Source organism: Melanerpes formicivorus, unplaced genomic scaffold, assembly GCF_026170545.1.
Source record: "Melanerpes formicivorus ecotype bairdi unplaced genomic scaffold, bMelFor1.0.p_v2 SCAF_4, whole genome shotgun sequence".
Classification (NCBI taxonomy): Eukaryota; Metazoa; Chordata; class Aves; order Piciformes; family Picidae; genus Melanerpes; species Melanerpes formicivorus.
In genome coordinates, this window is record NW_027142356.1 from 11,261,416 (window position 1) to 11,383,311 (window position 121,896).

Genomic DNA, 121,896 nt, shown 5'->3' on the forward strand with positions numbered 1-121,896 from the left:
ACTGTTTCAGTAGTAGAGCATAGCAAGATGTCTGAAGGGCTGTACTGTCTATTTTAGATCCAATTTCAGTTGCCATTTATAATAATAATATAAAACATAGCCAGAAGCTTTTCTTGATCGTGAAGCCAATTACATCATTTCTATCTTCTAGGTATGAATTCATTCATTTTCACTTCTGAGTGAACCACGAGAGTGCTAGGTAGAGGGCTTGGGTATGTGACTAAGAAACTACACATGCATTCAGAGTGTGAAAATTAAATTAATCTGGGGAAATTAGTTCAAATGTTGCCAAGACATTTGGGATCTGTAAGGTTGAGGGTAGCAAGTGCACAGGTTAAGATCCCAGCTTTCAATGAGATACGTACAGAGATCGCAATATTCATAAATCCCTTGCAGCATTGGATCTGACCTTCTGCTTCAGCTGTCATAGCTGTGAGTCAGTAGCTTGCCTGGGACAGGCTAGGAGCTCTGCGTTACAACATTAAAGCATTAAGCAGACTTCCATTGCCATCACTTCATAAATAAACAAAATATGTAATACAGATGGGAAAAAAAACCAGTTGATTTAGCAATGTTAAGAACAATTCCTTTAAGTTAACTGAGCACCAGACTGGGGAAAAAAAATTGCCCTTACAAATTTACAGACATAATATACAGAGAAATACAATACTACAACCCAGTCCCTAGCAATTTTACTGATTTAGAGTCACCTAATTAGTTATAGATGTGGACACAAATTGTTACAGTGATGTCCACTGAACCTGTAACACCTTAAATTGTAGCATGTTCCCTGTTATAACAGTTTTGGGCAAGAAAAGTTTAGTTTCTACTGAAATAGTGTTTATTGTTCAATGCTCAGCATACCAGAAATTATCCAATATATCTAGGAAATAAAATAAGGGCAAAATTGCAGCAAACTTTGGTAGATATATGCTTATAAATTAAAGGCAAACTAAAAGCATTTTAAAAAAATATACAACTTTTAGTGATGACCTTTTAACTTCTATCAAATAACTAAGGCATTCCCATTTAATTTCCATAAGTCTTTGCTACTTCTACTGTAACCAAGCTACCCAGCAAAGGAGGGAAGGGTAGCAGAGAGCCTCTGGGTGACCTACAGCAGCTGAGAACATTTTCCAATTTCTGATCAGAGCTGACACCTTACGAGGAATCCCAGCTTTGTGGCATGACCATGTGGCCCGGTAAACGTCATTTTTTTGTCACTACCATGAGAAAGCACCAACCTTACACTGACCTGTACCACAGTCAGTGACTGCTGCCTGATCTCTTTTGTCTTAAGCAATGGAAAAATGTATGTCGTAAAGGCCAAAACGCCTAAGGGAACCAATGTGCTATAAACAACAGCCCCCTGAAGTAGCAGGCAGGGGGTGGCTGGGGGCCATCTTTCAAACTTTCAGCTAGGAAGCAATGAGAAAATGTATAAAAATAACCACAGGCAGGCCACACAGCCAGAAGGAAGAATGTTCACTCTCTGTGACCTTCATACTCATAGAGAAGGCTCTGGATGCCTGACTTCACTTTGCTGAAAGAAAATCTAGGAACAATTCAGATGGTTGGTCTCTCTCCAAAGAGGTCAAAGGAGATGAGGGTAAGATATTCAGAGCATCTGGACTGCAGGATGTAGCACTGTGCAGATCAAAAGATAGATCTAGAAAAAGTCAGACTGATTGAAAGACAAAATTCACTTCACGTAAAGCAGGTAAGCCCCAATTAGACGATGTGCTTGGAAAGAAGGTCCCTGCTTATTCAATGGAAATAGGTAGGCAGGTAAGTCTGACTGTGTACTGTGCAACAGCATGAACACCTTGCTCAAGGTTACATAGAAAGGATGAACTAAATCCACTTCTTTCAAGTCCTATATAGCCATGTATCATTTAATAAACTTACCATTCCTGACGCCACTATTCACTGATGCTGTAACTCCTGCTCAGAGCTGCTGGCTAACACCTTGTGAAAATTTCCCACTTTGTTTCCTTCCTTTAGTTGACTGCTGCTGACAGTCATCAAAACTCAGCTCTGGGCAGCTCTTAAACTTGTCTCTGAATAGAACAGAGAAACTTGCATTAATACCGTATTTAATTCTAAGACTGCTGAAAACTCTCTGCAGATTCGCCTTATTTGTGAAGAAAATACCAATTAACATATTGTGCATGAGTTAGTTTTCTCAACACCTCTGCATACACACATACTGCAGATTTCGCAGACTGGACCTATGTGATTTAATGGGGGCTGTTCTCTCCTCATGTAGCATCACCATTTAGGTTTTCAGGGCAAAAACCCCACAGGACAGAATTTAGATTACACACACACCTTCTTGCTCCCCACACACTCCCCACTCAGGGAAGAGAAGTTAAGAAAGTATTTTTAACAAATAATGTAAGATACTAAGGGAAAAGGGATGTACAGAGAGATTGAGGGAAGGAATATATATAGATATACACAAAACCCAAGGTTGGATGGCGATGGATTCCCCCATAACAAGTGGATGTAGGCTTGAACACATGGAAGCAAGACCGACTGTGTGGCAGCAGCCACTCCCAGCCAGCAAACAGTGTTCCCCCCAGCCCTGGGCAGGAAGGCAAAAAGGAAGAGAGCTCACCATACCTTCCATCAGTTAACCCTTAAACCACAACATGAAGCCAAAATAAAATAACTTTGCTTCAGGGTTGCACTGAAAGTCCCTGAGGTAAGCCATACCTCAGTTCTGGATTTGTCTAAGGGCAAACAAGTAGCTGCCAAAAACTGGATAAATTCTACTTGGCCTGAGGCTACACCACTAAGACTAGCAAGGCTGAAACTTTTGTCATAGTATCATAGTATCATTCAGGGTTGGAAGGGACCACAAGGATCATCTAGTTCCAAACCCCCTGCCATGGGCAGGGACACCCCCACACCAGATCAGGCTGGCCACAGCCTCTTCCTTCAAATTGTGTGACTGCTAGAGAAACTCTTTTCTAGCAGCTTGGCAATAGCGCTGCGATGAGGCAATATGTTTAGAATGCTATACAAATCTTGCCTTTTTAAAAAATAGATGTTTGTTTAGAGGAGATACTAAGGGTTTTATAAAACTGTAGTAGGACAAGTGCATTATTAAAGATCAGGTTTTTAAAGAATTAGGAAGTGCTTCAGTGAAATAACTGTATGCACCATCCTATATCTTTGCAGCCTACACCCTAAAACCTTTTTGCTTTTATTCCCTATTCCTGCCTCATTTTGTTAATCTGAAAGATGTATGCATAGGCAGGAATCATGTTCATTTCAAAAAGTGACACAGAAGAAAGGACTTAAAGGAGCATGGTATAAAGAAAACTTCCAAAGTCTGCATTGCTCTAGCTTTGTTATCTCTGTTCCTTGTCAATCACTGTACAATACATGAGGACATGAGGATAACCTTGTAATGGATGGTGCCCTCAGTGTTGTCTACCTATATCATACTGCTTACTTTTCTAAAAGTGGAGTCTTCAGTACTAACCCCGTGAGTGATGGTCTTTGGCATAAGAAAAGGATTTCTGAGTAGCAGTTCAAACATCAAGATACTTTTAAGAACCAGGTGGCTTCACCTCATCACGCGAAGTCCATACAGGTAATGGATCCTGCCCCAGAGGATAACTAATCATTAACTTTTACAAGCCAGAATGGGCTATAAGTCTTCTAAACAATTTGGGCTAAGATTCCTTATGATAAAAACACCATTTCCTTAGCTGTCTGGTAGTGACAGTGGCAATTTCTTAAATGACAGAGGATTTTTAAGGAAACATGGCTGAGCAATGTAAGCTTCCACAGTGTTCCGCAAAGCTCAGAAAATTCTCTCTCCTTTTCAAGAGTGGATATAAAAGCAGCTCTCACTGAATTCACCGGGTCACTGGCATGTCCGTGGTTCCAAAGTCTGCACCTAGTAAGGTCAATATTTTCCCACTCAACAGAGTTGCTAGGAATTGCACATTGAGAAAAGGTGACACGCAGCTGAAGTCAGGGGCTAGAGCTGAGTAAACCCCTCAAAGTCTGATTATCACTACTGGTCTGTAAAAGTGGGGCGTACAGTCAGAATGTCTCTATACCATAAAATGTTTGTCTCTTATTTTTCTGGCCACTATTGCCACAGTCACAAGGAGGACATAACAACCACAAACTAAAAACAGAAGAAGAAGCTGAGGGGTTTCTATGGTACCTCAGAGCCAATGCAGGAAACAAAAATCCAACAAAAAATGTAAAGAATTGAGAATATTAATGCTGAAATAAAATTAGCATGAAAAGTCCTTTCAGCTGGGTACACATTAGGGCAAAATGATTCTGGATGTGTCCCGGGCCAGGGGCCATTCCATGTGTATATGTAGTGATGCACATTCCTTTCCAAATAAAAATTAGATGTACCTACATAGATACTTGTTGCAGCTACCTAAATAACAAGTTTCACATATTGTCTCTACCACACGTGTAACTCCACTCAACATCAAGTATTAAAATAGAGAGCAAAGAGAATAAAATGAGAACATTGTGTCAAAAGGGGACTGCTGTTAAAGTAAGTAATTTCCTTTGGAATTCACACCTACTTGAATGTGTAATTTTACACAGATGGAAATTTGCTCAAGTCTAATGAAGAGCAGAACAGTGATCTCATGAGGAACAAAAGAAAGCCACTGTGGTTTACATGTGCAGAAATTAAATCACTAGAATATTGAGCAACAAAAATTTGCATAAGTGCTTATTTTAACATTCTGGAGGATTTTGCATGCTATTTCAAGTCTTATGATCTTCCTTATATAGACAGTCTTACATGAACAGGATGTGTGAGCTTGTAGCATGAAGTATTCATGTCACAAATGGAAATGGTTGTCCAGGACAGCAGAAGATTCATACTTAAGTTCTCTCGTCTTTGTTCCTGGTTCATGAAGTGCTGGCTGTATTCTTCAGTTCATCTCTACACTAGGAAGCCTATAAGAATGCATTTAGCTTTAAACATATGCTTGAACAATACTAAATTTGTACAATTTCATTTGAATGGTCCCAGGTCTTTAAAATAACAAATAGCTCATAGAGATCTGTCTATGTCAAAGTCCAGAAAGCTCAAGGGCACAGTATTGCACGAATACAAGTTCATATTCTGTAGGAAGCAATTTATTTTGTCTTGCTATGTTATTGTCAGTATCTAAAACTGACTTAAGTTATTCAAAGCTTTGTAAAGCCAACATCCCAGGGACTATCCTCCTCTGACATGGCTCTCTCCAACCATCCTGATACTGTGGCTTTACTGTTAGGAAACCAAAAGCCATCGACTCAACTGCTCAAAATATAGTTTGACTGGTTTTTTTTTCCCAATTATTTTTCCATACTCTTTCTTCAGAAAGCAATCAGGAAATTTTACCTTTGCATACTGCACTTTCTTCCTAGAAGGAAGAGGAGCAGGTGATGAATGAGGAAAATAATTGCATTAAAAATTTATAATTGCAATTATTATATCAACTTAGGGAGCATTTCGGGGGGGAGAATTCTGTTTTTCCTGAAAGAGTTCCTGGAAGCCTAAACTTCAGTTCTTTTTAATGTATGAAAGATTTATTTCCTTCAGACCTGACTCTCTCTGCTTGCTTATTTGTTTTAGATTCTTCAAAGTCATAAATGTTCACTTGTGTTGCTATGTTACCAGTGTAATATGGTTACTAAGGCAACAGGTAATAGCACTGAGTGTATGTGCAACATTTTAATAACATCAACACAGCACTGGAACATAAACTATTCATTTACCTGGGAAAATTCCACAGGTCATACAGTTAAGAGGTAACTGAGAAGTAGGACTATGTTCTGAGCATGGAAGGACTCTGCAAGAGATTTAAAACCCATCTATTAAACAAATTTTTCCAGGTATAAAAACATGTCATGTACAGTGACAATTACCTCTTGTACAATTTTGGTTAACATTTCTGGAAATCAATAGCTCATAACAACAGCAAAGTCCTGGGCTTTGTACAAGTAGAAATACAGGAGTGACATAATGCTGAGAACATGTAAATCTCTACATGCATTCATATCTCCCGTGGAATAACGATTGCCTTTGCCCTGTTTTAGAAAGAAAGGCAAATTTTCAACTTTGTATAACAGCAAAATGACTGCTAGACTTCCTGGGGAAATTCTGCAGATGCAAAACAATCAGGACTGAAAGAATGGGATGAAAACTCCTTCCATTTCAAGGCAAACCCAGAAGGACAAGGCTTGTTGAAGCCCATCCATTCAGCTCATTAGAGGAAGCTTTAAGGTAATGAGTGGGGAAACTACTGGCAGATATTCCAGAACTTCACAGTGAAATGGGAGGAGAGAAAGAAAATGATGATAGTATTTGAAATGATAGCTATAAATGTTTTAAGCCAGATATTTAGAATAGAATAGAATAGAATAAACCAGGTTGGAAGAGACCTTCAAGATCATCACATCCAACCTATCATCCAACACCACCTAATCTACTAACCCATGAAACCAAGCACCCTGTCAAGTCTCCTCCTGAACACCTCCAGTGACGGCGACTCCACCACCTCCCCAGGCAGTCCATTCCAATGGGCAATCACTCTCTCTGTGTAAAACTTCCTCCTGACCTCCAGCCTGAACTTCCCCTGGTGCAGCCTGAGACTGTGTCCTCTTGTTCTGGTGCTGGCTGCCTGGGAGAAGAGACCAACCTCTGCCTGTTTACAACCCCCTTTTAGGTAGTTGTAGAGAGCAATAAGGTCACCCCTGAGTCTCCCCCTCTCCAGGCTAAGCAGCCCCAGCTCACTCAGCCTCTCCTCATAGGGCTTGTGTTCCAAGCCCCTCACCAACTTCGTTGCCCTTCTCTGGACTTGTTCCAGCAAGTCAACATCCTTCCTAAACCGAGGGGCCCAGAACTGGACACAGTACTCGAGGTGTGGCCTAACCAGTGCAGTGTACAGAGGCAGAATGACCTCCCTGCTCCTGCTGGCCACACTGTTCTTAATGCAGGCCAGGATGCCATTGGCCCTCCTGGCCACCTGGGCACACTGCAGGCTCATGTTCATCCTACCATCAACCAGCACCCCCAGGTCCCTCTCTGCCTGGCTGCTCTCCATTCATTTGATTTCCTTCAATGAACGTCTAGTTATTACATCAGGTCTCTGGTCATTTATTTTTTTTTTCAAGGAGGAGAAGCATCTGACTTGTCTACAATCATCTCCAAGAAATTACTCTAATTAATCACTGCAGATTTGGGTTGTTCTCACATTTCATTACATACTGATAATAAAGGGCACACTTCCTTTCCCTGACCTGATAGCCTAAGCTCCTGTAAAAGAGGCACAACTAAGCAAAACACCTGATTTTATTTAAATTTTGTGTCACTCTCTGGCGTCTGGCTCTGCCTCAGGTTGCTCTGAGCCCACTTGGAGAAGCCCAGAGCTGCCTGTCATGCTAGTGTAGTAGTTCACATGCATTGCAGGGTTTCCTGTCACTGACAGGCAACACCTGGATGAGTGGCACCAACAGCAAAAGTCCAACCCATTTCAAAGCTGTCCCTTTCCCACCAGCATTCACTCTCCTGCTCTGCAAGAATTTGTAGCTTGCTCTGATCAAGGCATTGCATGGTTTTGCATACCTTTGGGAGCACTGAACCCTCTTGCCTTGCACCCCTCTGACTGCATCTCTGCTTTTCACCCCATACTTGGGCAGTTGCCCAAAGTTGTAAGAAATAATATATTCCCTTGAGGGAGTGTAGTAGCAGCTGCCCTGGAGCACAGAGGTGGTGAGTGAGACTTCTTGGGGATAAAAGAGGGGCAAAAATCCACATACTGGATTGCCTTCCAATCACTAAACCTGACTGTTGCCTGAGCATCCCTTTTAATTTTGGTCTCATTGTGGTCTGGCATAGAAACAGCATCAGCAGTAAGTGGTACCTGAGGTTGCCAGTAGTGCAAACCAAGAAGGGAGCAGCACACATCCATATTTTCACCTCTTGCATGATCTGTTGAGGTAGAGACAAAAACTCTCTTAAAAATACTCAAGTGCATCACCATATTTGCAAGGTCAGTCATGAAGTTTCAGAAAACTGTTTCATGAAAACCAAGCAAAAAAGAAAGATATAGAAGTTGTCACAATTCACTCTCTGCCAACAAGGACAAAACTGGTATTGAAATCTATCACTAGAAGGTTAATAAGCTCTACCAAATGTTAAGTGCTTTTGTGGTAAGTGTGCTATAAATAGTGTCCTCGGTCTCTGTGAGGTGAACAAGCACAAATGTCATAACACAAGCATTTTGATCACATACACAACAAATCATGCAGGTATACATTGTGATGCACAATGTGTTGGTTTGGTTAAGTTTTCCTTAGAGGTTTTATGTATCCTTCCTGTAATGTTCAGCAGAACAGGACTCTTTCCATAGAGATTTTTTTTGTTGTTCCTCAGAATGTAAGAACAGAGATTAAACAAGTATTCAGAGATGTTACAGAACTTTTCCCACTTCCAGAGCCAGACTTATATAATTTTCTTTTCAAGATACTCCAATCAGATTTTTGAGTTCCTTTCATATGAAACAAGAGCGGTAAACCAAGTACTATGACTACCTGCTTTGCTGTAAGAGGTTTTAAGGCTGCATTAGCAATTGTAAGAGGCAAAAGGGGGGGGGGGGGAGGGAAGAAAGAAAATAGACTGTGTTTTAAAACAAACCAAGAATGGTTATGGAGCAATAAATGGCACAAAACCAAAATATGTTAAAAGGGGTAACCAGACCAGAAATGGCAACAGAAGGACACTTACACTAAATGCCCCTTTAGCACAGTGAGAAAAATAAAAAGCTGAATTTGACAAGGCTGAAAATAATTTTGACAGCCTTAGACAAGAAATGTAAGATAAGTCTAAGAAATGTAAGATAACTTCATCTACACTGATTTGAGGAAGCAGTTGTAAGACAGATGGCCAAAAGAAGAAATCTAGGTACTTCCAAGTATAAAATATTTCTGTGACAGTAGAAACAGTATTGCTGGTTATAAATGAGGTCTGGAGTCAAACTAGATGTTGCAATGTAAAAAATGCCAAACATTACTTTCAGAAAACAATCTAAAATGTGTTATCCTAACCTAAACACAGAAATATCTCTTCCAACCTTGTTGATTCTGTGAATATATGTCACTGAGTTGAAGATACTCGATTTTAATAACTGAAATTCAGAGACAACAAAAAGTAGTAGAACCATTGTAATTAAAATCTTTGGCCACCCTTGGTACAATAGTGAAGAGAATATATTTGAATAACAGCAGATCTCTTTCTGCAAATTAATTAATGCAGAGAAAAATCATACAGTAGCATTGGAAGTCATTATATACTCATTTGTAATAAAAACATTGATTCTGACTAAAGCAGAGCAATTGCTAGCAATTTACAGTGGAAGGGAGGGATGTGAATCTCAGAGCTCTATTCTAGATGTCCTCATCTGTGAGGTACATGAACAGTTTTTCTAACCTCCCTATAAAATCTTCTTATGTCCAGCCTTACAATGACTTCACTAGGCAGTTTTCTTAAGCAGCAGTATAAGCCATGTTTTCTTTTGAAACCACTGGCATACTGAAGTGTTCCTCCTGTGCATGCCTCCCTGCTACACCAGTAACAAACTCATCACCAAGTCTGTTTGGATTTTAGAGACCTTCAGTGACAGAGGCTTTCATGTTCCTTAGCTCATCAGATGATAGATAGATCAGTGTCAAGATAAATGGGGATACAAAGGCTACTACCACATTGCCTGGAGGTGCATAGACTTCAAATAAATTTGAAATCATGACTTCTGTTTTTTCTCTTGTCTATCAAGAACTGCAAAGGTCTTTTTGTTGAGGAGAAATATTTAACTTACAGCTTTTATTTATTAATTAAAATCTGAAAAGAAAAAAAATAACACACAACTAAAATAAGGGATCATTTTTAACATTTGGTTTGCCAAGCTTTCCTCCATAGCAGCGAGCCCTCACATTTAATCATTAAATTTTCACTGCTCATTCAGAGTCTGTGGATGATGTCTCATTGTAGTTAAGTTTTTTTCCTCAAGAGTGACTTGCATCACTAAAAATGCGTAAAATGAATAAAAAAACCAAAAACAAAACCAACTCTCCAACATTAAATTAATATTTCATCTTGTATATGGTGCTTGCTCTTTTGGGAAAAAAAATAAAGAAAAGAAAAGAAGGACTGCAGAAGTTGCATACTATGCAAGTATTTCAAAGTTACTAAAAGCTCAACTGGATATCTCAAATACATCTGCTCTTCCTTTGATAAAAACACAGGAGAATTTGGTTTCAGTCCCTGTTAAAAACAAAACAAGCAATAAAAACCCACCTTGAAGTACTTTTCAGCAGTAGGCAGTGACTGACTTTTCAGCTCAAGCTCACTTAGGTTTACTTGTAAGGCAGATTTGTATCTTTTGCAAGTATTAAACATATCATTTGTACAAGCTCTTGGCCTCCATATCAGAATTCCCTTGTTTTATTTCTTCAGTTAAAAATGAAAATACCTTCACTATGTTTTCTATCCAAAAAGTTATTTGTGGTGGTCTAAATCTACTTTCAAGTGTATTTTACATCATAATTCTAAAATTTTGCATTACTCATAGTTCAAATGATGATGGCCGAATTTAGCTTTGTGATTGCAAGTGTTGCAATTTTAAGTTCTGTGAAAAATTCACACTGGCATATCACTAAAAAAGCCCCTATAAAATAATGTTTTCAGGTGTCAAAATGCTGAAGAGTCCTGGATAACCTTCTCCACTTCCCTACCAGACGGTATGCTTCAGTTTCCATTAAAAAAGAACTGCATCAACACATTAAAGCACCTGGAATACTTGAACATAGTAATGGTAAAATGGTGAATGGTCCAGCCTTCTCCCATAGCTGATCAGGCTAGGGGAAAAGAACTGCAGAGGTAGTGATAGGACTAGGGGGAATGGAATGAAGCTGGAGGTGGGGAGATTCAGGCTGGAGGTGAGGAGGAGGTTCTTCACCATGAGAGTGGTGAAACCCTGGAATGGGTTGTCCAGGGAGGTGGTCGAGGCCCCATTCCTGGGGGTGTTTAAGACCAGGCTGGATGAGGCTCTGGCCAGCCTGATCTAGTGTGGGGTGTCCCTGCCCATGGCAGGGGGTTTGGAACTAGGTGATCCTTGTGGTCCCTTCCAACCCTAAATGATACTATGATACTATGATACATGCATGCCTGCATCAGCAAATGGTGCAGGTAAGGGCTAGTGCTAGTTCAAACATGAGCAAAACAGAGAAGTGCTGATAAACATCCATCACAGAGGCTAATAAATAAAAAATAAACAAGATAACGGAGAAAAATCCAACAGCTTGCTGCGGGTTTGACATCTAACCGTGGTGGTAAGGTGTATGGTGATGTGATATGACATAACCATTCTGACTAAAATGGCCCAAACCAATGTCTCTGCCTCGTTTTTCTTTCCAAGAGGACAATAAGAAGAGGAGAATTGAGCCTGTGAGGGGAAGGGAGGGAGACAGCTACAATTACAACTCCGTGCCTGGAGCATCAAAGCTTTAAAGACATTCCATATTGCTGTGAAAACAACATTTTCATTTCGAAAGGAAAAATACCAGTGATAGAAGTTGAAACCAGAATGCCACTCACCTGTAAGTCATACTGCATTTTGCTGCTGTTAACTAGGAATATATGCCTTGTTCAGAACTAAAAATAAAATCATAGTTTGCCATTCTGGCAAACTCTGAAGCTTCTTAGAGCAAAAGCTGTAGGTTTTGGCAGAGATGTGACTCTTAACAGAATATAAATAGCCATGTTTCTTAAGTCCAAGAGCTCTCTCCAAAATTCTGTTTGCAATACATGTTACATATTGATAAACAAATATTCATTACAAATTAAATAGTCTTGTAATTATTTCAGTGATTTCATGTTTGTTTATACCTTCCAAGGCCAGAATTTCCATGTAAATATATTTATGCTTTGAATTCACAGATTAGAGTCTCACTACTGCTCATATTCAAGCTTTGTTGCTGTTAATGTATTTGAAATTGCTTCTACTCCAGAGAGGGTCTTTCCTACGGGTCAAAAGCCTCAAGAAATTTACAAGTCATTTTGGCTGTAACAATCTCCTACCCAGCTGTCATTCTCACTCTTTTGCATTTCTGTTATCAAATCAAGACCAAAATACATTGTGGCCGGTTGACGTTGACGTTGTGGTGGGTTGGAAGGGGTAAGGCCGAGAAGCCTCCTCCCTTCCCCCTTTGTAAAGTAAAAGGGAAAAAAAATTGAAGGGAAAAGAAAAAAAACTCGCAAGCTGAATTAGCAAAGCAGTGGAGCTATATTTACAAAGTGATGTAGGGTTTGCAGGGAGATATTTACAAATTTACAATATCTACAATATATACAAAGATATACAACAGAGTAACACAGAAATGAGAGTGAACCCCTCTCGGCAGAGAGGGGGGTTCCCCACCTCCTCTTTCCCCCCTTTCCCCAGATTAGGTTAGAAGAGAGAGAGAGCGAAAGAAAGAAGTTAAAAGCAGTTTTGTGTTAATTGGAAAGGAGTTAATACCGGCCTTATCAGTTTTTCTCTCAAGGCCGGAGCCTTGGCAGAAAGCCCAGCACAGGGACAGAGAGCAGCCGCACCGTAGAAAGGCGGAAGCAAGACTGAAGATAAGGTGCTGGAGAAACTCAGTATAGTCCCAGCTCATAAAGTGCTTCCTCCCACTCGTCCAATGAAATTAGTTTAGACTATTCCTTCCGTTTACCAACTTCCGTCCACCATATTCCCTTTCTTAAGGGGGCAACGTCAACCGGCCACAGTCCACCCCTTCTAAACAATTTCATTGGCTGCTCATAGTCCATTCCGGCTATGCTCAGATGTAGATGATTCAAAAGTCCAAGAAAATCAGAAAACGAGAAAAATGGAAAACAGTTCATTTCTTCACCGATGAAGCGAAGAAAAGGGAAACAGGGAAATCTCAGGGTCTCTTAGTTGACTCAGGGCTCCCAGGGATCTCAGGGTTCGTGCACCGTGGACTCCTCGTTGATTCTTCCTTTGGACGCGATGTAGCTATACAACAGTTTGAAATTAACCTCTTTCAGCTAAAGTTAAATTTCTTTGTGGAATACACTGAATTTCACCATTCTCTTGCATTACCCAATAAGTGTGACCCGGACCTTCAGCTGAAACCACCCCTCGGACAGGTTTAGCCTCTCCTGAGGGTGAAAATACCCAAACAGTTTTACCTAACAGATTCTTTTCTCTAACAACAGGAACTCTATCACCCTCTACTTTCCGTAACAAATCTGAATGTGCAGGTCCAGCTCGGTTCACTGAACCTCTACTATTTACCAGCCAGGTTGCTTGTGCTAAATGTTTTTCCCAGTTTTTCAAAGATCCACTCTCCATGGCTTTAAGAGTGGTCTTCAACAAACCATTGTAGCGTTCAATCTTCCCTGAAGCTGGTGCATAGTAGGGAATGTGGAATATCCACTCAATACCGTGCTCTTTTGCCCAGTTCTTTACAAGGTTGTTCTTGAAATGAGTTCCATTGTCTGACTCAATCCTCTCTGGAGTTCCGTGTCTCCACAAGATCTGTCTCTCCAGACCAAGAATGGTGTTGCGTGCAGTTGCATGTGGAACTGGATAAGTTTCCAACCATCCAGTGTTTGCCTCTACCATAGTAAGCACATATTGCTTACCAGAACGAGAACGTGGTAGAGTGATATAGTCAATCTGCCAAGCTTCACCATACTTGTACTTGGACCATCTGTCACCATACCACAAGGGCTTAAGTCGTTTTGCCTGCTTAATAGCAGCACAAATGTCACAGTCATGGATGACTTGTGTGATAGCATCCATGGAAATGTCTATGGATCTGTCACGAGCCCATTGGTATGTTGCATCTCTGCCTTGATGTCCTGATGAATCATGAGCCCACCGAGCTAAGAACATCTCACCTCGGTGTTTCCAGTCAAGATCAAGATTAGAGTCCATGTCTACTTGAGAAACTCTTGCAGCTAGATCTGCCTGATGGTTGTGTTGCTGTTCCTCAGTAGCTTTGCTCTTAGGAATGTGAGCATCGATGTGTCTCACTTTCACTGGAATTCTCTCGATTCGATCAGCAATGTCCTGCCACAGGTTGGCTGCCCAAATGGGCTTTCCCTTTCTCTGCCAACCACTCTTCTTCCAGTTCTTTAGCCAACCCCATAGAGCATTGGCTACCATCCATGAGTCGGTGTAGAGATAAAGCTTTGGCCATCTCTCACGTTCAGCCACGTCGAGAGCTAGCTGGACAGCTTTTACCTCTGCGAACTGACTGGATTCTCCTTCTCCATCTTTCGCCTCTGCAACTCGGCGTGTTGGACTCCACACTGCAGACTTCCACCTTCGCTTGTTTCCAACAAGACGACAGGAACCGTCTGTGAACAAAGCATATTTCTTTTCATCATCAGAAAGGTCATTGTAAGGAGGAGCTTCCTCAGCACGAGTTACTTTCTCCTCTGGAGGTTTAGCACAGTTGATACCTTCAGGCCAACTTGAGATCACCTCCACTAGACCAGGTCTTTCAAGATTTCCCATTCGAGCTCTCTGTGTTATCAGAGCCATCCACTTAGACCAGGTTGAGTCTGTGGCATGATGTGGTGTGGACCCTTTGCCTTTGAACATCCAATTCAAAACTGGTAATCTGGGAGCTAAGAGAAGTTGTGATTCAGTTCCAATCACTTCAGAAGATGCTTTTACTCCTTCATAGGCAGCTAAGATTTCTTTCTCTGTTGGAGTATAGTTAGCCTCTGAACCTCTGTAACCTCGACTCCAGAAACCAAGAGGTCGTCCACGTGTCTCACCTGGAGCTTTTTGCCACAAGCACCAGGTTGGACCATTGTCACTTGCAGCCGTGTACAAAATGTTCTTAATGTCTGGACCATCTCGGACAGGTCCCAGACCCATTGCCTGAATCACCTCTTGTTTTATCTGGTCAAAGGCTGCTTGTTGTTCAGGTCCCCAGTGGAAATGGTTTCTCTTTCGAGTCACATCATACAGAGGTTTCACAATCTGACTGTATCCAGGAATGTGCAGTCTCCAAAATCCCACTATCCCCAAGAAACGTAGGGTCTCTTGCTTGTTTGTGGGACTTGCCATGGTGGAGACTCTATTTACCACATCCACTGGAATGTGTCGGCGTCCATCCTGCCATCGCACTCCCAGAAACTGAATCTCTGTGGTAGGTCCTTTCACCTTGTCTCGCTTGATGGCAAAACCTGCATTCAGAAGAATGTCAATGATTTTGTTACCTTTCTTGAAGACTTCCTCAGCAGTTTTACCCCAGACGATGATATCATCGATGAACTGGATGTGTTCTGGAGCACCTCCTTTCTCCAGAGCATCGTGGATCACTGCATGACAGATGCTTGAGCTGTGGATCCAGCCCATTGGCAGCCTGTTGAAAGTGTACTGGATTCCTCTCCAGGTGAAAGCAAACTGAGGCCTGCATTCCTCTGCTATGGGAATAGAGAAAAATGCATTAGCAATGTCTATGGTAGCATACCATTTGGCCTCTTTGGATTCCAGCTCATACTGTAGTTCCATCATGTCTGGTACTGCTGCACTCATAGGTGGTGTCACTTCATTTAGGGCTCGGTAGTCTACTGTCAGACGCCAGTCTCCATTCTGCTTCCGCACAGGCCACACTGGACTGTTGAAAGGTGAATGAGTTTTGCTGACGACTTTCTGACTTTCCAACTGACGAATCAGATTCTGAATGGGCAACAAAGAGTCACGGTTGGTTCTGTATTGTCTGTGATGCACAGTCTGAGAAGCAACCGGCAATTTAATGTCCTGTATCTTATGTTGTCCCACAACTGCAGATTCATCAGAAAGCTCAGGTCTGGCAGATAGCTTCAATTTTTGTCCATCAATTTCTATTGAAGCTACTCCAAAAGCCCATTTGTAACCTCTAGGGTCTTTGAAACGCCCTTCTCTCAGAAAATCAATTCCCAAAATACAAGGTGCGTCAGGTCCGGTCACAACTGTATGCTTCCTCCATTGTTTACCAGTTAAACTTATATTAACCTCTACCTTACTTAACTCTTGAGATCCACCAGTGACTCCCAGAATAGTTATATACTCTGATCCCTGATAATTTGATGGTATTATGGTGCACTGAGCTCCTGTGTCAACCAAGGCCCTGTACTTCCGAAATTGTGAAGTGCCAGGCCACTGGATGTACACATCCCAATAGATTCTATTATCTCTGTTATCCCTCTCCTCCCCCTGGCGGGAGGCAGGGCACCCCTAGTTATGGGGAACATGCGCACATGTGCATTGCACATATTGTGCAGGGTTATAACTTTGCATGTTATAACTGGAGCCAGTGTTGAAGCCATAAGAGTCGTTCTGGGGAACTGTGGAAGTAACAGCTACCCTTCTGGTATTGCTACCTCGGGTTCTGCCACTTTGCAATTCCCTCAGTCTCCTGAAAAGATTAGAAGTTGGTTGGCCATCCCAGCGGTTCATGTTCTCACCAAACTGATCACGCAGAGTTATCCAAATAGTTCTACGTGATTGCCTTGGTGGTCTGTTTTGGAATGACCTGTTTTGGAATGTCCTGTTTTGGAATGACCTCCTTGGAGGACGTGTATTCCTCACAGATGAAACTTGTACCCACCTGGAGGAAGAATTGAAATTATCCCTTTGTGCCAATTGGGATATGGAATTTCTAAATTCATTTTTCAGATCCTTCATGCAATTCTCAATTTTTCCAGACAAAGTTTCAATGGCTGAAACCAAAGAACCACGTGTCATGCTATCCTCCAATTGTCTCATTTGATCACTGAATTGGCCAACCGTAGGAGAAGCTCCACCATAACTTCTTGACACAATTCTGCTTGCCAGAATGTTTGCATAATTAGAAGGAGCAAGTTTGATGATCTTTTTAGCTAGACCAATACCCACAGGAATATCATCAGGATTCAGAGTTTCATGTTCACCATAGAGTAGTTCTCTAACAGCAAATTCTCTCAAGCGCTTAATTCCCTCATCTATGGTAGTCCAGGGTTTAGGATTCCAGGGAAGATCATCTCGGGAAGGGTATCTCAGGGCAACCACTATTAAAAGGCGTATCCACAGATTAACCTTACCGAGAGCTTCGCCTAGATGCCTATCTATTCCATTATCCCTTGAGAGAGTTCCTAACTGAGCTGCTGACTTGTCTCCAACTGTTAGAGCTGAAGCACCTGTATCATAACACCTACTAAGCCAAGCTAGAACTGGCTCCTTATCTGCCCTGGTGAAATCTTTACGGACATTTCTCAATTCCTCCCGTGGTGACGAACAGTCCGTAATATCATCTTCCTCCTCATCTCCCTGAATTCTTTGCCCGTAAAATCCTGCTGTCATTCTCCTAAGGATCTCTTTAAGCTGAGAACCACCTTTGCCAGCTGCTTTCCTAGCTTCATCTCTATCCTGCTTTGATCTCACTAGGTTAGCTAGATCTTTAAAACAAACCTTCTCTTCCTCCTGAGCAGGATCTTTTAGAGTAGAGGGCCCCTCACCAGGATCAGTCTCCACCTCTTCTTCTCCATCTTGGGCCTTTCCACTTCTAGTCTTTAAAGGAGCCATCTTAACTGAAGCTGTGTTTGCATTTACAGCCACCTTAATGGAAGCTGACAGGTCCTGAGATAAATCAGCTGCTGGGGCAGTGACTTCCGGTCCCACTGAGGAAGTGGGTGGAAGTGACGTTGCTCCATTAATGGCCGACGGGGAAGAAGAAGAAGGAGAAGTGGGAGAAGGAGTAGGCGCCATGTTGATACCAGCAGATACCCTTGGCTGCTTGCTAGAATCAGCAGAAAAGTCATTTAGAGCTGCTTTACCAATTAACTTTTTAGCCTTCTTTTTAGCTGACACAGATTCTGCACACTCTTCGTCACTAGATGTCTCTGGGACTGACCGAGAGCCACGGCGTTTTCTTTTTGATCTAGTTTTAATAACAAAACAAGCTCTGGATAACTTTCTCTCTCGCTGCAGAGAGAACAGTAAATATGCAATTACCATCACCAGCAACAGATTTATACACATCACATAAATCACCTTTGGATCCCAGGCATCACCTAAAGTTACTGTCTCCTCAGGTGGAATCTTAAAACCCTTTATCTCAATTGGTAGAGTGGTGGAGGTAACATTCCTGTATCTCACTGGCCATAGGAAATTAATACATTTTCCATACCATAGTTTAACTCTATACATAACCCACATATAAATTGTCCGCACCAAATATTTACCCAGGTAATCCAAAATCAAACCCAAACAATACCTGTAAACCAGAGCCCCAAAAATTGAAAAGAATAATCGCTCCACAAACCACAATACCTTCATGTTTGCTAATTCAGCTAGAAAACACTAAATCAATCAAGTAATAAATTAAACTAATTATCTGCCGCACGTTGGGTACGCCAATAAAAAATATGTGGTGGGTTGGAAGGGGTAAGGCCGAGAAGCCTCCTCCCTTCCCCCTTTGTAAAGTAAAAGGGAAAAAAAATTGAAGGGAAAAGAAAAAAAACTCGCAAGCTGAATTAGCAAAGCAGTGGAGCTATATTTACAAAGCGATGTAGGGTTTGCAGGGAGATATTTACAAATTTACAATATCTACAATATATACAAAGATATACAACAGAGTAACACAGAAATGAGAGTGAACCCCTCTCGGCAGAGAGGGGGGTTCCCCACCTCCTCTTTCCCCCCTTTCCCCAGATTAGGTTAGAAGAGAGAGAGAGCGAAAGAAAGAAGTTAAAAGCAGTTTTGTGTTAATTGGAAAGGAGTTAATACCGGCCTTATCAGTTTTTCTCTCAAGGCCGGAGCCTTGGCAGAAAGCCCAGCACAGGGACAGAGAGCAGCCGCACCGTAGAAAGGCGGAAGCAAGACTGAAGATAAGGTGCTGGAGAAACTCAGTATAGTCCCAGCTCATAAAGTGCTTCCTCCCACTCGTCCAATGAAATTAGTTTAGACTATTCCTTCCGTTTACCAACTTCCGTCCACCATATTCCCTTTCTTAAGGGGGCAACGTCAACCGGCCACATACATGGAATATTAACAATTTCACAAAATATACAACTGTTTCACACTGGCACCTGAACATAGAATTTGAATGTTGACATGATAGTACAGTGAAACACCCAACTTACTTGAGACCCACATTTCTGATGGCTGAGTTAATTTCTATACACCAAGGTGTGAGCAGCTAGAGTCTGTTAAATACTTTCGTTGAAATGGAATCATTTTCTCCCTCTATCCCCAAAACCAGATTTTCCAAAGCATAAAACTCAATTTGGCTATATTTTGTTTAAAAGTCTGCTGTCAGACTGGGTTAATATCTGCTGCCTTTGTCTGGCAAGAAATTTTTGGGGTTTGGGGCTTTGGGTTTTATTTAAAAAAGATGACAAGTTAAAACCAATTATTGTCATCTTATACAAACCATCACTCTGACCCAGCCAAGTCACTTTGAACAGGAACACCTGTTCACTACTGGGCTTCTGTTTCCTTCATCTAAAAATCCAGATCCTGCTCTTTGCTGGAGGCAGTGTATCAAATAGAGACATCCCATGTAAAACACCTCTCTTCTGAACAAATGTGACTGAGGAGGTAGCCAAAATTCACATTTGATCATTTTCAGTATTTTTTTGCTGGAACAAAAAGGAGATCAGGGCTATCTGGTTGATCTTCTTTATGGAATCCATACCTTTCTAACAATTCAGATCTAAATTAGAAGACTAAAGCTGCATATTAATTCTCACCCTGTTACACAAATTAAACAAGGGAAAAACCATGTTTAACTGCCATTGTTAATTCTGTTCTTTGTGATATTGTCTGTAAGAATTAGTGCCCCTGATCTCCTTATTCCCACTGATCCACTTGTTCCCAAATCAATCCTCTTTTGATCTGCTTCAGAGAAGAAACTGAACACTCCTTGTAGTTAATTATATATAAATCTGCCAGATAAAATAAGAAATAAATAATTATGCAAATATACATTAAAATTACTGGACACACACATCATCAGTAGGGTAAAACTAACCTGTCTCACGACGGGTTGCCCAGGGAGGTGGTGGAGTCACCATCCCTGGAGGCGTTCAAGAGGAGATTGGACGTGGCACTTGGTGCCATGGTCTAGTCATGGGGTCAGTGTTGATAGGTTGGACTCAATGATCCTCGAGGTCCTTTCCAACCTAAGTTATACTGTGATACTGTGATACTAGACAGATGTATTTATTCACATATACCTATATATAGGCATGCCTCAAAACATACGTTGCATGCAGATACATGGAAACATAGGAAGCTTTCCAAAAGAATAACAATATGCTTATTCTTGACTGTCAATTAATAATTTATTAATTTTTTTTTTAATCACAGTAAATAGGTACATTATGCATATTTTAAAACTATCTCCATAAGGAATATTCTCAATTTGGAGTTACAAGTGCAGTGCTACCCACAGTGCACAACATCTCCTGGCCAGCATTAGAAAGGTAAAAATTGATAAAAATGTATAAATAAAAGGAAAACTCGAATTCAAATGACAAAGTTGACTGCATAAAAACATTTTTCAGATAGATACACGATGGCTCACTTCATCTTCCAGCACCGGGAAACATGTGACCATGAAGACCTGTGTTAACCACATGCAAAGAAGTGGACTACTTCCCACACAAACAACTGTTACACATATGAACTCTACTTAATATTCAGTTGAGGAAACTCAGCTATTGAGAAGATCCATTTTGTAATGAATATTTTCAATGTAAAATGGAGGGTTTATCTTAAGAATTTGATTGATTCCAGTGGCACTATCATAGGTTTTATAGTCTTCTATTTGTCAGTTTTATTTACTTTGCAAGCCTCTGAACAGATCTGAATATGATATTTACTTTAAACATCTAAGTGACTCTTTGGTGAGTCATTCTGCAAGTGACTTTTCCTTTACCCTCTAGGATAGCCCAGCCCAGTTCCAGAGGAAAATACATGAGAATAATCAGCTGCATTTCCTGTCATTATGATGTTGACTTTCATTGCGCTTCCAGAGGTCTCAGTCACTGACTACAGCCTACAGTAAAATGTTTTACTGAACATTTACAGAGTGCAATACATTTAAATGGAAGCCCTCTCATTTTTTCTCATAGAAATTAGACCTTTTTTAATCACAAAGTTCAATACCTTAGTGCAAAAACATAGGGAAAACAAATAACACAGGGTTTCTAAGGACTGGAGTGTCTCCATCTACTTTGGAAATGCAGATGTACTCTGTTGTCATTCTTACCTTTGAAGACATAACCTCACTCATTCACTAGGATTAAAGGTTATTCATCTCTTTCTTTTTGCATTATCTGTATCTTACTTCATAAAAGCATTTCTCTAAACATAGAATACAATTTCCTCTTTGTGGTCAAAGCCTTGTTATTATATATATATCTAATGTCTAAATTCTTACAGTCATGCTCATTTGTAATCCCCTAGAAAACAGAATCAATTTTTGTGGCATTAATATCTGTCGTCAACCTTAAAAACAAATTATATTTCCCATTAATTACATTCACTCAAGTAATGTCTGAACATTGTAGCAATATTTATCTTACAAAACAAAAACCCCAAAATGTGAAATCAAAATAAGCAAACAGAAAAAAACCTACAAAAACAAAACAAATAAACAAAAAGTAGCTGCCAAAGACAACCTCCACTCCCCAAACCAACCAGTTTTAAAGAAATAGTATTTTCCCTTGGAACTCTTTACAAAGCATTTTTCTATTTCCCAAATAATCATCTTTCCCATCTTTCTCTCTTCTCTTCACTCTTACTATATTTGTGTCTTCCTCTTCACAGTCCTTTCTTTTTTCCTTTGTCTTCTACTCTTTTGGGATAACTGTCACTGACCAGATTCCGCCCCAATTTAATTAGGATACAGAGCATGAGCATCGCATTCCACAAAACCTGCAGGGAACAGCCTTCACTGCAAAGTGACTTGCACTGAATAAAATCCACCTGCTGGGAAAGGAGGGGGGGTGTGTGTGGTGTGTTAATAATCATCCCTCTTCTTCCTGCAGCAAAGATTACTTTCTTGGATTCTACACTGCAGATCAACGTCAAATATCCCTTTATGTTCTTTAGTCTGGATGCAGCAAACATTTAGATACCTGTTTAACCTTAAGCACAGAGTTATTCAAGAGTGCTTACTTAAATGGACTCCTCACTGTCATACACTTACATAAATATTCTTAATTACTTGAGGTGAATTACAAGTGTATGTACTAACTGAGGTTCCATATACTTACCTTTTGGAGACTGCCATTTCCTACCACAACTGATTTAGTTAAAAATTACAAAATGAAATAACTTGCCATTTTATATTGCAGACTATGAATTATTAAACTTTAATTACAGCTGCTTTAGGTTTTAAATCATTCCAGTCAGCACTTATAGTCTTAAGTGTTACACACATTTTGAGTATTTCATCTATCAACAATCTGTATTAGATCTAAGATAAAGTCTTCCCTGGCACTTTATGAATTTTAGAGCATTCATACCAGAAATTAGTTAGAGGGTTAAATGTGTTATTGTTAATCCTTCATGCATTGTGCCTATAACTGAGAAAACAGCACAATGCTTCATCATGGAGAGGTTTCAGGCAGTTCACATGTAGAGAAAAGAGGTGGTACCATAAACTTTTCCACTATTTGTCTCTCTGTTTCAGGGACAGAAAAAGTCCTGCCTAGACAATTATGTATTCTTCCAGGCTTTGTCAACATTTGATTATATACTGAACATGTTTTGAACTTCACAGAAAAATGTGACCTTTGTTTTCCTCTCTAATACCCAGCAAATAGCACTCTGACCATCCAGGGATCAAACCAAGATGTTTCTTTTTCCAGGAAAGTCAAATGAAGCTGATTTTACATGATGCAAGGCTTGAAAACAGTGAGATAAAACAAGAATTCAAAACCTCATGCTTAAGGTTGCTCTTGATCTTGGCTTTGTGTCAGATTTATATGCCAGATCCTGCCCATCTTCATTCCAAATCCTTCCATTTCCTTTGATCCTCACCTCTGCCTACCCAGCTGGAAGCCAAAGCTCCGCTTGACCTGGTATTAGAGAGAGTGAACCACAGCAAAGGGATCTCTGTTTCCCTAGGTAAACTCTGAGTTAAAGTCCCAGCTCTCATAGAAGGTAGGATTTCAGCTTGAGCATAACTCTCTTCTCTGTAACATAAGAAATCTTGTAAATGCAAAGGTTCAATATCTCCAAGTCAATGACACAGTATTAGGAAGTACAGCTAAAGTGCTTCCTAATACTACAACCTGTGTACAAATGCACCTCCTTCACTATCTTTTGAGTAATATAATTTCCAGTGACCGGAGGCACTCAATATGCTATTATGCAATATTTAACATACAGTTCATTAACACCATGTAGTAACACAAAGCTATTCTCAAAGATTCAAACTCTCCTCTCTTTTGCAAAGCAGACAGAGAAGCAGAAATGAATAAAATAGAGCAGAAAGCTCCTAAATGCAGAGCCTTGGAGAGGAGTTGGAGAGTATTTGATGCAAGAAGATGTTCGGAGATCTTTGTGTTGTCAGCTGTGATGCTCACAAAGGTCTAAAGCTACACTTGCTTTGAAACAGCTGTGTGGACAGTCCTAAAAGCAATGAGATTGAAAAGCATGAAGTTATTCCAGATGGATTTGTATTTACTAGGATGAGTCACTGAGAGACTTAAAATTTGCTTTACCTAAAATCTCCAGGCCACAGCTCCTCAAGACTGCTTAGATAAAATAGATGTTACCTTTTCCTCACGTGTGCTTTGCTGTGAGAAAAATGAAAGATGTAATATGACACAATCTGGAGCTCCATCTAAAATCCAGTAAAGGAGTCAGCATAAATTTCTACATTCACCTTTCATCTCCAAAAAAGCTCTACTGTAAAAGCAGTATTTAAAGCTCTTTCTTGCTGATTCTCAAAAATGGAGCATTTCACTGTCAGAACTATCACAGTGGCTCAGTTGCTTGACAAAATGCATCAGGCCCAATACTACCAGTCCAAGTGGCAGTCAATTCACATCACTGGAAGAGCAGCTGAGATGGGCTGAGTCCAATTGAATAAAATGGTAGCTCCTCTGGTCTTACTGCTTCAGCTGTGCCTGTGAGGTATGAAATAAATCTAAAGCTGTTTCATCAGACTGTGAACAGAAACAGGGTTTCCAGGTTTAACAGGACGTTGGATTCTTTTCCCACAGAGTAACAGAAAATTCTTATTACAAAATGAAATGATTTCTTTCTGTTCAAATATTAACTAAAGGCTTTACAAATGACAAAATTGCATGATTTCCAGGGAACTGAAATTGGTCATAAAATAGATTTGAAGAAGATGACACAGTTTAAAGAGAATACATCTATAACCATTACATGCTTGTGAAAAATAACACCATATTTCTTACACTCCAGGAAAACACTGAGAAATCACATCATTGAATCTGTAAGAACAAGATTTCCTGGGCTTCATCAAACAAAATTATAAATGTTATAGATTTTGGAGTTCAGATGTCTGTAAGTTCTAAGGATTCACTTCAAATATTAGTAAAACTGAACTAAAAAGCAAGCAGGAACATCATAAACCAGGAACATCGCACAGAAAAAATTCTTCCCCTAAACTTCTCCCCTGCTCATATTCAGTATCTTGCTAAGCTTCATTCACTACAACAGGACACTTCCACAAAGGCCCGTCAGGTTTGATGATGTGACACAATTACATGAGTGCAGTGTTATTATCTATTCAAATATGGAAATAAGAACACTTAAAGCATAGCAGATCCAGCCACACAAAAAGAGTCTGAATCAAGTTTTCTAAGTCCTCCCCACAATGTCTTTATCATCATGTAGTGTATGCTTGAGGTGACAGAGACAGCCCTAACTCTGACAACATTTAATGATATGGGAGCCCTTCCAAGAAGGTCAGATCTTTCCTCCTCCCTGTTCTGCAAAAGGTCAGTAGCTTCTCTCAGTGACTTTTCATTATGGATGCAACTGGCTTTTTTCCATATCTGGTTAAAAATGGACAGCATGAAAATGAAACATATTTGATTTACCAGAGAAACTTGCTAAATTTGCTCTTAAGTTTGACCTGAATAATCTTTTAAGCTTGGTTCAGCTGCCAAGGGATAAAACCAATTATTCATACAGCTTTTCTGAAAGCAGCTCTGTTGTCACCTTAATGCACAATTAACTTTCAAAACATAAAAAAAGTGTATTTTTTCCCCTCATTTCCAAAGACCTGACATAACCTCTACATGAGAAACATGCATGTCTTTGATTCCTGAATGATTCCCAGGATAATAAGCTACATCTGTTTTACACAATGACTAAGTGCTATAAATAACAGTTTCAGCCCAGTGAAACAATTGAAGTAACAGTCACCAGAAAAAAAAATCTTCAGACAATAGTCAGCCCACCTATGACCTCTCAGGTCTCAGTTTCTTACTTACACAACCCCACACCCATCCAGATACCCTGCCCCTTGCCCCCCTCCCTATGTCTCTCTTCTTGTTTTCATCTAGGCACTATCCCTTGATGCTGCTCACAACACAGCCTCCATCATGGAAACAGGACTACACATCCAGAGCAGAGCCATTGAATTGGACCCCAGACATTTACCAGAACTTTTTAAAGGCAAGTCTAGAATCAAAAATTTGTAACTAAATAGCATGAAGCAGAAGGAAAAATACCTTTCAGGCCCATCACATTTTATTTCACTTGTATTAACTCATCATTTTCTCAATCCTAAATGCCTCCTCTTACCTTTAATAGTATACACATTTAACACTGTTTGATTATAATCAGGACATTTGGTCCTACCTATCATCATATTTGGTCTCTCTGCGTCAGATTTGACAAAGGGCTTAAGTATCTGAAAGTCTGCCCAGATTTTTAGGTACATCTGTTTGTCCAACAATATCCATCAGATCATCTTACAAATCTCACCTCTTTTTATGTTATCTCATCATGGTATACAACACATAAAGAATAGACAGAGGCAGGAACCAAAATCTTTCTTCTGCCTCCCATAAACCCAGGGAGGAAAACTACTCATCTTGTCTCTTTCACACTCCTTGCATCATAGTGACCAGCTGCAGCAAGCTAGAGAGAGTATTTCTCCCATTACATCATTAGGATGTTCCTCACAGAAATAGGACACATAATTTTGAACACCTTCTAACTAGGAAGATATGAATCTCATTTCCCATCTTTCAGATGGGTCTTCTGGTCACAAAATTGGTACCACACTACAAGAAGCAGCAAGCCCAGTTTGTGACCAGGGAATTTTTAAAGGGGGCTTGTCTCCGCAGTTCTTTGATGTAAGTTACCTTCACATGTAAGTCTTGTTGCATGTGCCTTCGCTTGTAAAACCTAAGCCTTGCTGAAGGGCTCTCAGCTTTAGTCAGGACAGAGGGGATTGTAAACCACTCTATTTTTGTTCATCAACGTGTCTTGTACGTGTAAAATCTCACAGCCCGAGCTTGTCAATGCAGTATTTCTTTCCCTGTAAAGCATTTCACTGGGTGCTCAGATTTTAAATAGTCATCGATTGTCTTCAAAACTCATCAGCCTCTTTCGGAAACACTCCAGTGATCTTTTTTATTGTGCTAAATAGTAGGAAAGTTTTGTTTCTCAGTGAAAAATTGCAAAAGAGTGCATCTTTCCTATACTTGTTACAGTCTCAAGAAGCTACTTACTGATCAGGGCAATCAAGGTAGATCGATTAAGGGGTTTAGATTGCTAGTACTTAACTGCAACACTTAGTTCCAGACACAGAAATTAAATTCAACTGAATTTGAGACTGCAGAATCATGGTCTGATTTGTCAGGATTGATAATATAAATTATAATCTTAATTATAGCCAAAAATCTATTAATAAGTACACAGGATGCATCCTACCACAGCTGTGATCTACTATTGCCAGTTCCACCACAGCTGTGATCTGCTATTGCCATTTCTCACAGCTTGCGTCACAGATGTCTCAATGTTTGATGTTCTTTTGAAGGCTGGAATCCTGGTGTGAGAACTGCTTCCACAAAAACAATGTACAAGTACTGCCTAGCATTTAGAGTTACCAGGCAAATATACAGGCATGAACATTAAAAAGACTGCAGACTAACCACATTCAAAATTAAGAAAACAATTATATTTGATTTTAAAATCAGCCTCAGCATTTTGATGTTATTTTTTCTTTCTGCTAAGAACTGAAAGAATCATTTGCCCTATTTTCAGCCTATCCTCATCTGCCATTCTGTGGAATTACGAAATACTGCATCACTTGAAGTGATAGCCTTGAAATCATGATTATCCAAGCTTACATTTTCTACCCTGGGTAGTCAAGGACTCCCTACATTCCAAAGAGTGTCTTCAGGAATTTTGGTGCTTGTAAATTAAAACAGACTCCAGAAACATGAAAGGCATCAGGGAAGGTTGAAAAAGAGGCATTTTTTTCATGTTTCTTTCATCCCTGACATTGACAATTAAGATTTAATTAAGAAAGGGACAAACAACACTGATACTTTGAAAATGTCAGCTTCTTTCACCAGCAAAGAACCCAGGGAACAATAAACAGTAAAAAGGGGAAGAAAGTCTGTGTTTTCCTATATATATGCAACAGAGTCCAACGGCATGAGATTTAACAAATCCAAGCGCCGGGTTCTGCACATTGGCCAGAAGAACCCCATGCAGAGCTACAGGCTGGGGTCAGAGTGGCTGGAGAGCAGCCAGGTAGAGAGGGACCTGGGGGTACTGGTCGATTGTAGGCTGAGCATGAGCCTGCAGTGTGCCCAGGCAGCCAAGAGGGCCAATGGCATCCTGGCCTGCATCAGGAACAGTGTGGCCAGCAAGAGCAGGGAGGTCATTCTGCCCCTGTACACTGCCCTGGTTAGGCCACACCTCGAGTACTGTGTCCAGTTCTGGGCCCCTCAGATTAAGAAGGATGTTGACTTGCTGGAACAAGTCCAGAGAAGGGCAACGAAGTTGGTGAGGGATTTGGAATACAAGCCCTATGAGGAAAGACTGAGGGAGCTGGGATTGCTTAGCCTGGAGAAGAGGAGACTCAGGGGTGACCTTATTGCTCTCTACAACTACCTAAAGGGAGGTTGTAGACAGGCAGACGACGGTCTCTTCTTCCAGGCAGCCAGCACCAGAACAAGAGGACACAGTCTCAGGCTGCGCCAGGGGAGGTTCAGGTTGGATGTTAGGAAGAAGTTCTATACAGAGTGATTGCCCATTGGAATGGGCTGCCCAAGGAGGTGGTGGAGTCACCGTCATTGGAGGTGTTCAGGAGGAGACTTGATGGGGTGCTTGGTGCCATGGGTTAGCTGTTTAGGTGGGTTGGATTGGTTGATGGGTTGGACGCGATGATCTTGAAGGTCTCTTCCAACCTGGTTTGGTTTATTCTAAATAAAGTTTATTCTAAATAACTGGATGAATAAACCTACTCCTTTATAAGTAAACATGCTTAATTGTAATTGAGATATGATCCCACATTTGGCAAATAAAGTGGGATTTCATTAGTGGAAGGACAGCGTTTTTGTGTCAGATATATAAAACACCTTGGGGACATGTGGAGACCATGAGCTAACCCACTTCATATAAAATTTATTCTATACGTAGTCAAGTGTTTGCTCTAACACAAATCCTTAAAGCTTGCTTTGGAGTACTATTAATCTGTCTGGGTGAAACAGAGATAGTTCTCTGTAGTCAGATACCTGGGCATAGATACAACTTTTGTAATTTCCAAAGGCAAATTAGGTTAACAGGAACAGAAGGCATAAGAAAACATCTGAGGACATATGCTATATCACCCAGGAATAGATTTAATCTATGCCTCTCTGAATTCGTCAAAATGTTTCTTGCACTTAAACATACTGCAACAGCAACAAATGCTCATTCAGCTAAATGAACAGCCAACATCATCAGCCAACACAGAAAAGGTTACACAAAAGACAGAAGCTCTGCTGAACAAGTAATGATGCACAGCTCCTAGATACCTATAGAGGCAGTGGGGAAGGTTCCACTTTGTAAGCATGAGCATATGGTGCAATTTAGCACCATGAATAAGCATCCAAGATCTGAATAAGCACCAAAACAAAACAGAGTAAGAACTGTATTGCAACAGGACTATGTCAAATCCAGGCCAATTAGCCTTGCTATTTAGCAGAGCTAATTTCTTCTGGAAGAGCACTGAATTTCTCTTGGACTCCAGGCAGGGCCTTTCCAGCATGCTGGATAGCCTATGACACCACCAGATATGTCAGCTCAGGCAGACCTAACCTAGGGATCACTTACAGGCACATAGTCCACAGCCCTCTCCTGTGATACAGCAGACCTTTTACAAACCACTCTGTTAATACCACTTTACATCCTTGAAGATATAATGTAGTGAGGATGATATCCTGCAGAGGGAAGCTCTGGTCTTGCTAAAGCAAAAGATGAACTAGTTGCCAACTTGAATAGGGCCAGAATTTCACTTTCCCTGTAGTGAGTCCCAATCTGTTCAACTCTGCACCAGCTACTTTTGTAGTCATAAAACTTTACATCTGAGTTGACTCTGGCTGGAATTTTTTGCTTAATGTGTATAGATCATCTCAGCTATGTCTGAAATACTTTGACCCTCGGAGTCGAGAGGCCATGACATCCATTTCATTCTTGCAACATTTCAAGGCTGTTTTTCAGACAGGAAAGAAAAAGGAACATTCTTCAAAAGAAATGACAAGTAGAAGGCAGATGGGGAGAATGTAAATGTTGCCCTGGCTGAAATATAGCTGGGACAGTTCAAGTTGCCATCTGTATGTTTAGAAAAAGTGCCAGAGTAATCACAAACAGTAGTGTCTTCCTTAATGTGCTTCCTTGAACTTTGAACATCCATCAGCAAAGTCTAATTTGTAGCACTACTCTTTCATTTTCTCTCTGTATTATATATTTATATATATTACATTTTAGTGCTGATGGACAGAACTAGGGCTTTGTATCTCCTCTCTCTTTAAAGTATTGCTTTTTCTCATGCTTATGGAATCGTTAAAAGTCCAAAAGTCAGCAGAACTTCATTTTCTCCTCTTGCTGCCCTGTTGTATGTTTGCATTCTCTAACTGCCAAAGTGTGTTTAGCTCTCCCAGTCTATTCCTATCCTTTTTTCTCATCAGCAACTTTTTTGTGCAAGTTCTTTTATCAGTCTTCCCTTAAGCCATAAATTTTAATCTTTTGTATGGCTTAACATTGCACTGGAAGAGCCAGTACGTGTACAGCTTAGCACCAGCATATCCTCCAGTTTCTTCTAACTTCTTCACTGATGTCCAAGAGGCCTGAAAAACTCCAATTTTGTCTTTAACAAGTAATTATTACAGCAGATACTTGTTTAATCCTCTCACACAAAGATTTTTGCTACACTATTCAGTTTTTCTGGAAACTCATACAGTAGTGGGGAAGAAACTTAGCCTTTCTGATTTAAAAAATATTTCTAATAACTCAAAAAAATGGCCTGTGAGGTGAAAGCACTGGTCCCAGGAGACAAAGTAATGATAAATAAAAGCATTGAAGATTAAAAGGGTATTTAATGGGGTTAACACAGTCTCAGGCTGCACCAGGGGAAGTTCAGGCTGGAGGTCAGGAGGAAGTTTTACACAGAGAGAGTGATTGCCCATTGGAATGGACTGCCCAAGGAGGTGGTGGAGTCGCCGTCACTGGAGGTGTTCAGGAGGAGACTTGACAGGGTGCTTGGTTACATGGGTTAGTTGATTAGGTGGTGTTGGGTGATAGGTTGGACGCGATGATCTTGAAGGTCTCTTCCAACCTGGTTTATTCTATTCTATTCTATTATTGCAAATGCATGCAACACAGAGAGAAAGAGAAGTTTATCAGAGACTATGATGCCTTAAGAGTCCTACTTACCATATAAAAACTATGTAGTCAAAGCTGAGGCCTGATGGACACACTGAGTACCTGACTTTTGACATGCTTCACAAGATGTGGAGTGTTCAGCTGCCTTGTGTGAGAGATGTTCTTAGGTATGATGTGAAAATAGTTGGCAAGTGAGAAGCCTACCTCCATCAGAGGGTAGATGCTTCCTGCTATGGCATTCAGAAACTTTTTGACATTCATAACAGCCACGCTGTGATTAAAAATTCAGGTCTTATTACCCCTTAGAGAGCTCATATGTGTGCTAGATTTACTCACCTGAGACTTGGTGGTACTGCCAGAAAAGTAAACATTTGATTAATAATGGAAATTTGCCAAGGTGGATTGAAATAAAAGATTTGAGTGGCATTTTCAAAATGTCAGGTATTTCCTACTTCATTGGAAAGTACACAGTCTAGTGCTCCATCTTTTTTTGTATTTTGTTTTTTCTGGAAAAGAAAGATCAAATTCATCCAAATGCTTCAGCCAAAAAAACCATACAGTGAACAATAGCTTTAACAAATTGTAAAAATTCACATTTATAAATCAAAATATCCCCATTTCTTTTTCCGTAGAGTCTTTGTCCAAGTATATTTGCATTTAATCATAAGAAATTAATTATTGGCAACAAATTAAAAAGGAAAAAAGTTTTGTTTAAAATTGTGATTTTTTTTTCAATTATCTGATTTGTCCTATGGCCTGAAACATAATAAAAAAAGGTTAAAATAAAATGAAGCTCAAATATTAAGAAAACTAACTTCATATCAAGTGAATACTTTCTAAGTGTACTCAGTGAAAACATAATGTTCACTAGAAATCTTTGCAATCTAAAGCTAAAGAACATCCAAAATCCCCTTTGGTTTATATTTGTTTACTTTCTGCCTTACCATCATGACTTCAGAACACAACAGCAAAAGCTCTTTGAGCACCATATCTAGAAAAGTTAACAGGTAGGCTAACTTGACCAACATCCTTCTGGGTACTTAGTCTTAGCTTATGGTATTTCTCACGTGTTTATATATATAAATTAAAAAGACAGTCTCTCAAAGCAGAATTTCCATAGCTGTTATAAAGCTGTTTGGGGTGTACATCCATTCTACAAATTGCCATAACCCCTTTTGTTGTCTCTACCATGCTTAGAAAAGCCTTTGATTCATGGGAGCCTTTCATACACTAAAGATTAATGACATGGGAAATGTAATGATTCCAAGCAGTCAAAAACCTCCGCTGGCTGTACATTACAATGAAGATGGATAAGCAACACCAAACAAAACAGCAGACTGATTATTTACAAAACTAATCATAGCATCTGTCACACAAGTCCAGTATCCATCTCAGCATTATACTTCAGTAAAGTGCCAGCAGCTGAATTGAACATTGCTAGTTTAGTGTCCACTCTTATCCTATTTCCTAAAACAAAAAAAAAAAACCCAAACAAAACAAAAAAACCCACCAAGACTCATTAGTTTCTTAAAAACAAACAAAACCAAAAAAAAGAAAATAGCACCACAACACATGCACATGGAAAACTTGCACATTTATCATCTACATTCATCATTTCCCTCCCAGGCTCCTCTTGGTAGTGCCCAATAACAGGACAAGGGGCAATGAGTGGAAGTTGAGGCATAGGAAGTTCCATGGAAACATGAGGGGAAAATATTTCACTGTGAGGGTGACAGAACACTGGAACAGGCTGTCCGGGGGTTTGTGGAGTCTCCCTCTCTGGAGATATTCAAAACCCTTTTGGATATGTTCCTGTGTGATCCGGTATAGAGGATCCTGCTGTGTCAGGGGGGTAAAACTAGATGATCTTTTGAGGTCCTTTCCAGCCCTTAACATTCAGTGATTCTGTGTGATTCTGTGACACAGAAATAAGTCATTTAACTATGTAATCACCTCTTTTATGATTGTCTAGAAAACTTGGGGGTTTTGTTCCTGCAAGCTATCTCATGGAAATATAATTGTACCTCTACTTGAAGTACTATTTTTACCTCAGCAAAAGTCTTCCACTGCCCATCTATTTTGCAATACAATAACTGGAACAAAACAAAAATAAACTTGGTAAGGGTAACTGAAGTGAGCTCTGCTCATGGATTACCATGGAGTCCAGATACAGATTTCTTGAGATATAGTCAAATGTCCTCCATATGTGGTCAATCCTGTTTAACCTACTCATAATGTCTAGTTATCCTGTAACTATTACTGAGGAATTTTACTCTTAGTTGCATATCAATTCCTTTCCATTAAGGAATGGATTTTTTTTAATGAATCAAATGTAATATTAGAAGTTTTATAAAGTAACATTTTGCATTGGATCAAAGCATATAGAAAAAAAAAAAAAACAGGCTGCTTTGATGCCACATACAACTGCAGGTAATAAGGTTCCAAAAACAATTAATTGAAAAAGCAGTGTCTCACTAGCCATGCATGAGTCATTTCACTATGGGTGTCCCTCATGCTCAGAAAAAGCCTTTAGGAAACATGAGCTCTCTCTCTTTAATCTCGTCTGCCCTTAAGTATTGTGGATGGTCATCACACCATTTTAAGTGCATCCATGAAACACTGCTGTTGGAAGTCTCTCCATCAATTAAATCACAGAAACAGCAGATGAAAACATTGCTTTAATGATAACACAGTGCTATTATTATTATTATTTACTTTGGAGACTTCACTATCCAGTCTGGAGCAAAGAAATTTACAAAGGGATCATAAGTGGTAGTCCTGAAGAATAGAAGACTACGCAACATACTCCAACTAACCAGATCTTTCAAATTCCAGCTTTAATTGAAAGATTACTCCCAGGCTAATTTTATCAATAGAATAGAATAGAATAGAATAGAATAGAATAGAATAGAATAGAATAGAATAGAATAGAATAGAATAGAATAGAATAGAATAGAATAGAATAGAATAGAATAGAATAGAATAGGTTGGAAGAGACCTTTGAGATCATCATGTCCAACCTATCATCCAACACTATCTAATCAACTAAACCATGGCACCAAGCACCCCATCCAGTCTCCTCCCAAACACTTCCAGCAATGGCAACTCCACCACCTCCCTGGGCAGCCCATTCCAATGGGCAATCACTCTCTCCATGAAGAATTTCTTCCTAACATCCAGCCTAAACCTTCCCTGATGCAGCTTGAGACTGTGACCTTTTCTTCTGGTGCTGGTTGCATGGGAGAAGAGACCAACCCCCACCTGTCTACAACCTCCCTTCAGGTAGTTGTAGAGAGCAATAAGGTCTCCCCTGAGCCTCCTCTTCTCCAGGCTGTAGGTCTGGATAGTGTTGATACAGAGAGCTCCCTTATGGCATGGAAAAGTAATGGCATGCCCTGATGTATCGTTTCTGGTCTGTTTACCAAGGCTGCTCTCAGGTTTGGAGTATTTCAGCAGTGCACATTGATTGTGCATCTTTGATGAGCCAATGTCAGCAACTTAATTTTTAAAAAAAATCTGTGCCATAGGTAAAAATTAATGCAAGAAGTTCAGGTCAGGTTCTGCTGAATTTAAGTTCTAGTGGAACATTCAGCCTGCATCTTCAGTTCAGATTTACCCTTCATCTGAAGGTTTACGTAGCATTGCCATTGCTGTAAGTGTGAGAGCTGTGAGTCAGAACTCTGAAAATAATGAAAAAGGCTTTAATATCAGGAGAATTTTTGTTCAGAGAAACTGCTTACAAATACTAATGGTAGCTTGTAAGCCTCTAGGATGGCCATGGGTCATGTTTTTCAGTCTTCTTCCTTGCAACAACAAGACACAGAAATGTATTTTCTATGTATCAAGGTGACCTTCCTACCAAGTCCTATTATTCTAGCAGCTGCAGCTTTAAAATGAGTATAAAATGCAGAATATTCTGTGGAAAATTAAAAAATAATCAATAGCAACCAAGTACAAAATCTTCATATGTCAATAGCAACTGTATTTATGAGGACAGGATGAGTTATTTCTTTTACCAATGTTTTTCATTAGGTAGTGCCTGGAGGCTAACTGAGATGTATTTCCATTGTATTATGCAGAGTAATATATGAGTTCAGAAGCAACAGAAAGAGCTGCAAAAGGAGTAGAATTGTTGTTTTCCATTTATATGAGATCAGAAGAAACAGAAAGAGCTGCAAAAGGAGTGGTTTTGTTGTTTTTCAATCAATGGATAACAATACTCCAAAGTGAAGTTCTGCTACCACCATCAGATGGTTTTCTACTTTTGCCTTGCATGTCTCCAGAACCCATTTATTTTATATCACTGAACAAAAAATGAAATGCGCCACACACACTCATTCAAAATGTACTGTCAGTCCAGCTAATGTTTTAACAACTTTATAATCCATGTTGCCCAATTAACTCAGAAAAGTTTCATTAATAATACAGGAAATTTTGCTATAGAAAACAAAAAAAAAAAAAAAAAGCCCTTCCTACTGTGTACCCCTTTCCACTGATGTGTATTTGCCTTTCCCGTGTCTGCTTGGGTCCTAAGATCAATGGTTTCAGACTTCCTTGAGAGACTGTCAGGAGAATGGAGGGTGTAGAGGGGATGTTTGGTGTCCAACAACCATCAGCATTCTCAGTCCTTCACAGAGAGGAGTGTGATGTATATGGTGGGGATTCCAAAGATCTGCTTAAAGTTAACTTTTTATGCTTTTTATCAGTCTGCTGCTTTCTCAGTCTGCTTCCCAGCTGACATTTGAATGATTTCCCTCCAGCCCTGTTATCCCAGGGGCCTGTTTGTTGCACACTAGTTCCCTGGGGCTCTTCGGCCTTTACCACATATGGTTTCCCATCACTCAAGCTAAAACAGGTCAGGCAGCAGTCATTGATCACTGCACAACTGTTAAACCAAGGTACAAACAGCTTAGGCCAAGACACAGACAGGTGCTGAGTCCCTGCATTGCCAGGTCACTGCAAAGCCTTCTGCTTCCTGGTTTGGGGCAAAAATCACATTTACTGAGCTGGCACAACTAACTCATGTCTTTATATCAGTCATCTTTAGGTCTATTTTATCTTCTCATTTTTCTTGATTCCTTTCACTTTATTATGATTTTAAATGGACTTGACCTTTCTAAGCAAACATAACTGCAGAGAAGGAAAATAAGTCTCTAATAAAGAATTCTGGGTTTGGGGGTGGAAATGAAAGGACTGAATCAGCTTAAAAATGGCTAAGAAAGGCAAACATATTTTTCTGATTATATTTCAAGTTCAAAACACGATAGGTATTATAGAAGGAAAAAAAAATCATTAATCCATTATATTTATTGTTGTTGTACACAGGCAGCAGCTGGAAATAAGATTGTCTAGTCCACCTTCCCACAAGCTATGGCCATTTGAACCCCAGTGCAGCCTATCCCTAAATACTTCCAGTGATGGAATTTCCACAATATCCTTGGCTGTCTGCTATCCACTGCTTTGTTCTCTCTACCTAGACAATTTTCCCTCAGCATTCTTCTTCCTGTAACTTAAGGCCACTGGCTCTTCTTTAGTGCACAAAATAAAAAACTGCTAAATCTTTGGTTTGTTTACTTCATTATTTCACTGATACACATAAAGGACCTGTTTGTCCTCCTGCCTGATGGGTGTAAGCTTTACTAAGATCAATTGTCACTTTAAGATGATAGACTTGTATTAGAACAGCAAAACATTATTTACCCTTTTGCTTCTCAGGAACCTGTTGTACCTGGGAGATCATTCTACATGATCTCCTTTGATTGTGTCTGTAGCAAATGGTGGAGACTAGCAATTCAGATTTTCCTCTCTGCCCACTCCTGAGCAATTTATCCATTTCAGACAGTGTCGTGACAGATTTTTTCCAGACAAGAAAATTCTTAAAAATGAGTTGTATTTTTGGTGGCAAGAACCAGTCACATATTATTAAAATGCAGACTAAATTTGCTCTAAGATTATAATTGCAGTAGTGTGTGTGGGCCAGGCTTAAACACAGCCTCCCAAGCTGATATTTCCTCCAGTTCCCTGATTCAGGGCCAGACTCTAAGCTCAAGCTGGCCTCAAGCCAAGCCCCCACTGTGAGCTGATATGCTTGGGGCCTTGGCAGTGACTTTCAATGTTTTTGATGCATATTTATGAAAATGTGAAATACCATAGGGTTCCATAGGCAGGGAGCTGTAGGCAAAATTCACTTGCTTGACTTGATTTTGTCAGCCTTCATGTGCTGCTATCTCTTGATGTCCCTGTGCTGTGCAGAAAAGTGGAGTTAAACATATTCACTGCCTTTGAACTCTCTCAGTTCTACAAATGAAAATTCTAATTTAATTGTTTACTGTTATTCACTAACAATAGGAATTAAAATATAATTTTGGGATTCACCACTCCTACTTACCCAAGCTACGCCAAGTGCCTTTCCTCAATACAGCTATCAAAGAGACAACTTGGAGCAAAAGCGCCACCTAGTGACAAAACCACTGGAAGTTATTTCACACCACAGGAAAACACCAAGAGCTGTAGAAAGCTTCCTGTAAATAAGCAGAATAAATACCTTTACTGGAAAGAAATACCGAACCTCTTTATTCCATTTGCTTCTCGTGGTTTAAGTTATTTCAGCCCTCCCACCACCCCATTCTGCTATTCTTAAAGTTCTAGACTCTTTGAAGTCCAAAGTTTTGGGTTATATGGTGTGGTGTTATATGGACTCATCCATATAACATTTTTATTAACTGTTTGCTGTGTTCTTCTAACCATAGAGTTCAGAAAAATGGCAGCATTCAGTGATCATCCAAAATTTATGGCTTTGAGTCATTTGACAAAACAGACAAATCCTAGGAAGCCCAGAAGAGAAAAGCAGCTCCAAAGTTGACATATTCTTGTCTTTTCCCTTCTACACAATTCTTCCGTTCCCCCTGGCATACCACTGTTCCTCCCTTCTCCCCTAGTCACATTTCTTCTTTTGTTGAGTATGTCTTGTCTCATTCAAAGCTGAATAATGATACCACCAGAGACTCTTGCCATTAATCAAAATAACTTAAGCACTGACATTTATGTTCTGTATCAGCACAGAAGTAGGTTTGAAGTATAAAGCCACGCTTTTCTTCAATGAGAGGAAGGTGGAGGTTGCAGTTGTTGGATTTTAAAAATTACTTTTCCCCATGGAGGTAGAGGAGAAGGGAGAATAAATAAAGGTCATAAAGTGCCACTCATTTAGTGCTAGCTACCTACTGCTACCAGAAAGCCCAAGCAACATAACACTTAATAACACCAATGTGTTTCTATCTAAAAGTCTCTGTGAATGACATATTATGCTGGTGTATAAATCCACAGAAAGGTCAGACATTCTCTCATGTAGTTCTTCTTAAATGAAATCATAAGGACTCTGTAAAGCTCCCAGGAACTCCTTCATTCTCCACATATGTCTATTCCTGCTACTCACTTTTAGCTATCAGCAATTTGTTGGAGATTAACCGACAGCTAATAAAGAAGCTTCACTAAAGGTAGTGATAGGACTAGGGGGGATGGAATGAAGCTGGAGGTAGGGAGATTCAGGTTGGATGTGAGGAGGAAGCTCTTCACCATGAGAGTGGTGAAGCCCTGGAATGGGTTGTCCAGGAATGTGGTTGAGGCTCCATCCCTGGAGGTGCTTAAGACCAGGCTGGATGAGGCTCTGGCCAGCCTGATGTAGTGTGGGGTGTCCCTGCCCATGGCAGGGAGGTTGGAACTAGATGATCATTGTGGTCCCTTCCAACCCTGATTGATACTATGATACTATGATATCAGCTTTAGGTGAAAATATATTGGCATAAAATATTTTATCTGCTCATCAGCTTCTTTTGAAGGATGTATGTAGTCACTGATTCCTTCTCCTTTCCACAGAAACAGCTGATTTTCCTTTGGCATATTGCTGTCACCACATATACTTCTGAGAAAATAAACATGGAGCTCCAGAGGTCTACAGGGCATTGCTGAGCTGCACCATTCTCCTTCATTACTCCCATAGCAATCAACCCAAATGTCTCATAGCAGAAAAAAAAGCAACCCAACAAACCAAAACACATACACAAAAATAAAACATACACATTTTGCATGCATTTGAAAAAGAAGCTGGTCATTGCATTATGAAGAGAAAGCATTGAAGGTTATTAGTTTGACGTTGCATATGCTCTTCAGCAAATACACAGCTTGAGTATGTTGGCAGATGGGTATTTTGGGACAGTCTCCTGACGATACTTCTTTAGAGAGTTTCAGTCTCTGTTTTCATACTGAAGTAATTCCTTTGTTCCTTCAGCAGCTCTTTTCCAGCTGTCTTCATTCCTTTCCCATGAGGACAGAACCACTTTTCCTTTTTTTTTCCCTGTGTTTTTCATTTTTTCCTTTCTCAGTGCCTTATTTAAGTCTCTAGATTTTTGACAGCATGTCTGAGGTTTTCTTATATTTTAAACCAGTTGTGGATTAAGCAGAGCATGAAAAGGACACCAGCCCCTTTATCTCTCATTCTGCCTCTGCAGTGTTGGCAAAAAGTTCCAGCACAATAATATGCCTTCCTTCTCCCCCTTGTCCAATCCCCACACCACATGCCAGACTTTGTCTGATGGATCTCTAAACATTTAGAATCAGCACAGGACTTCCCAAAGAGGGAAACCAGCACTCTGCACCAGCTGTGATGCAATCTCCTGTCTCCAGGAGCCCATTACAGGACTGAGGGTAGGCAGTGCCCTTACTTCCCAAGATTGTGCCCACAGCAGTACCATTCCCTCTCTCCTCCTGTTACATTTGGACTTTTTTCATCCCTGCTTTGAATTGTCACTCTTTGGAAATGGGCAAGACCAAACCCCCAGCCTTTGAATACAGCTTTGGAATTTCAGGTGCGTTGAGTATGAACACAATTTAGCACTGCACACTTTGAGAAGCACTCTGATCACAAGGGCTCTTCAGAAGAACAGGTACAACTGTTTGTAGCTTGTAGGTGTGGAATTACATTTTCTTCCTCAGTGTTATTTGTAAATAAAGCACCAAAAGTAATTTTCAGCAGCTTGACCTGTTTAATTTCTAATCTTCACAACCTCATTTACTTTAAAAACCTCCCCTGCTGTTTATCTCCACAACATACTCAGTGTGGGTTTATGGCAATTACGAGTAGCACTCTAAGACATATTTTCAGCAATTAAAGTATCTTAGGGCATTAGAAAACAAGCTCATGAAGTTTGGCAAAGACATATGTTAAGTCCTGTGCCTTCCTTTCCAATTCAGTGTAAAATATCTGCCTCTTACTATAGGAAAACAACAAACTTTTCACTGCTGTTTCTAATAGTAATGTTAGGGTTTGGCCATAAAGAATAAAAAGGAGGGAAAAAAAAAATAGAAATGAGAGAGTTGTTTCTTTAATCAAAAAGAGCTAGAGATCTGGCAAACAAAAACATAATGTGCAATGACCAATGATATACGATGCCTCTAAAGGAGTTTATTCTTTTATGGACTTCCTGGATATTCTGCCTCAAGGAATATAGACCCACATTATAGTTCTTATCACAAAACTTTCCAAAGAAATCAAAACAACATATATGAAAGACAGGGCCGTTACTATACTTGCAAAATTGATACTAAAGAGCTTGACAAAGCCTCTGGGTTGTATTTTCTGTTAGGATGGCCAGGTTTGTGGCTAATTCCCTAAGAAAACAGGGTTTCACCAACTGTATAGACTTCTCCCTGTCTCAGCTTTGCTTCTACATGCCCTTTGGTAAATTTGGAACTGGTAGGTTCATTTCAACCAAATGTGATGAAAGGAGGAAAATCTACATTGCTGTGTTCAAATCTCAGAATGCAGAAGCAGCTCCCAGGCCCATACATGCCATACAACCTCATTCACTCCAATTTTATGCTAGCAGGGACAGAAGAAATCAGTGGGTTTTTTTCTGCCAAATCAGTGACCACAGAGTTTTAATTTTATTACTGCATTTTTTATTTAATAATAGCAATGTTCATCCATTCCTGCTCTTCCGTATTTTTTTATATCAAGTCTTTTGCTTTCCAGGCTAAGAGGAAACACCATTTAAAAAAACCTTAAGACACTTCACCACATTACTCCTAGAGTTATTATCCCACAACAACATTTTGAGCCAGAATGTAACTCCTGTGCTATGTAGTTTTTTCTAGGATCCAGTCCGAATACTCAGCAACTTTTGTGTAGACACCTGGCTGCCTAGGACGAGCACAACCATTGCCCCAGCTGGTGATGCCCACCAGGTACCACAGCTCCTCATGCTTGCATGACAGTGGCCCTCCTGAATCTCCCTGTATCACAGGAGAAAGGCAGAGCATGAAGGAACAGCTCCTGTCAGTATTTCACTCAGAAAGCCTCAATTAAAATCAGCATCATTCAGCATTAACACCAGCATAACTGCCTGGATTTCAATTACTTTCACTTAAGGCTAATTAACAAGGTACTGAAGCAGGTTTTCTGTTTCTCCAGTAAATTGACTTTTAAATACTTTCCAGCCATTGAAAATATTTTCCATTTCCTGTTAATTTTTAAAACTACTGTGATTTAAAGCTGCACATGATTTTAAAACCATTGAAGGCTACAAGGTGTGCAAGTGAGAAAAAACAGTAGATTTGGCAACAAGTTCTCCTCATAGCTTGTCTTGTTTGAGTGATGCTGTCCTCCCCTGGATAAAACACACCTCTGTTTTTGTTTCCTATGCTTAACTGATCATTCCAAGCATAAGGTTCTGTAGTGTGGCCATTGTAAGTTGTTGAGACAATAGCAAGTGTGTTATTTTCATAAAACAGAATGTTCTAGTACACTGTATCAGATAAAGAATGCTTAATTGGAATAAAGCAAAAATTACTTCCCAACTCCAAGTATTTTTATTTCTAATTGCTCAATACCAACCACAGTTAATGTTAACTGATAAATGCTTGAAGTTAAAATACTGTATTTGATACAGAATTTAATCTTACTAATCAGACTGTTGTCTTTTGGAATAAATTAACTGAGAATATTTAAACTGATGTAAGTGCATGAGTTTACACTCAAACAGAAAATTTGTGACTCTGAACTCATGCTGTTGAGACATTTTCGATTCTAATAACGAACAGAACAGCCTGCTCAAGTTGTCTTTAGCCTTCCACCCACTGTGCATTTCAATAGCATGGCTAGCACCCTCTGTTCTGGTTTGTATACAGTGGATGCTTTAAAGTGTGCTTTCATGTAGAGTATTTCATCTCAAGAAACAGAGACATCATATATGAAATAGGTTTTTATTGCAGAAATGCTTTGAGATACTATACTTGCCCTCTGTGGATTTCTGATAGTCTGAAAGGAATACTGGTTATTCCCTAAATGGATGAGATATATGTATACATATACCCAGAGTTTCTTATTCATGGTATCTCTCTCTAATTATTTCAATGTCACATACAAAAATGTTTTGCATATACCTTGGTTTTCAGTTCTTTTGACATGCAAAAGTGACACATTAGTCAAAAGCTCCATGTAGAGCCATATTTTTCCAATGGCAATTAAAAAATAAGTACAATATTCAATTATATATTTGAATAAATAGCTGGAATATATCACTATATATCACTATATACTACTTCTTTTCATTACCTTACAAGCATCCCTTCCACCTTGGTCATAGCCAGCACAGACCACTTTGTCACCTATTCTGCGCTTCCGGTATCTTGCCTGGCATTCCTCTTTCGACATGAGAGGAACAGCAACCTTCTGAAGAATATCTTCTACATGACCTAGGTAACAGAGAAATGTTTACTTCTAGCAAAATAAAAGTTAAAATTAAATGCTAGAAATCCCAGTACAATGGCATTACAAAGTTGGAGGCCACTGCTTTTGGAGTGTTGTTAGACTTCTGTGACACGGATTTTCCTTTATTTGTGTGATAGTAAACGATGTGAACTGTCTGATGATCAAAACACAAAAGTCATTGGGTTTTTTTATAAGCAGTCTTCAGAATCACAAAAGTCATATGAACACAATAATTAAAACAAAACCACACTTGAGTTATGTGCAGACTGTAATTCAAACCGTCACATTTCAGTGGTAAATCAGTTGGCTTTTTTCAGTTGGGAACATGAAAATGAATGTGCACTCCCCATGTATACTGGGGTTTACCAGCAGATTATTCTAGGATCTAGGGAAAAATACTTGAGGGCTGCAAAGGACATATTAAAAGTTTTATTCTTACATATATCAAGCTATTGTATCAAACAATTTATAAAATCTAGGTTATGTGTCAGGGCATGGATTTATTTAATGACAATTTCATACACATCTCATATAAGTCTTATGATGTCTTAATAAAATTATATTCTAATTAAAAATTACATTACAATTCTGGCCAGATAGCAATAATGGTAGCCAAGAATACAGCAGAATTTTCTTTTTAAAAATAAGGAGATTCTTTAAATTTTTTATTTTTTTTTTTTAATAAGGGGGGGAGGTTACCACATGAATTTTGCAAATTCAATAGCTCACTGTTTAAATGTTTATCTGTACCTTTTTCTTTTCTGTAACCCCATCCAGTTACCCAACAATCAGTATAAAGTATGTTAGCATCTTCTTTTGATGGCAGGCAAATAGGTAGTTGAAAGTCTGAAATATGATTTAAAAATTTATGTTGACCAGCAGAGACAACTAACTGAAACATTAAAGTTTTATGGATACCTACACTACCCCGAGAATAGAATAGAATAGAATAGAATAGAATAGAATAGAATAGAATAGACCAGACCAGGTTGGAAAAGACCTTTGAGATCATCGAGTCCAACCTATCACCCAACACTATCTAATCAACTAAACCATGGCACCAAGCACCTCATTCAATCTCTTCCTAAAATCTCCAGTGATGGTGACTCCACCACCTCCCTGGGCAGCACATTCCAATGACCAATCACTCTTTCTATGAAGAATTTCTTCCTAACATCCAGCCTAAACCTCCCCTGGTGCAGCTTGAGACTGTGTCTTCTTGTTCTGGCGCTGGTTGCCTGGGAGAAGAGACCAACCCCCACCTGGCTACAACCTCCCTTCAGGTAGTTGTAGAGAGCAAGAAGGTCTCCTCTGAGCCTCCTCTTCTCCAGGCTAAGCAACCCCAGCTCCCTCAGCCTCTCCTCACAGGGCTGTGCTCCATACCCCTCACCAGCTCTGTTGCCCTTCTCTGGACACGTTCCAGCAAGTCAACATCTTTCCTAAACTGAGGGGCCCAGAACTAGACACAGGGCTCAAGGTATGGCCTAACCAGTGATGAGTACAGGGGCAGAATGACCTCCCTGCTCCTGCTGGTCACACTGTTCCTGATACAGGCCAGGATAGCCTCCATGTTATGCTTTGTTCCTTACACTATATATCATTCCAGTCACATAGACAAAAGCCACCAATTTTCTTTACAAAGTCAACAGAATGAGATCCTCTTCAAACCCCAGTAACTGCATATTAAAGGAAGCCAACCCAAGTGTCACGCACTGCATACCAATGCCAGCCCTGTGATATCCAACACATTTTCAGAAGACCTCTGGAATACACTACATACCAGTAAAATTCATAGGCTTATCAAGTTTCATTAAAGCAATGTCATATCCATTCTGTGCATATTTATACTGAGGGTGAATAATAATCTCTTCCACTTTGAAGAAGGCTGTATCCTCATTTATTTCTGATTGCTTTAAAATACCAGCATAAACACGCCAAATGTTGGGATTCTCAGGACTGAGGGAAAAAGAGAGTCAGTCAGTCTGTGGCAAAAGATATGCACAGTTTTGAGATTGTGTGTAGGTGCCAACATCTTTCATTACTCCTGAGTGTACAGGGAACAGCACTGTGGTATTTCTTCCCATTTTTCATTTTCAGACTCTCAAAACTAAATAACATGAACTTTTTTTCCATTCCCTCCACTACCTTCTATTCCTCCCTATTTGCCTATTCATCCCTACATCAGTTTCCTCTTTCCTTTATGTTCAGATTGTCATTGCCATGATCCTTCTCCATCCTCGTTCCCCTTCTGCCTTCTTCTATTTTCTCTTTTTCTCTTCTGTTATTTATTCATAAATTTATGTATTTATTTATTTATTTATTTTCAAGTGCCAAATTCAAGCCCTGAAGCAGTAAATGAGATTCTTTCTACTTATTCCTACACAAGAGCTTTTCTTTTAATGAAAGTATGGTTGGGAATATAAAGTCAAGAAGGGTCTACTCTCACACTTGCTGAGGAAATGGCACTAGTCATGTAAATATAGATTAGAAAGTGTAGTAACATAGACTTATGAAAAGTTGCAGTTAACCTTTATGATTTCAAACAAACTTTGAAAATAATTTGAAGATTTCATATAAGAACTCATAAATATAAGTTAGGCTTAATAAGTTCCAACTAATAAAGTCTATTTTCTCAAATATATATTTTGTAGGAATATCTTTTTCCTTTGTCTTTTATGATATCAGTAGCTTCTACATTGCATAACAGCTGGAGAGTGATAGCTTTTATCTAGGGTATTTTAAGGAGTTTAATTACTGGAGGCAGCATATTGGCAACTGTGCTCTACAAGAAAACAATAAAGGGTGATGTACTACACCACATGAGCAAAAAAGCCTTGTCTTGGACTATGCTTCTGGGTCAACATCCTATTTTTTGAAGCATTTCTTTTTCTACTTGTCCCTTTTCTCCCATCACACTGCACTACAGCATTATACTTTTCATACTTTAAATGACAGGATAACCTGCTTTATAGGTGATTGACAAGTAGCAATGTCTTAGGTTTTGGCTGCTTTAAATTTTGTTCTTACAGTTGAAATCTACCTTAAAAATAGGGTACTAACTGGCTCATTGATAGAATTCAGGAAAAAAACCCAACCTCAACTGTTAAAGCAAAACCAGGATTGTTGGAATCTGAATGTTTCATGTAACATAAAAATAGGTAGCTCAGATACCAGAAGCAGACTAATTGAACTCCCCACCCTGATTTACTTAAGTGTCCCGCTCAAATAAGTTAACTTGCTGAGCACTCCACTACTGAAGCTCTAGGATTAATACCACTTAATTGCCACACAGAAATCTCCAAGTATGTAGTTAGAAGCTTATGAAAAGGAATGCACTAGCAACAGATTTTCCTTGATAGGTAATATGGCATTACAGTAAGAAAAAGTGTATATCACATGAGAATGTCTATGTTTCTGTAGGTATCTACTGTCTGCTCTAGAAATTTACCTTCTAGATGTGTTAAAATCATTTAGCATCAGTTGTACAGTACTATGTTACAAAGGGAAAAAGTATGGAGCCCCACTTACATTAAGGATATGACTAGTTTACCTTAGGAATTCACCTTTTGATTATACAAGAACAATTTATTTTAATCTAGTCCTCATTTATATTTTTACAAGAGATAGACCTCAGCTTATCTCAGGCTGGATGAAATTTTTTGTTTTATTTGCACATTTACATTTAGGCCTCACCTCATGACACAGTGAGCAGCTGTAAGAATCCACTGGTTGCTGATGATGGAGCCCCCGCAGGTGTGTCTCTTACGAGACAACTTCACATGCAAGCTGACTTGCCATGGCCATTCACCAGGGGAAGAGTCCGTCCCTCCAACAATCCTAATACTTCTTGCAGAATGCTGCATACACACTAGAGAAATTGTTTAAAACTGTGCTTAAAGGTAATTTTCAGTCACCAATAAAAAATTAAGATGAAACTACTGTTGATCCCTGAAGAGGGACCAATCTGTCACAAAACAGATACTTGACAGATTCTGACCTCTTTGTAATTTACGATGAAGTCTATTAAAAACAAGTTCACAGTGGTACTGTTGCTGTTTAGAGTTAGCAGAACAGGCCAAGTCCAGAACATTTTTAACTTCCCAAGGCATCCCATTGGCATAATGTCACCAATTCAATGTAACCAATTAAAAATAAATAAGTAAGTTTTAAAAACAAACAAACAAAAACAAAACCACCAACCAACCAACCAAAACAAAACACCAACAGAAAAACAGGAGGTTTGGGCTTCTGTACTGAAATCAATTAAGCACTGACTCACTTACCAGTACTGGCTTTTTTTTTACATAATCTTAGTGAGTATCCAGAGATCCTCCCTGGCCCACGTACTATTTTCACAGGAGATCCATTTGAGGACATTCTTAGGTGGCACTCACACTTACTGCCAATGAATTAATGCAAAGAATCAGTTTGTGACTTTATATGCAGAACACATACATTACCGCCTTCGCCAAGTCTGTGGAATAATTAAGAGCCCTTTGAAGATTAAAAAAAAAAATATACCTCACCTTTCCTCGTTGCACGAATCTTGGAGGGGAAAGTAGGTAAAGAATTGGCAGCGGATCATGTCTGTGCAAACCTGCTGACAGGCTCTGTGTCCTTTAGTATAAGTGACATTGAGTTCATCTCCCAAAAAATTCATATGCGTGTAAGTGCGAGAGTGGCAGGCTGCAAGAATGAGTGCATTCCAAGCATCAGAAAGTCTATTAATTTCAAAATTAGTATTTTTATTGTAATCTCTTGTTTACCAGGAAAGGATCTTCTGCAATTAAGGAGACCAAAGCCTGATACAGCATTTTCTCGTGATGTAAGTGCCTCCGGTATCCCACTTGTTGACGTCTTCAGAAGGCAAAGATTCCTGAAATTAATTTTTTTTTTAACAATAAGTTAAATCTGTTCTCACATCCTAAAATTTATTATTTCCATACTGGCTCTTTCTCAAATGTGTTTTTTTCTCTTAAGTCTACATCTGTACAAGTATTTCATATATAAAAGTATTTCTTATGTAGCTTTGCCTCTTTCCTCTGGAAATTTATTCTTCTGTTTTTCATGGAATATGCTTTTTAACAATTCTCACTATCAGGTAAGAACGAAGGAAGCTCAATAGAAACATTTTTAATCTTGTTAACTTCATCAAAAGCCTTCTCAAGTAAATAATTTAGTACTGCTAGGAAACTAAAAGACTTTTTTTGGTAATTTCATAAAATTCAGCTTTAAATTATTAAAGTAGTTTGGAGGTTTATTGGTTTGAGGTTTTGTTTTGCTCTGGTTTTGTCTGGTTGGTTTTGTTTGTTGGGTTTTTTTTATATTTGTAACTCTTTTTTCAAACAAACAAACCCATGATTGCACTGGGTAACAGATGAAAGACCTACAGGAAACTATCAACTGTGCTTTCCTGAAAAGAACTTTTTTAAATGTTTCATAAGGCAATAGTGCTTAATAATAAAACAAGAAAAATCTACTTGGAAAATTAAAGTTAATTTTCATATTCACCTTTGGGATTCTATTTGCCATTTCCTGGTAAAGAATGTAAAGAATAAACACTTTGGAAAATATGTACAAATAGTTTGGCAGACAGAAATATCGGGAGTGAAAAAATTTGTAATATTCATTCCTGAAAATTCCTGATCTTCAAAAAGGTCCATTTGGCAATCTGTATTTAAGAAAAGGGGGAAAAATAGGGGGGGGGGGGGGGGGGGGGGATGACATCAGAATTGTAAATACTTTTATTGCATCATCAGAATAGCAAAGTTTACAGAGTATTCATTTCTATTCTTATTTACATTTCTGTCCTTTCTGACTGATAAACTGGAAACTGACCAAAATTTATTTCTCAATGACACTTTTGAGTGTGTAAACTCATGGAGAGGACTACTAAGATGGAAGAGGGCTCATACAGAGAAGTAAAGAAACGACACATGAGAATACAGAATAATCTAATAGGGAAGGCTTTAAATTAGTGCCAGGAATAAGTCATGGTACTCTAGGCAAAGTCTAGAATAATTAAGGTAATAGCTATTTCTAAGAAGATTGTGGGAAGACTAGAAGGAAAATAACAGGATGATCTTTTTAACATTAAACACTATTTGAAAAGTAGCAGAATAGACAAGAATAATGTGCAGTTTGCCCCCTGTCATGACCAAAATAAGATAACAGGGATTTAGCAGGATAATTCACACAATCAGACTATGGATGCAGAAGCTACAGGAAGTGGTAGCGTGCTCATAAAAATAATGAGTTACATTCTCCAAAGACACATTTGAAGTCCTAGTTAAAATCCCAGGACAACAACAAAACCAAACCAAACCAAACCAAACCAAAAGAAGAAAGGAAGCACCAGCTGCAAAGACAGTAAAAACAGTGAAATGATCCAAAACACATGACTTGGTGACAGCAGAGAACTTCATCTGTTGAGAAAGTACAGCAAGTGGCCAAGTCACAGAATCACAGGATGGTCTGGGATGGAAGAGACATTTAAAGGTCATCTAGTCCAATTCTCTGCAGTAAGCAGAGACACCTTCAACTAAATCAGAGTATTTGAGGATATTATGGGTTGGAAGGGACCTCTGGAGATCATTGAGTTCAACCCCCTTGACAGAGCAGGACCATAGAATCTAGTGGACAGGAACTTTTCCAGATGCATCTTGAAAGTCTCCAGAGAAGGAGACTCCACAACATCTCTGGGGAGCCTGTTCCAGTGCTCTGTGACCCTTACAGTAAAGAAGTTTGTCCTCATGTTGAGGTGGAACTTCCTGTGCTGTAGTTTACATTCATTGCCCCTTGTCCTATCACATGGCTCAAGTGAGAATAGGCTATCTCTTCCTTCTTGACAATCAGCCTTCAAATATTTATACACATTTATTAAATCCCCTCTCAGTCTTCTCCAGACTAAAAAGCCCCACGTCTCTCAGACATTCCTCATAAAGCAATGCTTCAGTCCCATAATCATCCTTGTAGCCCTCTGTTGGACTCTCTCAAGTAGATCCCTGTCCCTCCTAAACCGGGGAGTCCAGAACTGGATTCATGTTACTCAAAGCCCCGTCCAATGTGACCTTGAATGTTTCCAGGGAATGAAGCATCCCCAACTTCTCTAGGTAACCTGCTCCAGGTCTAGTATTAGAGCTGTAGGCTTCAGGGTGTTCCAGAACATGGGGGAAATAAATAAATAATTGTTCCCTCCATTCTCTCTCAAACACATAGTGAGGGAACAGCCAAACTGTTCTCTCCTCTTTACAAAATCTTTTCTTTGTTTATTCTTCACACTCCATTTTTCTGTAAGAGTCTTGATTATTAAGACCTGAACAAAACTACTTTTTCAATAGTTTCCAAAGATTATTCTTACAGTAGGCATAGCAGAGTCTGAAGAAAACATACTGATAGAGAAAAATGATGCTGAATCTCTACAAAATGTGATTTCTGTGGGAAAACTAGATTATCTATGAGCTAAAATAAGGCTGTATGGAAGTAGAAGAATATCATCACCATTAAGAAGAGAAAATACCACACAGTAAGAGAAAGTGAAGTTAGATGAAGATAAAAATAAAAAAATGAGGGGGGAGGGGGAAGTGAAAGATGCTTTAGTTTAGAATAAGAAGGTATAAGACACATTGTTTGATCTTTCACTCTTGAGACTTTTGCCTTATTAACTGCAGGAAGAATCAACTGCTGCTTTCATCACAAATCACCCACAAAACACCAAATACATCCTCATATATTAGCCAGTTGTATTAGAAAGCTGCAGGTCTTCATTTAAAATTTGTAAGTGCATACACAATATACAAACCTAATTTAGAAAGCTTTATATTTCTCCTGATCTTTGAGTTTGATGGGACTTTATCTTTTTCTTTTTTAATCCCCATCCCTGGTACAAGGAAAATATGCAATTTCATCAATCTAATCTTATGAAAGAACTCTCTAAATCCTCCAAACAGACAACGGTTTTTACAAGATAAATGATAAAATGCACAAATTTAAAGATCAGAACCTCCTTTGAGCCTGAAAGTACTACCTATATTTGCAAGGATAAGTTTATATTAACATTATTTTACATAACAAAACATTTATACCTGTCAGAGAACTGTATCACTGTATCATCCATAACTCTTAAAACTAAACTGATTCAGAGATTTTAAATAGTTACCCATTTCAGAAAGCTGGCATGGCTTTAAAGAGAATCCAGATACAACCTCATCAAGCACCTTTATGCTGGTTGGAGTTCCTAAACTGGTATGTTTCAGGAAGCATTTTTTACTGAGTGACAAAGAATAAAGAAAGTGGTAAGAGAACAGGCCATCTTATTGGTCTATACCATCCTCCTGGCCTTGAAAGGCCAGACCAGTCTCCAGTTTCCAGAAAAATCTTCAAATGAGGAACAGAGCTAAATGAACAGTGTCTAACTTGTAAAATTGAGCAGAACTAAAGCTCAAATATAGGCCTCATAAAATGAAATAATTTCTCTGGCTGCTCTGAAGATGCTTTCAGAGAAACAGGCAGAGCAAGATTTAACTGAGCAATAACGGTGCACACCTACCAACATAATTTGCATTTCAATATCTTCAAAGGATTTTCATTTTCTCCACTGGTGTGATAATCAAGTTTGTCTTTCTCACCAATGGACAAACAAAAGCTAATTTACTACAGACATTTTCTTATTTCTAAGTTAGAATTAACATTGCAAGGATGACAAGTCAAGGAGAAATTATTTCCTTGAGTAAATTCTCACACCTCAGACTGCTTTGAGATTTGCTCTACTAAAGCACAGTGCTGCCCAAGGAAAGGGATCAAACCTGCATGTACCGAAAGCTTGCCTTCTCAAATGTCTCTGAGGTATATGTGAAAAAATGGCAATGTTTGTCATTGGTACATCTTTTCTGACACTGTTGATAGCTGTCAGACGTAGTAATGTCATAAATCTCCCCTTCCATATCCAATCCTTTATGGACATCTAGGCTGCAAGCTGTGAAAAAAAGAGGGACCAAGTACTGAAAACACACTTCTAGTATTTTCCCCACCCTAAACTGCCCAAAAGATAATAGTACATGCCACACAGCCCCCAGTCGATATCCCATGTCCCATGCTCACTTTAGATACCTCATACTTTACATGTACTTCTAGTAACAAAATTGGAAATGCAGATAAAGCATTGTACCACAGGACAGAGGCCGACTTTGACAGTGCCTGTGAGACAAGAGAAGAGCTCTCACCACTATGACTGAGACCACAATGACATCAATCAAAGCAAGAACTCAGGATTAGTACTAAAACATATGTTCCCACTTCCAAATTCACAGAGCAGTTTAAAAGGCAAATTCTGTCCTTATAAGCAAGACATCTCCCATTTGAGTTAGAAGATTGAATTTACACTCCACAGAGGAAGAATTTGGACTGGTGTTTGAAACAGCTTTCTCCCATGCAGGATGGAGGTTTTGCCTCATAGTCAGTCAGGGCTTTCCACAGAACGTGTCAGTCAAGCTTTGGTGGGGTTTTTAAACATATATGGATAGATTTTCATTTTAGTGTGAATACTCTGACTCTACAGTAACTCGCATGATATCAAATAGTCTATAGAGCATAAAGAATAACAACCCACTTAAATCTATTTTGCTGGACCAAAGCTACTCAGAAATACCACTGCAGCAGGATGTTGGCAGGGAAGGGCTTTCAAATGTTCCAAATGCTCTGAAAAGCATGTGGCAAGCAAAAGCAATTTGCACGACTGGTTCATCAACAGGTGCAATGGAGAACTTGCACTAAGTAAGACCCATTTTGCCCTGATGCATTGAGGTGCTGTACCAATAAAGAATTAGCCTAGCATCCATAAGACACTTGGCTTCAAAGTCAGGAAGTGAATAAATATATTCTTCTTTATTCTATTTTTGTGCACTACCATGTTATGCTTAAAGCTGGTCTCTTAATGACATCAATATGATGGTACAAGTTTAAGACATATTTAAAAGAAGACATTTAATTAGCTTTAAATATGCCTGTTGATAACCTGCTGGTGTGGCATGCTGAGACTAATTCTGTGCATAGCACACGTGCTAAAAAGATGGGGCAGCTAACAAATTATTACACAGAATCAAAAAATTAGCAACATCATTTTGTGACTTGCGCTTCTGCTTTGCTGGGCATCTACTCTACAAAAGCAGAGTCACACATGCCATATGAGCAGCTTGATGGAGTTGAATTGTAGCAATTAATTTATCTTTAGAACTAGAGCTACCATTTAAAATGTGCTCCCATCTGCCTCTAGTAATTGAAACAGTGCCTGCAGGAGCATGATCTCCCTATTACCTCATCTGGGGAGCCTCAGTGGTGGATAGCTGGGGCCAAAGTGTGAAACCAGCTGTAGATTCTGTAATCTGTGTTTGAGAAAGATCTGGCAAAGAACATACAAATCACTGCTTGGCTGATTCTATCCCTGTCTGCAAAATGCTAATTTTCTAACATCTGTTACATGATACAGAGCATAAAAAGCATACATGTGAACAATTGTCTTACCACTAATTTGGATATTGCACTGTTTCAAGGAATGTCCAGAGACAGCTCCTTCCACATGTACTTTTGGCAGTGTTTCTGTATCACTGTCTTTTAAGTAGCAGGAAAACCTGTGGTTTAAAATACAGCAATTCACAGCTTTTACAGTACAAAACATACTTTCATAAGTGTTTTCCAGGTGAAATTCAGGCTGTCCAATATCCATCAACATTAAAATGTAGACAAGTGCAATTTGGAGAAAGATAGGGCACAGCTGCATCTGCTTTGTTGGCACTGCTGGCACTTGAGATTACCTGGAGGATGTGGGAGCTCCATTAAAGCGAGAAGCAGAGTCTAGGATTTGGAGGACAGAAACACACGAAAAGGAAGAAACACATAGAAAGGAAGAGCATCCTTATCCTCTCAGGCTACTGAAAGTTCTTAATTGTGAGAAAAGTATGCTAAAGAGAGAGGCTGGGTGACCCATTATCCCTAACAGTAAATATATAGCACAGAGGAGGGAGTGAACAATTATGTTTTCTGGAAAGGGCTGGTATGGAAGTGTGAAAGATTGGTCATTGCCAAATTTCACCTGTTTAGTTTAAGCAAATACTCTCAGATCACTAGTCTTAAAGCCACAGCAACCCTGTAGCTTTCCCTGTGTGCCTGTGTTCTGTTAAAATGTTACTGAGTTCCTAAAATTACCACAGGAGACCACCAAAAGCCACATAAACATGGACACTTTACCTGTTTGCAGGATCTTTAGTCCATGTTGATGGCAAATAGGTGAAGAGCAGACAGGTAGGATGGTAAGTACACACTACTTGGCAGTAATTGGCACTTGGTGTAAAAACCATAGTGATGTCTCCTCCTTCGAAGTTTGTATTTTCATAGATCTGAGTCACACATTCTGATTCAGAATAACAAAATGCAGAAATTATTAAAATGGAGCAGACACAGTCCACCATGAGAGGGTGAAGCCACTGTTCTTCTTCATCATTGACCTTGCTTCTAAGACAGTCCTTTGTCAGGAAAAGAGGGTGAAGGGGGTGAGAAGCAGTTTCTCTGAGAGTCTCATCTTTGCTCTCCAGCAGAAATAAAACTCACTGAGGTGTCTCCCCCCATTCCATGCCTCAGATCCGATGATGGAGCAGGACAGCTTGAGCTGAAGCAAAAGAACAAGCATCAGGATAGGCCACAAGACAGACCATTATAGCAGAAAAGAAAGGCATCTTCTTATGGCAGATCTCAGGAGTGGCAGAATCATATTTGGAGAGAGACCAGTACAGAGAACCATTAAAAGGAAAACCAGTAGAAAGATGTGCAGAGACCAAAAAGAAAGTTGTGTGTGAAGACAGTCCTATTTTTCATTTAGAGATGCTCTGAGGCCAGAGTCAGGGACAGTGTTACTGCGCACAGCTTCAGTGTCTCCAAGCATCTCATAAACCTTCTACTCACTCACACTCCAGCCTGAATCACTTCCAACTTGCTTTGCAATGAAGAAAATACTTCTACAGGAGTAATGTTTCAGGAACTGTCCAGAATGAAAATGACCACAAATACTACCTCACATCTCCAGGAATTCATCATCAATTCCATACTGAACTTTGTAACGAAACACGTATGCACTGAAGAGCTGTGAAATGAAGACACTTAAGCAGCAACCTGTTCCCTTCCCTCTTTCAAGATGAAGGCATTTGTAATACCTCCATGTTAAAACACTCAAGAGGACTTGCTTTGCAGAGGAGTCCACTCTCTTCTTGTATTTTGCCCTCCAAAGGAATAGCATGATAACCAATATGTCATTTTTTTTTCCTGTTTCCTGTGTCTGCAAAAGCTTTTCTTAGCTAAAAGACAAAGAGAAAACGCTGTATTTTACAGAATGGGAGAAAAGTAAAAACATTTTATCTACCTGCCTGATACTTATAGAGCTGTCACATTGTATCAAATATATATATTTTAAGTGAAAACAAATGGAACTATCATTGAATTTTACAGTTTTAAAACATTACAAGTTGATTTTATTTTGTTTATGTAATCACAAACTACACTTAGGCAATTCTATACTTCCTGAACTATTTTATTCTATTCTAACATATGCAAAACATATAATTTATCCCCTAAAAAAAAAAGGAATTAAAAAGGAATTATTTGACATATGTGCAAGATATGCTAATATATTGAAACTTTCATTTCTTATTACTACACAATTTATACTTCCTAAGCACCCATATATTCTGATCTATATACTCTCAAGACCTTTCTCTAAAAATCATTTATTATTCTCAGCACATCCTCTTCACACAATTTTGTCATCAACAAACCATTTTCTATTACTTTAAACACTCTAAGAGAAGTCAAAAGAAAAGAATATTGCAATTATTTGCTGTATCAGTCATTTTGGATCTTAGTTAACTTCTTCTAGTGTAAATTGCCATGTAAAAAATGTACTTATGCTGTAAAACTATGTACTGTGTATAACTGCACCAGATCTAACACTTCAATAAAAATATTTCCCAGGTTTCAAAAATGTTCCAAGATTTTAGTTTCATTTTATCAAACATTTTCCTACAAAGCTGAGTTACCTAATTGTCCTCAAAGCAAGCAGTTAATACATTAATGAATAGAAATCTGCACTAGGTCTTAGTCACAATTTATCAGCAGAGGGAATTTCAGGGAACTGCAGTGCAATTTTGAAGTTTGACTTTTGCTAACAGAACAAGGTAAATCATTAACACAGACTGACACTGAAAAACATGCACAATCTCTGATTTTCCAGCATATCAAGAGAACTCTGAATTATAGCTCACAGTAAAGCAATTAGTTCTGGAGTTACTGCAAGTCTTTCAAGCGTGATGACAAGCAGGTATTACACAGATACTTTTAAAATTAGCAATTTCACACAAAGTGGCAGCATGTGACTAAGAGTGGAAGTTGCAGGTGGGGGGGGGTTGTTTATTAAAACAAAACAAACAAGCAAAAAAAAACCAAACAAAAAAAACCTACCCCAAAAAAACCTCACAAAGGCTGCTGACTCTAGAGCTCACTGTCTCCCAGGGAGGCTGCTGGGCTGCCTTCACTCCTCACTCCTACCCCAGGGGCAGTGTCTGAGGAAGGCATTGTGGCTCCGCTGCAAAGGGAGAGCCAGCTTATGCCAGTGCTGCCAAACCTAGCCTCCCACAGTCAGGCACATACTACTGCTCCCGTTTTACCTTGGGGAACTGGGCTCACGGATTCACAGTCAGCTGAGATCCACGGCCTGCCACTCTACCTCCTCCATCCCCACCAGCTGCTAACCTTGCTCTTCAGTGTGGGATACTGATTTTGTAGTCATGAGCCTCAGATTGATAAAGAAAACTGCCCATAGTATGGTCCTGTATATGATGGGCAAAGTGAAGCATGGGAAGGGGAAAGTCTCAGGACAATGCCAGTAAAGCCCCATTAGTAAGTTCCATGTCAGGGAGTAGGGTTATGTAAGTTAACAAAAGTTAACTGAGCATAACCCAGCAGAACCAAGACAGATCTCTCAGGACCAGACTGCAGTTATTAGTCATCTCCCCCTCCAGAAGAGTTGCATTACTCTGTGTGCCTGTCCTAGAAATTATATATTCACTTACCACTGTAAACGGAAGCAAGTAAGAAAATGAAAAAATAAGTCTGATAACTCCAAATCATCCTAAAAAACCACAAAAACCAATCCTTAGAGTATGTGTAACAAAGGCTGTAACATTCATTTTATAAAGTGCCACAATGCCTATCACTAATTTACACTTTTATTGTTACATCATTAATGCAAAATTACATTGAGAATTACAAATTATAGCAGAGATATACAGTCATGGCTATTATGTAAAGTAGCATAAAAGAGCAACAAAGGTTTGTTGCAAGAAACACTAACAACACTTAGGTAATTTCTGTTTCACTTTGCAGTAGAATATCTATTCTTGCTTACACTGGGACCAATATTCCATCAAAGTGTCATTATTAATTCTGACTCTGCTCTGGTAGTTATGTGGATATTACTACCAATGCAGCAAATAAATTACAATCACTGCTTCTGGTATAAGTCATATAAAACATTTTACACCTTTTTGTTTGTTTGCTTTCCACATACTGAACCTCAAGCTGTGAAAGAATCAAATTAATCACACAACATAGTCTACAAATAGATCAACATACATCACCTTGTTGCTATGAAAGCCTTTTCAGTGCATATCAGTCACAATAATGATCACATACCCGAACACACAGTAGGTCTGGATGAATGGGAAAAGGTTTATGCTCTACAAAAAAAATAAAACCCGTCAATTATTTGTGTTAAATATTACTGTGCCTGCAATGCTAACTTGTCTTTAATATTTACTTTGAATGGGTACTCTTTGTGTCAATATTGTTACTGATTTTGGGCCAAATTTTCAGACTGCACTGAAAGTCATGTCCAGGTTTTTCATCAGCTGAGCATCTGTGTCTCCACGATATTTTAAAATCGAAGGCAAACTTCTGCTTGAGAGCAGACTCTCTTCTGCTAGCACAAGAACTTACATAAACAATAAAAAGTTTCAGCTCAAGAGTAAATCCTGAGCTGGGGCCAGAGAGACATCCATACAAAATCAGTAAAACCAGGGACTCAACCCAAGTAAGTGACACCATTATGAAACTACTGTAACTGAATCATCATCTGTGTTTTCCCATTATTACACCATTTTCTTGAAGGCATTCCCTTAGCAAGTAGAGACAGCTGTATTCTTCAATTATATATTCTGCACTTTGTTTTCTTTAACAGGTCAAGTTCTTATTCCTCTTTTTCAGCATTCTGCACAAGTAGTTTTACTATGGCACTTTCTGCATTCCTATTTCGGTTTTAGATACAACCAGAATCGGAATCACAGAATTTCAGGGGCTGGAAGGGACCTCAAAAGATCATCTAGTCCAACCCCACTGCCAGAGCAGGAAAGGTATACCTCCAGAGAAGAATGAAATCTGCTTCTGTGTGCCTTCAGCAGTGACAAGAACAGCTCCTTGGTCTTTCTTGATTGACTAAAATTTGGGTTATTCTAATATTACACTTTTGTCCTTTGTGTGCTTTTAGCAGGTTATCCACAAGAACCTTCACTACAGCAAGGGTGAGGAGACTCTGGAATAGGCCACCCAGGGAGGTTGTGGCTGCCTGCTCCCTGGGGGTGAAGAACCAAGAGGGTCTTGCTTGCTGGAAGACAGAAAAAAAACCTGCAACTGTTTGCAGAGATATAAAACATAAATGCTGAAGAAAATAAAACAAGAAAATAAATCAAGGGGAAAATACTTCCTTGAAGCAGTTCTCAAATTTAGGTATCAGGCTCCTTTCAGAAGCATACATCATTGTAACAACATACATATGGGCATCAGTTGGGTTTCATGGTGAAGCTGAGAAACAAGGCTGTAATGCTATTCAAGGAGAAAAATGAGCACAGTACCTTTGAAAAATAAATGCATTTTCTCTCAGAGAGCTGGCTATGCACAAGACAAACACCTTGTTTACACCACTGCTGTGTTTCTCAGATCAACAGAGTTGAATCTGGGGTCAGAGAAAAGAATGTGTTACAAAGTTTATGTGAACTTGTATTTGTTTATTGTATTTGTTGTAGCACAAATTGTAAAATGTGCTGAGACAAATTTCCATCTGGTATCATTATACCAAGCTTCACTGAAACACAAAGAGATTACATGATTTAAACTAGGAGAAGAGCCGCAAATTCAAAGAGTACAGAACATCAAGACCATCTAACTTTTTTTTAGAAAGTGAGTTAATTTAGTTTATAATCCATGTAAACTATGCAGATCACACAGGATCACAGGATGTTAGGGGTTGGAAAGGATGTCTGGAGATCTTCAAGTCCAACCCCCCTGCTCTTTTAAATATGGCCTATGAACTGAGAGAGTACAATACTGGGAGGTTTGCCAGGGCGTGGCACTAATACTGCTTTCAGAAAGAAAATGCAGTAAGATTCTCCAAGGGCTCATTTTAGTTGCTGCAAGATGTGTATCAGAGATGACATGTTAGACCACACATGGCAACAGGATCTGTATGCAGCACGGTACTAATATCTATAAAAGAGTGTTTTGTCTTTTGTAGCATGAGGATTAAATTCGGGAAGGCAGGTGGATGTCTAGTAAGCACCACTGGTATACCTCCTGCATGTGTCCCAAACATGCCACTTTCAGAGGACAAAACAAAATCTGTGTCAAGGTGCCTGGAAACCTCTATTGCCTATGAGAAGCCATGGAAGTGCTTTCAAGCAGCACCAGACAAGAGCTCAGACAGTGAGTTTGTTGTCTGCTTTCTTCCTAACAGCTGTAAAGCATGATCCAGAAACACTCATAGCACTCTATTTCTGTCATCCCAGAAGAAAGTTGTGCCCTTACTGTCAACTATACAAAAGAGATCTTTATATGAGACAAGGCTATCAACTTCTTAAAGCAAGGCAGTCACATTTTAGAAACAGAGCCAGCATGACCACATGATTAACATCATTGAGATTACCCAATTGAGCTGAAGGAGGAGGTAGCTAGGCTAAGGACCATAAGGGAAAGTGAAAGGGAGTTAGACTTGCAGGAGAAGGCTCTGCAGATCTCCCCTGCTGAGGGAAGGGTTTCTGGAGGCAGAGAGGGATGGATACGGGTCCCTGCCAGGGGTGGCAAGAGAAATCCACCCCGACCCTCTCCTCCTCCTCCTCTGCCCTTGCATAATAAGTATGAGGCCCTGCAGGCTGAGGGCAGTAAGGATGAGAGGGCTGAGGCTGAAGAGCAGCCATCCAGAGGGGAGCCTAAGGCCAAGCGGACCCCACCAGCTGTAACGGCCGGCTCTGGGGGGAAGCCTAAGCCCAAGCGGTCCCCACCGGCTATAACGACTAGCTCCACAAAGAAAGGGAGAAGGGTTATAGTTGTTGGGGACTCTCTCCTGGGGGGTACTGAGGGACCCATATGTCGTCCCGACCCATCCCACAGGGAGGTCTGCTCCCTACCAGGGGCAGGGGTTAGGGACATTGCGAAGAGATTCCCTGAATTAATCCAGCCCACTGACTATTACCCTCTGATGGTAATACAGGCTGGGAGTGATGAGATTGACAGGAAGGGCACTAGGACAATTAAGAAGGAATTCAGGGCCCTTGGACAATTGATTGATGGGGCAGGAGCTCAAGTGGTGTTCTGCTCAATTCCTTCAGTGTCAGGGGTGTACACTGAGAGGAATGGGAGAACCCACACCATCAACAATTGGCTCAGGGGATGGTGCCAGCGGCAGAACTTTGGGTTCTATGACCACGGGGCAACTTTCACTGCACCTGACCTGCTGGGTCCTGATGGGGTGCATCTATCTAGAAGGGGTAAAAGAGTCCTGGCACTGGAGTTGGCAGGGCTCATTAGGAGGGCTTTAAACTAGGTCTGAAGGGGGTGGGTGAGGCAATCGGTCCCTCTGCAGAGGTAAGAGTAGGGCGCAAGGTAGGGTCAGTTGAGAAGTCAGGAACCCAGCTGCGATGCATGTACACCAATGCACGCAGCCTGGGCAACAAGCAAGAGGAGTTGGAGGTCCTAATCCATCAGGGCGACTATGATGTAGTCGCCATCTCAGAAACTTGGTGGGACAGCACCCACGATTGGAGTGCTACAATGGGGGGTTACAGGCTCTTTAGGAGGGACAGGCGAGGGAGAAGAGGAGGAGGGGTGGCTCTGTATATTAGAGAGTCAATCTCTGCCACACAACTTGTGGTGGAAGATGAGGTAGTTGAGAGCCTGTGGGTCAAAATCAGAGGACAACCTAACAAGTCTGACATCCTGATTGGAATCTGTTACAGACCACCCAACCAGGATGAGGCGGCTGATGAGTTGTTCTACAAGCAACTGGAGGCTGTCTCAAGATCATCTGATCTTGTCCTTGTTGGTGACTTCAACCTCCCAGATATCTGCTGGGAACTTAATTCAGCAGGGAGGAGGCAGTCCAGAAGATTCCTGGAGCGAATGGAGGACTGCTTCCTGACACAGCTGTTAAGCGAGCCTACCAGGGGACAGGCTCTGCTTGACCTGCTGTTCTGCAATAGGGAAGGGCTGGTGGGAGATGTGATCGTGGGAGGCTGCCTAGGGTGCAGTGACCACGAGATAGTGAAGTTTTCATTATGCAGGGAGATTGGGAGGAGCACCAACAGAACCTCCACCTTGGACTTCCGAAGGGCGAACTTCAGCCTATTTAAAAAACTTGTCTGCAAAGTCCCCTGGGTACCAGCCCTCATGAACCAAGGGGTTCAGGAGGGTTGGACCTACTTCAAACAGGAGCTCTTGAAGGCACAGGAATTGGCGGTTCCCATGTGCCGGAAGGCAAGCCGGCGGGGAAGGCGACCAGCCTGGATGAGCAAGCAGCTCCTGGAGGATTTAAGGGGGAAGAGGAGGCTGTATCACCTTTGGAAGGAGGGGAAGGCTTCTCGAGGTATGTTCAAGGAAGCTGTTAGATTATGTAGGAATAAAATTAGGGAGGCTAAGGCCCAGCTGGAACTGAAGCTGGCCACCTCAGTCAAAGATAATAAAAAGCATTTTTATAAATATATTAACAATAAGAAGAAGGGCAGGAAGAACCTGAACTCCCTAGTGGACCTGGAGGGGAACACAGTTACTGAGGATGAGGATAAAGCTGAGGTCCTGAACACCTTCTTTACCTCAATGTTTAACAGCAAGGCAGGAGTTCAGGACGAGTGGTCTCCGGAGCTGGGCGTTGGGGTCGGGGAGCAGAGTAATACCCTGGAAATCCATGAGGAGTTAGTTCGGGACCTGCTGAGCCACTTGGATATCCACAAGTCCATGGGACCAGATGGGATCCATCCTAGGGTGCTGAGAGAGCTGGCGGATGTGCTAGCTAGGCCACTCTCCATCATTTTCCTCCAGTCCTGGCTCACTGGTGAGGTCCCAGATGACTGGAAACTGGCCAACGTGGTCCCCATCCACAAGAAGGGTCGGATGGAGGAACCTGGAAACTACAGGCTGGTCAGCCTGACCTCAGTGCCAGGGAAAGTGATGGAGCAGATTATCCTGGCAGCAATAACTGCGCACCTGAAGGATGGCCAAGGGCTCAGGTCCAGCCAACATGGATTCAGGAAGGGCAGATCCTGCCTCTCCAACCTGATCTCTTTCTATGATCAGGTGACCCGCCTGGTGGATGTGGGGAGGCCTGTGGATGTGGTCTACCTAGACTTCAGCAAGGCCTTTGACACCGTCCCCCACAGCAAACTGCTGACTAAGCTGTCAGCCTGTGGATTGGACCACTACACTCTGTGCTGGGTTAGGAACTGGCTGGAGGGCCGGGCCCAGAGAGTGGTCGTGAACGGTGCCGCATCCAGCTGGAGGCCAGTCACCAGTGGTGTCCCCCAGGGATCAGTGCTGGGCCCTGTGCTCTTCAACATATTCGTTGATGATCTGGATGAAGGGGTAGAGTCAGTCATCAGCAAGTTTGCAGATGACACAAAGTTAGGGGCAGATGTTAGTCAATTAGAGGGTAGAAAGGCTCTGCAGAGGGACCTCGACCGACTGGAAAGATGGGCAGAGTCCAATGGGATGGCTTTCAACAAGTCCAAGTGCCGAGTGCTGCACTTTGGCTATGGCAATCCCATGCAGAGGTATAGGCTGGGGTCGGAGTGGCTGGAGAGCTCCCAGACAGAGAGGGACCTGGGTGTGCTGATCAACAGCCACCTGAATATGAGCCAGCAGTGTGCTCAGGTGGCCAGGAGGGCCAATAGCGTTCTGGCCTGCATTAGGAATAGTGTGGCCAGCAGGAGCAGGGAGGTCATAGTGCCCCTGTACTCTGCTCTGGTTAGGCCGCACCTTGAGTACTGTGTCCAGTTCTGGGCTCTTCAGTTTAAGAAGGACATTGAGACACTTGAGCGTGTCCAGAGAAGGGCAACAAGGCTGGTGAGAGGCCTTGAACACAAGCCCTATGAGGAGAGGCTGAGGGAGCTGGGATTGTTTAGCCTGGAGAAGAGGAGGCTCAGGGGTGACCTTATTGCCCTCTACAACTACCTGAAGGGTGGTTGTAGCCAGGAGGGAGTTGGCCTCTTCTCCCAGGCAACCAGCACCAGAACAAGGGGACACAGTCTCAAGCTGCGCCAGGGGAGGTTCAGACTCGAGGTGAGGAGGAAGTTCTTCACCGAGCGAGTCATTCGGCATTGGAATGGGTTGCCCAGGGAGGTGGTTGAGTCATCGACCCTGGAGGCGTTCAAGGGGAGATTGGACGTGGCACTTGGTGCCATGGTCTAGTCATGGGGTCTGCGGTGTCAGGTTGGACTCGATGATCCTCGAGGTCCTTTCCAACCTAAGTGATACTGTGATACTGTGATACCCAACATGAACTATTACTCAGGAGCTGTGTTTAGAGTTCGGCTGCTACCTTTAGACAATTATCAGATGGCTAGGTAGCCATTAGGACAAAATCACAAACAACTATTATGGACATGCAGTTTTTATTAGACAATACAATATTGTCCCATTACTTTCACAGGAAACCTGGCAAGGCTGGACTGCATTCCCAAGTCCTACAAGGTTAAAAAAGAGAAAGAAACACACAAAAAAACCCACAAGCAAACAAGAACAAAAGAAAAACAGCAATCAAAAAACCACCCCCCACCCACCCAAACAACAAACCCCAAAAGCCAAAAACTACAACTCCCCCAAAGAAAAAAAACACACACACAAAAGACCAAAACAAACCCCAAAGAAAAAAAAGAAAAAATAAGAGAAAAAAAAAATAAAAAAAAAAAGATAAAAGAGGAGAGGAGAGGGAGAGGGAGAGGGAGAGGGAGAGGGAGAGGGAGAGGGAGAGGGAGAGGGAGAGGGAGAGGGAGAGGGAGAGGGAGAGGGAGAGGGAGAGGGAGAGGGAGAGGGAGAGGGAGAGGGAGAGGGAGAGGGAGAGGGAGAGGGAGAGGGAGAGGGAGAGGGAGAGGAGAGAAAAAGAAAAAAGAAAATAAAAACAAAGTAAAAATAAAAGAAAAAGGAAAAAGGAAAGAAAAAAGGAGACAAACAAAACCCAAACCCAACAACAACTACACACCACGTGACTCAGGTTAACAAAAGCATCCACTCTACACAATGCAAGGTAGCTAACATGTACCCTACGGACAGAAAGTTCTTGTTTCTTCAGTATGGATTTCCTCAATAGCTATTTCCTTAGCAGCCCCAGATTGCTTCAGCACCAGTTTGCACAACAAAAGAAGAGAGGTAACTGCCTTTTCAGAACAGGTCTCAAGAGGTCACAAAGACCTCTGGATTACATCAGCGCTCATCTTGGCAAAGATACTATGTACATCATTAACTAAAGTCCACTTTGATAATGTGACAGAACTTCAGGTCACCTGCTGATGAGTTTCTCATTACAGTTTTATCCTGAGTTTGCCTCCATTATTTTTCTTGTTTCCATCACAGATTATAAAGAAATTACAATTACTTGAAATACCATGATTTGACATGAGAATGGCACAAAGTACAAGCAAAATTGTCTTCTTATGGAGACACCTGTTACAGTTTAGACAATTTTAAAAACTGTTTCCACAAAATAGAGCCCACAGAAGAAAAGAAGTTACTAGTTTTCATTTGTCTTGAAAGACCTCAATTTAAGGACTTAGTTTAACAGAACCCATGAGGTTTTTCTCCAGGTTTCGAGTACAAAGCAATGTCCTGAGAAAACACATCCTGGATGCAAATCTTTTACACCTGCAAAGCTCACATTACCAAGTACCATGAAGCATGAAAACATAGGGATTATTTTCTTTCTATTCTGAAGCTTAAGAAAGCACAGAAATATTCCAGATATTAAACCACTAAGTGTTATTAAAAAGGCACAAAGAAACAGACAAAAGAGAAGAATCCATAAAGGCCAATGCAACAAAAAGAAACTAGACTGCAAGGTTCAAGCAAACAATTTATTTCAGCTTTGCTTGGAGGTTTAACTGCAAGGCCCAAGCAAACAATTTATGTGAACGTGGTACACAGCTCTGAGACAGCACTGTTACAGGTTTTCATGGATACATTTGAAAAATGCATTATTACAACTTAAAATCAAGAATATAGTGTAGCAACTTAAAATGCACACTAAAGGTTATAGGTGTTCCAGTTAATCACCCAAGGTTATGAATTTACAGCATGTTAATATATTTGCATACCTCCAGGTAAGGGCTCTCAATCCCAGCAAAGTGACCTTAGCTGGGGTCCTGACCGAGGGCAAAGGGTCTCCATACAGGCAACGTGTAGCAGTGGAGAAGCAAAACCCCATTCCTAACCGAAGCCTTAGGGCATTTGTCCCCTGATTTATGCAACTGTGGTCAAGACTATGCATGAGTGGGTGATATCTGGAAATGTTTCTTTTTGGCAGTGTAATGGAGTTTCTCATCTTTTTTTCAACTACAGATGGGGTTCACTTGTGTGCTCTTCTTTTTACTTCTCTTCTGCTGACCTTATGATTGTCTGTGTACACAGGGTAGTTGGCTGAACCTGACACTGAAATCCCCTTAGCTTCTCTTTATCCTCCTTGAGCAACGAAGTGGTGGCTGGAGTTGAGACTCAGGACATAGTATTTTTTGAGGGACTCAGAGGCTCAGCTCAGGTTTCAGTTCTCTGAATATGTAGCACTGCACTGTTTGGTCTATGGTTTATGGACAAACCAGAGTTAAGCTATCTACACAACTCCCCATGAGTCATCTCTTCATTGATAGGTCCCACGACTGAGCCCATTTTACAGCTCATCACCAGAACAGGGAAAAAAATGTGCTAAGTGAAAGAACTGATCACTTGTACCAGTGATACGAAGATTTCAGACTATCAATTACCTTGCAAATGTGAAATACAAGCAGGTCACTCCATGAGATACGTTACTGTTATTACTACCACAATTGAAAGGATTTTTGTTTACTGTTGCAATAGCATAGTCTTGTCTGAGTACATAAGGCACTAATATTTGACGTTTGAAAGCTTCAAAGTTTAACACAAAGTCCGTATGAACTAGAAAAGAGAGCAATTCAGGACTGTTGCAACATCTTTTAATGACACAATCAGCGAGGACTTGATCTTCAATTAATTATTGGACTGCTATAAAAAATATCTGATTTAGAAACATATCTCAATCTGAACAAATAAAAAGGCTTTGGAAAAATCAAATTTGCATTTCCTTTCATTCTGTTTCAACAACTGGCCTCCTCTTCAGCTTAACCCAGATGCCGTTATTTGGGCGAAGGATCAATTCTCCAGCTACGCCAAGATCTTCTGGCTTTTGATCTGACTCCACCCAAAAGCGCCTCAGGATGAGGGCTAGAAGAGTTTTCTCCTCCATTTGTGCAAAGCGCTGACCTGTGAATCACAAGGCAGCAAAAATGACGATGTTATCAGCAGGTTGCATCAACAGTCGCTGCGTTTGCATGCTCGCAGCTATAACCCTTGGAACATACTCTGCAAGGACTGCCTCAAGACCAGAACTGGCTTTAGTCCAAAACCAAGGTCATACAGGTACTACTGAAACGATTTTTATTCTGCATGAAAACATCATCCTTCCTGGGACGATCAACAGCACACAATTCAAACAGCAAAGAGGGAACTTGCAACACTTTACATGAAACTAATAAAACACAAGCTTGTCATGTGGACTAGACAGGGTGGAATGGATGACCGAGTAGAGCAAGAGAAAGTGCAACAATCCAAGCAGTTCACTCAAACTAAACTGAAAAAGGGAACAGGACCTCTTCTGTGGTCCCTTCTGTGTAACATGCACAGAAACATACCTGTACACATCATCCTCATTTTGGCTGGGGCAGAGTTCATTTTCTTCCAAGTAGGTGGTACAATGCTGTGTTCTGGATTCAGTGTGAGAATAATGTCGGTAACACACTGATGCTTCAGTTGTTGCTTAAGTAGTTCCATTCCTAAGCTATGGATTTTTCCACTTCCCATGCTCTGCCAGCAAGCAGGTGCACAAGAAGCTGGGAGGGAGCACAGCCAGGACAGCTGACCCAAACTAACCATGGGATATTCCATGTCATAAAACGTCATGTTCAGTATATAAACTGGAGGGAGTTGAGTGAGAGGGCTGGATCACTACTCAGGCATCAGAGAGCAGGTGGTGAGCAACTGCACTGTGCATCAATTGTGCTCTCCTTGGATTTTATTTCTCTTTTTCATCACTATTATTATACTATTTCATAATTACTGATATTATTCAATAATTTTATTTTAATTATTAAACTGTTCTTAACCCATGAGTTTTACTTCTCTCTTTTTTTTAATTCTCTTCCTCATCCCACTGTTAGGAGAAGGAGTAAGCAAGTGGGTACATGGTGCTTAGTTGCTGGCTGGGATTAAACCGCAACACATGCATACACGGTGATGTATTTCTGCAATGATACTGATGAGTCACATCTCCTGTACGTGTGCCTATACACCCAGGAACTAGCCAGACAGTTAAAATTAAATTAGACTCCTCTTTGGAACATGAGAAGACCTAGTATGCTGTTCTTAAGAAAAGGACACCCATTCCCAACGAGAAATTAAAAACAAACAAAAGAGCAGCCCCACCCCCCAAAAAAAAGAAAATAACCAAAACCCCAGAAGAAGTTGTATTTCCCATCCTTGTAAATGTCATGAGAGCTGCTGAATGTTCCACATCTGAAAACCTTTGTGTTCTACAATATAATTAACCATGCTTCTGCTTTGAGCACAGACAAATACCAAGTGCCTCAGTGGCACCAGAAGAGCTAACAAGTTCTGGGATGACAATGAAAACACCAGACCAACATATCAGAAAGAGGGAAAGAATACATCGGTTGCAGACTGCTTGTTTAAGACACACAGCTGAGATCCTGAGGTACACAGATGGGATGTTTCCAGAGCAATACAAGTGCAGGACATCTGCCTTTCCTTGCTCTGTCTTGCCTTCACTGAGGATCAGACATTTGTAAATAGTCCTGTCTTAACACAGGAGCCCATTAACATACTGCCAGGATGCACAGGCAGTAAGGAGGACACAGCAGCATGATAGGCAGGCATTGGCCCCTGGGAAGAAAGGAAATTCTTGGGAAGAAACAGAATGTGGCAGCTCAAGCATCAGGCCTGCAGGTCAGACAGCACGCAGAATTTGGGAAGGACAGGGAAGGGAGAAGGAGGCACACAACTAGCAGCAGGCAGATCAAGACATAAATTGTTCACGCACTCAGTTGCCCCAGTTACCACACCAAAAGCTGCACTGTCACATTACAAAGGTTTCTCTTCAGCTACCTACCAATGCAGTTCCTGGGACCAGCTGAGAAGGGCACATAAGCATATGGGTGCCTTCCCTTAGAGTTTTCAGGCAAGAATCGCTCAGGCCTGAACTCCTCTGGGTCAGGGAAGATCTCAGGGTTTCTGTGCAGGGCATAAGTTAAGACAATAACATTTGCACCTCTTGGTATGTCATACCCTCCTAAAGAGGAAAGGAAGAGAGAAGAAGGGTCAGAATAGCAAAAAGTGACTTCCTATGGACAAAAACAACAAAAAAGAAACAATATTGGTTTTTATTTGGGAAAACACCTTCACTGAGGACATGCTAGCAAATAGGAAATGGCAAACACAACACACTACTTACTAATAGAGCAATCCTCTCTCAAGGTCCGGCCAATCATTGGAACTGAGGGGTAGAGTCGAAGGACTTCTTTCACAACACACTCAAGGTATCGAAGATTTCTCAAATCATCCGTTGTAACAGGACGTTCGGTGTTGCCTGTCAAAAACCAGAGGAATGAGCAAGACCAAAACACCACATTTTTAGTTGAACAAACTCACCACAGGTCCTTCAGGGAACTCTCATCACACACCAGGAGCACGTAGAAGGTACTACACATACATTGAACATGCGTGCCTTGCCTGCCCCACAAGGTTGGCTGTACTGTCCTCTTGCACAGACCTTCTAGCACCCATGCCAATCACTTCTGACTATTGAAAGCTCTGAAAGGGACATAAGGCATGTTCCTACCTCCTCTTCTACATCTAGGCTTATAAGATGCCACATCCCCACTCACAAATGCAACTACCACCACAACCCCAGTCAAGGTGGAATGGAAACTTACCAAACACTTCATCCAGTTCTTTGTGAACCTTTTTCTGTACTTCAGGATTACGTGCAAGCAAGTACAAGGCCCAGTTCATAGCAGCTGCTGTTGTATCATGACCCTAGAGGTCCAGATTTACAAAAATATTCACTTCAACACTATTCCTGTACATAGGTTTTGTAAATACTTAGGTGTGCAGGTGGAAGACTTATTAGTCCCATGAACCCAAGAAAAGCTAATCAAGAATGAAGAACTCCACCCAAATGGACTATTATCAGGACATAAGATGACCTATGATTCTGTCAGGGGCCTTAAAACTGCCCATAAGGAAAAAAGCATTGAAATAACTTGAGCAAACATCTACATCCTCTGCTGTATGTTTATCCAGAAGCTGTATCTACACAATGAAACAGATGTATATTTATCTTCTTGATTATTGACCAGACAACAACATAACACCTGGGGGTCAATGACTACCACAGGAGAGGTACAATGTGTAACCTTTACAAAAAGTATCAAATTAAAATGGTATAAAACTATCCAAAAAAGGGCCTAATGAGACACAGTAGAGTGGCTATGAGGGATTTCTTGGTTTCCTATGAGAAAGGAAATGAGGTAATACAGCTCTTAGAATCATGGAAGAAAGGGCAAGGAAACAGTTGTTCGGTAAAGGATTTTGATATTTAAGTAGGCACATTTGGTGTGAAGTTCAAGATGCTGCAAGTCTTCAAAATTCAGCTATGAAGGTGTTACAAGAATGATGACATGGGAAGAGAGTTTCTCTAGGCTACAGCAGCAGTAACACAATTCTGAATTAAGCTTTTCTGAGACAGAATTCAGGTCCACCTAATGGAGTACCGTGGAGAACTTGTTTAAAGTATATTTAGATCCTTCAATGGACATGGGACCAGACATGTGAAGACAGTACCAATGCACCAATGCTGACAGAACCAGGATTAAAGTTTGCTACAGAGCTGAGCCCATGGCCCGCATCAGCCACTAAGATCTTATTACTCAACTGCTTTCATGAGCAAAGCCTGCTCACACAGAGAAGGTCTAGTACATGCACATCACCCCACATTTTGCTAGGGCGTACAATTCTAAATCAAATATTTCTACGCTACAGGAATTTCCTCTTAGGCCTCCACGGCTAAAATAACTTTACACTAAAAGCAGTCTTCTGAACTAAGACAAAGAAGAGTCAGTAGCTGCAAATAATTAATCTTAAGTTGTGGGGCGGGGGGGAGGGGAAGAAGAAAGAAAAAAAACACAACCCCCCAAAAAAATTACACAAAACAAACCAAAACCACACCCCTCCACACAACAACAACCACCCAAAAAATCCAGACTGAATAAACCAACAGGGTCCTTGAGTACCTCAAACATGAAAGTATCCACTTCCTCACGAATATCCTTGTGAGACATTTTGTTCCCTTCATCATCTGTTGTGCTCAATAGCATGTCCAGAAAAGCTCTTCTCTTTTTGGTGCCACTTTCTTCAGAGTTGCCACCAAGATTATGTTTTGTTTCCTTGGTGTTTTCAAGTTCTGCGGCTTTCTCTTCAATGACCTGAGATTAGAACAATGTTATTAGACACAATGCACACAACACACGCACACAGTCCAACACTGTCACCACACAGGTTTGTCCCAGCTTATTAAAACACCACCACTCATCCCTAAGAGGTGTCTGTGCACTGGCCAGCATAGCCATCAGCATTAGCTCATGGACTTTAACTGACTTTTTGTGTTAGTAGGTGAAACATGGCCAACTCATCTTGTCCCAAGCAATAGAATGAACTTTGAATAGCCTTTGTGTGATCAAAAACACAGCCAAATTATAAAAACAACTTGTCAATCATCAAGAAGTTTAAATACATCCAAAATACCTGGAACAAGCCAGTTGTGAATGCCAGCAATACTGACAGTAAATCAAAAAATATCACCACAATATGAACACACTGATCATCAAGAAGATATTCTCTATCCCATCCAGCAACTATGGAAAGGATCACAGCTCCAGTGTCTGGCGAACCCAGGAGATTAAAGAGAAGCCAGGATTCCCCACAATCATGCATCAGCACTACACATAGCATGGCTGGAACCACTACACTAAAGGCTCCCAAATTTTCTTCAGAACTTCCCTTTTTTGATCAAAACACAGCCCCAGTGACAGGGAGAGACTTTCTGCTGCCACCACAATGCTTCACTAAACTGGTATCGTTCTCAACAACAAAATAACTAAAAAGAAAGGCTGTGGAGTAGTTGTGTTCAGTGGGAGCACTGAATAGGAAAAAAAATACAGTTATACATACACACACTGCTTCCTTCACTGAATATAAACATACAAAAAACACATGAGAAGAGGGGAAGTGGTACCTTGGGTTTCTTAAAGAGCCTCTCTCATGCCTGACTGCTGCAAGTCTCAGTAAAAGGAAGCAAAACATGACCTCCTTAAAAACAGTGCAGAAGCAATGTGGCTCATTATATGTCAAGCTCACAGATTTTTTCCTTTGTTGTGTGCATTGATTCAATGAAATACACCTGTTCCATACTTCCTAACAGTAGATTTGGGACAGCAATGATTGGCAAGAACAGCATACAAGCTGTTTGGTGAGGGAAAGGGGTGTTACTTGTACAGTCTAACATGGTGAGGGCACACTACATTTTATGGCAAGTCATTGTGACATATGATTAATGGTTTCTGTGTCATAGTGTCTGACTGCCAGTGGGGATGTGCACATGTTTGCACATCTCAGCAGTTCTGCTCCAAATAGGGAAAAATTAATAAAGGCTTCAATTTCTGAGGGCTGGGCCAAGTAACATTATCAAGCAGAGAGCTCAAAGTTTACTGCTACAAACTTGGCAGTGAGTTGTTGCGGATGATTCAGATGTGGAGTATCTGAGGCAGAACAAGAGTTCAGGGAACTTCGGTTGCTTGTTTTGGTTGCCAAGGACCTGAAAGCCCTGTTACTGCTTGGAGTAGTATACTGCCTTACTTAAATATGACGGAGCTACTGACAGGAAAGTCAGCCATTTTCTCCTTTTCAGGGTATTCCTCAACATCACAAAGATATATTTTTGGCCTCTTAATAGATACGTATCAAGAGATGTGAACCTCATTCCCATTTGGAAGCTCTCAATGTGCAGGACTTTGCTTCATTAACTGGAAGGTACAATTAAAAAAAAAAGTGGTTTTTTTTTTAAATCTATACTCTATCTGTAAAATTGTGCAGGATCTTCAGGCTCCTCTCATGGTCCTTTCCTTCCTTGAACATCACATAGAGAAAATCAGGCCAAAGCCAAGGTGTCTTCTGTCGCACATGGATTAGATCGCTCATCCTAGAGGCATAATGATTACATCATGTAACATTTCTTGACCAAAAAATATACTTACAACAAACTAAGGACAAAAAAAGTTGTATCTCCCTCAATGAAAATGAAAAGTAACATACTGTGTGGGTTTAAACTCATTAATCTGAAAGGAAGGCTATTCATATTTGCTCCCTGATTTTAAACCTTCTCAGAATTTCTGTAACCTACCCCAGCATCACCATGGTTATTTATATCTTTAAGTACTGATCACTGAGAAGAACAGCAAAGTGTTATTTAGTAGGAATAGCCTTGAAGCAGGCACACTAAATCATATAGTTCAGTTCCACTCCACATCAGTAAAGCTATGACCATACTGGAAAGATAAATACAACCTGAAAAAACACTACTCTTATCTCGACTCCAAAACATTGGCCCCATGACCACAAACAGTCATCAGAATATTTTACAGTCTAACTTAACTATCCAGATAATGTTATGCCAGACTCCACATGAGAAGTGTATGAAAGACAGAGATTATGAGACCTGGCATATACTAAAACACCACTGGAGTACATCTGGAAGGGCTGATTATCATTGCTGTCTTGCTCTTACACACACTTTAGGATACAGAAAGAGACTGTAGAGTATTACATTTAGGCTGATGCGAGGCCAGCTCACTTATGGCACCACTGGGGAAAGGCCAAAGAACTAATTATAATCTTCTAATTCCACCCATTTTTTGTAACATATCTGTCTCAGTAAGTCCCATCAAAGGCTAGAGGTGAGATACAGCTACATCTCATCGAGGACAGCACACTACTGTGGTAGGAATATGCTTTTCCTAATCCTTTGGATAATTATATAGAATTTGAATGGTGGAAATACTTCCGTGAACTGCAGAGCAGAATGTCTCAGCTTTAACATACTGTCTAAAACAGCACAGCACACTCACCGTTCTGCCAGTCATGCTGACATGAAATATTGCAGCTCCATTCCACTTTTTTTAACACCCAGTACCAATGGGGGATTAACTGAATGACATCTTACACCTCTTCAAAGCCTCAGGCTCCCATTGCATACACTCAGACCAGAAAATGCATCAAAATCTGCAGGAGTTTTTCCTGCCTTCTTGGCTTTCTACCTTCATCTGTGACCTCCATGCCCTCCCTCCTGGCTCAAAGCAGATGAACTCCTGACACCAGCAGCAGCAACTCCTGTCCAGCTACAAGCTAGCCAAAGAAAATGTCCATTTACCTGTAGACAGCACTAACATACTCTGAATCCTTATTCTTCTGAGCACCCACATTCCTGCCCATCGCTGTTTCTAGAAGGAGAAAATCATCACAGTTTCCAAGTGCAAAGTAAAATGTAGCACCCTTGTTCACAATAGGTTACTACTGCTCCCAGCATCTGACTGTCACCACACCATCCCTTCAACAAGTGAAAACATCCATCCCTTCCAGGTGATGAGCTCCTTTCACATTTTCATGCCCAGGAACCCTGTTCCTCAAAACACTCTTGCTTCAGAATGCTACCTCTGCCCTGCTCATCCCACAAACCTACCTGCTCAGATACACACAAGACACCCTATGAAAAAAGATGGAAATGTACAGCAAGGCACAGCTGCACTCAGCAGCCTCTGCATCATTCAGAGTCCCCCCAAAACAACTCAGGAGGACTTACCACAGATGATATCAAGGGCACATAGAGTGATGTCTGGAAAGATATCAAATGGTTCTTTGTCAACATGCTTCTCAAGTTTCTCCAACAAAATACTTCCTTGTTCGTTCATAACCTCAAGAAAGTCAGTTAAGATTGAAAAGTGGAATGTGGGAGTTATCATCTTCCTTCGTGACCGCCACTTGTCTCCAGTGCTGCAAAATTAACAGGGAGAAGGAAAGTGTTGAAAACTCCTAGTCAAAAATAAAACCCTCACCATCAACTGCAGCTTGGAACACTTCCATGAATGGACCTGCTGTAGATGACTCTTCAAGCCGTCCACAGCTCTTCCCAGAAAGAGTAAAATAGAAGTATTTCTTGCTCCAGCTTTCTTCAAAGCACAAGTCACCATTTCTGTAGTTACTCTCAATAAAAGGGGATGCCAATAAGCCTTGAGGCAATACAGACTTGTCATTGCTCAGTGCACAGGCTCAGAAGGATCCAGCAGAAGCCATCTATAGGGCAAACCAGCTGTTCAGCATCAAATCCTCAACTCATCACACTGTCTCTGTAAATCACCACCTGTGCTTGCTTTCAACCACTGTGATGGTTTTGAGGTTCAGATACCTTTAAGATGGCTACAAAGAAAAAGTCCTCCAAAAAGAATGTCACAGGGGCATGGACAGGTGGTCCCAGTATATTGTAACATGTTATTCTACTCCATTTCCTGACGTTTCCTCTATTTAAGGGAACACACAACCGATCTTGCTCTCTTCTCTCTCCTCCTTGAGAAGAACACATGCCTCATCTCACGGTGCAAATTTAGGCCTGGTGGCCTAAATCAAGTGGAGGGGCAATTCCAGCCTGCTCTTGGGACTGCTGAGGCTGGTAGGGCTGGAGGATTCTGGAAGGTTTGGGCTTGGTAGCTCAGCCTAATTTGTGAATGTATTCATTCTACCTGAATGCCTTCTATTTATAAATATAATCTCATTTAAACTTCCTGAGTATCTCATGGCTCAAAACCAGGACAAACCTCTGACTAGGAAATGAGGATTGCAGAGATCTAGGGTCCACAGACATTACACAAATCACTGCCTCAAGGTCTGACTCCAAAGTCCTTCCCTGAAGACAGGCACCCATTTCCTATGTGTCTGTGAAAGAGCATGGACTCACAGAAGGTTAACACAAGCTTCCTGGGGGCTCTTTTTAGCATTTTGAGAATCACAAGCTACACAGGCACTCAGCTAACTTATTGGGTGAACCATCACACTACTTCTCCTGTTAACCTGCTATTGGAGCATTCCTCAGGCCAGCTTATCTGCTTACTATCATTACTGTCCTTAATCAGCAAAGACTGGACCTCTGTCCATTAGGTTTTTCTATTGTAATGAAGTCAAAACACCTTTAAGAGTCTGCTTAGAGACAAAACAACCAGTAAGGAGGAAGACTAACAGACCATGTTTGATGTCCATAGACCTCAACTCTCCACATTATTGCCTTCTTAGGGGTCATGACTAAAACTCAAGATAAAAGACATTCCTCATTCTTTCTCCTAAGCCTTTGCCTACCACACCACATGATCACAACTGACGTTTAGAAAACCAAGATGTCATCACAAAGCACAGGGCTCCAAAGAGGCAGCAAAGCCCACTGCTAACAGGGGAACTTTGATCTTCTCATGCAAACACAGAACAGGCATAAAGCACCAGAGCCACTCTACAGTTGCCCGGCTCCAACTTGAATATCTACAACATTAAGACCAAAATTTCCTTGGTCATTCCAAGCCAGAGAACACAAAGCCTATTACTGCTCTTTGCTTTCTCCACTCCTCACTTCTACTTTTACCCAGGCACACTTCTTATAAGCCTCCACTTCAGGAGAGAAAAGAAAAACAGGGTGTAGATATTCTCCCATCCTACCCCAAAGTATCATCAATTTCAGGCTCATCCTACTGGTTTGAAGAGTTACCAGCTGAGTAATGCACGTATTTGAAGTTCTGCCACAGTCTAACCATTCTACATCACATTATAACATTCAAAACATCCAGTGTAGTACAGACTCAAAAGGACCACTTGCCATAGAATACAATTTCCCAAACCTCACATTCATTTCAAGTCTCTGGACAAAAAAAAAAACCAAAAAAAACAATGCCAAAATTTGCCAAGAAACAGATAATGCCAGCGTCTTTTTTTACCAGACATTAGCTGTTAAAGAGCAACCAAGACCATCATAAGGAGTAAGATATCTACAGCTATCCTCTACCTCTCTGTTAAACAATACACACAGCATTTCTGCCACCTCTTCCTATCAGATACCCTACAAATTTCAAAAAGACAGCAATTTACTGTACCTTGTCAGAAGTCCAGTCCCCAGCCATGGATGCAGGAATTTGTACAGGTACGACTTTTCGATATGTTTTGAACTGTTCAGAATAATCTGTCAGAAAAAAAGAAAGGAGAGAGAAAAACATCACTTGTTAAATGGAGAGAGGTCTCTTCAGCTGATATTACTTCACACAACCTCAGTCTCTTCACAAAAATGCCCCAGGCCATGGTAAAATGCACAGTATTTCAGTACAAGCTGGTACACAGGAGAAACATTGAGTCCACACCCTCAAGTCTTCCAGTAAATACCCCAATCCTGAGAAACAGTGAAATACTACTAAAAAACTACTACTCCCACTCCTCTTATCTTCCCTTCTCACAGAAAAAAAAAGACAAAACTGTGTTAGGAAGTCACAGGCACAGCTCTGATGCCGAATTTTGCCCCAAAAGGCAAGAATAACTGCCTAAGAGACTCAGTTTAAGTCAGATAGACAGGAGGTATTTTATTAGCAACGCGTTGGAGAAATCACTAAATGGATTTCTGCCTTTCCCGTAACAAAAGCATGTCTTTTATACAGTTTTGGATGTGGTATTGCATCACATAATCATATCTCTGCATACATATTCATAATGGTTTCTAGCCTTAACCACAGTATCACAGTATAACTTAGGTTGGAAGAGACCTCGAGGATCATCGAGTCCAACCTATCAACACAGACCCCATGACTAGACCATGGCACCAAGTGCTACATCCAATCTCCTCTTGAACGCCTCCAGGGACGGTGACTCCACCACCTCCCTGGGCAGCCTGTTCCAATGACAAATGACTCTCTCAGCGAAGAACTTTCTCCTCACCTCGAGGCTAAACTTCCCCTGGCGCAGCTTGAGACTGTGTCCTCTTGTTCTGGTGCTGGTTGCCTGGGAGAAGAGACCAACCCCTTCCTGGCTACAGCCACCCTTCAGGTAGTTGTAGAGGGCAATGAGGTCACCCCTGAGCCTCCTCTTCTCCAGGCTAAACAATCCCAGCTCCCTCAGCCTCTCCTCATAGTGCTTGTGTTCAAGGCCTCTCACCAGCCTTGTTGCCCTTCTCTGGACATGTTCAAGTGTCTCGATGTCCTTCTTAAACTGAGGGGCCCAGAACTGGACACAGTACTCAAGGTGCGGCCTAACCAGAGCAGAGTACAGGGGCACAATGACTTCCCTGCTCCTGCTGGCCACACTATTCCTAATGCAGGCCAGGATGCCATTGGCCCTCCTGGCCACCTGGGCACACTGCTGGCTCATATTCAGGTGGCTGTCGATCAGCACCCCCAGGTCCCTCTCTGTTTGGGAGCTCTCCAGCCACTCCGACCCCAGTCTGTAGCTCTGCATGGGATTGCCATAGCCAAAGTGCAGCACTCGGCACTTGGACTTGTTGAATGCCATCCCATTGGACTCTGCCCATCTGTCCAGTCGGTCGAGGTCCCTCTGCAGAGCCTTTCTACCCTCTAACTGACTAACATCTGCTCCTAACTTGGTGTCATCTGCAAACTTGCTAATGACTGACTTGACCCTTCATCCAGATCATCAATGAAGATGTTGAAGAGGATGGGGCCCAGCACTGATCCCTGGGGGACACCACTGGTGACTGGCCTCCAGCTGGATGTGGCACCGTTCACTACCACTCTCTGGGCTCGGCCCTCCAGCCAGTTCCTAACCCAGCACAGAGTGTAGTGGTCCAAGCCACGAGCTGACAGCTTAGCCAGCAGTTTGCTGTGGGAGACGGCGTCAAAGGCCTTGCTGAAGTCCAGGTAGACCACATCCACAGGCCTCCCCATGTCCACCAGACGGGTCACCTGATCATAGAAGGAGATCAGGTTGGAGAGGCAGGACCTGCCCTTCCTAAATCCATGTTGGCTGGACCTGAGCCCTTGGCCATCCTTCAGGTGCGCAGTTATTGCTGCCAGGATAATCTGCTCCATCACTTTCCCTGGCACTGAGGTCAGGCTGACTGGCCTGGAGTTTCCAGGTTCCTCCATCCGACCCTTCTTGTGGATGGGGACCACGTTGGCCAGTTTCCAGTCATCTGGGACCTCACCAGTGAGCCAGGACTGGAGGAAAATGATGGAGAGTGGCTTGGCCAGCTCATCTGCCAGCTCTCTCAGCACCCTAGGATGGATCCCATCCGGTCCCATGGACTTGTGAGTGTCCAAGTGGCTCAGCAGGTCCCGAACTAACTCCTCATGGATTTCTGGGGCATTACACTGCTCCCCGACCCCATCGCCCAGCTCCGGAGGCCACTCGTCCTGAACTCCTGCCTTGCTGTTAAAGATTGAGGCAAAGAAGGTGTTCAGGACCTCAGCCTTTTCCTCGTCTTTAGTCACTGTGTTCCCCTCCAGGTCCACTAGGGAGTTCAGGTTCTTCCTGCCCTTCTTCTTATTGTTAATATATTTATAAAAATGCTTTTTATTGTCTTTGACTGAGGTGGCCAGCTTCAGTTCCAGCTGGGCCTTTGCCTCCCTAATTTTATTCCTACATAATCTAACAGCTTCCTTGAACATACCTCGAGAAGCCTTCCCCTCCTTCCAAAGGTGATACAGCCTCCTCTTCCCCCTTAAATCCTCCAGGAGCTGCTTGCTCATCCAGGCCGGTCGCCTTCCCCGCCGGCCTGCCTTTCGGCACGTGGGAACCGCCAATTCCTGTGCCTTCAAGAGCTCCTGTTTGAAGTAGGTCCAACCCTTCTGAACCCCTTGATTCATGAGGGCTGCTACCCAGGGGACTTTACAAACAAGTTTCTTAAATAGGCTGAAGTTCACCCTTCAGAAGTCCAAGGTGAAGGTTCTGTTGGTGCTCCTCCCTATCTCCCTGCATATTGAAAACTTCACTATCTCGTGGTCACTGCACCCTAGGCAGCCTCCCACGATCACATCTCCCACCAGCCCTTCCCTATTGGAGAACAGCAGGTCAAGCAGAGCCTGTCCCCTGGTAGGCTTGCTTAACAGCTGTGTCAGGAAGCAGTCCTCCATTCGCTCCAGGAATCTTCTGGACTGCCTCCTCCCTGCTGAATTAAATTCCCAGCAGGTATCTGGCAGGTTGAAGTCACCAACAAGGACAAGATCTGATGATCTTGAGACGGCCTCCAGTTGCTTGTAGAACACTTCATCAGTCTCATCAGTGTAGAACACTTCATCAATCTCTTGAACCACTCCAACAAAGAAACAACTCTGTCTTCCCAGTTTTGGACATTCACAGGAGCAAAACTAAGGGCTACATTTGCTGGCATCAAGACAGACTCCCCGAGGCATAATACAGAAATCAAACAGGCACAAGCATTGCAATGAGGTTGGTGAGAGGCCTTGAGTACAAGCCCTATGAGGAGAGGCTGAGGGAGCTGGAGTTGTTTAGCCCGGAGAAGAGAAGGCTCAGGGGAGACCTTATTGCTGTCTACAACTGCCTGAAGGGTGGTTGTAGCCAGGAGGGGGTTGGTCTCTTCTCCCAGGCAACCAGCACCAGAACAAGAGGACACAGTCTCAAGCTGCACCAGGGGAAGTTTAGGCTCGAGGTGAGGAGAAAGTTCTTCACAGAGAGAGTCGTTAGCCATTGGAATGTGCTGCCCAGGGAGGTGGTGGAGTCACCGTCCCTGGAGGTGTTCAAGAGGGGATTGGACATGACACTTGGTGCCATGGTTTAGTAGTCATGAGGTCTTGAGGTCTCTTCCAATTTTATTGATTCTATGATGCATAATCTCATATCCTTATTTCAGTGGTCCCATCTTCCCTGCTAACTGCAGCTGTGTTCTGATCTTGGGAGCAGAAGATTGCACACATGTAAAGCTAAGGGGATGCTTTTTTGCATAAAACATACTGAGTTAGTGCTGCCACTAGCTAGCATGTCCAGTACTTACTTCTTACACAACTAGGCTTTTTAAACTCTTCCACTGTCAGGCTTTCTTTAGCACTGGGTCAGAGGACAGTCTCAAGTAAGTTGAGGCATTTTTTGCAACAATTACGTTGAGAGAATAGAAGCTAACAGGTTGGACAGTAGAATAGACAAGAGAAAAGCACACTCACCTCCACACTGTCGGGGTGATACAAAACTATGAAAGGCAATGGTCCTACCCAAAGTTTGAGCAATGGCCAGCTCCTGAACTCCTCACTGTAATGTTGTAGTTGTTTAAAAAACCCTGGAATTAATAAAGCAGATTAGAATTTATGTTTTAAAAAAAGAGGAGGTTGCTGAAAAGCAGCACTTGTCTAATGAACTCTTTTCAGTACATGATCTGTAATTATGTTTTTATTGTAGTATTAGCTTGCTAGTACGATCAAGCAGCATATTTTGCTCCTAGTGATTAGCTGTACAGCAAGAGCATTTCTTTATGGTTGCACTCTTGAAGGCATTCTATTCCTGAGACACTTGTCCTAGCTGTAAATAAGGCAGCTTGATTTAAGTAGTCTCAAAGCACTGCAGTATGTGCTTCCTATATTGCAATGTGCTTTTTAACAATTAGAGCCAAATTAGATGTTATCAAGGCTATGCTTACATTTTGCCTTATGTGACACTTAACAAAATGCTGTATTCAGATGCTTCTTTACTGTCCAAGTACAACATCAAGCCTTTTTGCACCTGAGACCTCATATACAAGTATTACATTTGTGGTGCACACACAAGCAATGTTGTGCACAGAAATAACAGAGCACTGCACAGTGACCAATATCACTTGAAAGGTCTAGTTTCTGATAACTGCATTCCTTAAGAAATTCCCCAGAGTCCTTATGCTGTTAATTCTTTGTCTGCCACCAAACTACTTCTTACTTCAACATGCTTAAATCCTCTCACAGCCTGATCGCAATTCTAGCCTTTTGATAGCTGGCTGCTCCAGAATTAAACTCCATTCTTGTCCTTTCAGAAACCCTACTCCAGGGCAAGTGATCACTTATGGGGCCACTGTGGATTTGGCATAAATACTCATAGGATCACTTATGCCACAGAATATTTGAGATATACCACTATTGTCTATCTGCCAGTTAGACTTCATGGCAGGCCCTGCAGTCCAGCCAACTCTCCACCCACATTATTATCCACTTATCCAGTCCATTTCTTGCCAGTGTAGCTATACAGAAAGCATGGGAGATGGTCTCAAAGGCCTCTCTGCATCAAATTAAACACCACCTACTGCTTTTCCCTTGCTCTCAGATCCAGCTATTTCATCACAGGCAACAATTTGTCTTGCAATTCTAGAGGAAGTGGCTGCTATCAGGGTGTTTAAGGATAAAATAATACCTTTGCCTTTCTAGAAATCAGATTAGCAATAAATTACTGACTCCAAGCTTCCTGCAGCCAAAAATTCAAAGGTCCTCAAATCAGAGGAAAAAAAAACCTGATTTCCTAATAGGTAATCAAATACATCATTCTCTTATCTTGGGTGGAATTCCAATGATACTTCATCCTAAAAGCTTGCATGTGTAAAATTATTTTGCTATTTTTAAAAATATTTTTCCTAACATCTTCATGACTAAAATATCACAATTTGCCAGAATTTGTTTACCAGGATCAATCAAATCACTCAGATGAAAAGTAATTTTTTCATTCTGCTATAAAATCTTATCCTTTTTTCTAACAACTTGGTTTTTAATGGTCACAAACTCCACTCTGTTTATTTATTAGATACAAACAAACAAGAACAAGGGCACATAGTCATGGAATTAACTAAAGAATGGAGGCAATGTGACTCCTGATAACAAAGGAGATAAGCAGCCCGATAGAACATAAGAGTCTCCATGAAATTGCTTTCTGGAAAGAGAAGCAATAGTTTGTGCATTTTTTAGAGATTTAAGAAAAAAAAAAAAAAAAAGATCAAAAAAACTATTTGTCTCTCAGGCTTATATTCACATCCTGACTATGACCCTGCTACTGCTTCCCCAAAGTCAGCTTCAGGGAAAGGCGCCTGCCCTTATGTCCACCAAAGAAAGACCTCTCACATCTGTAGATATGGACTGGGATCTAGAGGAAAGATATTGAATGTCTACCCTAATGAACAGAGGGACAACATCTCAGCATGTGTCAGCACTGTCCTGTGTGTGAGCCTATGCTGAACTCATCCTTGGCTTCACCACGCTCCCCTGACTCAGTCACATTCTCTCTTCTGGCAGCACACCTGGCAGTACAGCCAGAGACACATGTCTGCTGAGCAGACTGCCATACACAGGCATCAGAAACACACCTAGAAGAGCCTGTTGATCCAACAGCACGACCAGAGCCACTTGCACACACAGACTTCTCAAGAAATATGCTCCTATGTAAAACTGAGTACTAAAAGGAAAGGGAAATCGTAGCACATTCATGCCCTCTCAAGTACCTGGCAAAAAGAAGGAGGTGCCATTGATGGATGTACTGCAAAGACTCAGATAATTTCTTTTGCAGCTAATGCATAAATGTAAGGTGCTGCTAACTGTGAAAATGACCCAGCAACTCAGCGTGCTAAAGTACCTTGCACATATCCACTCAGGGGAAGATACTTGTTAAAGTATTTTTCCTTTGCAAGCTAAAAGCTTTGTTTAGACTGCAGCTAACAGCCATGGGAACACAGGATTCCACACTGCAAAACAGCACTTCCTGACTGAGATCCAGCACACTTCTCTGTTGCAAAAATGCACTTCACAGCCTCATGCTGCACCTCATCAACAACTGGAAATGGGTCTGAATCCAGCATTAGCATCTGGAAGCCACTGCCAGATTGAATCTCCAGCTAATCTTTGACTGATAATAACCTATATTTATGCAGTTCCTCTTCTTTCCCCCCCCCCCCAATCACACAGAATACATCTGGTTGGAAGAGACCTCAAAGAACATCTAGTCCAACCCATGACTGAGCACTGAAGGGTCAATACCAAACCATGTCCCAAGCCCAAGGTCCCCACACTGCTTAAACACCTCCAGGGACAGTGACTGCACCATTGCCCTGGGCAGACCATTCCAGTGTTTGATAGCCTTTTCAGTAAAGAAATATTTCCTAACATCCAGCCTAAACCACCCCTGGTGCAGCTTGAAACCATCTCCTCTAGTCCTGTCACTTGCCACAAAGGAGAAGAGGCTAGCCCACTCCCCACTCTAACCTTCCTTCAGGTAGGTGCTGTAGCAGTTTAGGCTGGGTGCCTCCTGTTACTGCCACATAAGTTACACCTCTGGTGTCCTGAGTGTCCAACCCAGTAAGGCGGACACAAGAAACAGCCTATTTCTACCCATAAATCCTGTGCCATATAAATCTGTCTGCAAAGTCATTCTCTTCCTCTTTCTTCCCTCTCTGCTCCCGTGGGAGATGCTCCCTATCGGGTAACGGTGCAGGAGTATTTCAATGCTTCTTAGGCCTGCCTAGGCCTAATGCCAGGAGGAGAAGGGGGAGGCAGTCTCAGACCTGGCCAGCCTGAGACTAGCCTAGCAGTGGGGGGTCAGAAAGAGCCCTGGGGGGTTTTGGGTAGACCCTGAGGTGGGGAGAAGGGAAGTGCTGGGGGCCTTTGGGCATGCTGTAAGGGACTCTATGCTTTGGGATGTCTTTGCCACTATGCTTTGTAGTTTTCCATAAAACATCAATTGCTTTTCCATTTAAACTTTCCATCACTATGCAATCTGTTTGTGTGTCATTCTTTTGTCCCTCTCGGAGCAACAGAGGATCTGTCTGGCCTTAAACCAGGACAGTTGCAGGAAGCAATGAGGTCTCCCCTCAGCCTCCTCTTCTCCAGGCTGAAGCATCCTCCTCTCACACAGTTCCCCACTGCAGGTTGCCCACAGCTTCAGAGACAACAGCACACCCAACAAGTCCTTCCCAGCCAGCCACACCTAGGCCGCCCAAGTACCTCAGGAGCGCTGGCTCCTCCAGCAAAGCCCTACACAGTGTAGAGACATTGCATCCAGGCTACAGGATGCGTTGCCCTTACCTTTTCCACTGCGATCCAAGAACGGAGCATGTCCCAGGACAGGAAAGCTGGGGCAGACAGATGGGATTGGTTTCATCACCCACCATTGCCTCCAGTAATCCCTAAAGGATGGCAGGGACCACAAGGACACAATTGCCAACAGCAGAGTGATGGCCCCAGCCCCTAAGTGCAGCAGCTGGGGCTCCCTTGCTGTTGCCTGAAGGACTTCCATCACCACCTCCTTGTCTCCTGCTCTGAGCCTTGATTCCTACTGGGAGGCCAGCACTATTTGTACCGGGCTGTGCCTGCACCCAGCTCTGCTGTGCTGCAGCCAGCCCAGTGTCCCGGGACTCGAGCCATGAAAGGCGGGGGAGGGCTGTCACATGTCCCCGACACACAGCTTCCTGCCAGGAAAATAAACAAAGATATAAAAAACACATGCAGGGAGCAGCTGCCCACAAGCACTTCCTGACAGCAGAGCAGCCACAGCAAATGGGGATGCTTCCCCATCCTCACATGCCTCCTCTGACTCAAGTGAAAAGCATCTTTTTGCTGTTTTGGGAAGGATGGATTTTCTCAGTATCAATGGGAACACCATTTTTTCCATACAGAACTGCCCCAGTGCTCTCTGACACAATGCCTGATACAGAGTTGCCTTTCTTCGGTTGGGCTGATGGCTTCAAGAGTTTAAACAATCCAGAACCCATGCAAACCCATGATCAAGAGCAGCACTTCAAGTTACACTGATACATCTTGTCTCATAAGGCCTTTACTGATCTCACTGTTGAATGCTCAGTTACAGACTGAAGGATACCAGCAACACCTGTCTGTGGTGGGTTGAAAATTCCCCCCAACAAAAAATTGCCAGACCAGCTCAGTTTGAAGCAAATGAAGCTATATTTACAAGCAAAACTACAATCTGAAATATGGACTGCAATGAATATGTACAAAATATACAACATTTACACATATTTATAAACAGCACAAGAACTACCCTGGACAAAAATAGGGGGTTAACAACAGCTTCCCCCTCCCTGCTCCCTTCCTTCCCCACGGTACATGGGACAAGAGAAGAATGGAGAAAAGCAGAGTCACTTGTTAGTACCTAGCTACAAGAAGAATGCATTCAAGGTCAGCAATAGTTAAGCAAAAGCCAGCTACTCTCTGCCAGCGTGAAGGAAGCCAAAAAGAAAAAATAGTGTTAGTGTAGAAAACTAACCTTATGTTGGTTTTCAGACAAACAGAATTATTTAGAACTTAACAGTATATTCCTTTTTACACCCAATGGTAATTTATTTACATTCTATCACTTTCCATTCAAGATCTGTGGAAAATTTTCCAGGCATAGCCTAGAAAGCTATGCACCTGTGTCACAACTTGTAAAGTGCTTGGGGAGGAGTGGTGTCATACCCACCATATACCCTGCTCCCCTTCCTGCCTCAGGAGGATCCAGGGTCTCTTCTCACTGCTGCAGGACTATTTAGTGCCTGCTCCTCAACACCTCCAATGCTCAGAAACATTGTGGTCAAAGAGATGTTCAGTGAAAAGACAGCATGGTTCACACTCAGTTTGAAAAACTTCACCCCCTAAATATACCACAAAAGCTTCTTATATCCATAGACACATTTCTCCTGTCTTGTAGCAAAGCTGACTGCACTGGCACTTTTAATAAACCAACAATCAGCATACAAAACAACCAAGATATGAAACACGTATCAAGAACTCAGAGTATCAGTAGTTTACTAATGGCTGATGACCCTTGGCAGCAGAGGGGAGTAAATTTTGGAACTTTGCTCCTGCAGTCTCCCAGCAGACACCACCATAAATCCTGACAATTGCATTTTTGTGCACAGTAAACAGCTGGAAATGAACTTTGTTACTCTCACCACTACTTGCAATAGATTGTGACAGAAAGTAGCAGATACATACCCTGTCTTGCAAACACAGAAGGCAAGTTACAGTCACAGGCCCTCTCTTTTGTTCAGGTGACATCCAAGGAAAGAAGCAAGCAAGTAGGATTAAGAGGCTCACCTTTTGTATTTGTAAAATGGAGATTAGCTTGCTGTTTATTGCCTTCATGGAGCAAATAAATAGATGAAGTGATTATTTGTGATTCTGAGCCCAAACCCTGTGTTTCTAACTGCTGGTAACTCCTTCTGCAGGGGAAAAAAAAGAGAAAGAGAAAAAAAAGAACAGCACAACAGCAGGGGCAGGGTGAAAAGCCACATGGAAAGCAATAAGGAACACTGCAGAACAAACATTGTAAAATCCTGCCAATGGCTGACAATGGTGACGCTGCTAACAAAAGGCAGAAGCTACACTGGAGTGAGATGTAAAAGATATACCCAAGAGAAAAAGAAATTGTAAGTCTGGCACCTCTAAGGCCTAATCATGTCATTGAGACATGCAACCATTACAAACCTTGGAGGATGTTCTGTAGAAAGGAGTTTTCTGCTAGATTGCAATCAGAATTCATTTTTCACCCAGACAACTATTTGCTCAGTGTTGGATTTCAACAGCACTCCTGTGGTTAGTGAATCTTTGCTTATGTTTATTCACCTCTGTGTCAAGAAAAAAGCATACACCCAAGCTGGATGGCCACAACCCACCCCAAAGTCACATGCAGTTATTCTGCCCAATGTTCTGTGGTTTGTCTAGAGCCCACAGGGCCTCCTCCTTGACTTGCCAAACTCCAGCAAGTCTAAAGAAAGCATTTAGCAGCTTGGTAAACATTGAAGAAAACAAGCCAGAGGTCACAGAGCATGAATAAAAGGGGCAGTTTAGGATCTGGAAGAACTTGTGATGGTGGGTCACAGAAACACACAGTACTGCAAATCTGCACTCTTGCACTGTGGCATATTTGGTGTTCAGCATTCACTCTAGGAAATTCACTGTCCACATCTCATGTGCCTGCATAATAACACAGTCATAGCTATACAGCCTGCACTTCAGAAAATACCAGAGGGTGAAGCACTCTTCACTGTGTTGCTCCTGCTTCTGCTGTTACAGAATCAAACCAGTGGACATTTATCTTTTCATTTGTCATTGTAAGATCTGGGTTGCCATAAAGTTCCACAGGGCATGGACACCTCCTGCCAGTTTCTCTGCATTCTTGTGTCAACATCTACATGTCATACAGGAGGAAGCCCTCATGGGAGCAAGAGTGTATTTTGGACTCACTGTTGAAGACAACTTAAAGGGGAATTTTGATTATGTCATTTTCCACCTGAGATTTCTGAAGAAACTGCACCAAATTGACCTCAATGGTATGAAAGCAACCAGACACTATACCACAATACCACCAGTGAATAAACATGTTGCAGCCAAAGAAAAATAGTAAGCCAAGAAAGTGATTTACAGATGCTTTCATTTACTTAAAAGAATGCAGTGCTCAATGACCATTTACAAAACCCAGAAATCTGATTAACAGTACAGATATAAAACATGTATTGCAAATGCTTTGCCTTGGATTACTATTCATAAAAAGTAAGGGTTAGTTCCCAGGTAGGAGAAATGGATTCTCTTCTTACCTGCAGAATTTGGGCAAATAATTAAGTTTTTCTTCTCTTCCCCTCCTTCAGCTGTTCAACCTCATCTACTGTCTCTCTGATGGAAGGGATAATCCCTGACTGTGAAGGCACACTGTACTCATAGCCACGGACCTATCAGGGCTGTGATATGTGGACAGAATGCAATCTCAGTCTCCTCTTTGATCATCCCACCTGGATCTACACTAAGAGGTATGAAATAATGCTTTCATCCCTTAAGTATATCTTTTCATGTTGAAACTTTGAAGGCTTGGATATTTCAAAATATTATTAATTTGTACAATAACAGCCATTATTTCATAAGAAATCTCAACAAGTGTGAGCATCCTACCAACTTATCAGCATGCTGGTTCAATTGCTCAGCATCTATAATCATGGTTGGCCTGGCAGGGAAAATATTACATCCTGTAAACAAAGTTTATCCCAGCAGTTCTCATAGTTACTGATGATTGGAACAGCGTAAGTAGAAGCAATGAATGAATTCTATCCCAAAATAATTAAAGGAAGAAGAAAAAGTAGGGACAGGCAATACTTACAAGAGACCAACTGCAATAAGCAGACAGACTTAAAAATGGAGAAATGTTAAAAGAGCATCTAAAGAGGAAATACCTCTGTTTAAAAGTATGAATTTTATATATAAATTATGTTTGGATAGAATAGAACATCTGTAACACTGAGGAAACATGAAAAAGTGGGAATAAGTCACCATAGCCTAAATATAACTGACTTGCTTCTACAGGTAGAGTAGCAATTCCCTAAGGAAAGGCATAAAAAGCAGGAATGCCAGAGAAGAAAGTGCGGCAGCAGCATCTTGACTCAGAAAATAGAGCAGACATCTCAACCGTTTATTTCCTTTTGCTGCAATTTTTATTTTAACCTCTGGCCAAATAGCTTAAAAAAAAAAAAAAAAAAAAAAAAGGCAATACAGGCATCCTGAGGATTGCAAGGCTTAGTGAAACCAGCACACTGCACATGTCCTCTGTTACATGAGACACTAGCTGGCAAATTTAGCACATTGGTCCTCTGTTCACTGCAGGGGCTTTCTCGTTCTTCTTAGTGTGTGTTAAGAAGAAATCTGAAATCTCTTCCTTGATGTTGGAGTATTTCTCTGAAAGGATCTGTAGTAATGCTGTGAGCCTAGAAAAGATTAAACATTTTTGTTAACATGTTTGTTTGTTAACATTAACATGTTTGTTAATTTTGGTAGACACTCCACGATTATTGACAGACTGAGGGAGTTGGGGCTGTTCAGTCTGCAGAAGAGAAGGCTCCGAGGTGACCTAATTGTGGCCTTCCAGTATCTGAAGGGGGCCTACAAGAAGGCTGGGTAGGGACTTCTCAGGATATCAGGTAGTGATAGGACTAGGGGGAATGGAGTGAAGCTGGAGGTGGAGAGATTCAGGCTGGATGTGAGGAAGTAGTTCTTCACCATCAGAGTGGTGAAACCCTGGAATGGGTTGTCCAGGGAGGTGGTTGAGGCCCCATCCCTGGAGGTGTTTAAGACCAGGCTGGATAAGGCTCTGGCCACCCTGATCTAGTGTGAGGTGTCCCTGCCCATGGCAGGGGGGTTGGAACGAGATGATCCTTGTGGTCCCTTCCAACCCTGACTGATTCTATGATTCTATGTATGAGTTACTTTCATCAGCCTGCTCAGATCAGTGTTTGCTAAGCTGCCCTTATCATACCACCTTTTATATAAATATGTCAGTTGGATAATACTTCAGTTCAAGGGAACATCCTAAAAAATCAAGGTTACATACAAGCACCCAGATACCTCAGGAACTAGCTTTTTTGTAATAATGGAACTAAATAAGACACATAATGCCAAAAAAGAAAGCAGCCTTATAGATTGCAAATCAGTATTACTGGGTTTATTTTAAATTTAAGAGAGTTTATACTTACGTTAAAAATATTCATTTCCAATTTTATTTTTCCCCCCATAAAAGGTTTACTAACTTGGTGAATTTATATTTGGGGCTAAACCAAAATTTGTATCATGAAACAGTTCACAAGCATGTATTTCTGTTGCTTGCTACTCTAGCAGCTGCAAAACATCTCGCCTTTACACCACACAGTATTGCATAATTGTAAATATGCAGAAATCTTTGAAAAGACAAAAAATAATAATCAAACCTAGTATGAGGGTGAATCCTCTTTTTTCCTACCACATCATAACAAGGAACTTCAAAGCTCCCAAGATCCTGCCAAACACACCTGTTCTGCATGACTATACCGTGGGTTAACAGTTTGGTTGGCCTTTTGCCTTCCAAGTGATTCTTACTTTGCCTACCAATTAAAGATCTTTGACCTGTCCCTCTGTGGTTAGGAAAATCCATGGGAGTCAGTGATCTTTTCTGAGGTGTGTCTGTCTGCAAAAAGAAAAGACATACTATTAGCTAGTATGTATGTTAATCTACTACAGCTTTTATGATCTAGTCTAGCAGAATGGGTCCTACCAACTTGCAATGCTCCCTGCAGCATTACAACTACACTCTTCTAATGCCCATCCTTAAAGGAACTGCTTGATGCATTAGACTTGAAAAAAACCAACTTCCTCATATACTAGTCCTGCTTTCCAAGGTCCCACATCCTCCCAAATGTTTTTGATATCCTCCTTTCTACAGGTAGCAGGGATCCCTGTACATCAGAATTTAGAAGAGTCTCAGTACATGAGACTTTCTGTAGAGAAACAGTGGGCATGAATGGAAATTTCTTCACTTTTTCATGTTTCTGCTTACATTGTAACATACCCTGAATGCATGAGTTGTGTTGGGCCTTGAAATTTGATCAATCACAGTTCTTTCTCTGAGTGGCTGAAGCTCTGTACTGCCAGGCACTGCACTTGACACTCTGCTATGACCGTATCGTCCTCGATGCTGAATTAGAATTAAAAACAGTATTAAGAGAATGCAGTAACTGAAATTGTTATAATAATAATTTATCCATTGCCATAAAAAAACATTAGGAGAAGAATGTTTTCACTAACCAAAAGCACTGATTTGAAGTAACTTAGGTAATTTTCAAACAGATTTGAGACTGTTCCCTAATATTAGTCTGTAATCTCCAAAGATTTATATTAAAGTAACAGTAACAGACTTTACATGTGTCTCAATCACAAATATTATTCAGAAGCAGAATAATGTCAACATGCCAATTTACTTTAATTTGGTAACTTATTACCTCTCTATCCTTCAAAAACAGGCCAGTATCAGAAAGATTTCTCTTTTCAGCATCCTTTTCTACTTCAGTCAGTATAATTTTCTACTTCCTATAACCAAACATTAGTGAATAAAACATTGAAAAGCGCTATTTAAATCCAGATGCATGTAATTTCAAAGCTACTGCCTGTTGGTTTGTTGGTTGGTTTCTCTTTTTTTTTTAAGAACCAGACCTTTCTGTTGTCAGAGAAAAGTCTTTCCACCATGACTCTTTTGTTGTCTGAGGTTATGCACTGGCTTCTCTCACAGTCTAATAGTAACCCAGTGTAACACTCAATAGCATGTTAAGACCATGCATTCAATACAAACAAAACCAAACTGTAGAACTGCCTATTTCAACCACTGACACAGAGCAATTTACTTGTAAGTAGCTTGAAGTTTTTCACCTGTACAAATTGAACACAACTTACAGAGCTTAGTTGCAGCCGAGGTACTGAAAGACACTGTTCAACAGCCCCTGAGTTTATTGGTGGCAACTTGTTCCGGGTTGTAGATGCACAAACAGAAGATAAATGATCTAAGCTGGCAACCCTGTGGAATGTTAAGGGTTCCTCTGTCAGGAAAACTTGTAACTTCTTCACTGAAGTAATATGAAATTATTAAGCACTACATTTCTTTATAGAACTCAACTACAGAAAATAACAACACCTAATATAGCAAGGAAAATAACAAAACAAATGCCCCTCTTCAAAAAAACCACAGTTCTGCTTGCTTGGTTTTTCTCTATGAATTCTAGAATTAATAAATCTCAGGGTAGTTAACAAGCACTTTGTAAAATCCTTCACTGGTGAAATTTCAGTAAAGTTCTGAGCAAAGCAAAGAATAAAATGAAAAGACTCACAATTTAGTCCCCCTAAGGATTTCATCATTGTACATATTAGGAGCTTTTGAGGAGAGTTGGTCAGAAGTGAGAGAAGGCAACCTACGATGGCTTGGTAGCTTCCTAGAAGATGCCAGCAGTACCCGAGATGATGACAGAACACTCTTATCAGCAATTCTCCCCAGCCTAGTATGCACTGAATTTGGAGCACAGGAGCCAATGTTATACTGTTTGTCTTCTTGCTCATTCCTAAGGAAAAAAGAGAAAAATGGGATAAGGAATGAGGATGAAGAAAATGCCAATACTAAAACTGTCAATATCAAAACCTACTGTATTTTTTCTACTGTGGCAACATGCCTCTGTTGGAGTGGTTTTGCTTGAATTGTCATCACACCATTCAAGTCACTACAAAAGTTGCTGGAGAAATGACGAGCCTAGTAAAAGCAACAAATACAAATTAATCTTTAGTTTTTCTGAAGGAAGACCTCAAAAAAGCACATAAAGAGGTATTTTACTTGCTGCTCAGAAAATTTGCTGTTAACACGATTCAGTAGAACTCTCCATAGTAGATAGGGCAAGGATGTTGCTTTGCTTATTTTAAGCAGATTCTTACAAACAGAACTTGGGTAATTTAGCTACTGAATTGCAACTCAATTTGTAAATGTAAGTTTCAGTCAAAGCTGGAGTTCAATTTGATGAAGTTTCCATTTTTCCCCCAGCACAATCCAGTCCAGAGGAACAGAGCCTGAGCATTACTTATGTAAGCATTTTACAACTTCTGGCTGCTGGGACCACTACAAAACCAAACACACCAACAGGGAACGCCAAGACTGCTGTGCTATCTCTTCCATGTTCCTCATGTTTCTACCCAACAAGCATGCAAAAAAGCCAGACAGAAGAGAATGAAGTTGCTTGAACTGAATAGAGAAAGATAGGAGAAGCAAAGACAAAAAAACCCAACCAGTTAAACAAACAAAAAACAATCAGCAAAACCCAAAGAAAATTCCCTACCAAACAGAAGCTGTGGCCAGAAAAGAAGTAAGTTGCAAAACAGGACTAATGGGACAAAAGGAGGAGACAGCAAGCAGGACAGAAAAGGACACGTCATCCACACAAACATGAGTTTCTGTAACAACCAAGTAAGGCCTAGTGCCAGCATGCTGCAGAATGTACTACTGCAGAGTGTCCTTTTACAAGGGGCAAAGGAAATGAAAATGAATGAGAGTCTGAAATTCACAGGGTTGCAAGTAAAGCACCTCCCTGCAGTCCAGAGAAGAGTCTAATTTGCTTTCTTAATCCTACCAAGAGGAAATGACTGGACCACTTATAAAAGCAGAATTAATTTTCTAAGGATGGAATACAGTCCAAGAAGTGTTTCTTTGTAAATGAACTTCAGCAAAATCTCAGTGGTAAACAGCACTAGGAACCACCAAAGAAGGATAGTGAAAAAGAAATGCACATTCATTAAATCTGCATTTAAAATTACTTGGACATGCTAAATGGTATCAAAAAACAAAGCAACAAAAAAGGCTCTTTTCTAGCTTCAACCAGGACTCTGTTCAAGGTTAGCAGAATAGAGAACACTATTTGATGTAAAGTTATTTTCACCTGTGAGGAAACAAAGTGAGACCCAAAAGATACAGTTCGGGCTTGAGAGCCTCTGGAAAGAGGAACGCTCCCAGCATCTGTGGCAAGACGAATAACTGGTAAATGTGGCAGTTTTGCTGTAACAGTTTTCAGTTTTTCCACCTGTTTGTCACATTCTGCACAACAGAAAAAAAAAAAGGGGGGGGGGGGGGGGGAGACAAAGGAAGTAATAGGTATTTTATATGTTTACCAACCATCATTTGTTGAGATTCAAACAATATTACACTTTGCAGTTAAAAATTTTAAGTGTCCACGACATTTAAAAATCCAGCACAGATGATGATTTTCTGAAAACACTCCTGTATGCTTTCTCTGCCATTGATTAACAAGTTGGTCTACATAGGTAGAGTGGGAGAAGGGTGTTTAAGAAAATACTTCTATGACTCTGGGCATGTTATTTAAAAATTTGCAGAGATTTGTTTTTTAAAGCAGAAAAAAAATACTGAAAAAGTCTATCAAGTCTAGCTTTACCTGACAGCAGCTATACACTGTTTTACTTTAGGTATATATTACCATCTTATTTCTATTATATACTCCAATTCTTCTACCTTCATAACTGAAGTATTTTGGTTAGCAATCTACTTGTCCTAAGCTTATGCCTTAAAAGGGCATACCTATCATCTATAAAAAACTATCAAAACACCTATCAAAAAACTGCTAAGCTTTCTTCCCTAAACTATAATATTGAGCTAAGCAATCCATCCATAGTGTGGAAAGCCCTTTAATATTTCAGTAGCACCTGAAATGTTAAGTTCTGATGTTGAAAATATTCCAAGTAATTTTGCCATTTCTTACTTTGCTGTACACTTACATTTGAGGTTGAATGTAACTTACACTTAAGGTTGAATGCAACCTACATTTGAGGTAATTTCCAAAACTCACCCCTACCCTACATATTCTTCTGTCACTGACTTTTTAAAACACATTGAAAGAAGAACCGAAATCTTTCTCAGCCTCCAAAAGACAACACAAGTACAGTAAATAGAATTTCACTTATAGTTAATTCTCCTAGCCTTTGCTTTTCCTCACTAAAGTCTACATGCATACAAAGATAAAATTACATGCATCACCATTTCTTCATCCTGTATTAAACTCATGACCTACTCTGCACTGTCAGCAAGACTGTCTGTCCCACTTTAACAATCTGACTGCCTAAGGGTTCTTTATGTTACCAAAGCTCAAATAATGAGGACTAGAGACTTTGATTCCTAGGTTCCAGATTCAGACCAAGTCAGTGGTGATCCCTGCTAAAAGCATCAGTTTGCATCCCAGACCAGTGATAAGATTATTATTTTTTTAAGCATGCCCTCTCACATAAAACTCCCACAAAATTAGCAGGACTGTTTTTATTTTAGGTGTGTGCATGTGTGCACTTTATTAGGTGCTGTATCACCAACACAGTTATCTTAAAATAACCAGATTCTCCAAGCTCTATTTAAGGAGAATAAAAAATATCTATAAATAAATCATCACTTTTCTGAGTTTGAGTCAATAAATAATGTATCTGAAAATTGCAATACCTGGGATACTAACTTCCCAATTTTTTTTAATTAGTTCCTCCAATATTCCAATTACATTGCTCCAGATACAATCAAATACTTCAGAAACCACAGCATCTTTGATACAGGCATCAGGAGAAACAGGGGGAATGCCACGCTTGCTCCTCTTCTCAGCAAGACGCATTTTCTTTTGTTCCCAGTCCTCATCATCACTGCTAAAGGAAGCAAATTCAAATGAATTCCTATGGGTACTGACTTTTCCCCCGCTCCTTCTAATACATTGAATGAATAGAAATGTTATGTATGAAAGAAAAACCAATTTGATTTAGATCACGAAAACGTTCAAATTCAAATGCACAGAGTGCCTCTGGGAAAAGAACCTATCACATAGTTATAACGATTTCCTCTGTGTGCGAGTGAAAAATTTAGAAGTTCAGTCAGGGCATTGCAACAGAGTGATCTGCAGCTCTTGAAGGAACATTTTCATATGTGGCATTTAGTCACCTGAGAATAAATTCTACGATTTTTACCAGAATATAAGAGAATTAATATCTGCTGCATTTGGCAGCAGGACGATCACATAGAACATTCTTTTTTATCACATCCTGTGTACCTGCATATAGCTGGAGTACTCCATTACTGATCAAAGACAAACAACTTCAAAAGATTTCAACAACCTGACAGGAATAGCAGAGCTCCTAACCTTACATTCACCCCATTCCCTCCCATCACCATGTGGACAGTTATTTTTTTTGTTTTTATAAATTCTTTCCTCTCCCTTCCTACCTAGGGTAGCAACATTTTCTAATCTGGCCTTCTACGACACAGTACTCAGGAAGAAAGTATTAACCATCAGATTTCATTCTGAGGAAATGCAATTTTTTTGAGGTTACAAGGCTGATCTCAAATTCATAGAGGTTTCTACTACTTTCCTTTCTCTTCTCAACCACTTCTTCCTCAGACTTGACTGCAAACTTAAGTATAACTGAGACTTGGCTGAATGATCCAACTCACAAAATGGCCAATCTTTTTGCATATCAGGCTTTGTAATGCCTAATGTTTTAATTATGAAGAACAAGGTATTTCAGAACTGAAGGAAACAAAATACCAAGGAGGCACAAAGGAGAGAAACCCTTTCTCAGTGAAGACTCTCTCCCAGATTAGTTTTGCTTACTTAACAAAATGAAGAGAGAAGAATGCTAAGAGAATTATTAAAAACCAAACCCCTCTCAAAAAAGCAGCCATCCAGGCCTTCTCTTTCAGGAACCCTGAGAGGGTTCACTGATATTTTTTCATTTTATTATTAAAACATAAATATATATCTTATTTACAGCTCCTTGTTGTCAAAGGCAAGATATTCTTCTATTTTTCCATCCACATCATAGATTTCTTCCTCCAGGAATGAATACATGGATGAGTCAGAGTCAGAAATCCTAGTGGAACTTGGATCCGGGGATTTATGTATTGGAGATGGTGTTGGGATCAATTTAGAGCCTGAAATACAGAGCCTGAAAAAAACATATCAACAAAATGAGCATCCAATATTGCAAGAAAGAACAAAGTTCATATTTAATTATGCTGAAATCTTTCAGTAACACAAAAGAAACATTTGGATGTATTTCTGAAGAGGGAAAACCAAGAAGTAAATTTTAAAAAACTAACATACTGCTTTATATTACTAGTACATTCATGGAGGTCAGATAAGCACACAGTGTCCACACAGGTATCACTTCTGCTCTGAAAATGCTGAAAGCCTTCATCCTTTGGCAGTAAGAGCTGTTTTCCCAGAACCCTGAATAAAAACAAGAGAATAAGCAGTATCTTAGATGGAAATCCACTCCATATGAAACTACAAAGAGTAGAAATGCCTGCAAACAATAGGCAATGCAAAAGCATACCTCACATTTCCTTTGTAATAGATTACCACTGCCTAGTAGTCAAGTCATTAGAAGTTACAATGATTTACACAAGATGAGATTGTATCTTGTAAATTTTAAGAGCAAATAGTCAAGCTCAGTAGATTGTTCTAAGGGCAGATAAAGCAAAATTGGTTTCTTTCCTAACAAAACGGCCTAAGACACGTTTTTAAATGGATGGAGAAGACAAATAGACAAACATCTGCTATAACTTCACTTACACAACCCCAGATGGATGGAAGTAGAAGACCTAACCTAAAATGTTTACATGGATAGTTAGGGTTAAAATTAACATTCATAAAAAGCACAGACTCCAGAATGCATAATGTGGCGAGGCAGAGAGGAAAGGTAAAAACAACTCTATTTAAATAAACAGAAGTATATTTGAAGTAAGTTCTGAACACAATAAAGGTTAATAATAATCCTTGCTTCTGGAACTGTTTTCATTAGAATTCCCAAGGGATGTCAAAAGATCGCTTCAGGGATCTGCTAGCCAAAGTGTCATGGGACAAAGCCCTGGAGGGAAGAGGGACCCAGGACAGCTGGTCAGTATTCAAGGACCACCTCCTCTGTGTCCAGGAGCTCTGTGTACCAACAAAGAGAAAAGCAGGTAAGAATGCTAGGAGGCCTGCCTGGATGGGCAAGGAGCTACTGGACACACTATTACTTAAAAGGAAACTCTACAGGAAGTGGAGGGAAGGACAGGTAGAACAGGGGGAATATAAGGAAGCTGCCCGAGCAGCAAGAGTCCTGGTTAGGAAAGCCAAAGCAGAGTTTGAATTGAATCTAGCCAGGGAGATTAAAGGGAATACTAAGAACTTTTACAGGTATATTAATGGGAAGAAGAAGACTAGGGAAGGTGTGGGCCCCCTCAGAAAGGAAAATGGTGACATGGTCACATGTGATGAGGAAAAGGCTGAGGTACTTAATAACTTCTTTACCTCAGTCTTCACTGCAAGGGCCTCTAGCCACACTCCTGATGTTATGGAAGTCAAAGCCAGGGACAGGGAGGAAGAACTGCCCATTGTAAGTGCAGATCAGGTTCGTGATCATCTGAAGAACCTGAAAGTGTTCAAGTCCATGGGACCCGATGGGTTACACCCACGGGTACTGAGAGAACTGGCAGATGAGGTTGCTAAACCCCTCTCTATTATCTTTCAAAAGTCCTGGCAGTCTGGTGAAGTCCCCACAGACTGGAAAAGGGGAAACATTGCCCCCATCTTCAAAAAGGGCAAGAAGGAGGAACCAGGGAACTACAGGCCAGTCAGTCTCACCTCTGTGCCTGGAAAGATCATGGAACAGATCCTCCTGGAGTCACTACTCGCTCAGAAGAATAGTGAAGAGGTGATTGGGAACAGTCAGCATGGCTTTGCCAAGGGCAAATCCTGCCTGACCAACCTGGTGGCCTTCTATGAGCAGGTGACAAAATTAATAGATGAGGGGCGAGCAACTGATGTCGTTTACCTGGACCTGAGCAAAGCCTTCGACACTGTCCCACACCACATCCTGGTCTCCAAACTGGTGACACATGGGTTTGATGGGTGGACCACTAGATGGATAAGGAACTGGCTTGATGGCCGCACCCAAAGAGTGGCTGTCAATGGCTCCATGTCCCAGTGGAGGCCAGTGACAAGTGGAGTCCCTCAGGGATCAGTCCTGGGACCTGTCTTATTCAACATCTTTGTGGGTGACATGGACAGTGGCATTGAGTGCACCCTCAGCAAGTTTGCTGATGACACCAAGCTGTGTGGTGCAGCAGACACGCTGGAGGGAAGGGAGGCCATCCAGAGGGACCTTGACAGGCTGGAGAGGTGGGCACAAGCCAACCTCATGAGTTTCAACAAGAGCAAGTGCAGGGTCCTGCATCTGGGTCGAGGCAATCCCAGGCACAAATACAGGCTGGGCAGTGACTGGCTGGAGGGTAGCCCTGAGGAGAGAGACTTGGGGGTGCTGGTGGACAAAAAGCTCAACATGAGCTCTCAGTGTGCACTTGCAGCCCGCAAAGCCAATCAGATCCTGGGCTGCATCAGGAGAAGTGTGGCTAGCAGGTCGAGGGAGGTGATCCTCCCCCTCTACTCAGCCCTGGTGAGACCCCACCTGGAGTACTGTGTCCAGTTCTGGAGCCCCTATTACAAGAGGGATGTGGAGGTGCTGGAACGAGTCCAGAGAAGGGCCACGAGGATGATCAGAGGGCTGGAGCACCTCTCCTATGAGGGCAGACTGAAGGAGTTGGGGCTGTTCAGTCTGCAGAAGAGAAGGCTCCGAGGAGACCTAATTGTCGCCTTCCAGTATCTGAAGGGGGCCTACAGGAAGGCTGGGGAAGGACTTCTCAGGATATCAGGTAGTGATAGGACTAGGGGGAATGGAATGAAGCTGGAGGTGGAGAGATTCAGGCTGGATGTGAGGAGGAGGTTCTTCACCATGAGAGTGGTGAAACCCTGGAATGTGTTGTCCAGGGAGGTGGTCGAGGCCCCGTCCCTGGGGGTGTTTAAGAGCAGGCTGGATGAGGCTCTGTCCAGCCTGATCTAGTGTGGGGTGTCCCTGCCCATGGTAGGGGGGTTGGAACTAGATGATCCTTGTGGTCCCTTCCAACCCTGAATGAAACTATGAAACTATGAAACTATGAAACTTCCTAATAGCAGCTGAAGTTCAGACTCACCTGAACACATTTCCTTGAGGCTACCTTTCACAAAACAGTCACATGAAATTCTAAGCAACAGCTATTTTCACTTTTTGTCAGCCAAGAACAGAAAGCCTTCTCTTTAAACAGACCTCATCTTTCTCTTGTTGATGACAGTTCTCAAGTATATTTATTCCCACACAATCAGCTAAGTATTCATGTAACATAGCTGTTTTACAAACAATAAAAAAAATCACGACCAGCAAGTTCCTTGAAGCACAACTCTCAGAAATAAATCTAGCATCCCAGAAACTGTTCATTTGAATAACTAGTCAATACAAACTGAATTGTAAGGCTTAAGCTTAAAAATGAGAATAAGTTTGGGTTTTCTAAAATCACAGATGTACCACATCCCTTAGTACCAAACAATTTTAAAAAGCAAACAAACAAAAAAGCCCAACCAGCTCTTGCTCCCAGATTTTCTCAGTTTGCTTTCAACCTCTTGGACTAGGCTGGCACTAACAGCACTACATTTGAATCAAAAAATAGTAACCACTGAGAATCACTTAAAAGACTTTTCAACTAGAGAAAGGACTCTGAAAATATAGTGAAATGACTTAGTATTTTGAATGTATTCCACCATACAAAAACCTGTGTCCTTTTTATGCATCGTCTATTCATCTCTACAGTACCTAAAAAAGGCAAGACATGCTAATGAAAACTGCCTCAGATTTATTAATTACCTCTTGCTCCTGAAAAAGTGTGGTAAGTTTTGCTAGTCGATTTTAATTTATATTTACTAGTAACAAGCCTCTAAAAAATTACCTGAAAGTATGGAAAGCATACAGCTGTTGACAGCATTCTTTTTAATGGTGTTAACAAACTATTGTCCAGAAGACAGACAGGTGTAGGTTTATTTTTAAAATAGCTTAGAGTCACCACATCTCACTATGAATGACATGTCATCACTTATGAAGGCAGGACAGTACAACACAGTGCAATGCTGACATCTGTCCCTTGTGTAGTAAGAAGCAGATGTCAGGCTGCTCAGACATTTTTGCATACTATTTTTATTAATCATGTATGCATCCTCCTATCTGTTTAACTAATTAGTGCCAGGTTAATTGTCACACAATGTTCCACATTGATTTACACAGCCTAGGAAGACATAACACTCATGCAGTATGTATTAAGCATGTTGGTACTTTCATTTTATATTTATTTTTTAGGGGAATCAATAAAAGAATCAATATTTGCTTCCTTGGAATTTCATGGTATGTCTTCCCTTACAGTAAAAACAAATGTTTCTTTATAAAGATATATTCCTTAATTAGAGAAAGTCATTATGAAAATGGTGCATTATTTACTCATTACATCCTGCTAAACTAACTGCCTCCAGTCAGTGTGTTAAGCAAAACAGTGCATTAGCTGCTAGTGCACCCCCAGGGATTCAGATTTAAATGCAAAAACATTACTGAGACAATATATCAAAAGCAGTTCATACAAGGATATCCCAAAAATCTAAACAATTAAGTCTTCTTACCTTATATGAGGAAATTGTTCACTCCAGTCTGCACATTCTGCCTGCAGGCTCTGAGTTTGGGAGGTCACCTTTCCTTCAAACAGCAATTCATCAATCTCCCAAAGTAACTGATGCACTCTCTGTGTGTTGGCTCTATCAAATTCCTACATATTATAACAGTAACAGTTGCTAGCAAATATGCATACATATTTATATTAATGCCCACAATATCTAAAGAACACAACAACTTGGGACAGATCTGGCTGAGTATCTCAAAATGGATCTTTAGACTACCTACTTGGGAGACACAGTTTATATGCCTCAGTGCAAAGCAAAGCCAATACCAACAACCCAAGTGACTAGCCTGAGCAAGGTGATTTAGCAAAAACAAATTAAGAGCTGCCTAGGATTAGCCAAAAGAAAATACCAGTTATAAGGTGTCTAGACAGCCGCCTAAACATGAGCCAGCAGTGTACCCAGGTGGCCAAGAGGGCCAATGGCATCCTGGCCTGCATTAGGAATAGTGTGGCCAGCAGGAGCAGGGAAGTCATTGTGCCCCTGGACTCTGCATTGGTTAGGCCACACCTTGAGTACTGTGTCCAGTTCTGGGCCCCTCAGTTTAAGAACGACATCGAGACACTTGAACTTGTCCAGAGAAGGGCAACAAGGCTGGGGAGAGGCGTTGAGCACAAGCCCTATGAGGAAAGGCTGAGGGAGCTGGGATTGTTTGGCGTGGAGAAGAGGAGGCTCAGGGGTGACCTCATTGCCCTCTGCAACTACATGAAGGGTGGTTGTAGCCAGGAAGGGGTTAGTCTCTTCTCTCTAGCAACCAGCACCAGAACAAGAGGACACAGTCTCAAGCTGCACCAGGGGACGTTTAGGCTCAAGGTAAGGAGAAAGTTCTTCACGGAGAGAGTCATTCGTCATTGGAATGGGGTGCCCAGGGAGGTGATGGAGTCACCGTCCCTGGAGGTGTTGAAGAGAGGACTGGACGTGGCACTTGGTGCCATGGTCTAGTCATGAAGTCTGTGGTGAGAGGTTGGACTCGATGATCTTTGAGGTGTCTTCCAACCTTGGTGATACTGTGATACTGTGACTCCTGCCTCTCTCCCGGCTCCAACAGGGAGTGAAGTATGCACACTACACCTCTGGGACCTACAGCACCAAAGCTCCCTAATTTTTTGAGCAGTACTTTTCCTGTCTGAGTAAAACAGCCCTTCTTGCATGTCAGCCTGGTGGTTATGAAACAGCTCTCAACGCGAAGCTGCAACTCAGTGCAACCAGAATCAGCTGAATATAGTGACATATTGAAGTAACAGGAAAGAGCCTGACTTTATCCAGTAATGTGAAAATAAGCTCCTGGCTGGAGCATGTTCATAGTGGTATTTGGTTACTTGGACACCTTGAAATATTGAAAAAAGTGCTAATACTCATGGCTGAAACCCTATCTGTTCACCTCCAGATGAGTGCCCAACCACACCACGCTACAAAAGGGATCACATGTAAAAGGAGTGGGAAAATAATTCCCCCTCAGGTTACTGTATGATCCAAGGTTAGGCTTTTTCCAGGAGGGCTGGCAGCAACAGATGGGTTTCCTTAAAAGTTGGGATATTATGCAAAAGATATGTCAGAACTACCACTGACAGCCACAGATGGACTCCTCAATTGAAGGTGGTAGTGACTGCAGTACTTTTGCATTTATTCAGTATTGCCAGTCTGCATCAGGCAAACCTCAGAGGTCAGCCTCCCTAATGGGCTTAACCTTTCCCAGTATCATCTACAGAAGACAACTGAGCTTAGGAAAAAGCTAATTATTTACTCACACTGGGACATTTACATGCATGCTCATGAATGTAGTTTATGACTCAAAACATTTGAGAACAGTGCAGTTTAGAGGCTATGCATTATGCACTGTTAGAAAACACATAGCTTATCACTCTCTTGAACTCAGAGAGCTAAGCCTATCTTCTTTGGTAACACAGGTTTGTTTTCTCCAAATGTCATTATTTCCTATTTTGTTTAGTTACACATCAGCTGTACTGGAATCAACCTGAAAACAAGAACCATTTTTAAAATATTCAATTAGTAAGTTTACTCATTAGGTTACAATGAATGAAAGTGGTTAACTTCTACAGAACATAGCTGCATGTCTTTTTTCTGTAAAAATTAATCTATTCTACCATATATAGATAAAGTGTACTGTAAAAGCTTCTCTGACATACATCATCCCTCCAGGAGTAAACTGAGCTTCTTTCAGTAGACAGACCAGTAGTATAGCTGTTTATTCCAGACCAAGAATTATTCAGCTCCGTGGGGGTTGTACAGCCACTAGATGAAAATGATGGAAGTGTTTCACTGTGAAAAATCCACAAATTAGAATGAGTAACATAATGGGGTTTGGTATACACATCTAAAAAATAATGCAACTAGTCACAAGAATGAACACTGATACTTATTCCAGTCACGTGCAAGATACCTAGAACATGCTGCTAAAAGTCAATATGACTGCAAATGTATGCTTTTATGTAGAGTGAAATGACTTCATGCTCCTGTTTGCATCATTCATTGCCTTAAAGGTGATTCCTTCCACAGCATTATGCTTTTATATGTATGTATATCACTGCAATTGTAAGGGCATTCTAGAGTATATCCATGGATATATACACACATACCAATCATTCCACCTCTATCAATTCTTTTGTTTTCTCCATTTCAGCTAATGGGCACAACAAAACTACACATTAAAGATAACAAAAGTCTTCTTTAAGTCTATTAGAAGCTATCACAAGAAAATAGTACAAAACACCACAGCTTCTCCGCAAATGTCTGAAACATCATTGAGTTACCCATCTTTTATGCTGTTAAATTTGGTGCACTTTAAACCTTGAGCTCCGGGATTCCAGCTGTTGGAAAGCTCTAGTTGGTCTCCAAAAGTTACCACCACCCTGGGTTGCAGTGAAAAGCAAGGGCAGTAAGACATACAGGCCAGACAAATCCTAACTAGTGCCAAATGGAATAAAATTTGTAAGAAGTTAACTGACCTGCAATGCTGGTAAGCATTACTTGCATTTAACTATGAAATCTGACTTCCCTTTAACCATCACTGGAGGTGTTTAAGAGACTGGATGGGGCACTTGGTGCCATGGTTTAGCTGATTAGATAGTGTTGGGTGATAGGTTGTACTCAATGATCTTGAAGGTCTTTTCCAACCTGGCTAATTCTCTATTCTATTCTATTCTATTCTATTCAAGGCTTAATCAGAGCCCTTCACTGTGCTTTTAGAACATGCAAACCCACAACAGAAAATGGAAGTTCAAACTTTCTCAGCAATGGTTTTGATCAATTTACACCCTGCGTTGTGTGTAATCTGCACACTGCTATATGTACAGAGGAATTACTCTGCTGGCAGAAGCAGAAAACGCAGCAATATATTCTAAGCAGCAAGCATAACTCAAAAGTAGTATATAAATTACAGAAGGCAACAATGACAGGTGTATTTTCTTAATTAAACTGCTGTATACAGAAGCTTGAACACAGTTATTTCGGCTGATTAAAGTGCTCTTTGGCTTGCAGATTTAAATAATATCTGGTTAAATTCTTCAATAGTTGTCATCCATGAGAATGACCACATACATGACTACTGAAAACAAAAACCAGTCTTTAAATAACTAAGCCAAGAGCCCATTAATGAGGTACTATTTCAGAAATTCTATGAATCAGTTTAACTCAGGTGTGTTTAACTCAGGCGGGTCTATAGTCATAGAGTCTGTAACATCTTGTGATTCATAACAAATTCACAACATTGTTTTTCTGACATTAAAGAATTGAGGCCATCTGGGTGTGAGGAAATTAATACAACAGTACATGACCTTGAAAACTGGATTGAGACAAAGTTTACAGTTTCAAAGTGAATCTAGGAGGTGTTCAAAAAGGGATTGGATGTGGCACTTGAAGCCATGGTTTAGTAGTCATGAGGTGTTGGGTGACAGGTTGGACTTGATTATCTCTGAGGTCTTTTCCAACCTTATTGATTCTATGATTCTATGAATCAGTTTAACTCAGGCGTGTCTACAGTCAGTCTATAACATCTTGTGATTCATATAAATGAATGCATACCGAGTATAATTGTCAATGGCTTCCTGCACATTTTTCTCAAAAACTGCTGGAAGAGATTCTCCACTTTTTCCAGAAAGACACTGATTTGTGGAACCTCTGGACAGTCCCTTCCTACAAATATAGAAACACATAATTCCATATTTAATAAGGTTAACTCACACTTCCACTGCAGAAAAAAAAGATGACAGCAGTTCTCCTGGATTTCTCAATCCTATCCATCGACACAAGTATTTGCTTAAAGCAAACTTCCTTTTTCAAAAAGTTTGCGTTTACCTTATTTACATAAACATTTTTCAGTAAAAATGTACATATAATTTGAGACTTATTTTGCTCCACAGGCATTCTCCTTTGGTTTTGCACTTTAAAATTTGCACAGAGCACACAAAAATGCAGCAGCTTCTCAGTATTGCAGGAATAGAGCAAAGGAACAAAACAGTAACTGTCCACACCGCAGTTATGTTTCTGTTCAATCAGTAACACAGAACCCATTTTCTCAGACATCTTGCTACATAAAAATAAGAACATATACTGAAGTTACAGATTTAATCCCAAGAAAACAATGATCTTTACTAAAACAGTATACTCTCAACCTGGCTGTTCTATGTGAGCCAAGATATCAGTACAGAACAAAGGCACATTCTCAATTCATTTGCAGGTCACAGCACCATTGCCAAGCCACAAATATTCTATAACTATGCCTTTCCAGCATAACAGATACTAGAACTTGACTTTTTTTTTTTTTCTCCAAATACATAAATACTCAAATTTCAAAATCTCTTCAGAATGTATTCAGATGTGTCAAAGTGTTTCTCAGAAACAATTTTAGAGGAACAGATCACCTCATCTGTGGAAGTTCATGTTTTCATCTTATAAAATCCTCAGGTCATAACCATGAATAGCAACATGATTGCATCGAAGTACATTTGTGAATGAGTAACTTGAAAGAAACAGATGGCAGTTTGTTTCCTTAATTTATTTGGACAAGAAATGTAGATTGGCCCTGCACCAGTTAGGACTGCTCTGCCTTCTTCCTATTCTTTCTTGCCTTTATGTAGATTACAAAGATGCGTATGTCAAAATCTAACCCACCCACATCACATATGCTACTGCTTATGCCTTTGCTAATAAAGCCACCAAAAGTCTACCACAAGTTTAAACTTCTCATCAGGGAAGACCCTGCATGGCAAATTCTTGGCAGCTGGCACAATAGCAGTGGAAAACATCTCTATATGCCTGGCCTAATCCTCCTCCCTCTTCCCCAGGTATCTGCTTTTGGCTACGGTAAAGTACCAAGAGCCCCTATATAAAGCAGCACAGTCCAGCTCAGTGAAAACTTCACTTTGTTCTAACACTAAGATACATCTCACAGACAACAATGGTGAGATCACAGCCCATTTTCTACATGGATCATGTCCATCTTCCTCTGCTGTTTCATTGCCATGTTATTACTCAGGCAATCATTTAAGGTAATTTTTTTTCATAGCTGACCATTGTCTTTCATAGTTTTCCACACCTTAACCTCACTACAAAACCTTTTAACTTCACTGTTCACTCCTTTATCTGGTCAACCAGCTTGAACTGCCCAGGACCGATCCTATGAAACACCTCTGGAGAAGTAAACCATTTACTGCTTCTGTCTGTTTCCTGCTGCAGTGATTTATTTGTCCAAGAACATCTCCCTCTTGTATTCCAGCTGCTTCTTTTACTTTTGGCTATCTAAACTGACCTCACTGACTGGAATTCCTGTACCTAGAAGACTTTCCTGTTTTGGTGGGTGATGGCTTAGAATGAAACCTGAAACTACAAACCTGAAAAAAAAAAAAGGGGGGGGGGGGGGGGGGGGGGGAGGGGGGCAGGGGGAACACCACCAATAAAATGTCATGGATCTCCTCTACGAAACAAAACATATGCATTATACTTCATGGCATAATTCATGGTGTGAGATGGAGTACATTATTCCACCTCACGCAGTGGTACAGTGCCTCGGATCAGATGCCATTAGAAGACAGGCCTGGAAACGACTGCACTAAAAGTAACGAAAAATCACTTCCAGCACATCCACCGCACAGCTCCCCAGGCTGACAAGCGAACGCCAGTGACTGCCGCAGCCAGCTCCCGACCGCAGCCTCGGCGATTGCAGGCGTTAAGCGACGGCAATACAAACAGCCTTGCCCACCTACATCGTGCTTCAGTGCCCCGGGGTCGTTAGCGAGCCGGCCCCAGCCCCCTCCCCGCCGCCGCAGCCAGGCAGGCAACAGGGCGCAGCGCCCGGCCCTATAGCCCACACTCACCCCACGACCAGCAGCCCACGACCGCTGCAGCTCCCACCCCGAGGGCCCGCACCCCGCGCCCTGCGCATGGAGGGCGCAGGGGGACGACAGCCACTGCCCGCCCCTCGCACCGCCCCGGCTGCTGCAGGGCGGCCAGAAGGAGGAGAAGGAAGAGGAGGCGGAGGCGGCCCGGCGCCGACCGCCCCTCAGCACCTTACCTCACCCCCCCACCTTCCGCTGGAGTGGCTCAGCTACAGGTCCCCCGCCTCGCGGGGGACAGAGCTGGGCCCTAACCCAAAAGGGAGCCCGTAAAATTGCGCCTCAACCTGAACTGGAGGGGTCCGCATCTCCTACACCTCTCGTCTCTGAACACGCAGTCAAAAAAGGTCAAATTTAGGGCCCTTCTGCCCAGAGAGGTATTCCCTCATCTCTCTGGATGGTAAAATTTATGCTGTCTGGACAACCGACTACATCATTTTCCTTGTTAATTAATAAAGTTCTCCTGCTAACTATCCCTGTGAAAATCCTTGATCTCCTGAAGCAGAGGTGACAGGGCACAGGGCTGGCTGTCAGCTGCAGATTTACACCACGCCATTCATCTCTAGCTACAGGACATAACTTCTGATGCCCTGTATTTTGCAAAAAGCCTCTATCTGAGGACTACCTTTGCTCATGAACAAGAGTTTTCTTAATGGGAAAGAAGAAGAAAAGGCAACATTAATAATGCTAAAGATTAAGACTGGAAAAGTCTACTGCATGAAACCTCATTATAGGAAGACAGCACCATTGAAGTGATAGTTTCATAACCAACAAACTACTACTCAGTCATAGATCTATGGAAAGTGACTAAGTATTTTTTCCTCTGACATTTAAAGAATTCTCACCAAACATCACTTAAAAAAAAAAATACACATTCTTCTGATTCAATGAAACATTAAGAAGTATTTTACCTTTACCTGTGTTCTAACAACTTTCCTTGACGTTAGTCATTGTTGTTCAGTAAAAGATTTGTCCAAATCCTCAAATACACATAGAACAAAGAGCAGCTTTTTGTCATGCTACACATATCCAATAAGTAGCCAAAGACCTAGAACAGCAAGTTCTGCTCTTAAGGTTAAATAAACACAATTTTAATTCTAAATCACTGCATATACCTATGTTGACACACCCCTGCATGAAGTCCAAGCAAGCTTTGCAGCAGAGATCTACACTACCAGTTCAGGCATAATGCATATTTCAGGACTTTTCTCATTCACATATGCAAGCAGCAGAGCATGGAAAGCAAAAATGTCAATATAAAGTTATCAATTGCTTATATTTTTAATCCTTGTGCCTAGGGTAATGATTATGGATGTTACACAACTAATTATCCTCCAAAATCACTGCCACAAGGAAGATTGGCATGCACAGGAGTTCTCTGTGCCCTAGCTGGCTGCTAGGGTTATCTCAGCTTCCTGCCCCTTCAGTATGCCTTACAACCTACTAGAAGTTAAAAAAATAAAGGGCACTTCCACAGTGGCAGAGCTCCAGTTTTGTGTTACCTCCAGAAGGCAGCACTGGCTGTTAGTTCAGGAAAGGAATGCATAAACACAAACATAGCAATGGGATAGCCTTTTCTAGCTGAAAAAGTGAAGAGAAGCACATACACAGCACAGACAAATGAAAGCAAGAAGAATAAAACTTGTATTTTTCCCAAATCCCAAAAGCTTGTAAGAGAGACATTTTGAATAACATTTTATTAATAAATAGACATGTAATAATAAAGTGTGTTTAAACCAGTTCTCCTGCATCTAATTCATGCAGTTTCATTTAAAGTCAACATTCATAGCAGAGCCAATGTGCAAAAATAAGCCTGTGCTAGGTTCAATACACCTCAGTCACACTGTTAGGCATGCTGCTTATTTGAGACTGTTCCAAGTCATTACACTTCCTTATAGAGAGAAAATAATAGTCTCAAGAAACCCTGTGTCAAATTGAAGGAAAACATAAGGCTGCTTGTGAGCTTGAATGATGTGAAAAAAAGCTCGATTGAAATACAGTAAAACAAGAACACAAAATAGTAAGAGAGAAGGCCTAAGCAAAAAAGCATTACATGTCTTCAGTCATATTTTTAAGATCTTTGTTGTAAAGGGATGGGGGGGTGATGATGATGAGCAGAGCCTCATGGGCAGTAAATAACTTTGGTTAATCTTACACATACATATTCATTGCAATAAACATTTCATTCTTTCCCCCACCTGAAGCAACACACCAAATTTGTCTAGTTGCTTAGATCAAAAAGAGATAAATATAATAAGCCAGCTAAGCACACAAGTTTCACAGTTTCATTTAAAGATCAAACTGTGATACAGGATTGTTTCTATCATCAACTTCAGCATGCTGTACAGAGGAAAGAGAGCCCTTTGGTCTACATTGAAGAAGAGGGAATCAGAGAAAAAATAAAGTAGGCTAAACAAGAAGTGAGTCAGTATGGATGAAAAGCTTAAAATAAAAATGTATTGGAGCTTTCTTTCCCATTACTAGTTATGAAAAGCATATCTCATCAAACGAAGGGCTTGGTATGAAGGCATAACAGCAATATGTGAGAGAAGTTCCGGGCTTAGGAAAACACAATGGCCTGACCTTGCTTGAGGTGCTATATGAGGTCAGTTCTGATGGGAGACAGGAGGTATCATGTCATTGGTAGCAGGTTATTTTCACACCTTATTTGAAATGTAATTGAAGAGGATGAATACCAGAAATGCTAGATGGAAAGGTGTCCCCAAAATTCAGGAAGAAAAGTTGAAATGGAGATAAACAACAGACTGGAAGCCCTCTCTTTTGTTCTCCAGGAGAAGATCCAGAAGCCCTGCAGCAGAGCATCCTTCAAGTGCTGTGTCCATGGGATGTCTGTCTCACAAGGTTTACCTCTTACAGACTTGGCCTTAGAACACAGATCTCAGCCTTGAGCTATCATTCCACCACCTCTGTCTATTCACATGCACACGCAAAGCCTTTTATTGTGATCACTCCTACCTATAATTGTTACCTTTAAGTAACGCAAGAGCGTAAGAAATGTCCTCGTGGATCACACTTCTAGTCCTTTTACTCCAATAATTTGTGTGACAGCAGCAATAGGACATACTATTTAGGGAAAGTACATAAATCCAGCCATAATCTGTAGTCCGTTTCCTCCTCCTGCAGTATCTACCATTCTGGATTAGCAGGCAGTAAGCAAGTACATCTTTTCCCACCCATTTAGGACTTCTTGTCCAGCATTTTCTTGAATATCTTCCATGACCATCTTTGATTATACTGTTTACCTCTACAACCTTCTGCAGTAACAAATTCCAGAAGTTACTGCCCATTCTGTTTTAAAATTATTTAAAAATAAACAAAAATTAAATATTTTTAAAATAAATTTTAAAAGAAACAAAGGAAAAAAGAAAATAGAGAAGTGTAACTTTTCCCCTAAAGTTTTCAAACTATTCTAGTACCTGACCATACATGTTCTCTATTTCTATTACTGAAGCATCTAATGAGCTCTTATGAGGGTTGTCCGTAACAGTTCTGTAAGCATCACATCTGTAGCAGTCAAAACTGGCAAGCCTAACTTCAGAACCTCTCTTCTAAAGGCAGGTAGTCATTCCTCCCTCATCAACACATCCCAACTGCTTCTAGGAGATGTGAACTATTTCTGAGAGCAAAATACGCATGTGAAGTGCCTCTTCATCTGACTTTTTAAATTATGATATAACATTAAGAAAACTACCAATTATTTGCAATAATAAAGAATGCTAATTAGTGTCTTAGAGAAGGTGTTTTATTTCTTTGGATCTGATAGGAGGCATTTACTGATGCAGGATCAAGTGTCTAAGAATAGAGGGGGAGGCAGTAGCACCTTAAAACACTTGGAAGTGGTCCACAAGACTTTCCCTGTATATTCTTGATACTGACGTACAACTCAAAATTCAGTTAATATCTTTTTATAATAATCACAAAGACATCAGAACATTTTTTTCCATTCTGTTCATTAACCTCTGAAGAAAATCATTCAGTACAGGTGCAGAACTTCTTTTTCTTCTTCTCTGAATGCTGAATTAAAAAAAAATATTTGAAATGAGCTGTGTGTTCAACCACAGATCAACAAAGGCATTCACTTTTAAAATAATAAGAAGAAAAAAAAAAACAGCTACGTACACTATGATGTACACTTGAATTTCAGGTTATAGAAAGATAATAAAGAAACCAAAGTTAAATTCAATGGTTAAACAGTTCATTGAAAACTCTGGTGACCGTTGAGAGAATATGGGTTTTAGACATAAACAGACAGTAAACAATCTTTCCAGAAAAATCTGCATGGCCATGAGAGGACATATTTTGATGATTATTAAGCCTGACCTCAGTGCCAGGCAAGATTATGGAATAGGTCATCTTGAGTGCAATCACATGGCTCTTACAGTATAGCCAAGGGATCAGGCCCAGCCAGCATGGATTTAGGAAGGACAGGTCCTACCTGACCAACCTGATCTCAGGTGATTTGCTGATTTAGTCATCAGCAAATTTGCAGATGACACCAAGTTAGGGGCAGATTAGACAGATGGGCAGAGTCCAATGGTATGTCATTTAACAAGTCCAAGTGCCGGGTGCTGCACTTTGGCCATGGCAATCCCATGCAGAGCTACAGGCTGGGGTCGGAGTGGCTGGGGAGCTGCCAAACGGAGAGGGACCTGGGGGTGCTGATCGACAACCGCCTAAACATGAGCCAGCAGTGGTGTGCCCAGGTGGCCAAGAGGGCCAATGGCATCCTGGCCTGCATTAGGAATAGTGTGGCCAGCAGGAGCAGGGAAGTCATTGTGCCCCTGTACTCAGCATTGGTTAGGCCACACCTTGAGTCCTGTGTCCAGTTCTGGGCCCCTCAGTTTAAGAAGGACATTGAGACACTTGAACGTGTCCAGAGAAGGGCAACAAGACTGGTGAGAGGCCTTGAACACAAGCCCTATGAAGAGAGGCAGAGGGAGCTGGGATTGTTTGGCGTGGAGAAGAGGAGGCTCAGGGGTGACCTCATTGCCCTCTGCAACTACATGAAGGGTGGTTGTAGCCAGGAAGGGGTTGGTCTCTTCTCCCAGGCAACCAGCACCAGAACGAGGGGACACAATCTCAAGCTGCACCACGGGAAGTTTAGGCTCAAGGTGAGGAGAAAGTTCTTCACGGAGAGAGTCATTCATCATTGGAATGGGCTACCCAGGGAGGTGGTGGAGTCACCGTCCCTCGAGGTGTTCAAGAGGAGACTGGACGTGGCACTTGGTGCCATGGTCTAGTCATGGGTCTGTGGTGACAGGTTGGACTCGATGATCCTCGAGGTCTCTTCCAACCTTGGCTATACTGTGATACTGTGATACTGTGATCTCCTTCTATGATCAGGTGACCCACCTAGTGGGTGTGGAGAAGGCTGTGGATGTAGTCTACCTGGACTTCAGCAAGGCCTTTGACACTGTCCCCCACAGCAAACTCCTGGCCAAGCTGTCAGCCCATGGCTTGGACGGGAGCACACTGCGTGGGGTTAGGTACTGGCTGGAGGGCTGAGCCCAGAGAGTGGTGGTGAATGGTGCCACATCCAGCTGGCGGCCAGTCAGTAGTGGTGTGCCCCAAGGATCAGTGTTGGGCCCTGTGCTCTTTAACATCTTTATTGATGATCTGGACTAGGGCATTGAGTCCATCATCAGTAAATTTGCTGACAACACCAAGCTGGGGACAGGAGTTGATCTGCTGGAGGGTAGAGAGGCTCTGCAGAGGGACCTCGACAGGCTGGACAGATGGGCAGAATCCAATGGCATGAGATTTAACACATCCAAGTGCCGGGTTCTGCACATCGACCACAACAACCCCATGCAGTGCTACAGGCTGGGGTCAGAGTGACTGGAGAGAGGCCAGGCAGAGAGGGACCTGGGGGTACTGGTCGATGATAGGCGGAACAGGAGCCTGCAGTGTGCCCAGGCAGCCAGGAGGGCAAATGGCATCCTGGCCTGCATCAGGAACAGTGTGGCCAGCAGGAGCAGGGAGGTCATTCTGCCCCTGTATACTGCACTGGTTAGGCCACACCTCGAGTACTGTGTCCAGTTCTGGGCCCCTCAGTTTAGGAAAGATGTTGACTTGCTGGAACGAGTCCAGAAAAAGGCAACGAAGTTGGTGAGGGGTTTGGAACACAAGCCCTATGAGGAGAGACTGAGGGAGATGGAGTTGCTTAGCCTGGAGGAGACTCAGGGGTGACCTTATTGCTCTCTACAACTACCTGCAGGGAGGTTGTGGACAGGCAGAGGTTGGTCTCTTCTCCCAGGCAACCAGCACCAGAACAAGAGCACACAGTCTCAGGCTGCACCAGGGAAGGTTTAGGCTGGAGATCAGGAAGAAGTTCTATACAAACAGAGTGACTGCCCATTGGAATGAGCTGCGCGAGGAGGTGGTGGAGTCACCATCACTGGAGGTGTTCAGGAGAAGACTTGATAGGGTGCTTGGTTGCATGGTTTAGTTGATTAGGTGGTGTTGAATGATATGTTGGACACAATGATCTTGAAGGTCTCTTCCAACCTGGTTTATTCTAATTCTAATTCTAATTCTAAGCTTGGCACACTTAGAAGAGGGAAGAGTACGGATATAAAAGCTATCACTCATTCAAAAAGTATTCTGAAATGCAATGAGCAGGAAAAAGAGGGGAAATAGCATGAAAGGGAGAGCAAAATAATGGAGAGAACATAAAAGCCACTAGAAATATGTTGTAAATTAGAAAGCAACACAAAAGGTTTAGGTTCTTTGTGTCATGTTTTAACTCATCTATATTAAGTCCTGTAGCCTCATGACCCATAATAAACAATGCATAGAGATTTACACTTTGGTGTAGAAAAGTTCCAAATATACTCTTTGTAAAGAGCTGGAACATAATACTGTCATGAAAAATACTAAAACAGTCAACCAGTATCACTTTGAGCGATTTGTCACATTAAATATTTTTACTGAAATGTGTCTTCCTTGGTTGTAAACGTGTATTCTCTAACTGTACTCACGTCTTGCTTGCACTGCATCTCAGCAGCTCTGCATTATTTGAACTTGGGACACATTTTACTGAGTGATGTTATTGTAGCCATGCTGAACTTGTTCAGCCTTGACATATATAGTCCCATATTTTTAATCAACAAAACCTGTGAAACACTTCTATACATACTTCTGTTTTATTTACTGATGGGTAGTTATTTGCTGACCATACAACTGAATGATGTGTTTCATTTTGCCTCACTAGGAAGACTTCTGTCTGGAAGATGGCACTGTAATGATATTCTCAGAGACTGTTAAGCTCCCTCTCATTGAAACATAACCGATGCTGTTGTTCAACGCATAATTACAGTTCATAGAACAAAATAATCTACCAGTAAGTTCTTAGCATCTGAAAGCAATAAAAACACTTTGAAAAATCTTCAGATTCTTTTTTTTTAGCTGTTGTTTTTGGGGTTTATTTTTCAACATTTAGTTACTAGATGCTTAGCTACTAAATAGAAGCTTCAGAGTACCTTACAAAAAAAACTAATGTTTTGTATAGTATGATAAAATGTTAGGAATTATTTTTAGTTCCATCCATCTAAGGAATATTGACTTCTGTAGCCCCATGTAAAATTAAAATTTACTTCTAAGTTCTTTTACACTTATTTGCAATGAAAAATGCAGGCCACGGCAAACCACCACTTTACTACACTTATTCTTTTAGATGAGTACAACAATGGAAATGAGAAGCTAAGTAACATTGCAGTGCTCTATCTAGGTTAGTATGCATTACAGCATGAAAGAGATCTGTTACTTTTAGTGGTTAAAGCAGGAGATGGGGAAAACAAGTTTCCATCCTCTTCTGCAGTTCATCAAGTTACTTATACCCACATCTTCAAAGTTGACTATTCTGAAAGCCAAAGCTTTAGCTACTGAGAAATAAAAGCTGGCAGAAGACAATGACATCTTGACATAAAACTATCTTACACCAAGATGACAAATATGTTTCCCATGCGTTAGAACTCTCCTGAAAAATGAGGAGCAGTGTAATCAATTTCTATACATTATTATCCACTACTAAACAACATAAGCCTCTATCAATTTATTTTTAGATCATCTAAGGGCTGTTCTCTTCTCTAGATATTGCAACATGTTAAGTCATCAATAACTGTTTCTTAAAAAAAGGATTCTATGTTGTTGGTGTCATCAGCATATTTTGGTTAAGTGTAGCATAAAGCACCTTATTATCCTCTCCCAAGGAATGTCATAGTATTATATAGTGAAATAGATTTTTCCAAACAAAAGTAATAGAAACGGATTATTTCCTCCATTTGAAGAAAAATATTTATTCTCTACCACTCCTTCAATTTGATTAGAAAGATAAGAAGTCACTGTGGAAAAAAAAAATGTAAAATCTTACAAAGTATTGCTATAACTTAGCCCTGCTAAGGTCGCAGAATGAGGATCGATTGTTGGTAGTTGTGAAGCTCAGAAAATTCAGAGTACCTAGGAAAGAGAGGAAGAAATCAGTGCTAGATCGACACTACTGTACCCTCTCAGTGTACTTTACTATCAGCTTGGCAGCACCTAAGGAAAAAAAATAGTAAGACATAAAATGGATCCTTTAGTTTATCAAACAATGGCTTAAATGGCTATTAATGACTTACATGGCTATTAATGAAAATATACTGGCCATTGGTGATGTCTTCTAAAACGTTTCAAACAGCAATAAAACTTGTCATAGTGGAATTCCGAACAGGCAAAATTTTCCTTTATGTAACTATCACTATCATGTTCTGTAACTCACAAATTCAAATCTGAACTCTAGGGAAGGAATATGAAAGTTTTCAATATTTAATTAAGATGCTTCTCCTAAAAGCTTAAGTGGGACCATCTAATTAAAAACAAATGCTAATGTGGAGGTATAGACTTTCCTTGTCAGAGTGATGTATCTTATTCCTCCTTCTACATCCTTCCACTTTGGTTTTGCTTTTTTGAACACAGACAATACCTTATTAGAATAAGCTTGACTGCTATGAATAAAATATTTGAAATGACACCATGCATACAAAAGTGTAACAGTTAAAGGATAATTAGGGGATATCAATTTAAAGTGTTTCAATAGCAAGCCAAAATAAACATCTTGCTGCACAGAATCAGTTTTAATGTGACAGAGTTTGCTCTTCATCCCAACACTACCAATTTGTTGCAAGAGTGAATTTCATCCCTTTAAATTTTTTTTAACTAGAAAAGTAATTGGCACTTCAGTAGGAATACCAGCTCACACAACATTATACTTGGCCTTATTTTTGGTACTAAAAAAAGAAACAACTAGTGGGAAATTATAGGCAAACAACACTAACGGGCAACAAGGCTGGTGAGAGGCCTTGAACACAAGCCCTATGAGGAGAGGCTGAGGGAGCTGGGATTGTTTAGCCTGGAGAAGAGGAGGTTCAGGGGTGACCTCATTGCCCTCTACAACTACCTGAAGGGTGGTTGTGGCCAGGAAGGGTTTGGTCTCTGCTCCCACGCAACCAGCACCAGAACAAGGGGACACAGTCTCAAGCTGCGCCAGGGGAGGTTTAGACTCGAGGTGAGGAGGAAGTTCTTCACCCAGCGAGTCATTCGTCATTGGAATGGGTTGCCCAGGGAGGTGGTTGAGTCACCATCCCTGGAGGCGTTCAAGAGGAGATTGGACATGGCACTTGGTGCCATGGTCTAGTCATGGGGTCTGTGTTGATAGGTTGGACTCGATGATCCTCGAGGTCCTTTCCAACCTAAGTTATACTGTGATACTGTGATACTGTAACGTGGTTTTGATATTGTTTATATAAAGCATCAAATACCTTCTAAAGAGAACTCTGTCAATACACTTCAAACCAAATTAGCATCCCTATTGCAGAAAGACTACAATTCTACACAAATGTAGAGGAAGTTTAAGCCCAAAAGAGTTTACAACTTATTTGGGGGCGGAAATAAAAGAACTACATCAGGGAGGGCTTCTGTTCCTAGTTGTGTTATTTTCAGTGCTGTACAGCTTAGTTATCTTACAATATTTCAATTAATTTCCTATTTGCTATAAATTTATAAATATCTAGATCAAAGTATATGTTCAAAAATACGTATTGTCAATAGTCAATAGACCCGCCTGGTGGATGTGGGGAGGCCTGTGGATGTGGTCTACCTAGACTTCAGCAAGGCCTTTGACACCGTCCCCCACAGCAAACTGCTGACTAAGCTGTCAGCCCATGGATTGGACCATTACACTGTGTGCTGGGTTAGGAACTGGCTGGAGGGCCGGGCCCAGAGAGTGGTCGTGAACGGTGCCACATCCAGCTGGAGGCCAGTCACCAGTGGTGTCCCCCAGGGATCAGTGCTGGGCCCTGTCCTCTTCAACATATTCGTTGATGATCTGGATGAAGGGGTAGAGTCAGTCATCAGCAAGTTTGCAGATGACACAAAGTTAGGGGCAGATGTTAGTCAGTTAGAGGGTAGAAAGGCTCTGCAGAGGGACCTCGACCGACTGGACAGATGGGCAGAGTCCAATGGGATGGCTTTCAACAAGTCCAAGTGCCGAGTGCTGCACTTTGGCTACGGCAATCCCATGCAGAGCTATAGGCTGGGGTCAGAGTGGCTGGAGAGCTCCCAAACAGAGAGGGACCTGGGTGTGCTGATCGACAGCCACCTGAATATGAGCCAGCAGTGTGCCCAGGTGGCCAGGAGGGCCAATAGCATACTGGCCTGCATTAGGAATAGTGTGGCCAGCAGGAGCAGGGAGGTCATAGTGCCCCTGTACTCTGCTCTGGTTAGGCCGCACCTTGAGTACTGTGTCCAGTTCTGGGCTCCTCAGTTTAAGAAGGACATTGAAACACTTGAGCGTGTCCAGAGAAGGGCAACAAGGCTGGTGAGAGGCCTTGAACATAAGCCCTATGAGGAGAGGCTGAGGGAGCTGGGATTGTTTAGCCTGGAGAAGAGGAGGCTCAGGGGTGACATCATTGCCCTCTACAACTACCTGAAAGGTGGTTGTAGCCAGGAGGGGGTTGGCCTCTTCTCCCAGGCAACCAGCACCAGAACAAGGGGACACAGTCTCAAGCTGCGCCAGGGGAGGTTCAGACTCGAGGTGAGGAGGAAATTCTTCACCGAGCGAGTCATTCGGCATTGGAACCGGTTGCCCAGGGAGGTGGTTGAGTCATCGACCCTGCAAGGCGTTCAAGGGGAGATTGGACGTGGCACTTGGTGCCATGGTCTAGTCATGGGGTCTGTGTTGATAGGTTGGACTCGATGATCCTCAAGGTCCTTTCCAACCTAAGTGATACTGTGATACTGTGATACTGTGATAGTTTAAATAATCTAAAGCATCTTTACATGATGATGACATTGTGACTGGAAGTTACAATTCAGAAAGCAATCCTGGAGACATTATGGATTCAACATGCAGTGGCAACCAAAGCCCTCCAACAAAACACTGGTCCACATCAGGGCATATGCTCAGACAGAAATGGAAAGCATCACTTAGCAACTGTGTAAAACATTACTGTGCCCTCAGCAGAATGTTGTACACAGTTCTCATCCCTGCATCTCAAGAAAGACATACTGGAGTAGGAAAACAGCTACAAACATTATTAAGGGGGAAAAGGAAGCCAGCTCCAGAGGGAAGTCGAAAAAGGCTGGGACTCTTTGAGCAGGCTAATAGTTGATGTGATTAAGGTTTACAATATCATAGACAAGTCAGATAAATTAGAAGATGAACAAATTACTACCTTGCAATACCATAACTAGAGACTCCTTGAAATCACTAGATCAGGTTAAACAGGCATAAAAACATATTTTTCTTCTCCAAAACAGAGCAGGCAATGATTTTCAAGATGCTGTTGCTGCTACAGCTTAGAGAAACAAATACTACTATCACATTTGATGGCAGAGCTGTCACATTCATAGATATGAGGCCCATCAACTGATTTCAAAAGAAGTTAGTAAGTGCCTACCTTCTAACATACTTACTTTAAGAACTGTAGATCTGGGGAATAAGCACAATTTCTCTGCCAGGGAAGAGACAGAGGTTGATTCAGAAGGCCAGAGGACTGTTATTTAAAGAACATATGCTACATGGAAACCAAAATACAAGTTGAGGTTCTACAATCCATCCAAGAATTTTACAGCATACTAGAGATTCCAGTCCTAAAGAGTTAGAAATTTAACTTTCACAAATACATGCATCTCTAATGACATCTGACAAAATATTTTCTGATTATTGGTAATCATAGAATTGTTAAGATTCAAACAGACATCTAAGATCATCAAGCCCAACCATCAACCCAACCTTGCCCACTAAACCATGGTGTTAAGTGCTGTTGTCTACATGGTTTTTTAACTTTTCCGGGAATGCTGACTCCACTGCTTCCCTGGGCAGCTTGGTCCACTGCCTGACCACTTTTTCAGGAAAGAAATTTTTCTTAATATCCAACCTAAACCTGGCGCAATTCGAGGCCCTTTCCTCTTGTCCTATTACTAGTTACTTGGGAACACAGACCAACGCCCCACTCACTGCAACCTCCTTTTCCAGCAGTTGTAGAGAATAAGGTCCGCACTCAGCCTCCTCCAGACCAAACAATTCCAGTTCCGGCAGCTAGCTCCTCGTAAGAGCTCTTCTCTAGACCACTCATCACAGTTTAGTACTACAGCAGCAACAATTTATGTAATATATACAGCTCTTTTTTCTTTTTTGTAAGAGTACAAAATACTCCATCAATTGAGCTCTCCTGCTTTAGATATGCTATGAAACCCCCTTCTGCTTTACTTTTGCTTCACAAAACGTAACTGAATTCTACAGCACACGTACTTAACAGTCTTCTTCAGCAAAATATATATATTTTCAAGGTGTAACTTGAAGATTAAACACAGAATCATCCAAAGTTTCATACCCGCTTTTGACACCGGATTTTTGCAAGTCAGGGAATGGAACGGCGGCTTTGATGAACCTTCGTGACAGACTTTCATCCCATCGATACACCTGCGTACGATATCTGCACGATCCCCGCCCAACGCCCACTGTGCTCCCTCTGGACTTCGCCCGCTGCTCCTGCTCAACCTGAGGCGTTGTTCGCCTCGGGTACAGGGCAGTTTTCTTCCGCCCATGCAGGGCTAGGTTCTGACCTCGATTCCTCCGGCACTGCTACAAGCCTTTCAAGGCCGGACCCCGCAGCAGTCCAGCTCTCTGCTTCGTACCGGCGCCGAAAGCGGCCCCCGCGCAAACCATCACTTCAGCTGTGGAAGGTGTTTTTCCCAACCTCTAGCACTTCCCTGGGGGGGAAGAAAACTCCAGCGCAGGGAGATGTTGAGTGCCTCTCAGAACACGCGTAGGCAGGAAAGGATGGGAGTGAGGGCAGGAAAGAGTGGCGCACATTCTCTATCGCCCCCGCCCAGGTTTCGGGGGGCGCGGACTCACCGGGGGCGCGGCGGGCTGCAAGTCACCGCGTCGCCGTCGCTCTCTGCCGCCGCCTCCTCCCCGATGTCGGGCAGGGTGATGAGTACTCCTTTGGCGCCTATCCGCCCTCCCGACTCCCTCTCCACCGCGGCGGACACCGGCCGGGGGGGGCGGCTGCCCGCTCCCCTCGGCGGCACCGCCCTGCCCGGGGCGCAAGCCCCGCCGGACTTGGGGCGCGGATAGGGGGCAGCAGGGACGCGGCCAAGCTTCGCGAGAAGGGCTCCCGGGTCCAGCGCCTCCACCTTCATGGCGGCGGGGCCGGAGTCCGTTACTGTCCCCGCGCCAACGAGCCCGGGCGGGGGCGGCCGGCGGCCTGCCCAGCGGGACCTATCCAGCGGCGTTGCTAGGCCAAACAAACCCGGGCCGGGGTGATGCGTGCCTCGGCGGGGTGCAGTACGCAGGCAAAACGCCTGTGAGCTGCCATCCGCCTGTGCTGGAACCTGTGGCACCCCTGTAGCGAAGCAGATGTAGCGTGGCATTTTCCCTTTCATTAACATCCCACCTAATGACAGCACTATGTCTGCCAGGGTCGCAGGGTTCTGCTTCACACCCTTCACCCATTCGTGCACAGAATGGGTGCAACAGACACGGGGAGCGAGATCCACTCAGGCACCTTTTTAGACCATGTCTGGCAACCCCATCAGGGAACTGCGGAGGAGCAGCAGCCTATGTGGAAAGATGCTCCCAAGGACTCCAGGCAGCTTGGAGAGCAATAGAGGTTGTTGGGATCAAAGTACCAGCAGCCGTGGCACAAGCCAGGCAGCTGGAGGTACATGAGCTGCGTTTGGGGCAAACACTGC

General features: G+C 41.4%; 3 protein-coding genes across 15 annotated transcripts; all 3 read right to left on the bottom strand.

Annotated features, from left to right (window-relative positions):
- Positions 1-30,585: 30,585 nt before the first annotated feature.
- Positions 30,586-57,462, bottom strand: LOC137440617 (plasma kallikrein-like). Of its 8 annotated transcripts, XR_010987203.1 has the most exons (17): positions 57,348-57,424; positions 56,781-56,839; positions 53,911-54,073; positions 53,188-53,294; positions 51,484-51,643; positions 50,828-50,937; positions 48,181-48,340; positions 47,436-47,545; positions 47,196-47,355; positions 46,953-47,068; positions 46,363-46,537; positions 44,450-44,625; positions 43,420-43,515; positions 42,514-42,653; positions 37,294-37,426; positions 31,242-31,411; positions 30,586-30,878 (listed from the first exon to the last, which is right to left on the bottom strand). XR_010987203.1 is itself a non-coding variant. In XM_068136914.1 (15 exons), the coding sequence occupies exons 2-15, from the start codon at positions 56,836-56,838 to the stop codon at positions 41,037-41,039; spliced, it is 1,887 nt and encodes a 628-aa protein (XP_067993015.1). In that variant the 5' UTR covers position 56,839; positions 57,403-57,462; the 3' UTR covers positions 38,436-41,036. The 8 variants fall into 8 exon arrangements, 5 of the variants coding, with proteins under 5 accessions (XP_067993015.1, XP_067993014.1, XP_067993017.1 ...); XR_010987202.1 differs by having other exon boundaries at positions 30,586-31,411; XR_010987204.1 differs by lacking the exons at positions 30,586-30,878; positions 31,242-31,411 and adding an exon at positions 36,889-37,149.
- Positions 57,463-65,079: 7,617 nt separating this feature from the next.
- On the bottom strand, positions 65,080-84,779 carry CYP4V2 (cytochrome P450 family 4 subfamily V member 2). The gene is made up of 11 exons (XM_068136925.1): positions 84,447-84,779; positions 80,586-80,698; positions 76,563-76,648; positions 74,237-74,427; positions 73,808-73,877; positions 72,454-72,580; positions 70,617-70,808; positions 69,258-69,360; positions 68,777-68,911; positions 68,435-68,614; positions 65,080-66,513 (listed from the first exon to the last, which is right to left on the bottom strand). The coding sequence occupies exons 1-11, from the start codon at positions 84,655-84,657 to the stop codon at positions 66,338-66,340; spliced, it is 1,584 nt and encodes a 527-aa protein (XP_067993026.1). The 5' UTR covers positions 84,658-84,779; the 3' UTR covers positions 65,080-66,337.
- A 596-nt stretch (positions 84,780-85,375) lies between these two features.
- FAM149A (family with sequence similarity 149 member A) lies at positions 85,376-121,344 on the bottom strand. 6 transcript variants are annotated; one of them, XM_068136920.1, is made up of 14 exons: positions 121,058-121,344; positions 105,332-105,442; positions 103,438-103,570; positions 101,237-101,379; positions 96,824-96,949; positions 96,489-96,665; positions 95,179-95,369; positions 93,620-93,774; positions 92,342-92,445; positions 92,033-92,260; positions 91,602-91,722; positions 90,724-90,849; positions 90,264-90,342; positions 85,376-89,110 (listed from the first exon to the last, which is right to left on the bottom strand). In XM_068136920.1, exons 1-14 carry the CDS (start codon positions 121,342-121,344, stop codon positions 89,037-89,039), a joined length of 2,055 nt encoding a protein of 684 aa, XP_067993021.1. In that variant the 3' UTR covers positions 85,376-89,036. The 6 variants fall into 6 exon arrangements, with proteins under 6 accessions (XP_067993021.1, XP_067993020.1, XP_067993025.1 ...); XM_068136919.1 differs by having other exon boundaries at positions 90,255-90,342; XM_068136924.1 differs by lacking the exon at positions 121,058-121,344 and adding an exon at positions 107,623-107,702.
- Positions 121,345-121,896: the final 552 nt, after the last annotated feature.

What these genes read in the sequence shown, in the direction of transcription:
- CYP4V2 (XM_068136925.1), bottom strand. Translation starts at nt 84,657, where the DNA reads ATGGAAGTCCTTCAGGCAACAGCAAGGGAGCCCCAGCTGCTGCACTTA. An exon ending in GGGACTGGACTTCTGACAAG is followed by an intron (nt 74,428 to 76,562) that starts GTACAGTAAATT and finishes TTAATTTTGCAG; the next exon opens with CACTGGAGACAAGTGGCGGT. An exon ending in GAGAGAGGATTGCTCTATTA is followed by an intron (nt 68,615 to 68,776) that starts GTAAGTAGTGTG and finishes TTTCCTCTTTAG; the next exon opens with GAGGGTATGACATACCAAGA.
- FAM149A (XM_068136919.1), bottom strand. Translation starts at nt 121,344, where the DNA reads ATGAAGGTGGAGGCGCTGGACCCGGGAGCCCTTCTCGCGAAGCTTGGC. An exon ending in CTCACTTTGTTTCCTCACAG is followed by an intron (nt 92,446 to 93,619) that starts GTGAAAATAACT and finishes TGCTTTTACTAG; the next exon opens with GCTCGTCATTTCTCCAGCAA. An exon ending in ACACAACTCATGCATTCAGG is followed by an intron (nt 90,343 to 90,723) that starts GTATGTTACAAT and finishes TTCTTTTTGCAG; the next exon opens with ACAGACACACCTCAGAAAAG.
- LOC137440617 (XM_068136914.1), bottom strand. Translation starts at nt 56,838, where the DNA reads ATGATTTGGAGTTATCAGACTTATTTTTTCATTTTCTTACTTGCTTCC. An exon ending in TTTGAGAAGGCAAGCTTTCG is followed by an intron (nt 50,938 to 51,483) that starts GTACATGCAGGT and finishes TTTGTCACTCAG; the next exon opens with TAAAAAATGCTTCCTGAAAC. An exon ending in ATGCCAGCTTTCTGAAATGG is followed by an intron (nt 48,341 to 50,827) that starts GTAACTATTTAA and finishes TCTTAAATACAG; the next exon opens with ATTGCCAAATGGACCTTTTT.